Source organism: Watersipora subatra, chromosome 3 (genome assembly GCF_963576615.1).
Source record: "Watersipora subatra chromosome 3, tzWatSuba1.1, whole genome shotgun sequence".
NCBI classification, from domain to species: Eukaryota; Metazoa; Bryozoa; class Gymnolaemata; order Cheilostomatida; family Watersiporidae; genus Watersipora; species Watersipora subatra.
In genome coordinates this window covers 70,182,184-70,303,460 of record NC_088710.1, presented here as the reverse complement: position 1 = coordinate 70,303,460, position 121,277 = coordinate 70,182,184, and the positions used below count along the sequence as shown (strand labels likewise).

General features: G+C 37.1%; 8 protein-coding genes and 1 pseudogene across 9 annotated transcripts; 5 read left to right on the top strand and 4 right to left on the bottom strand.

The window, feature by feature from the left end:
- The first annotated feature begins 5,792 nt into the window (after positions 1-5,792).
- LOC137391753 (uncharacterized) lies at positions 5,793-8,424 on the top strand. Its single transcript, XM_068078288.1, has 4 exons — positions 5,793-5,906; positions 6,190-6,268; positions 7,089-7,201; positions 7,463-8,424. Exons 1-4 carry the CDS (start codon positions 5,802-5,804, stop codon positions 8,168-8,170), a joined length of 1,005 nt encoding a protein of 334 aa, XP_067934389.1. The 5' UTR covers positions 5,793-5,801; the 3' UTR covers positions 8,171-8,424.
- A 15,549-nt stretch (positions 8,425-23,973) lies between these two features.
- On the bottom strand, positions 23,974-38,886 carry LOC137391053 (angio-associated migratory cell protein-like). Its single transcript, XM_068077398.1, has 11 exons — positions 38,872-38,886; positions 32,420-32,544; positions 32,153-32,224; positions 31,942-32,061; positions 29,872-30,011; positions 29,282-29,510; positions 28,167-28,294; positions 27,868-27,947; positions 27,620-27,713; positions 27,231-27,385; positions 23,974-24,910 (listed from the first exon to the last, which is right to left on the bottom strand). The coding sequence occupies exons 2-11, from the start codon at positions 32,526-32,528 to the stop codon at positions 24,832-24,834; spliced, it is 1,206 nt and encodes a 401-aa protein (XP_067933499.1). The 5' UTR covers positions 32,529-32,544; positions 38,872-38,886; the 3' UTR covers positions 23,974-24,831.
- On the top strand, positions 35,423-36,352 carry LOC137390952 (general transcription factor II-I repeat domain-containing protein 2-like). The gene has a single exon (XM_068077265.1). It carries the CDS (start codon positions 35,423-35,425, stop codon positions 36,350-36,352), a length of 930 nt encoding a protein of 309 aa, XP_067933366.1.
- Positions 38,887-39,100: 214 nt separating the features above from the next.
- On the top strand, positions 39,101-54,258 carry LOC137391177 (protein HGH1 homolog). 2 transcript variants are annotated; one of them, XM_068077557.1, is made up of 5 exons: positions 39,101-39,145; positions 48,063-48,176; positions 48,330-48,890; positions 51,727-51,917; positions 53,866-54,258. In XM_068077557.1, the coding sequence occupies exons 2-5, from the start codon at positions 48,077-48,079 to the stop codon at positions 54,148-54,150; spliced, it is 1,137 nt and encodes a 378-aa protein (XP_067933658.1). In that variant the 5' UTR covers positions 39,101-39,145; positions 48,063-48,076; the 3' UTR covers positions 54,151-54,258. The 2 variants fall into 2 exon arrangements, with proteins under 2 accessions (XP_067933658.1, XP_067933659.1); XM_068077558.1 differs by having other exon boundaries at positions 39,119-39,179.
- Positions 54,259-55,940: 1,682 nt separating this feature from the next.
- LOC137391885 (ankyrin repeat and SAM domain-containing protein 6-like) lies at positions 55,941-70,416 on the top strand. The gene is made up of 19 exons (XM_068078433.1): positions 55,941-56,039; positions 58,056-58,100; positions 58,360-58,497; positions 58,881-59,043; positions 59,220-59,447; positions 59,882-60,103; positions 60,323-60,370; positions 61,591-61,798; positions 62,371-62,468; positions 62,979-63,096; positions 63,233-63,335; positions 63,589-63,726; positions 64,296-64,469; positions 64,630-64,843; positions 65,418-65,632; positions 67,117-67,243; positions 67,718-67,893; positions 68,963-69,038; positions 69,871-70,416. The coding sequence occupies exons 3-19, from the start codon at positions 58,390-58,392 to the stop codon at positions 69,945-69,947; spliced, it is 2,493 nt and encodes an 830-aa protein (XP_067934534.1). The 5' UTR covers positions 55,941-56,039; positions 58,056-58,100; positions 58,360-58,389; the 3' UTR covers positions 69,948-70,416.
- A 56-nt stretch (positions 70,417-70,472) lies between these two features.
- Positions 70,473-80,330, bottom strand: LOC137390951 (uncharacterized). Its single transcript, XM_068077264.1, has 7 exons — positions 80,268-80,330; positions 77,603-78,789; positions 75,002-75,146; positions 74,564-74,731; positions 73,725-73,823; positions 71,524-71,669; positions 70,473-71,193 (listed from the first exon to the last, which is right to left on the bottom strand). Exons 2-7 carry the CDS (start codon positions 78,763-78,765, stop codon positions 70,473-70,475), a joined length of 2,442 nt encoding a protein of 813 aa, XP_067933365.1. The 5' UTR covers positions 78,766-78,789; positions 80,268-80,330.
- Positions 80,331-80,969: 639 nt separating this feature from the next.
- Positions 80,970-89,306, bottom strand: LOC137390188 (uncharacterized protein C6orf62 homolog). The gene is made up of 5 exons (XM_068076477.1): positions 88,518-89,306; positions 88,202-88,279; positions 86,367-86,588; positions 85,597-85,791; positions 80,970-81,321 (listed from the first exon to the last, which is right to left on the bottom strand). The coding sequence occupies exons 1-5, from the start codon at positions 88,644-88,646 to the stop codon at positions 81,253-81,255; spliced, it is 693 nt and encodes a 230-aa protein (XP_067932578.1). The 5' UTR covers positions 88,647-89,306; the 3' UTR covers positions 80,970-81,252.
- Positions 89,307-100,870: 11,564 nt separating this feature from the next.
- Positions 100,871-101,413, top strand: LOC137390950 (protein FAM200B-like). Its single transcript, XM_068077263.1, has one exon. The coding sequence runs from the start codon at positions 100,871-100,873 to the stop codon at positions 101,411-101,413; it is 543 nt and encodes a 180-aa protein (XP_067933364.1).
- Positions 101,414-102,470: 1,057 nt separating this feature from the next.
- LOC137390949 (uncharacterized) lies at positions 102,471-103,334 on the bottom strand (annotated as a pseudogene).
- Between the last annotated feature and the right edge of the window lie 17,943 nt (positions 103,335-121,277).

Here is a 121,277-nt window from a genome sequence, read left to right as displayed (position 1 = left end):
ACTACAGATCTGTCCGTAGCAAACTGACAAAATATAGCAGTCTTGATAGGGTGAACCGATGTCAAGTCACTTCTGAAGGGTGTCTTAATGGGTAGGGTGCAAAATTAAGATAAAACACAGCTAAAGCCTTTGCAAGCTGAATAGGAACTTGATCTTCCAAAATAGACAATGAGAAATAAAATAATGTAGTTGACAAATCCTGCTCATTTGGGTTTGTGTACCGGTAATCTAAAGAACAGTAGCTGAGATCTCACTAATGCTCTGACGCTTATCCAGCATGCAACTATAGTTGTTCGATTGAACAATCATCACGGAGCCACGTGTCCTTATTGTACTGAAGTTCTACATGTTAAATAGTTGTGCACATAAATAGTATAGCAAGAAGAATAAAAAAGCGCTTACGGCAGATGCTGACCCCAAATAAAACTAAAACAGTGTTACCACCCTTCATAATGATTATCGTTGAAGGCATTTGAGTTGAAGAATTTTGGACACTGGCCATGCATATTATTTATTGCAGAACTATTTTACAAACAAATGAAAATAATTCTGAGTGATAGTTGATAATAAAAATGTAGATGCAGCTTGATCACAAAAAGTGGATGACAATAGATATGTATACCGACATCACAAGCCAAAAACAGTATTGAAGGAACTGAAATTGGAAGTAGAAAATGAATGGGCTTATTATTAGTATTGACTCAGAAATAGTATAAAACTGATTTAGATTTGTTAGTAATGACGGTTTTAAACACAAGCAGGTGAATCGTTAAAGATGTGTTTTAAAATTAGACGTAAAGTGTGGTTGTACATCCAATGATTTTACACAACTTTGAGCCACACATGCTTCTTGCAAAGTCGATTAACAACAGAAGAGATGCGCAAACAAGGTAAGAAGTAGCTAAAGCAACTTTTCTACGCTAAAGCTAAAGCAACATTCTACACTAGCAGCTGGACAGCGTGTCATCCTCGCAGTAAATGTTTAAACGATGCATTAAATCCATAATGTGGGTCACAGTAGCATAGCATATTTTGCAAAGCAGAAGTTTGTATCAGTATTGAACTAAAATTCATTCAAAAATAGTTAAACAATGGTCAGTTTGTAAAAAATAGACTTGGCACTAGAGAATTGAAAGAAATTATTTATCTGCATTGGTAGGTGTTGAACCGAAGGACAAAAAGGACTGTTTTATATAATCTAACGTAAATCACGATTATTATTAAAACTTAATGGTGTAACAGTGCTTATTTTAGAAAAAGTTTTGTTGCCCCCATCGAAACTAGAGTCGAACGCGGCTTAGCTAGCCTTTCCCCAAAGCTTATCAAAAGAGCAAGTTGTTGGACCAATGCAACAAAAGTATAAAACGGAACAGCGAATCGTAGCAACGATAACGCAAAAGGTCCGAGCAAAGAACACGGCGTTCCAATATTTAGTTAGAAGGCGGAGTACATATAACGTACACCTAGGGTAGTTTAGTTGCACGCGGGCTACTTGAAAAAAATTGATGTTGTTTAGTAGCTTTATCTCTTCAATAACAAACCGTGTTTCTTGCGAAATATGGTTCAACAGAAGGCATTTCGTTGAAATGTTCGACATGTCCTTGTGCAGTCAGCCACAAACACAGCGCATATGTGTGCATATAAAAGGTGTGCATACAAAAGACAGCAGAGCATTCATTGTCTGAAATATATTGCATTGATTGTCAGTTCACCTTATTAGCATGGATGACTTTCTGAAGAGTGTGTTCAGTGGTGAGGCCCCAAAGATGGTAGTCGACTTATTTAATGGTGAGTAGTATAAGAATATGCAAGAATGTAGATTAATTCTTGGTATATGCAACGCCAACAGTTGGGTTCAGTTAGTTACACCATGACCAAGAACTTCAGTTCTTGGTCATGGTGTAACTAACTAACTTCAGTTCTTGGTTACACTAAAGAACAGTACGTCGAGTCAGTGCCCAGTGGAATGAGTCAGTAGTACTATAGTAGGTAGAAGATACAAGTTGGCAGTAGCACATAGTATTTGACCTACTGCACTTACTCAGTCAATAATGTAGAAAGTAATGTAAAGCAAGGAAAATGGTTTAAAAGACAAAGAGTTGAGTAATGCTGTCTCACATGTCATCTTGACAGTATCATAATATTCTATTGTCCTTGCATCTCAATTGTGGATGTGAACATTTTTTTAGTAGCCTTACCATTGCTAAAAGAAATTTATGAAGCAAGTCCAATTGAATTGTATAATAAAGACAATGCGTAAATATATTGTTTATCAATATTCCATGTTGGGATAAGTAAATTTTAGTATGAACTTTATACAATGACTGATTGTATTCGAATGAATTTCACATATCCACCAGTAAGCCAGATAATGAGCTAAACACACAAGAAAAATAATCCATCATTGCATAATGAGACAATGTGGCCACAAGTGATAGCAAAGACACAGAGATCAATTTAGTAAAAAGGCAACTGAGACAACAGTATTATGTAATACTAATATATGAATACAATAGATTCACACAAAGCAGGATAAGAAGTAGGTTTAGCTGGCTAGCATAAACGTGCTACAATATGTACAACTTTACTATATCACGCAATATACAATTATTTAGCCACATTCCCCCTGATCCCTATGATCAACCTAGTCTGCTACGTAAAGTCTGCCAGCCATGACAGGGGTTTCCGAGTTCTAACTGGGCGTGTTGGATGATTAACATTTTCGTTATCATCAGGCTGGCTATGTTCACCATCAGACGAATTACTTTGTACACCGTCACCCCCAATGTCCAAGTCTGCATGTATAAACGCTGGCTGCATTTGATTTATACAGTCAGGACGCCGGCCAAACCTAACGTCTCCAAAATTTCTAGACATATTATTCACTTTTCCTACTGTGTTAGAGACGAGAGCTGTGATTTTACCTGGTTTCCATACTGATGTGCTCTTGGCATTGCCTGGTTTTACACATACATGATCACCTATTTTATATGGGTTCAAGCTGATATCATTTCTTGTAGTTCCTGACGCTTCCAAGTACTATGGAAGCCTCAGGAACTACACTGGTTATATTTGTGTAGTCTCTCAAATGGCACAACACCATCTGAATTAGGCGAGCTATTGTACCAGTACACCATTTCATTCAGACTGCCTCCTGACCGTGCCAACATCCGTTAAATAGTTCTGTGATTCCGTTCAATGATGCCATTCCCAGACGGCATGTATGCACAACTAAATAATTGTACGACATTCCACTTGCTTAACATTAGTGTCAGAGCTCTAAAGCATGGTCCATGACCTGACAGTAGTTCAGCATGAAAGTCACCTTCAGTAAATATGTGTTCTAACTGCTCTGTAACAGCCGACGATGTTTCATTTCTTAGTTTCTGCCATATTGTATATCTACTGGGTCCACAGTCTATCACTGTGTGGTACGGAATACCATTGCGGTGAGTTATATCTGTCGCCACCCTATGCTAAAAATCAATGTCATCTAAATTTCCTGATTCCCATCGCACTGGTGCAGGATCGATTTGTTTACATACACGACATTCCGCTACTATCCTCTCAACATCCTCTCTGGCGATCTTGAATCCTCAGCGCTCAGTAGCCATATGCAATGTTCGCTCAATGCTTAGATGATGAGTGTCACGCAAACCACGAAGCTTAGAAACAATGTCAGTCTGAAACCAGTGCATTTACGCTACATACACGCCTGTCCAGCCACCAGAGCAGTACTCTAGTCATCTCGTCAGCTTTGTTCTCTGATTTCACCAAGACAATGCCTAGTTTCAGTCCATATTCTGCAACTAGCTCACCAATTAGGTTCAAACGTCTTCTGTAGACTATTTCACTAAGCCCACTCACCTTTGGTCTTTTTACTGTCAATCGATACAGATCTGACCCAACAACAGACTGTGGCGGAGTCTGTCTTCACTGTATAATTTAGTAGCTTCCACTTGATAGCCAGATTAATACCGTTTACCACTCCATCTAACTCAGCAAGGTTAATATGTGCTCTATCATTATTACCTCTTAGCCAACTGGCATCTTCCACTATTTGATTGTCTATTTCTAAGCATACTCCTATGGCCAAACTACTTGCATCGCACCACGTTTTGCCTCTGGTTTTGCCTCTGCCATTGTCCAAACACTGGGTCATGGTTCTTAAGCCTGTCAGACACCTCATTCAACATTTTTCTAACGTCACTGGTTACTTCATAGTCTCAGTTACATGACTGTGCCTCTCGTTTCATGTAGCTGCAGGCAACTTGGAACCACCGTGCAACAGGGTAGTGATCTACATATTTGCCACAAATAGAATACAGTTCTCTCTTATTCAGTTTATCGGGCACTGTTGGCAACTCATAGTCTCTACCCCATTGAAGTTTGTCACTGGTGTTAGCTTTTACTTTTAGTCCCAAAGCTCGTGTACAAGCTAAACTTACAGGCTCTTTAGATATCAATCCATACTTGCTGAAATGTTGTTTCACCTCACTTACTGACACAATATCCTCATTTACTATAATTTCATCAATATAGTGATCGGTACCCCTACTCACATTTTTATCAGGAGCCAAAACCTTTGCTAGAATCCGGGACATTATCTTTGGAGCACATTTAACCCAAATCCCAATAAGACAGACTGTTGGCATCCACTGTCAAAGAGTGTTTTTACTGGTAATCTATTCACAGTCATAGTGATGAATGGTAGCACCATATTTACTGCTGGTTGCTTGGGCGAGAATCCGGTGCAGATAATCCCCTGTTCTGGTTTCCCTGTTTGTTAGGGCACTGCCTCTGAACATGTCCAATAATCTGGCAGTTATAGCAGCGAGGTTGCCTATTATAGCCTCTAGACTTTCTTCCAGTAGGGCACTTTTTTAATATGCCATAAGTCTGAACAACAGTGACATTGCACAGCGTTCTTGACCTTTTTTGAGTGGATGCGCTACACACATAAGCAGAACTATTACCACTGTTTGCAGAAGAAAGGATTGTTCAAGCTAGAACCACTATTTCATCTAAATTCATTTCCTTTACCGCTGCTGTAGCTTTGAGTTGATTTGCTATGTCTACTGGCAGTCATGATACAAAAGCATATTTGAAAAGTGAATTTGATTCCTTCTAACCAATAGCATCTACTAAATCTTGTTCGTAGCTGTTCATAAGCGCTTTAACAGTTTATGCTAAAGGCTGTCAGCAGTTTTTGCTTTAACTTGGCGTAGTCACCTTTGATGTCCTCTGAGAGCTGGTCATACGATGAATATGCCGGTCCATTTAGAAACAGTGGCACGAATGACTTTAGATCGTCTATCTTTTGTAACTTAGCCACCAGCACAAGCTTACTAATCCAAGACCTGAGCTCCCCGTGGTGTTGCTGTCCTCATAAGATTTTATTAAGTCAGACAGTTCAACTGCCATACTCTAATAATACCGAAATAGCTTGTGATAAGTAAACTTTAGTATGAACCTCCTAAAACGACTGCTTGTGTTTGAATGAATTTCACATATTCACCAGTAAGCCAGATAATGAGCTGAACACACAAGAAAAATAATCCAACATTGCATAATGAGGCACAAGCGATAACAAAGACACAGAGATCAATTTAGTGTAAAGGCAATTGAAACAACAATATTATGTAATACTAATATATGGATACAATAGACTCACATAAAGCAGAATAAGAAGTAGGTTTAGCTGACTAGCATAAACACTCTATGTACAACTACTATATTATGCAATATACAATTATTTAGCCACATGTGTATTTCTTTTATTTTTAGAACAATATGTTGATATGGAGGCGATAAGGCTTGTTTCAGCAGATGACCTAAAAATCCTGTTAAAGGATTTGCCGTTTGGATACAGGATTAAGCTAAAGGCTGGAGTGGCTAAGCTTCAGGTATGAAATTAGCCTAATAGTATACCGTAGTCAACTAGATCAGGCAACAGTTTATTTTGGGTCCACTACGCTTCCTACACCATTATATACTTCTCAAGCTTCAAACACCCCAAAAATTCTATATCATCAGTGAGAAAATTGGCCGTCTTGATGAAAATGTATGTTTGATGGCATTATGAAACCTGTGTCTATGCATCAATGCTTGCCCTCATCAGGCATTAAAATAAGTGGTATAAAGTATGTATTCTTGGCATACAGAATGAATAGGTCATCCTTTTTGTAGAATATTACTCCAGGTGTAGAAAAGGATATGGGCAAGAGAACTGATTGCGCAGATGATGTAGAAGTGAAACAGCAAAAAGGTATTTCCATTTCTGATTCTATTGCCATGGTACAGACCTCCCCATAAACTAGCTATATATAAAGTGGACATTTTATTACCACAAACATCATTTCAAAATGGACCGATTTTTACTTAAGTTGGACAATTTCTCGTTAAAATGCTTAGTTAGACTGACTGAATGTTAGTCACAATGGATGTCATTTTATTTCATAGATTCATTGCTATGCCATTCCAAAGATCACTGGGAAATGTTAGATTATTCGCATTATTGGCTATAACTTGAGTATGGGACATGCAGTAACGTAACAAGTTGCATTATATGTGTCATGAAGTGCCCCACAACTTTGCTGGGCAAAATAATGGCATCGGGTCAAATATTTGAGTGATGATTGAAAATAAAGCATATGACAATTCTGACCATATATTTCAAATCCCTCTGCACTCACCTTGTGTTGGAGCTTATGGCAATCAACACTTTGAATTCTAGTATTGCGGTCTTTGGTTGATATGTCTGCAAAGTTTTATCCCATTATGATGATAACTTTACCAGTTATGTGAATGTGTAATTTTTGTGCAGTATTTACCCGTTTAAGCCATTGAGCAGATTGTAGAGCCTTTACCATTCTTTGAAAAACATCAGCAGGCTGCGTGAAATACTAAGAAATAACCGAGTTCTTGGTAATACCTTGCCATCGCAAAAGCAAAACCATCAGATAGATATTAAAGAGGGTTATGGCTGCTTTGCTAGCATCATGGCGATTGACAAGACTATGTAATCAGGCATTCTAACTTGATAACTCCTTAACAAGCAATAATTTGTTGGCTGATTTTTATTCTAGAAAAAATGAGCAATGCAGAGATTGCAAGAAGGCTTTTAGAGATAAGGAGTAAGAGAAACCAACAGGGTCAAGCTCACAAAAAAGACGCCAAGAAGAAAAAAGTATCAGAAAAGGTGAGACCTAATGTATCAGTTTTTTGCACAAAGCCCATTTGCCGTGACATAATAATTCAAAGAGTTCAGTCCGCTTTTAAACATAACTGACCTGTCACTAGTTCATGTTTGAGCGCTACAAAATAGTCTATGCTCATTGATGATCATCTAACGTAAGCCAGAACTCATGCGACTGGGTTTGCCTTTGGAAAAACTAACAACGAGTGTCATATGGGTGTGTCACCTCACCTTCTATCTTTGAGATGAATTTTTCAATCGTAGAGCTACAAAATCACAAGTGGTGTGAAGCGTTGTACCAAAAGCAGATGGACCCGGGACAGCAATTACCAAGTCCAGGATTCTGTTGTCTGTGAGTCAGTTACTTACGAAGAGCTGGTGACTCTACTGAAGGAGAAATTCAAAATTAACACCAAGGAATGCTGTCTCATCTATAGAGACGAGCAGATTGCTGCACAAGGCTTTTCCCTGCCCCTTCTTATTAAGGGTGGATACATGGGAAAGAACCGCATATCCCTGGGATTGATGACGCCATCAACTGATGTGAGAGCCATATATTCTCTTGATGATGCAAAAGCACACCTAAGAAAACTCAAGGGTGAGCAATCACACCCACCTGAAGGACAAGAAATCTGTGATGGTGCAAAATTCATACCATACAGGGACTGTGCCTCTATTCGGCTTTTTCAAGCTAAATACAATGCCAAACTGACTACCAATGAAACTCTTTATGGTACATTTGTCCTTGTACCTAAATCAATAGAGGATGAAATCAACAATTACCTCAAAAACGAAGGCTCCAAACACGAGGACCATTATGTATTAGATCCCCCATTACTATATTATCTCCAGGTCACACCTCAAGCCCACACAATGGCCACCTATATGGAAAGGGAAGTGGTGAAACTTCAAGGCTGCCATAGCAAAGCCTACCAAGATATGGTACAAACAATTAATGATGAAATAGAGTGATGCGACTCTTTAGTTTTAATCTACTCATGGCTTATTCTGCATTTTCATAGTTTTTTCTGCTTTTGATTCTGATAATATGAATTCTGTGACACTTTACAGCTGCATAGTCTTATAAAAATAAGTCTCGGTGTCTATAATAGACTATGCAACTGTTTGTAAAGTGTCACAGCACTCTGCTTAGTAGTTGGAAAAACCCAGGAATTGTCTTGCATTCTCAGCGTAGATATAGGGTTTACTATATCTATGATTCTCAACAATGCCTATTCTTCCACATCAATGTATGGTTGACTTTTTTGGATAGAAAGTAAATGCTGCATTCTATCACTCAACATTAAATGGTTATGAAGACAAACTTTGCATTCAGTGTAGGCATGATACCAAGGTACTGTGTAAAGAACTCTGGAACACCAGCTGGCAACTCAGCATATTTGCGTTTCCGAATGCATGTGTATTCCACCACTTAAAACTTTCCAGAGTATCATCTCTGGGAACAGCATTGAAGCAAAACCGAAGGACCCTTTCTCCATTCTCTGGGAGAGGTGAAGGTAGCCAGTTCCTTCCAGCTCATAAACATATCCATGTAGATTTGGAGTTTCTGACTACGCAAAATTCCCCAAAATCTTTCAATTCTTTGATTGTGGTTGGATAAGCCAAACATCACAGCAATTTTCTTCCAGCCATCAGTGTGGTTTTCTCTGAATAGAGTTTGGATATCAGCCAATGTGAAATTTTCAATCACTCTATCCATATGCACCACACGGAGAACAGCATCAATTTTTTTCACAGGTTTGACAAAATAACTCGCAACTTTCTCTGGGTCTTTGTTGGTTGTTTTCATTTCAAGCCAAATAAGCTTTTGACTAAAATCATCAATGCCACCATGGATTGAAAATCCGAATCTCATCAACTTGTCATTTTCATCTATGTGCCACATGTGATTGGGACCATCAACACGAGACACTTTACGTTTTAGTCGAGTTCTCAGCCTTGTAGCTTTTCCAGCATCAATAATGGAGAGAATATCAATCACTGTTTTCGTGAAATAATATTTGCTATATAACGCTTAGAACAAATGTAATAGTGTGAAGCCTGTTAAGTATGGGGGCAAGAGAGGATAGACAACATGTTTATACAGAACCACATGATAAGACAAAACTTTCACCGAACTAATTTTAGTGTAACCATCGAATATTTAAACTAACTGATTTAAGCTCAGTTTAATAAACCATCTGACCTTCGCACCAGTAGGCCAAACTCTTTGCGTAAATTTTTCAATCGTAAAGCTACAAAATCACAAGTGGTGTGAAGCGTTGTACCAAAAGCAGATGGACCCGGGACAGCAATTACCAAGTCCAGGATTCTGTTGTCTGTGAGTCGGTTACTTACGAAGAGCTGGTGACTCTACTGAAGGAGAAGTTCAGAATTAACACCAAGGAATGCTGTCTCATCTATAGAGATGAGCAGATTGCTGCACAAGGCTTTTCCCTGCCCCTTCTTATTAAGGGTGGATACATGGGATAATCAGGAATATGCCAGCATATTCCTGATTCTCGTCAGATCTGTGTACAATCTCCTTGATCGCAGATATCATGGTATCTAATGGGGATTCCACTCCTTTATTTACAAATCCTAGCTTGTTGAGGTGCCATTGCGTAGTTCTAACACTGTATTGATATGGTTGTAATGATTGTTGTCTCACTAGCCATTGCATTGTTAAAGATTGACTTGCAACAAAATTCACATTACAGTTATTTGATATGAAAAGATTCACCATGTCTTACTGTGTTGTGCTGTAGGTCCAAAATATGTGGAAAAGTGATTACAAGCTCTTAAAAGCTCAAAAACGAACAGTTAATCGCAGCCACACGAGACAGCCGTAGTTTGGATTCTCTTTCCAAAACGGCTCAAATGTGACGTAGCTGTGTTAGATGGTTTCTGTTTACACTTTCATGCAACCTTATTCGTCGAAATATTTCACAAATAGACTTCACGTATTCAATAAAACTATGTCTATTGTTCTTATGCGTCTATTTTATCGTCATTTTAATGCTGTCACTTTTAGCAGTGATATCTTTTAACTTACCGTAAAAATTTGTTTAATTTTTTAGCCTTAGCTTGAAGGAGTACATATCATTGTCCGATAATCATGACGAGCCTGTTGGTCATTTGTGATAATCAAAAAGTGCTGCAGAGATTATTTGCGAAGTATTGGGTCACATGTTCAGATTACGACTTGCCGATTAGACCAAACCGAAACAAAACTGTAAAGTAGCGAGCATCTATATTTGATACGGGGTCTTCGGTAAAACCCGAAGTGTTTGTCATAAACTAGTGCTACGATAAGTTCTAATTCACGGGCCCTTTCAATTCGCGGGAGAACATCACGTGACAAGACGATAACCAAGTTTCATGACTACGTCAGAGAAATAAAGAGATTCCAATCTACGGCTGCTTTTCGTTTTTGAGCTTTCAAGAGCTTGTAATCACCTTTCCACATATGTGGCACCTACAACACAACATAGTAAGACATGGTGAATCTTTTCATATCAAATAACGGTAATGTGAATTTTGTTGCAAGTCAACCTTTAATGAAAATAGTTATAATGCCTGGCTGGACCAGTCAACTGAACATAGTTATAGCATTCTTCGATAATAGTATTGTACTAGCTGTGCTACCCGGTGTTGTCAGAGTATTAATCAGCTTATAAACAACGGGAAGTAATGAGAGTTGCCTGCCACTTGCTATTAGCCTGGCAGATTACCAATGGAAATTTTTAGTAAGCTAACAAATGACAATCACTTATGCAATCACCCTGCATGATATGCATAGCTGTTGGGTATGTGCTCCCATAAATCATATTGACTTATATTGGCAAGCTACGAACTCATTCTTTGTGGCCTATTGGGTACGGCGTCAGATTGACAAACGATAGTGTCTGAGATCGAATTTTTTTTGCTACGGATTCTTTATTCCAAGATTTTAATAGCTATAGCCAGAATGCATACAAGCGGACATACTTTGAGAAATATTATATAGATTAGCTGTGCTACCCGGCAACGCCGGGTAATAAAAAATTCTTTGTACAGAAAATTGATTTGTATTTAACATATAACAACATTTGCCATTCTAACTTTCAAACTACATATCATGAGAGAAGGGTTTTGTGTAGTTGAAATAAATTAAGAGAGAAAAAAAATAAAAACAACTGTAAAGATTTTCAAACTTTGTCAAACAACTGTAACTTTCAAACTTCATATCATTAGGAAAATGTTTTGTGCAGGTCAAATAATTTAAACAAAATAAAACAATTATAGGGGGGTTTAGATGTAAATTTGAAATAATTAGCAAGTAATAGCTAAATTAAGTCGGTTGTGCTACAATTACAATAAAAGATGATTCGGTAATGATACACAATTAATACAAAATGAGAAAACAAAATAAAATTTCTGAATATGTTAAAATAATAATAGCAATTCTTGCATAGAAGTGTGTGGGTATAAAAAGGTTACTGTTCTACCAGAGGCTATCCATTAAAACTTTAAATACGACGATACTAAAAAATAGGACAGAATATGGTAGTAATTTGTAGTTGAAATTTTATTAGAACAATGTCTGCCAAGATTGGTTGAATAAAAAATTAATAATAAAGATTGGAAACTAATCAAATAATAATAACAGTGATAGAAAAATGAATAATTTTTAAACTTCAAACACGATACTCGAATTATGTTTAAAAGGATGCAAGTTGAAATAATAATGACGATGAAACAAACCTTAAAAACTTATATCATAAACTTCAAGGGTTATAAGAAGTTTATAAATGTAATAAGAGAGTGTAAATGTATGTAAATATAAGAGAGTGAGGTATAACTGATACTTGTAGTCTTACGCGATAAACTTTACTGTATTCTTACAAATGTTTGTTGTAAAATGTGAAATTAATTACGAATTACTAATTGGTTAGGTTTAGAAGGAAAGATATGTAAGCTAATACATGTACACCTAGCTGTACAACCCGACATTGCCCGGGTAATAAAAAAGTCTGTGGACAAAAAATTGATTTGTATTTAACATATAACATCGCTTGCCATACTAACTAAAAACAACTGTAAAGGGTTTCAAAACCTTGTCAAACAGCTTTTAAACTTCATATCATGAGGAAAATGTTTCCTGCAGGTCAAATAAGTTAAAAAAAATAAAATGACTATAAAAGGATTTACAGTAGATGTAAAAGTGAAATCATTAGCAAGGAATAGCTAAATTGAGTCTGTTTTGCTACGATTACAATAAGAGATGATTCGGTAATGATACAATCGATACGAACGGAGAAAACAACATAAAAATTCTTAATATGTTGAATTAACAATAAAAATTCTTGCATAGTGTTGATAATTGTTTATAATTGTTAGTTTGAGGTTATGTTACTTCGCATCATTTTATGATGCAGTTTTGAGGTTATCAATACAGGCGGTCGCCATCTTGAACTCAGACTTATAAATGCTGGTTTTATGCTGTCTAACATCAAAAAGCAATGATAACAAACATGGCGCCCGAGTGAGGACCTGAATACAAATTACAAACTGATCATGAGCTTTTAGTTTCTAGCACCCAAACCTATAGAAGATGGTGCTGACTTACCCAATCAGTAGGCCCAATTCAAAAAAGACTTTGAATTGTTTTAAACAGTTAGCGGAAAGGCTGACAGTGCTGACAAAGTGAAGGTTGCTTTATTATTAAGATGCATTGGCCCGACAGGCAATGACATTTTTGAATCGTTAAACTTCCCAGCTGGGAAGTCCAAAGATGTATACGAGGATGCGATGGAACAATTTGACAAATTTGGCAGACCCAGAAAAAATGTTGTGGTACTCAAACACCAGTTGCTATCATAAAAACAAGGTAGTTTGTCTATTGACGAATATATTACACAATTACATAAAATTGCCAGATACTGCAATCTAGGCGATATGTATAACGATCTCGTACTACAGGCACTTCTTTTGGGCATTGATAATGATCGTCTACGCAGACGGCTGTTTGATCGTACTGAAAAACTTACACTAGACGATGTTTTGAAGATATGCAGTGTGAATGAAGCCACCACGGCTGATCTAAAAACGATTAAAGTTGACACAAGAGAAACAGTACAAGAAGCCTAAAAAGTGTCCAGCCTATGGTCAAAAGTGTCATGGCTGTCAAAAATATAATCACTTCAAAAAACTATGTCGGTCTAAACGTCAAGTAAACCTAGTTGACAATCAAGTCAGCAGCACTGATTCAGACTCTGAAGAGTCTTGTTTATGCATACAAAGTGCAGCGAAAAAACCACAAGCTGAATACCAGTCTTGAAGCTTCATCAAAGACAACTACCGTCATCATTGAGTTCCAGTTTAATACAGCAGCCTCATGCAATATGCTGAACTACACAGATTACAAGCTGCTAGGTAAGCCAGAACTAATGGCAACCCAAACCACATTACACATGCATGACAATTCAGTAGTAAAGCCAAAAGGCAAATGCGACAGAGCTGTCAGGGAAACAAGCTATCCTTCTATGGAATGAATACCAAAAACCACAGTCTGCTGTCAATGGATGCTTGTTTACACCTGAAGCTTTTCTTTTTCAATAAAGAGTCAGTGAATCTAGTTTCAACGACAAACCCAGAAACCTTACAGCTGGCTAAAACATTTGAAGACGTCTTCAAGGGAATGAGGTGTTTGCCTGGAGAATATGATATAGAGATGAACCCAACAGTTCATCCAGTTCAAAACAGTAGAAAAAAGGTGCCTATCTCTATGAAAGAGGGCGTAAGAAATAAATTAGCACAACTAGTAAAAAGGGGTCTTGTCTGAAGTCAACTACCGTACTCCATGGATTAGCAACATGGTGGCAGTAAGAAAGCCTAGTGGAGCAATCAGGATATGCATCGACCCACTAAACTTGAACAAAGCGATTCAACGCAATCACTATCCTATGCCAACTATTGAAGACATACTACTAGAGTTGTCAGGTGCATCTGTATTCTCCTTTTGTGATGCTAAAGACGGGTTTCTACAAGTGAAACTATCAGAGAGATGCAGCGATTTTACAACACTTTGGACGCCTTTTGGCAGATTCAAATGGAACAGAATGCCATTCGGCATCTCGTCAAGTCCATAAGAGTTTCAGAGAAAGCTCACAGAAACGTTAGAGGGTCTAGGTGGAGTGGTCGTCGTTGCTGACGATATACTGATTTGTGGAAAAGGAGAGACCAGGGAGGAAGCAGTAAAAAACCACAACAAGAAACTACAAGCGCTGTTACAAAGGGCTCGAGAAGCAAACCTAAGGCTTAACAAGGATAAGTGCAAGTTTAAGGTCAGCGATCTGTCATACATCGGACATGTTCTAATACCGGAGGGAGTTGGTCCAGATCCGAACAAGGTCATTGCTATTCAGTCTATGTCAGCTCCGACAGAATCAGATGTAGTGCGCAGATTCCTAGGTCATTTAAGTTACCTAGGAAAGTTTCTACCCAACTTATCTGCAGAAAGCGAACCGCTCCGCAGACTCGTCAATACAACAAAGTTTCAATGGGGTGAAGATCAACAAACGGCATTTGGGAGACTAAAACAACTAACATGCAGTGACTCACTACTAAGATTCTTTGACGCGAAGAAACCAGTGGTAGTACAAACAGATGCTAGCGCTGTAGAGCTAGGAGCGGTATTAAAACAAGATGACAATCCTGTCGCTTATGTCTCTCGCAGTTTATCTATCAGCAAACAACATTATGCTCCCCTCGAACTTGAATGTGTTGCGATCGTATTCGGACTGACTAAATTTGACCAGTATGTATTTGGACACCAATACACAACAGTCCAGACAGACCATCAGCCATTGGAAATGATTTTTAAAAATCACTCTTGAAAGCTCCGAAGAGATTCTAGGCAATGATTATGCATCTGCAAAGATACTCCTTTCAAATTAAGTATTTGCCAGGAGTTCACCAAGTAACAGCAGACATGCTATCTAGGAGTCCAATCACCAATACAAAAAGCTCAGAGGGGAGCAACCAGCAGGTATTTCAAGTATTAAGGTACCAGGAAATCTTTCCATCATTTGAGATAGACACAAAAGTCGACAGACGGGTAACAGATCAGAAATATACTGCCATACAGGAAGCCACAGGTGGTGACACAACGCTCACACAGCTGAAAACGGCTATTTTAGAAAAGTGGCCTACCACTTGCGCAGAGCTGTCACCGGAGTTAACCCCGTATTAGACATTTAAAGAAGAGCTATCAGTACTAGACGGTATAATATACAAAAGAACTAAGATGTCATCCCAAAATCACTTAGAAGAAACATGCTTGAGCGGCTACATGTAAGCCATCAAGGAACAGCTGCTACACTGAGAAGGGCAAGGCAAGTGGTGTATTGGCCAGACATGGCGGAGGACATCAAAAGGCGCACAGAGATGTGTGTTACATGTCAAATGGACTATGCTGATCAACAAAAGGAGACTACAAAGCCACTGTATCCCACGAGAGCCATTGAGCAAGGTGGTAATGGACCTGTACTCACATAACAATCGTGACTATTTGATTATAGTCGACTACTTTTCCGATTTTTTCGAAGTTGAACCACTTAATACGATAGATGCTAATCAAGTTATCAGATCCTGCAAGAGAAATTTTGCCAGATACAGCATACCAAGTCTATTACATTCAGACAATGGAACACAGTTTACATCACAGAAGTTCAGATGGCTCAGTGAGGAGTGGGAGTTTGATCACTCTACCAGTTCACCGCATCATCCACGATCAAATGGAAAAGCAGAAGCAACAGTAAAAATTGCCAAGAGACTTATGAAAAGATCTAGAGACCCATTCTTTGCATTACTAGAGGTGCAAAACACTCCGTCCCAGGGAATGTCTACGTCACCAGCGCAAAGACTCTTGAGAAGAACAACCTGCTCAGTAATGCGAGTGATGACTGGAGGGACCGATGAACATGACATTGTCATGAAGGAAAAGATGGCCAAACGGAGACGAATACAGGTTCAGTACAACAAAGCAGCTAAGGACCTTCCACCACTCAAAGAGGGCACACGCGCTTTACTGAAGGACTTCACATCTCACAAAACAAAGTGGCAGAAAGGCAAGGTGGTGAGGCAACTCTCAGACAGATCGTACGCGGTGTCCAATGCTGAGGGTAATATGCTACGTCGGAACAGAGTAGACATCAGAGAATTGCCTGGACAAACCATGATTCATCGAATTCACGATTCACAAATAATCAGTCCCAAGGAGCCATAGACAGTAGGACACCGAGAGCCAATAGTGTTCCCAAGAACCAAAGTCCTGGTAACTCCTTTGGTAACCAAGACAAAGAACCAAAAATCATGAGATCTCTCAATAGAAACAGGCCTTGGCTCTCAGGAAGCACTACCTCATCAGTTGGTAGTGTTACCAGAGGATACGGGTACTAACAACTCAAAAACGTCTGATAGCCAGGATGTAACCAAGGATCAGGCTGAAAGCAAGGGAAACACCCGTGGACCAAGCAACCCAGGAGACAATATGCACCAGGAAAGCAAAACTCTTACGGGAGCTATCGTCACCAGGAGTGTGCAGAACAGCAACACGCCATACACTACCAGAGCCAGAAGAGTTACTAGACTACCTGCCTGATATCGGGAAGATTACAACTAACATTTGGGACAATCCATCGAAACCATATGCACAGAGCCATTATACTCAGATACACTATACTCACAAACTAGTCACACACCAAGTCAGCTCAGAGTTAACTACCGCTTACATAGTTTATCATAAACCTCAAACAGTACTGGACGTTATCTGTTGACACTTACTGCTTTCACTCTTAACTTGATTGGAAAGGGGATGTTGATAATGGTTTATCATTGTTAGTTTGAGGTTATGTTACTTCGCATTATTTTATGTTACAGTTTCGAGGTTATCAATACAGGTGGTCGCCATCTTGAACTCAGACTTATAAATGCAGGTTTTATCGCTGTCTAACATATCAAAAGGCAATAACAACAAACACATAGAAGTGTGTTTGTTGAAAACTCTGAATACGACGATACTGGTACGACGATATGTCAAAATGAGATATTGTAGTGTCTTTGTCTGATTGAAGGTGAGAGAATCTACAGGCCTTCCTACTCGAGTTAATACAATTGTCCGCATGAAAAGTGTTAACCTTTACAGTGATTTAGCAATTGAACCTTAAAAAGGCCTGAAGTAGAAGTTCACAAAAACGCAAAAAGGCATCGTGTTTCATATAATTAATAGAATTTAATCGCCAAATTCTAATATCGAGAGTCTATTGTTGATATCGTTTTGCCGAAAACTAACTAGATTTAATACGGCGAGGACTAACAAGCATCGCATTTCATAGAGCTAAAAGAGTTCATAGAGTTGTAATTATTACGTCATTTTGCTGTGAAAAAGGAAAATGATGTGTGCGTTATGTATAAAGAATGAGCAATTGTATGAGCTTCCGTGGTCTCGTAGTTAAGGCGTTGAACTATCAATCTGCGTTTGCGATCTTCATGAGTTAAAGTCCGGGATACCGTGGAATTTTAAATCCAAAAATTTAATAGCTATAGCTGAACATACCGAAAACAGACATACTTTGAGAAATATATATATATATAAATTCATAGCAACAAATTAGTGGAGAAGCAGCCCAGAACCATCTTTCACTCTTATTTATATAAATATGGAGAATAAAGTAAGACCAGATTCTTGGCCAGAATTTTATGCTGAGTTTAATGATATAGTTTCTAAACCTATAACTGGTCACATTTAGAAGTTCTCCTAAAATAAGAAGAACTCCTAAAATTTCGGAAAATTGATATTTTCCGCTTGAAATTACTGCTATGAGTCAATTTTTCACATTTTAGAGTCATAAAAGTATGGATGATAAGGAGTGTGTCTTCCACAATTGTGTGGAAAATTGTAAGGAAACCTTTGTTAGGATCACAGCACAGCAGTGGAAAACTGCTCAGGAGTACACACAGAAGTGGACTGAGTTGGATGATGAACTTGACATGGTAATTGCAGCTAACATTCTTGAACATGAGTCACACACAAACCCTGTTTATCACTATGCATGCTACAAAAATACCGCAATAAGTTACTCTTGGAAAGAGCTGAGGCCAAACATAGGAAGAGAAAATCAGCAGAGGATACTGCCAGCTCTGAAGAGGTGGGTACTGTGGTGTCCATCCATTTCACCACTGGGCACTGAATAACGTTGCTCCTCATTGTTTTTATTGCCATTGTGATACACAAATTATATGTTTATCATTAATAAATCTCTATATTCATATTGTTTTACAAGTTTAGTAAGAGCAAAGCAGTGTCATTTGTGCCCCATTTGTGTTAACTTATTTGACAGTCTACATGGTGTTTGGTGACTTCCGTCCATGTTATAGTCATGCACTGTTACAATGACTGATTATTTGTGTCATGGGTTCATTCTAGACAACCACAAAAAAACAAGGTCATTTGGCACTGTTAGAGGAACTGGTCCTCTTTTACCTCAGTTGTGCATCATATGTCAGAAAAAAGATAAATGATAGAAGAAATCAGGAAAGAAAACTGTAAGAGATACGCTAGCCAAAGCACAAACCTTGACAGCAGGTGATAAATCAAGTCTTGTTACAAATAAGCTGCATGATTATGACGACCTACTCAGCCCTCTATTACTTTCAAAATAACCAATCGACATGAATTTTTGGCATTCACTTTTTTATAGGATTGCTGATTGACTCCGCCAGAAGACAGCCAGATGGACAAAAGGTATTGGATTAAAACGGTCAGGACCCTGACTTGGTAGCTATGGAAGCGAGATACACCAGAGTATGTTTCAGAGAATTCGCCCGCCAAGACACTAGGATAGCGCAGCCAGCCGTACAAAGGTAAGCCATTTTGTTTGCCTGCAATCAATCTAACTTGAACATATACTGTATATATCTTATATTATTTTAGAATAGAGCTATCTAGCAATGGCACATTACCTTGCCAAATAGACTGATTATTCTGGGCTTTTTGGGGTCATTGGTGAAAGTTTTTCATTGCTTTTTATTTTGATGCTTTCAGAGAATCAGATCCATACACTGAAACGTACCGAAAATACTTTATGCCATTCATCCAGAAAAAGATGGTAGAACAAGGCAAATTATATAGATTGGTGGCACTGACCAAAGTCTTCACCAAAATGATAAACAAGTATGAGGATAAAGCCGTCAAAACATTTCAGTAAGTGGACACATTGAAAAACTAATAATATTCCTTGATGGCAAAACTTATTCACAGTAGGTCTGAATAAATATGATAGTATGTGTTACGATGTGCTACTTTAGATCTGGATGTGGTTTTTTTTGCTACAAAATTTTAAATCATGACTACTTTTTTATTTATAAGGCAGAACAACTAAAGCGCTTACTACGACGAAACTACCCAACCTTGATTATGCATGCACAGACAAAGAAAGAAGGTATAAGTGTCTACCATCCATCAGCAGTTGATCATTGCAGTGATGAAGACACTGATGCATACACGACGGGTGATGCTATCTCACAGTACTCCACAAGCCCTCTCAGGCTAGGTGGGAAACACAATTTACAAACCCCCTCTAATCAGCCTACTACACTCAAATCATGTTAAGCAATTCTTTAGATGAACACTCCTACAAGACGCCATGGCCTTTAACATCTGCCCATGTCAATCTCAAATCATTTGAAAAATCTGTACCTGAGGAAATTTTGCAATTTGTTGGTACACTACTGCAATCTCGCTCAGGGATGCCTATCCCACATTCTGATAAAGTCAAAGTCACTTCAGTTTGCCAGGACTTGGTTATGCTTATGTCAAAGGGTCAGCTTACTACTCCAAAAGCATTGGCATTGGGGTTAGTTGTCAAACATTTGACTGGATCTAAAGAGCTGATAAATATTCTTCATAACATGGGGCACTGTGCATCATATGACAGCATACAGAGGTATGAAACATCACTTGCTATGCACTCGCTTGAGAACCAGTCAAAAGTGCCAAATAACTTGTGATTATGAACAGATTATGAACAACCCATAATGATGGTATGAGATAACATAGACTTCTTGGAAGCGACGAGAACGGGCCACAATACTACACATCACACAAATGGAATATTACTTCAACTACATTTCCAAAAACCCCAAAACAGACAAACAAATTCGACCACAGGGTAGATCTAGAACACTAATCCCATTTACTGAATCATAGAATCAATAGACCACCTGCCCACATATTCAAGAACAAACCCTGCACATTTGAATGCAGTTGAGATCCCTCCCATACAAAGAAGTCTTGACACTGACATTCTTGAGTTCCAGTTTGCCCTTGTATGCAGGCAAAATAAATACAGCAAGTCTAGCAGGACTGGTTTAAATAAGATGTTTAGGCAAGTTGAAAGCTCTCCCAAAACTGAGGTTATGTACCTGCCAGTGATACAGGCTGCCCCTACTGATATTGAGGTTGTAAATCATGTTTTTCAAAAAAGTATTGATAAAGCTGACAAGTTTGGTATAGAAACTGCAGTAGTAGTGTTTGACCAAGCTATATATTGTAAAGCACAAACTATTCGCTTCCTCAATCCCATTCTGATGTCAAGACTTGTCCCTAGATTAGGAGATTTCCACACAGTGATGGCTTTGCTTGGTGTGATAGCCAAATGGTATGGTGATGCTGGGTAGGCCAAAATAATCACAGAATCGCAAAGTATCTCCGAAGGAAGCCTGAAAGGGGTGATCAATGGTCATAGTTACAATAAGTCCATCATGGCACACAAACTTTGCATGGAAGCACTGTATGACCTATTGTTGGATGAATTCGCTGAAAGTCTTGAATCCTCTAGTGCCCTTGACTCTCTTAGTTTGGACGTTAGTAGAGCTGTTTTTAATCACACTGAATGTAATCAATCTGAACTCGCCCACATAAATCAGGCATTCCAAGAGTTTATAGTCACCTCTGCAATAGGCAACCCCACATTTAGATTCTGGGTAGAGTATATTGAAATGGTGATACAACTGCTAAGTTTTGTCCGAGCCACAAGGGAATCTGATTGGAACCTTCATGTCAACTCACTACAATGACTCTTGCCATGGTTTTTTGCATACGACCACTCCAACTATGCAAGGTATGGCACACTTTACTATATGGAGATGACGCAGCTGGCAAAGACTCACTCCCTAATTTACCAAGCAATGGCAGATCACCGTGGTTATTCTACCTTTCAATATGAACATCACTACCCATTCTCCAGCGTTGCCTGTGATATGGCGATGGACCAGACTGTCAATCGTGATTCTAAATTACGGGAGGTCTCATTGGATTCACAAAAACCCAATCTGCCTCACAGAGATAGACCATGGTGCATCCACAGAGGACAGCTGCGCACACAGAAATAAAGCTTCTAGAATTGGACTCCACTAGCTCAGACAAGCACGGCTTGTCAGAATCAGCATGGAAAGCTGACGAAGACAAGATGTCTCATCAAAGAAATCATATTAGCTGGAATCAGCCCATTCAAGCACAAAGGTAAAAACCTTGTCTCTATCGTCAGTGGAGGCTTCAACTGACCTTGCCTATGATTTACAAAATGCAAGACAGATTGGAGAAAAGTAGTTTCAAGATTTTGTCACCAAATGGATGGCAACTCAAAAAGTAGAATTCAATGCGCCAATAAAGGCGAACAAACTGAAAGATTTTGCTTTGAGTCAAAGTGCTAAGAAAACTTCTAGTAAGAAAAGTCTACAGTGTACAGGACGGATCTTTGATCGTCTTCTTGTAATCAGCCGGCAGAGGAACATCGATCTTAGAAAAGTACTTTCTTATTCTTTTGGCAATGTAAACTGGAGCCTGGCAAATGCGGATGGATTGATGATGAAGACAGCTAAGTCTACCCTTATGACAGCATTGGAGAAAGAGCTAGAGCCACATCCAACATGTTACACAAAATTTGAAAACCTTCCAAAATTTGATGCTGTGGCTGAGATTCAAGCTTTGAAACTCCCAGCAACATTCGGAATGGTTGCTAGTGTCCTATTGAAAAGGCTAGCATCAATCGCTACATCATATGGTTCTTCTCGGGTAGATTTTGTCTGTGATAGCTATCCTGAGGCGAGCATCAAACCAACAGAACGAAGGCGTCGTGGATTGAAAGGTGGTCAAAAGGTGACAATTTTTTGACCATATCAAATGGTACCAAAATGGTCAGACTTCCTGGCAGAGGGAGCTAACAAAGAAGCTTTGGTGGCTTTCTTGAGTAAGGAGTGGAGCAGTGCACAGATCAAACAGGATCTTGATGTATACATAGCATTTTCTTCCAAGTGCAACAAGATCAGTTTTCAAATGGATAGGAACACTAGTAATAAAAATATAGTGAGTCTAGCATCAGATCATGAGGAAGCTGACACAAGAATGATAGCACATATAATGTCCATCACGGAAGACAAAGGATCGGACTGTACGGTGATGATAAAGTGTCAAGATACAGATGTGTTTATGATTTGTATAACTTTGGTACATGAGCTTCCATCAGATCAATTGTACTCCTTCTGTGGGAAGAAAGAACAAATGCGATACATACACATTGGAAATGTATCAGGTATTCTAACACCGCCCTACTGCCAGGCACTTCTGGGTCTACATGCATCAGCGGTTGTGATAGTATCAGCGCATTTCATTCAAAGGGAAAGAAATCCTTTCTGAATTTGATCAATCAGAACCCTGAGTTCATCAACGTATTAAGCTTTTTGGGCTTACAGTTTGAGGTAGATGATGATACTCAGCACTCTATAGAGAAACTCATATGCAGACTTTATAATATTGACACACCTGAAAAGGTCAATGAAGCAAGATATTTGGTTTATTGCTCTCCTTCAAGGATTTCCCAAGCTAACCTTCCTCCAACCCAAGATGAATTGAGGCTGCATGTAATGAGAGCTGGTTACCAAGCAGCCATATGGCGTAGAGCTGTGCAGCCAACAATTGATCCTCCCCTACCCACTAATCATGGCTGGACTTTGTATAATAGCAATCTCAAGATCACACGGATGACACAGAACCCAGCGCCTTCTGATGTGATGAAAGACATGTTTTGTCGATGTAAGACAGGATGTTCATCCAATAGATGCAAGTGCGAGAAGGCTGGACTCAAATGTACAGATATGTGTCAGTGCAAGGACTGTGGAAACAAAACTGGTGTTGAAGAAGAGAATACAGATTCTGATGAGGATGCTGGTGAAGGTAGGTTATTATACATTAAGTATCAGGTTATGTCTTTGAAAGTTTGCAGAATATTTCCACTCATGATATCTTTCCCTGATACCAGACCGAAAAAAGATTCTACATCTTGGTCCAATCTTTAAACAGCTGTGACAGTTTTGGATTCATTTTTCCTTTTAGATGTGTAGAAGATAACACACAGTCATGGTGCTACATCGGACCGACAAATTATGTAATCCATTATATTATATAATGTCGTGTATAAGTTAAACTCTATGCAACTTGGAAAGATATAAATATTAAATCTGAAATATACTACAAATTCTTATCTTGATTGATGTGTTGCAACCTCTTTGCTTTCCCCAAATGATAAACTGGCGAAATTTGAACTTATATCACTAAATTCATATATTACATAACACATTATGAAAATGTTGTGGCCAGTTGAGAGAATTGTCAATTACATACTCAGAATAAGCTCCAAATTTTGGTCCAAAAACACATGGAATTGAGTGGTGTTCACAATTATATTTAATACATACTTCAAGTTATGCATATAACTTACATAATAATATTATTATGTAATATAAAGTCAAATCCATGCGTTTTTGAAATCTCATAATATGATATTTGAAATCAGCTACAAATTTGGATCTAGTTGGATGTATCACAGTCCCGCTCTGTACTGGTCGAACTTGTAAATTATAAAAATTATATTATTAATTTATTGTATCACGTAATACATTATAATTAGTCTGGTTGCTAGTTTAGAAGTGTAGAAATTAGATATTCAGAATCAGCATAAAATTCTGGTCTAGAACATTATTTCAGCATATTATCCATCCTAATATAAAATAAATCACTTTTTTGAGCACTTTATGGTAGGCTGCTTCTCCACTAAATGAGATGGTGCATTATCTGTTGATGCTCGACGCAGATAGTGTACTAAATGGTACCACTGTTTGTCAGGACTAACAAAACTGAGATACATGTAGCGATATATGAAATTCACAATCTTCGTGGCAATATAGGTATTGACAACAGGTTGCAGCATTCCATGAGCAATAAGATTTTAAAGAAACTCGAAGCAAGCTTCCTTTTTATAAAAAACCAGATATAATCATTGTATATACGCAAGGTTGCACTTAAAACATACTGAAACAAATATACAAAGAGCTGCTATCTTATATGCTATGTAGAACATTCCTGCTTGATGAAGTGACAGGATGATCTATAGCTCTAAGGAGAACCTGGATTTATCTGACATGAGACTGCTACCCATATATTAGCCTGTTAAATAACTTAGCCAATGTTCCAATAAAACCATTTGCTTTCACTGTTGATGTGGCTGAGTCTGATGCCTTTAACTAAGTGCGAGCTAAGACGGTGTGTCTGCACTCACAGCGTAGACTTTAGCAGTACCATCCTCAGATGCAGAGGCAAAAACCACCCCATGTCTACAAGAGAAAATAGTTGAAGGAAATATTATACTGGCATCTTATAGTGGATGTAATACGAACGACAACTGATGATATTTGCAAAAAGGCTTCTGTTTACACTTTTACGCAAACTCATTCGTCGAAATATTTTCACAAATATACTTCACGCATTCAATAAAACCATGTCTATTGTTCTTACACGTCTATTTCATTGTCATTGTAATGCTGTCACTTTCAGCACTGATATTTTATAACCTACCGTGAAAATTCAATTAATTTTTTAACCTCAGCTCGAAGGAGTACATATCATTTTCTGATAAACATGATGAGCCTGTTGGTCACCTGTGATAATCGAAAAATGCTGTAAAGAAAACAAAACTGTAAAGTAGCGAGCATCTATATTTGCTTCAGTTTATATTCTCTTCGGTAAAACCCGAAGTCTTTGTCATAAACTAGTGCTACAAGAAGTTTTAAATTGAGCCTTTTATTGGACTTTCAATTTACGTGAGAACATGACGTGTCAAAACAATAATCAAACTGTCATGGCTACGTCAGAGAAATAAACTGATTCCGATCTACAGCGGTTTTGTGATGGCTGCGATCAACTGTTCGTTTTTGAGCTTTTAAGAGATTGTAATCACATTTCCACATATTTTACACCTACAACACAGCAGAGTAAAACATGGTGAATCTTTTGATACCAAATAACTGTAATGTAAGATTTGTTGCAAGTCAACCTTTAAACTTTGAAAGCAATGCCATAGAAATAATTAGTAACTCTATCAGACTAATAATCGTTCCTTGTTTAACTCAGTCTTGAAAAATGGTTTACAATTACGATGGAATTTGTACCACTATTTGCAGACTATAATTTGTGCTTACAAGGCATGTGGCTAAAAGTTTATCATTATTTTCGTGACACGTTTCTTGAATAGCAACTCTTAAAAGTTTAGCTATGCTAAAAATTTGTTTCAACGCTAATATCGACTAGTTCGGCAGTGCGGAAGAAGAGTTGGTCAGCGGACCCTGTGGAAGGTATTGAACAGCCAGGAGAAAATGAAATCGTTCCAAATGAAAGCAACGATCAAAACGCAACCTGCCGATCACGCGATGCAAATATTTTTGTTTCAAATATGTTAATTTTTGTTTCTGCATGTATTATAATTATGGTTTGTTTATGTCACTTTTGTTTTAATATACATATATTTTTAGCGTTTGATAAATTATTATTATATAACTTGCAGCATGTTATTTGATAACAATATTGCGGTTATATAAACTCAGCTTACAATGGATTGATGCTCATAACTCCTCTTCTATTCCACATAAAAAGCTAGTTTTGGCTGCAAACTGTAGCAAACATATCAATGAGTGCAATGAGCTTTAATGTAACATTGTTAAATATCGTTACAAAATAAAAGTATGTCTTCAAATTTAGAATGAAATAAAAAATTGATGGCTTCAACAAAATGCAACACAGACTATAAAGTCATCATAGGTTAATTGCAAGCAATAGATGTCAACGATAGAGATATTTTTCAGCTTCCCAATGCGTATTTTTCTTTAAAGATCTACATGTTGTAGGTAAGTTATAGAAGATTTATCGCACCCAAAAGGGTTAATGTCACTTCGCTCAAAAGAGAGTGCAAAATATAGGCACCGTTTGCTTCACTCAAAAATGGCTTATATTTAGCTTCCCCAAACTCTGATGAGCTATTTGAGAAATACAATGGCACCCTCTTTCTGAACGTCACCTCTAATAAAACGCCAGTACAGGAAAAAGTTGAAAAATAGAGCGCTATGGTTTCCAAATACAGGTTTTACGGTACATACATAAGATAAATTTACAAACATGTCACATCCTTCTCCCAACGAACCCACTTAATCACAAGTACGAATATTCAGACCAAATGAAGTCCAAACTATGCCCATACTATGTAAGTGCATGTTTTTGCTTACAATACTGGGTCTGAAGTTGAAATATAAACTGAAAGTCAATCAAGATAACTTAAATTTACATATTTATTACATAACATGTTTAGAAAGCAGTTAATTGTACCGATGTCAAAATTTGGCTCAAACATATACTTTTAAAAAATAGTTTTTATTTCATGGATTTTCAGTTATCGCGGGAGACGCCGGCCCCATTAACTGCAAAGAGTAAAATACTTTTATTTAGTTCTAGGAACATAGAGAACTGTGACAGTACTTCTGAAAGACCGTGACAAAGGGCAGTTAATGAAAGAAAAAACATAATGGTTGACTCATGGGTTATGTTGAGAAAGGTGCTTGCCTAACAGTGGAGATACAGTCCAATACAAAGTAACAGAAAAGTAACCTTGACACGGCGATGTCATGTATTTCTGCTATATGACCATAAAACTTGGCTGTAGACTCTCCAGTTCGACCATCCCAAAGTGACACAACTCCGGCAGCATCTGCTGCATAAAGCAGAGGAGAGTCTATATACCATTCTACCTTCGTCACCGGAACCTGAACACAAGAGTACAACAGGGGTAGTTAAAGACTCTAGTGTTAGACATCAGATGGTACTTGGCAAAGAGTCAAATGCAAAGAGGAAGTATAAGTAGGGATATACAGAAAGCTAGCACATCTTCCCGGTGTAATAATTTATTCCGCCTAGAGAACAGTTTTTTCATTACTTATTATTGATATTAGCAACTGAAAATGGATTTAACTATCCAGAACCATTCCATATTATCATACCTGCTCCGTGTTGATTTTATGCAAGGTTGTCTGGGATCGCAAATCAAGTACGAAGATATCTCCTATATTTGTGGCTACTGCTGCCAAAGGCCGACTAAAATGAATACAGCACGACATTGATAGTGTAGTTGAGAGCCTGTCTGAGTGTTACGATCAGCACTTGAGTTGAGTTACGCAGAAAGTCTGATTACATAGCATTACAGCACGAGACTTCCATCAGCCTACTCATATGAGTCAGAATTACCAACCTGGAGCATAACGAGACATCTTCAACAGAACACTCCTCTCCCTCTCCTCCACCTCCACTGCAGTCGAATCGTTTTAAAAGCTATAAACAATACAATTCAGCTGAACAAAGTTCAGTCGCTAATCGATAAGGAATGTAATAGAGGTACAGCTGACAAAGCGAAAAATCGAAGAGCTGACTTGAAGCAGAGTTATATCATGGGTACAGCGTTGTACAATCCTGCACAATGAGTACGACACTAGCTAAGCGAAGATCAAAGACAAACTAGACAGGAAACAAGAGCGGCATAAGAAAACCAACCTTGCCTGATTTATAGTCATAGAGGTGAACCGAGCCATTGACACTGCCAGAGATGCAATGGTTGTTTTCCTCCGGAGTCTTGTGCAAAACTGCCATACATGTGATGGCTGCCTGATGACTGTCATTACCTGAATAATGCAGCTGACCATGTAGAGCACGCATAGAAGACCTCTGTTGCAGTGAAGAAGTTATATACAGTAGAACCTTGGTTCACGAACGTTTCGGTTCTCGACCAACTCGGTTTTCGACCAAAAAATTTGAGATTTTTTTGTCCCGGATCTCGACCATAAATTAGGTTCTCGACCAAACAGGAACATGCGCATTTCAATTAAACGTTCGGAACAGCTTCGGAAACAGCATGTTTATACGTTTAACGAGGCTGTTACGAGCCACTTTCAGAGGGTTCTCAAAAAGGGAGAAGTTTTGCGCCATTAATTCATTACAAAAAGGAGCCATCTGGGAGAACGTTGCCTCTCCAGAAGAGATTTTCTAGAGACACAACTCCTCCAGTCGAGTTACCCTAAATTGTTTTGGAAGAGGATTCGTCCTCAAAGATGTGAAGTAAACATGCCATTGCTGTTTCTATTTTCTTTTTCACACGATTGTTGATGTAACTGATCTGTTGCATTATCATTTTTATTTTGTTGTTGTTTCATTATCAATTTCTGCGATTTTTGATATTGTATCGTAACCTTTAATGTTTTCGATGTTTGAAGAGCAAAGCATACGAAATGTTTACTTTATGTTTTCTTTTTTCATCATCGTAGATGGAAAATCTTTTATTAAAGTTAAACACGATCTATATGTACCCGTTTTTATTTATAGTACGCAGTATACAGTAAAGTTTGTGGTGTAAAATGTTAAAAAATACCTTACCGAAGTTGTTAAATCGACTTGGAACGGATTAAAACTTACATATATATTAATTCTAATGGGAAAACCTGATTCGGATCTTGAATAACTCGGTTTTCGACCAACCTTCTGGAACGGATTGTGTTCGAGAACTGAGGTTCCACTGTACTTCTTGCTATTATCTTTTTTACGAGTATAAGCGATTGCTTCAACATATCCTTGTTCAATGAACATTTCAACTTAATGAGAAGGAATTTAATTACCTGATATAGTGAGTTTGCACGAGGAAGACGAGAGGTCCCATATTTTGAGGACACCGTTAGAGTAGCCGGTCATGAGAGAGGAGCCTCCAGGTAGCAACCGACAACAAGTTGCTGCTACTCCAGCATTGGAGTAAGTCTTGCAGTCTCCAGACAGAACCTTCCACATCCACACAGTGCCTTCGACATCAGAGGCGAAAAGCACCCTGGTACCATAGTGCCAGCCAAGCCACTGTAAGCAGTCATTAGTCTAAAGATCTGGCTAAGCAAGGAATGGTACCAAACCTCTCTCGCAAGCATTACAATGAGCAGCTGTATCAGGACTATACAGACAGAACTTACCTATAACATCAGCAAGGCTGACTTAGTTTTTCAACTAAGCAGTGAGTGCAAATACCGTGGGAGTGCTCTAGAGTTAGACAACCAAAAAAACATTCATCGACATCAAGCTATATTAGGATGTTGAAAAATATGAAAAACTGACGTTATACAGTAGAAGGGATGACACTAGTATGCTCTGCTCCTAATAGATGCTATCAGTTTAGCAAACTAAGACCACTACCTGCCAGAAAGTGACACTGAATGTGAGATACCTCTAAATCTGATACTTCAAACGACCAAATACACTCCTTGGTAGAGATCTGCCAGACTTGAATGAAGCCAGCCATGTCACCAGTAGCTAGTAGAGCACCATCATTAGAGAAGTCTATTTGGGTGACCGAGTCCTTGTGACCTAAAAAGAACATGAAATGAGAGAATGAGTGTGCAATGTAATGCAGAGAACAGAGACTAGGTAGAATTGATAAATGAGCATTTTATACCAGCCTTATTAATAGATTAGTATTAGTTTTCTGACCGACAGAAGGGTAGGATAACTCCCTCATTAAGCCAGTGAGACAAGTAGCTGTCATTAGCTGATGGTTAGCTTGTATAATTATGTCATTTGTTTTCAAGCAAATGTTCTGGTTAAGAATAAATGCATATTGTGTTAGTATATGGTGGAAAAGGTAGTGAAATACAAATACTTACTTCTCAGTCACACTAAATCTGTTTATCCTTCTTATTATCACAAAAATTCATCAATATAATTTCCATTTATTCAAGTGTCAAGGACTTCTTTATCCCACGACCAAACAGAGCGAAGCGATTGGTTGGGAGATTTATGATAAATGCACATGTGCACACAACTCCCGAAAATTATTCATCAACAATGAGACGAACCTTTGTATCAAAATTTCATCAACAAATTTAACCATCGTTTTGTAGAGTCGTTAAAGTATAATAATGATACAAAACACATACAAACCTATTTAAATATGTTACCAAGTCTTTGTAAACCTTCGTTATTATCTTAAAACTTACCCATCTGATCGGATTATACACAAATAGACAGATTTATTTGGACAAAAATCGTTATTAATACTTGCTAAGCCTCACTTTTATAAAAGCTAAGGCCGGAAATTGAAACGCCGAGCGACAAAGAATAGAACGATTAAGTCGTGCGCATTTCACGAAAAAATAACGTGCACTTTTCACCAGTCTATAGCATTGTTGAATTGCCGAAGGTTTTGGTAATTAACGTAGAAGTACTGAAATCGTTTCATTTTTGCCGATTTCAAACTAACTGACATTTCAGACACATTTGAGTACTTTGGTGTTCTAACTGATGTCCAACGCAGTGTAAGTAAAGGAAATGACAATGATATTTTTTTCTAACGATTTTTAAGAGATTACGATATTTAATTATAAGTTTGGATATTCTTCTTGATACTTCTTGATATTGTTAGCTATAACATTTTGAAATGTAAACAAAATTGTGCAGTTTTTCTATTATTACTGTATTACTATTACTACGTTTGGATATTCTTTTTGATACTTCTTGATATTGTTAGCTATGACGTTTTTAAATGTAAACAAAATTGTTCATTGGCTTTCTATTATTACTGTATTACTATATTAATAATATTGGTTATTCTAATAATATCAGTGCATTTTACTTCTAATATTGCATTTCTCCTATTGCAGGGGGAGAGATATAAACATATAATCTTTTCCTTTCATTATTGCTGTTTGTCATGACCAAACACTTTTTTAAATAGATTTTCTAAAAATCTATATAAATATTACTTCTTGATATTGTTAGCTATGACGTTTTGAAATGTAAACAAAATTGCACATTGGTTTTATATTATTACTATATTAATAATATTGGTTATTCTAATAATATCAGTGCATTTTACTTCTAATATTGGCCAATATTGCATTTCTCCTATTGCAGGGGGAGAGATATAAACATATAATCTTTTCTTTCATTATTGCTGTTTGTTGTATATAATAACACCCACACCCAGTACATTACAGCTACCATTGCAGTTATCCTATTGCACTGCAGTGCCATTTGACTGCTAATATTGCATTTCTCAACCATCAGTACCCTTTCTTTTTTCCAATATCACTTTGGTCGTGGGCTGTATGACAGTGGAATTTCTAGTCGTATAATTTAAATAATTATAAAATAATAAAAGCACTGTATGTACATTTATGATCACTGATCAGACTATATCAAAGTATTTATGAGAAGCTGAATGAACAAAAAGAGAAGCACTATAATTGTGGTATGTACAAACTGGCCTTATGCTCCTACAACCACATAGTTGCCTTACCTGTACATTTGAAAACTATCTCTCCAGATGTTGAGTTCCAGAGAAAAGCTGAGTCATCTTGACCTCCAGTGGCAATTAGTGCATTATTTACTGGGTTAAACTTAATGCAAAACACAGGATCTACAAAATAGAGGATTTGTAAAATACCAGCACATTTTCACAAAAAATTAATCATCTGTAGAACTGAGCATAATTGTAAAGGGCTTATTACCTTTGTGACCACTAAAAGTGCACGTTGAATCATCTCTGTTTTCCTCCGTTGTTAGACCATCTTCTATCACACCTGTGCAAAATAGTCAACAGTGCCCTTTCCACATCTATGTACATAACTAAACAAGGTTTGAGGGTTAGCCAAGAAAAGTTACTAGAGTCATTAAAGTTATAATAATCAGCTAAGTGTTACTTATCAGAACAAAGTGTTACAATCAATAGCCATAGCACCATGCAGTCACAACTTGATACACCGATTCTTGCTTACCTTCCTCATCCATATCAACCTCTTCAACTTCATTAATATTTCCATCTCCCAAATCTACTACTTCATGCATTTCCCCATCATGGTCAGCCACACGCTGCTCCTCATCCATGCCACTTTTGGTTTTACTGAAAAGAAGTTGCTAGGTTTATGAACTGATTATTTTTCTACATAAAAAGTTATTATGATGGCATTAAGGATTTAGTTTCTGTTGCCATTAAAATTTAGGTAAAATATTGTCCTATGTATAACTGTTGCAAAGTAAAAATTCCAAGTAGCATTACTGTAAAGTCGATCTAATGCGGGTTTATTTTGAAAGTTTTGAATCATATCAACCTGAAGCTCTGAGGGCTACAGCAGATGAGCTGTTGCGCATGGAAAGTTGTTTCTCATAATTTTTGCTATCCACAGATTTTGTTCATTATAATTTTGTAACATGACCAGCAGTCCTCCATGTATAACTCAAACTTATAGCTCCCAACTTAATTTCAAATGTTCCTACCAAATCGTTAGTTCAGTCCTTTCGCACTTATAATCGCTTCGTGTTTTTATATTTAGTAATGCCCCAGTCGGTGTTATTTACAATTGAGGTAAGGGATTACAGTAACCAAGGATATGAGTAACAATAGTCATACCCTAACAGTGGGGATGAGCAATGGTCTACATACTTTTTAAGTAACCGTGTGGGCCATGCTATATAGACAACATGACTGTGATATTCTGCACTAGAAAAAATTTTCTGATTGGTAGTTTTCGTTAGCACAATTTTGCATATCTGTAACCTTAAAGTCAGAAATATTTTGCAGGCAGAAACCAGAGTAATGACTTTAGGAGCCAACATTTACAGACAGAAATAACTGAGTTTGGTGGAACCTTTGCGTCAGAGGTTTTAAGAAAGGTACAATTGTTTGCTTAAAAACTAGCCTTTTATTTAAAAAAAGGAAAACTGACTGCTCTATTCATGACTTCTCGAGTAGAAAACTGAACTCTCCAAATTATTATGTAGTGAAAAAATAACCACATACTACTCATACCTTAGATGGCAAGGCTAAGTGAATGTGAATTCTTGAAGAAACAATCACCACAATGTATTTCAAACAAATGATTGTTATAATTTGGGATAAAACTCTTAGCCATCCCTCTTGTTTACTCTGCCTTATTTAACCACTATCATACAACCAACTCTCATTTATCAGTAGTTCTAAAGTAGGTAGTACCCTTACTTTGGTTCATCATCGCCAAACCCTAACAGTAAAAACCTTAATCGCTAGCTATGAATTAAATGTTTCTTCAAACAGTAACAATCCTGTGAAGCAATAACAAGAGCTAGCAAATGCAGTTAGCGTGTGAGTAAGTGTAGTGCAAAATGTAATTTTGTTGTTGACATTTTATTTATGAACATTTTTATTTTCACAAATTTCAAATTGTTAATTTAATTTTGAACCATGTTTCCTATGAGCCTCCACTATGCACTGTTAAGCTTGCCTTGTGAAATGGAAATGTTTTATGAGATCTTAATGTGCGCTTAATGAGAGCTTATGAGAACTTAATGAACATGTGATAATGGACAATGGATGAATAAAACGTAGAAATTCTATATTGATATTATTAATAACAATATTACAGTAGAGCATGTAAACAAATGTGGAGTTAATGTATAACCAAGAATATTTAAAATGGGCTTGTTTAATACATTACACTACATGAGAAAAATATACTGAAAATAAAGAGATTTTTCAAAAATATGAGGTAAAATCCAACACATATTTGCGGTCAATTAAAATGAACCAATCATAAATGTCAAATATGGGTGAGATTTTTTATTATGTGAATCACCAGATTTTGGAACTTATTAAGATTTGACCAAAAATATACTGCAACGTGTAGTTTTACAACAAAGTTCTTTATTTTCATTATCTTCACATTTTATTCTATCATCAAATGTACAATATAAAGATTAACTTGAAAATGAAATTAAAATGTATTTTTGTTAGTCACGATGCGATGTTAATGCATCTTTAAGTAGGCTAGCATTCAGTTTTATCATTGTTGTTTTGTGGAAAAAGATAAAATATACATTCCAAAATGTTGTCAAATTAAAGTGAAACAACTTTTGTTCCAGTTTGAATATAATTCGCAAGCATTTTAATCTCATTTAAAATTATTTTAACCGTTTTACCATTATTAACACCTGCAAAACAGAATCACGCTGAGCATTAAAATTTGCCGCAATAGTTATATGCTCACTTGCAAAAATTATTATAATTACCTCACTACTCCAAGCAGACAAACTTCTAGTAAAATAGAAAATTGGACACTTCTAGCAATTTTTTAATATTATAATTGGTATTGAAGCACCAACGTTGCAAAAAAATTTAAATGTGAATATTACACTCTAGCTCAACTATAGTTATCATGAAATCAGCATGAGTTTAATACAGGAGTGTCCAAACTACGGCCCGCGGGCCAACTGCGGCCCGCAGTCCATTTTTAATTGGCCCGCAAGAAATTTTATAAACAGAATGGAATATGGCCCGCACTTCAAATTTTGCCTGCACTTCTAAGTTTTAACACCAGGGGGAGCTACTGTTGATCAAGGCAGTTGCTCCACCAAAAAGGCAAGTTAATACTAAAATAATAGTTGTGATATCTGACGGCAGATATAATATTTTATTACGTTCGTGAATAACGGCCAATATATTGCATACTATATAGAACGTAGATCTGAACATAAACCGAGTCGCTAATAATAAAACTCAGCCGGATATCGATATAAATCTATGACAGTTAGTTAATCTTTATTGAATTAATATTAATATAAAATATAATATTATTTGTGCGTCTATTTGCAGGCAAAAATACATATAATCAATAATTAGTAAAAATATTACCAAAAAATATTCAGTTTGTTCAGTCATTCAGTGCGTTCGGTCATTCGGCGCGTTCGGCTTTTCGTATCTACCGCCAAAAAGGCCAATCCCAGAAGAAATTTACTCGTTACTAAATATGGCAGAACCAAAGAAGCGAAAGGTAGAAAGTGAGTGCAGAAAATTTCAGACACGGTGGGAGAGTGAATATTTCTTCAAAGAATTTAAGGGGAAGTGTGTCTGTTTGATCTGCACTGAAACTGTGGCAGTTATGAAAGAGTATAATGTACGACGTCATTATGAGACCAAACATCAGGCCTATGCATCCTACACTGGTGCTGAGCGAGAGCAGAAAGTAAAGCAAATGGTAGCTAAACTGCAGGGTCAGCAACAGTATTTTTTGCGTGCTCAAAAAGTCCAGGAAAAGGCTACAATAGCCAGCTATGAGGTCGCCCAACTCATCGCAAGACACGACAAGCCTTTTTCAGATGGAGACCTCATAAAACACTGCCTCGTTAAAGTCGCCGAAATAATGTGCCCGGAGAAAGTGCAGGACTTCAACAACGTCAGCATATCCAGAAATACAGTTGCGCGACGCATTGAAGACTTGTCAGCCAACGTTAAACTGCAACTGTCTGATAAAGCTTGTGCTTTTGATTTTTACTCCATCGCATGCGATGAAAGCACTGATGCCACAGACACCGCACAGCTGCTAATTTTTTTGCGGGGAGTGGACGAGAACTTTGGAGTTACAGAGGAGCTGCTCGATCTTAAGAGTCTAAAAGGCACAACAACGGATATGGATATTTTTGAAGCTGTGTCAGACTCAATTGACAAAATGGGACTTCAATGGGACAAGCTGTGTGGAGTTACAACAGACAGGGCTCCAGCTATGGCAGGTGAACATAAAGGAATGGCGTCTATGGTGTGCGCTAAGGTGAAAGAGACTGAAGGTGAGGCTGTTAAAATGCACTGTATTGTTCACCAAGAAGCCCTTTGTGCCAAGACAGTCAATCTTCGAGATGTAATGAACACAGTTGTGAAAACTGTCAACATAATCCGAGCATAATCCGATCTTACTAATCATTTAACCACCCTGAACAAGAGCCTACAAGGGAAAGATCAGCTTGTACCACAACTTTATGCGCACATGAAAGCATTTTGTGTGAAGCTCAATCTCTTTAAGACACAACTGCGCAACTTCAACGTTGTGCACTTCCCCACACTGTCCGAGATCAGAACTGCGTATCCACAGGCCAACCTTTCTGCTAAAAAAGGGAAATATGTGTCTGTGATTGCATGTCTCGAAACAGAATTCAGACAGCGCTTCCAGGATTTTTCTGTCATTGATAAAGAAATCAAGCTATTCGCGACTCCTTTCTTGGTGGATGCCAAAGAAGTGGAAGAGAATCTGCAATTAGAACTCATCGAAATCCAGTGAGATGATGTTCTGAAGAATCAACATCAGCAGCTTTCCCTCCCCGAGTTCTACCGGAGCTTGGAAAAGAAAAAGTATCCTATGATGACACGCCACGCGAAAAGAATGATCAGTCTGTTTGGCTCAACATACATATGTGAGCAAACATTTTCTCTGTTAACACTTAACAAAAGCAGAATGAGAACCAAAATGACCGACAGCCATCTCCATGATGTCCTTCGCATCGCAACCACTAAGTTTACTGCAGACCTGCCAGCCATCCTTCGGTCCAAAGCGCTGCATCACTGCTCCCACTGAGTGCAATGCCGTTCCCACTTTTGGTGAGTAAAAAATCTATTCAACAGTACCCGTGTGTTAATAAGCATGCATATGTAGGAAAATACACCAAAGTTAAGGCTATATACCTAATTTCTAGTAAGTGGCCCAGCCCCTCCTATATTTTTATGTATGTGGCCCTCGGTGAAAAAGGTTTGGACATCCCTGGTTTAATATTATCCCCGTCTCCATCTTTAATAATGAAAAAAGACTTGCAATCTTTATTTGCAAAATAAACTACATATATACAGAAAATAGTAGAAGGTCATTGTAAATTGTCCCTGCTGTTGTTGTTTGTATAAAGTTGGTTGATAACGCACTGTAAACTATGTGCTTGTTTTACACTAATAATTAAGTTAATGCCCTTTGAAATATTCTTGTCACTTATTATTTTCTTGCTAAACAATAAATAGTAAAATAGTAAATAACGATAAAGCAAATTTTAAAAAAACTCCAGTTAATTTCATTTTTAACCATGTAAATATTACATCATTTTTAAATTGTTTTAATCTTTGCATGAAATTGAAAAGTATTTACTATCTAAATAGTAACTATTATATTATTTATAAATATGAAATAATATTATTAATACTAGTTATATTATTATTAATTAGTATAACTAGTACGACACCACATTGAAATATCACTTAGGCTCAGATTACAATTGCTGTTGGTAAATATTTATTGTTCATATTCTATAACATATTTATTATTAGTATTTCAAATGTTAGTTCACAACAATCTAACTAGTCACATAAAGAGTTACTAATTTTTAGTTAATGATCGTAAAAAAATAAATTTTAAATATCATTCAATAAATATAGATGGCTTTATTGACTGCAGCATTTTTATTGATGCAATTTTATTTGAATTCAATATCTTAATTTAATAATGAATATGGTGTGAAAAATGTCACCTAAATTAAAAAAGGCAAGAGTTACCAAAAGCTTCACAAAGAACAGGAGGACTAATTTAAAAACAACAATCAGTGGTGTCATAATTATCATTACAATAAAAGGGACAACTTGAGAGGTGAAGTATGCAAAACACCAAAACAGTGTATTATATTCCTGCAATTGTTTGAAAAAAAGCCTTTAGTATGACAACTTTTCAAAAGGAGGATCATTGTTGAATTTCAATCTAGTAAAATAGTTTGCTAAGGACGAAACAAATGAAGATTTTATAATCTTCCTAAACTGGGGACTTTATAATTCGAACACATTTAATGACTGGCGGTTGTCAACGCCATTTTTATGGCTAGTGCTTTGGACCACACCACATAATAGTACCAGTTTTGTTACTGCCAATTTTCACATCTAATAATCTTTTACCGTGTCACCATCTAACATATAATTTCCGACAAACTCTGAATGTTTATTTAAAAAAGCAAGGATAATATCACATTCTGATGTGCCATGGCGTAGTCATTGGGGGCAATATATCGTAACGGTACCAAAACATAAAATTGAATATTAACTTAAAATTATTAACTTCGCTTGTATGAATAAACTGGACTATGTACAGGCCTGCCAACCACGGAGTGGAATAAGGAGTGAGATTCTATTTTGGGGGCAATGAAAACGCGAGGATTTGATAGGTGGCGTAAATTTTTATAACGTATAAAAAACCACAGCGAAAGATATAACTCCATATGGCTACTTGACGATTGGGGCATAAAAACCATGTTTGCTTGGGTAAAAGGGGTAATTGCGTGACACGGGCATGAGATACGTGAGGCATGAGACAACTGTGTGTTTCTCACGCCCAATGCGTGAGAGTTGGCAGGCCTGGCTATGTATTCGCATGCAACTACTAAGGCGAGGAAAAAATACTACCTGCTGCAGTCTGTAGGGAAATTGCTTTTTGGTGAGATATATCGGTAATTTTGTGCGCAGACATGTAAATATTGTGACAATAAACTTTGTTGTATTTTTGTTAATTGACACAATAGTAATTACAAAAATTTATTTATTTTTATTAAATTATCGCTGCATTCTAACAAAAATTAACTTTTACACAATGCATTTGCGTTTGAAGTATTTTATTGTCGGCAAAGGGGTGTTAAATATGAACATCCTGTTGGCTAAAAACGCTCTGCCTATTTGAACTGTATGTGTAAACTATACGCACTAATACTAACCTGGTTTGTACAATGTTGTTTTACGGTATAATGCTGCTTGATTTTAAAGGTGTACGCTGCAAAAGACGTTTATCATATACTTAACTGTACAACAACAAACATATAGCAATGTTGTTAGATATTTTTCCCCGTAAGGTTTTTAGGGCCAAGAGTATGTTAGTAGGCCTATATATCGTTTTTAGTTGGGATTGATTAGTGCCAAAGTGAACTTGAATGTTGTTGATTTTTGATGTTTTAAACCAATATTCTGGTCAGTCAAAAAGGTCTAGTCAAAACGCAAAGATCATAACTGAGCCCAACAAGTAAAAGAACCTACACATGTTCACGGCAATACTCTCGATCTAATATGTACAAATAGGCCAGAAAACATACCACAACATGACATTATATACCCCGGTCTAAGCGATCATTCTATTATCACAGCCATCATAAACACCAATATATTGCAAGATTCACCATCACAAAAGATTATTAAACTACATGTATATCGAAAAGTTGACCTAGTAAATTTCCAAATAGCACTTGAAAAAACTAAACTTAATCTCCCCAACATGTCAGATGTAAACGAAATGTGGTTACTATTCTGTAAAGATATTAGAAGTACCGTTAGAGACAACGTTCCAACCAAACTAGTAGATGTCCACTCTAGCACTATGCCATCCTGGTCTACAAAGGAAACTCGAAAACTGATAAGCAAACAGAGGAAACTCTACAACAAGTCAAAGCAAAGCGGAGACTCCTATGATCAGCAAATGTATAACAAAGCACGAAAGACAAAAAAAAAATCATAAAGCAAGCCAAGAGAGATTATATAAACAATCGCATCTGCAAACCTTTACAAGAAGGAAACAGTAAGCCCTTTTATAGACACCTCAAAGGAAGCAAACAGACCAAAAACCACATTAGACTGAAAACGAACCACTCTTCTATTACTGACATCCCACAGGAGTGTGCGACACTGCTTAACCAATACTTCTACAGTGAATTTAACAAAAATCATCAACTAGCTGAACGAGAAATCAGCAAACCAACCGAAGTACCAATCATTGAAATAGGTGGAATTATAAAACTAATACGTGACCTAAAACCAGGAAAGGCTCCGGGACCAGATGGGATACGAAAAGAAGACCTTGTTATTGACATTGAACTTGCCGCATCATGTCTCACTACTATCTTTAACAAGTCCCTAGAGCAAGCAATACTGCCGAAAGAATGGAAAACAGCCAATGTGGCACCAATTCACAAATCGGAGAGTACCGACACAGTTAGCAACTACCGACCCATCTCACTAACCAGCATCTCGTGTAAAATACTAGAGCATCTAGTGCTAAGAAACCTACCAACAAAAGTTGATAAAGTACTACACAACCGACAGCATGGATTCCGACGAGGTCTCTCCTGTGAGACGCAACTGTGTGCGACACTGAACGATATCCTAAAGTCAGTAGATAACCAAAAAAGTGTACATGGAGCAGTTCTTGACATCTCCAAAGCTTTTGACCGGGTCCCCCATGGGCTACTCATGGAGAAGCTCTCATCAATTGAAGACATCGATGATTATCTTCTTGGAATGATACATGGCTTTTTGCACAACAGATCTCAGTGTGTCATACTGAATGGATATAAATCGGAACAACTTGCAGTAACATCAGGCGTCCCACAGGGATCTGTCCTAGGACCGATTCTTTTCCTCCTATTTATCAATGATCTGCCAAAAAGTGTCAGCTGCCCAGTATCTCTCTTTGCTGATGACACCCTGGTATACCAGGAGGTATCAAATGCTAATGACATAGACTCATTCCAAAACAACCTCAACTCACTAGGTTTGTGGGCAAACAGATGGGGTATGACCTTCAATGTGAGTAAAAGCAAGATCATAATCTTCAATGCAAGCAACACTATTCCTGTACCAGCCTATACACTTAACAATATAACTCTGGACCAGGTGTCTGACAGCAAGTATCTGGGTGTGACACTACAAGACATTCTTAAATTCACCAAACATATAGACTCAAAAATCAACACCGCCAAATGGCAACTAGGGATCATCAAGCGTGCTTTGTACTGGGCACCACAAAGAGCCAAAATACTAGCGTACAAATCACTATGTCTTCCCCACCTAGAGTATGCTGCTGCCGCTTGGGACCCTACAAACAAGCGCGAAGTAAATAATCTAGAGATGGTACAGAATCAAGCTATTCGGTTTATTGCTCAAATTAAAAGAACTAGAGGAGTAAGCGAAGCACGAGCGAAGCTTGACTTGCCAACTCTAGAGATAAGACGACAGCACCAGCGCTTAAGACTTCTGATGAGAATACTCAGCAAAGAAGAAACTCACCCGGCATTAGTCAAATCCTATGACGAGCTGATGAACGTGGAGAGCAACATGATAACCAGAGCTAGATCCAAAGGACAACCCACTTCCATACAGACAAATAAAAATACATACCACAATAGCTTCCTACCACGGACAGTGCGGGAGCTCAAAGGAACGAGCCAACATATAACAGGTTAACTCTACCTGTACTGACACCAAACAAACATTAATATTGTATTAACTACTCAGAAAACTGAATTAAAATAAGCAAAACCTAATTTATCATATGAGGCATACCCCTTACACCCCTAGGTGGTCCAGTTTGATGTATTCTACGAGGTAACGAGTATAATCATTAAGATACAGTATTTGTGTGCATACCCGCCAACTCTCACGCAATCACCCCAAAGAAAAAATGGAAATGCGTGAGGTTTTTGCCCCAATTTCCACAATTTTATATATACTATCATTGATACATCAATTGCCCCAAAACCAAATCTCACGCATTGCCCCACTCTTGGGTTGACAGGTCTGACTGTGTGAGAGCATAACTCCAACAAATTACAAACAGCTATGTATACAATATTATTAATGTACATGCATGTTAAATATTTGCGCTCACCACAATCACCACTAGATCAAAAAAAGTTTTTCAATACGACGGTGTATATATGTGATTGGTTCATCCAAACTCATGCAGACGGTGGGCTCCTATAGGTCCACGTACTTCGAGGTTTGACTTTTCAATGCCAGTTTAGTATTCTTAACCTAAGTTTTTGCTATGCATCATTCTGACTGGTTTTGCTAGTCACCTTTCCTGGCTAAACTTTCTTCCTGTCTTTCCGAGTCTTGAACCTCTACCTTTTCCATCAGACTTATTCGTCAGGTTTTTCAACTTGATATCATTTGAAAGATGACAACTTGATCCAACAGTCATAGGTTTAGGCGACAACAATGTAACCGGCTTCAAACATTTTAAATTATTTTTGAACACCTTTGGCTCAGTGTCCAGGTCATCTAAACCATCGTTAACCTTAGAGCTGCACAATGATCGCGTTAATTAAACGATTAACGCGGTCATTACAAATACACGATTAACTGAGTTGAGCCAATTAATCTTCAATTACAATACAACCGAGGTGATGATCATGATGTGGTGCCTTTGTATTGTTCAATATATAGCACTAACATAGCAGGTTACCACCATTTAATTTGCTAACAAATAAGTATTATGACAAGCAGCACTTTCTTATCAATTATATACAACCACAATTATTTTGCACTCAACTATGAAACCACAAAGTGAGTAGCTAACATTAAACTTGTTTATACAATGCACAAGCACCGTGCCGATCTAACCGTAAGCGGCCAAGTTGTTTAACCGTTCAACATGTTTCTAGGTAATAGCAAGAAAAGCGATTTCAGTATTATTTAATACATGTGTCTCACAGTCTATTTTTTGTTTATTTTAGAAAGTTTTTTTTAAAGTAAATTCTACATGTATTTTCATTTTTCAAAAAATCACAATCATATTTCAGCTTTAGAATATAAGTGATATAAGATTGACACTTTATTGAAACATGAAAGCAGAAAAAATGTCTTCCATACTAGCTAGCGCATTTCCGTACGTTGTTGGAAGTGTAAACAAGAAAGCGAAGTGCACTACATGCCAGAAAGAATTTGCCTACTACCACAGCACATCATCATTAAAAGATAATGTAACTAATTCTCATCCTACCGCGCAGAAATCATCACCAGCTGTCGCAGACAATATTTACTACTACTGCCCCCTGCGAGTGGCTATTCTCTAAAGCTGGCAATATTGTTCGTAGGAAGAGGGTATCTCTTTATTCGGATAATGTGAATAAACTGTGCTGCCTCAACTCTTGGCTGTCTTAATTATAGACTTTCATAGACTGTTTTCATACTTATAATAATTATTACATTTTAACTTATTATATGTACGTTGTACATAACATGTACTCCTGCTAACAATTGTCTCAAATATAATTAATTTATATGTACCTGTATTATTTGAATATGCAGGTTTTTGCTAGATTAATTCTAAGATTAATCGAAGATTAACTGGTTCATATCAGTTATTAATTGCGATTAATTTTTATAATCGTTGTGCAGCTCTAGTTAACCTCCTTTACTTGTTTAAATTTGCTTTTACATAATACATTTAAATCAGCTAATAATTTCAGCTGCTTCAACTCAGTTATGCCCAAAAAGTTTGTTCTCAATCCTTTCACAACTTAAACGTCATTTTCTGTAGATCTGTATCTGTTTCCCAACTGAACATCTGCTTTACCAACCACCTTATAACTTCCAACCATTTACACCGGTCAAACAGCTAATGGCTCCTTCAACTGCCAATCTAGTCTGTTGGCTGTTTCTTCTGTTACGGTCGAAACTTTTGCCTCAGTATTACACACAAAATATACTTCAATACCATCGACCTTTCAAGTTTGCCTTATTTCATTATCCAATCATTTAGGACCGGACGAAAAAACCTTACGCTCTTACTAAGATGACGGGAGCATGTGTAGTCTCTGTTTCTTCTACCTAAACCTTTGCCCATACTCCTCGCACTTTCTCTTTTGCTACTTCTATCATAGCGTTGCCTGTTTAGTTCTATCTCCGAGAGTCCTCAGAACCATTCTTACCACAGTCAATACTAGTATAACCTTTCCTAGAGCAAGTAAAGCACTTAGCAGCAGGACAACCACAAAGCCGGTGCTGCTGGCTATCGCAGTTGTACTATTCATCATCATTCCATGGTGCGAGCTCACCTTTAGATTTAGTACGCCGATCATCTCTATCAACATTTGAATCCCTAAAAGACTGGCTAGAGTTTCTACATATATTGGCTCCTAGGCCCATGTCAATTAGACTTACAACCAAAAGTTCTATACCCAATATTGGGGTGCTAAGAATAAGCTTATTATCATAATAGTCATTATGTTCTTTCTGCAAAATTCCGTGAATTTCTGCACCTTCACTGAAGTAACAACTAATGCCTTTAGTTTCATTTTCAGATTGTCTAAAAACAATGGCTGCTACTTTTTGAAAATTAGTACCGCTAACTTTTGCCTTAGCACCTTCTAATAAAGCATAAGATTTTTTCGAAAATTTCTTAGCCATAAGAATATCTGTTAACAATTTCCGATCCGAATTCGTCTGTTGCATTAATTACCTTAATTAATTAACAACGAGCCTTCTCTCAAGCTATTAACAGCAGTATTAAGGGCAAAATCTCTCCTAAAATTATCATTTCCACCAAAATTTACATTCCTACTGAGCTTTTTATTTCGTAGCAAGTAATCACATTTCGGCTCACCAACTATTTGTGAAACTGTAACACACTTCATAGTTTCAGCATATATCATATGTTGCTTCAGCACTGTAAATCTTAAGCAGATATGCCATCCTCATAATGAGGAATCTACATCTTACATATCAAAGCCAGCTGAGCTTAAAGCATCCCTACCATCACTACCTATTGCGTGTAGCAATGCAAGAAGTTTCATACCAAAACTAAACTTATGGTTATGGTCTTCACCCTTACCAAGTTTCATACTTACCATTTCAAAGACAATTTGAAAACTGACACGCCATTTTTTATGAAATATTAACAATACCACTATCCAATTCAAAATTGAATATTAAAAATCCGATTATTGAGGGAAACTCATTAAAATTAAATGCCATAATTGACATGTGACACAACACGAACACCACAAAGGTTTTAGCAGCACCACCGGAATTATATATAGTACCACTACACTGAAAAAATTCTGAGTGCACACACAGAATTCTTACTGCGAGGTACAGTACCTGAAAAATCCTAAACAACAAAAATAGCCCAACACAAATCGCCAGGGCACGCACATCAATTTAACAAACACACAGCAACAATCCTACCCACTGTTTCATGTTAAATATGCACTCACCGCAATCGGCACTAGATCGAAGAAGAAGTACATATACAGTAGGCACTCCTGCAATGTAAATAATCAGTCCCAGAAACGTTTATGTTATAGGGAATTAACGTTATGTGAACAGTAAAATACACGTAAATAGCCCAATCTGTTCCAAGATCTTTCCAAACTCTCTCCTTTGGCCATACAAAAAGGAAAACATAGACTCAACTTTTTAATCTGTGGGCTGTATTGCAACTGCAGTATTATATTGCATATATTGTATTGCAACTGCAGTATTATTGGTTTGCATCAACAATTTTTTTTTCGCTGATCAACTTCACTGGTTTTATTGCAGTACTCTTCCAATAAGTTAATGGAGAGCACACATTTTCGACTCTAATTCACAACGATTTGCTTATTTTTACTTAGCAGCGAAGCTTATTCTGCAAAGTGAAACTAATCACAAATATTTTATACGTCTACAATAAAGAAAAACAATTTTTCACTATAAAAAGAGCAGTACCACCTATTCATCATGTATCTGCATCTAAGGGGGACAAGGTTAGAATAAAAGATAACCATCAACGATACTCCAACTATACCAATGCAGATTGGGGGGCTGACACCTTAACACCTATGAACAATTGCGCGGCTACCTATTATCTGTTTTTTCGACACATCTGACGATCTATCATGACCAAATAGAATGTCGGGAAGATTTTATATATACCGTAATATATATAACTGCTAAACACACGTCATTTTTTTCTCTTGCAAGTGCGGCGATATAGGTTACCACTGAAATCGAATTTGAAAACTCATCTGACTTGACACTTTACGTTATATGGAATTTTTTACGTAGTACGAAGCAAAGACTTCACATAAATTATTTACGCTATCTAGAATTTACGTTATAGGAGGTATATGTTATAGAAGCGTCTGCTATATATATATATATATACAAAAAGTCAAACAAAAGTGTCGTTCAAATAAAAGTAGTTTTCATTTAAAGGGTGGCGCTCTATTTTTAGACCCTTCTCCCATAGCAGTGCTCAAATAGAAGTGGCGTTCGAATAAAGGTGGCATTCAAATAAAGAATTTATGGTATATGACAGAGATTCTAGTAGTTAAAAGTACTTGAGACTGAGATTATCTCCCTCACTAAACTGAAATTTCAAGTTTTAAGTCATGTACTGATGTTTTTTTGTTATTTAGTTTGAATATTAAATTAATTGTTGTGATTTACATTTTTTGGATTGTTTAGTCATGAATGTCAGATTGTATGTAAAAATTTATGCGAAATACCTAGAATTTGCTGTCACATCTTCAAATATTTTTACTGTTAAAAAAGCCTTTTTGAGGTGTCTTTGAACGCCATAAATGTGTAGCTGAATTCAATGTATTTTGGATGAAATCGAAAGTGGTAAACTAATATAATTCATTTTGGCACACCAAGATGTCAGATGTGCTGTGCTGGGTCGATGGCAGAATGAGCACTTCTGGCGAGAGCGGCAGCTTTTTTCAGCAAGTTTTTGCTTTTGGGTGTACTATCTCTTGTGGGTAAAACAGTTATAAACTTGAGCAGTTCAAACAAGAATTACTCCTTTAGTTGTTAAAAGCTTAAAGGTTGACTTGCAACAAAATTCACATTACAGTTATTTGGTATCAAAAGATTCACCATGTCTTACTCTGCTGTGTTGTAGGTGCAAAATATGTGGAAATGTGATTACAAGCCCTTAACAGCTCAAAAACGAAAACCCGCCGTAGATTAGTATCAGTTTATTTCTCTGACGTTGTCATTACATTTGGTTATTGTTTTGTCACATGATGTTCTCACGTGAATTGAAAGGCCAATAAAAGGCTCAATATAAAACTTCTCGTAGCACTAGTTTATGACAAACACTTCGGGTTTTGCCAAAGACCCCGTATCAAATATAGATGCTCGCTACTGTACAGTTTTTTTTCGACTTGGTCTAATCGTCTAGTCGTAATCTGATCATGTGACCCAATACTTCGCAAATAATTTCTGCAGCAATTTTCGATTATCACAGGTGACCAACAGGCTCATCATGATTATCAGACAATGATATGTACTCCTTCGAGCTAAGGTTAAAAAATTAAACAATTTTTTACGGTAAGTTATAAGATATCAGTGCTAAAAGTGACAGCATTACAGTGACGATAAAATAGACGCGTAAAAACAATAGACATGGTTTTATTGAATGTGTGAAATATATTTGTAAAAATATTTCGACGAATGAGGTTGCGTGAAAATTTAAACAAAAGTCATCTTGTTCAACTACGTCCCATTTGAGTTGTTTTGGAAGGAGATTCTAATCTACGGCAGTTTTGTGATGGCGGCGATTAACTGTTCGTTTTTGAGCTTTTAAGAAATACCCTGTTAGGGGTTACCTAATATCCATCTGACTTCCTTTTGCTCCAAGTATGGATTTACAATCATAGCACATCTATCACGTTGAGCTGGGGCTACTTGCATTAGGTTGCACCTGAGTCGTCTAACTGCATTAGGTCAACTGCATTAGGTTGCACCTGAGTCGTCTACCTGCATTAGGTCAACTGCATTAGGTTGCACCTGAGTCGTTTACCTTGAGTTCGCTGAACTTTCTAAAACTTTCATTGTAGGTTTTTTCGGCATTATGACCAGCAGCAGCGCAGAAGTAGACCAAGAGTTTTTGGAATTTCTCTCATCATCAGCTAGATATGATTTGAAGTTTTTGGCTATAAAGCACTGCGCAGGTAAGCGTAATTAAACCATGGCTACAGATGTTAACAAATTGTGTCATTTGCCTAACTTGTTATAGCTCAAAAAAAGGAAGTTGCTTTCACCCGCTCGCTATCGGTGGTTTGTGTCTATAGGTAACACCGTTCTATTTCAATGTGGTCTTTCAGGATTATCCAAAGATGTTCCTGGGCGACAGTTTATTGTTAGCAAACAAGTGTATGTGGACAGAATAATGGAGTTGGCGTGTGACAACGTGACCAATGTAGTGCGCGAGTCTATAACCTGCCTGATAAACATAGCAGGTGATGGAATCGGAGTCGAGCGCATACTTGCCTCAAGGGAGAGTGAGCAATTCCTAGACATGGTACTCAGCAGTGTCGTTCTCAAAGGCTGTATATTAGCGGATGCCTTAGCCATGCTGCTGTCAAATATAAGCAGGGAGGCAGAAGGTTCTAGAAGACTTATCAAGCTTTTACTACAAGATGACCCTCCGGCGACCTTTGACCAACTCATACAGGTCATGTGCCTTGTGGAATACAATGCAAATGCTGACCTAAATTTTCTTGCTCCTTTCCTTGCTAACCTGTCCCAAGTTGAGACAGCGAGAAAGCATTTCCTCGATAAGGAGAAATGTGTTATTCAGAGACTTCTTCCCTTCACTAGCCACGCTTCAGAAATCAGAAGACAGGCCATCAGCACAATATTAAAGAACTGCTGCTTTGAATACGGTGAGTGCATGCTCCAGCTGTTGGCTCCATCATAACATTTAAGAGTTAGAGATCAGTGTCGAGATTATATAGTGAAATAGATGAATACTCCGCGTTGCACGGGTAATAAAAAGGTTTTTACCCAGAAAGTCTATTTTTAATCAACATATATAACATATGCCATTCTAAGTTTTAAATGAAGGTGTTTGTATATTTCTCTGTGTGCTATGAGTTGAATAAGTTCATGCTATATAGTATATATGCATATATTTATAGCATTTTGGGGAAGTCATACCATGAATTTTTTTCTACTAGTTCAAGCGTGCTCGCTGCAGTGTGTATATTCTAACCAATCGTAATTACAGGTTGGCATATGTAATCAGTATGTGCGCAATTATTCTATAATATGGTAAGTAGGCCTTATGTCATAGTGAGTAGCACTCCTGTTCGCATATCTGGGGTTTCCGCCGAGTTGAATTTCAGTGCGAAGCGGCTTTTTGTTACTAAAGCTTTATCGCTATAACTGGACATATGGAGGACAGACCAACAAACGACAAACAAACACTTAGATTGATATATACATATCTAGATGGGCTATTACCTGATACCCAACCTGCTAACACAGTGCTCTGCTAGGAGCCATTATTTGCAATTATTTTATCTAATCACAAATCTTGATTGCTTTTCATTACCTTGCAATTTGTGTCTTTTCAAAAATGTTTGAAAGATATTTCTCCTTCATTTTTTATCTAAACTGACTCATGGAAAAATTTAAATATTTATTAACTAAAATAATTATTTTCTTCATTTATTTAAATAAAACTTAAATATTTTTTGGCTTAAATCATGTATCGGTGCAGGACTTGCGTGGTAACTGTCGACAGATTATGTGACAAAATACATCAGTCGCTTGTTGCAAGGTTGTGTATGTAATAAACTAGTATTTCGTTGTGTTGATTTTTCACAGTATTCATGTTTACATATTCAACACTAGCAGTGTTCCTATCAGGTAACAGTAGCAATAGCACACTACTACACATACCAATTGACTGTCCCTGTTGGAAGTAACAGTAGCAATAGCATACTACTAAACATACCAATTGACTGTCCCTGTAGGAAGTAACAGTAGCAACAGCACACTACTAAACATACCAATTGACCGTCCCTGTAGGAAGTAACAGTAGCAACAGCACACTACTAAACATACCAATTGACTGTCCCTGTAGGAAGTAACAGTAGCAATAGCATACTACTAAACATACCAATTGACCGTCCTTGTAGGAAGTAACAGTAGCAACAGCACACTACTAAACATACCAATTGACTGTCCCTGTAGGAAGTAACAGTAGCAATAGCATACTGCTAAATAACCAATTGACTGTCCCTGTAGGAAGTAACAGTAGCAATAGCACACTCCTAAACATACCAATTGACTGTCCCTGTAGGAAGTAGCAATAGCATACTGCTGAATAACCAATTGACTGTCCCTGTAGGAAGTAACAGTCGCAATAGCATACTGCTAAATAACCAATTGACTGTCCCTGTAGGAAGTAACATTAGCAACAGCACACTACTAAACATACCAATTGACTGTCCTTGTAGGAAATAACATTAGCAACAGCACACTACTAAACATACTAATTGACTGTCCTTGTAGGAAGTAACAGTAGCGACAGCGCACTACTAAACATACCAATTGACTGTCCCTGTAGGAAGTAACAGTAGCAATAGCACACCACTAAACATACCAATTGACTGTCCCTGTAGGAAGTAACAGTAGCAATAGCACACTACTAAACATACCAATTGACTGTCCCTGTAGGAAGCAAGCTTCTATATACTATGACTATCTGTGCTATCTGGCGTTGCCCGGGTATTAAAAATCTGCTTATAAACAATGAAAGGTGATGAGAGTTGCCTGCCACTTGCTATTAGTCTGGCACATTGCCAATGGATAATTTGACTAAACTTACTAATAGGAGCTACCGCTTCTCATGACGTAACTCCATCACGTTTGCTCTCATATAGCGACATTTATTGCCTAATGAAACTATCAGGCTCATGTGGCTGAATTGGTAAGGCATCGGACTGGCAAACTGGAGAGTCTGAGATCAAATCTTCTCGATATGAATTCTTTGTTCCAAGATTGTAATATCTATAGCTGGACACTCACAACAATGACAGATACATACACGACCAACTTTGAGAAATATACATGCACTAGCTGTGCTACCCGGCGTTACTCGGGTAATAAAAAAGTCTGGACAGAAAACTGATTTGTATTGAACATAACAACATTTACCATTCTAACTTTCAAACTACATATCATTAGAGAAGTGTTTTGGGTAGTTGAAGTAAATTAAGAGAATTTAATTTAAAATTTAATTAAATTTTGCTAAACAACTGTAACTTTCAAGCTATTAGCCTGGCACATTGCCAATGGAAATTTGCAGTAAGCTGCTAGGCTTCTAATGACGGTACTCCATGACATTGCGTCAGCATTGTTGTCCAACTGCAGTTATTCTAATAATAGCTATAGCCAGAATGCAGACAGACATACGACACACGGACATACTTTGAGAAATATATATATAGATGTTTTTAGTTAGCATGTTTCATTCAGGGTTCCTGCCAGCGGGACCCATAGTTTAATCACCTATTTTATTAGTCTTCTCAACTATTTTCAGGTCTCCTCAAACCTTCTAAATAATAAATGTTCTATTTTGATGCCCACCTACATTCTCATCATAACATTCTCCAACTCCATTGACCACACAAGTCAATGTGACAATGCATGTTCACAGATACCTGTTGAAATCAGTTTAGGCTGTGCTCTAAGACTTTGTCCATTTGTTAGGGTACCACGATTGGTTGCTCGGCTCATCTGTCGACATCCTTCCATGTCTCCTGTTGCCTCTTGCCGGTCCTGAAGAGTTTGATGAGGATGATACCGAGAAGCTGCCAGTTGAGCTTCAGTATTTAGAACCCAACAAGAGCCGTGAACCCGTTGCCATAGTCAGGGCTAACTTGGTGGAGGCGCTGACACAGGTGCTGCCATTGCTGCTTGAAATGTTTAATAAACTAGTTTGCCTTGCTTTAAGGTCAAGTTAACTAGGCTGTAGCTGTGCTTATATTATTGTAACATGTAGCAAATTTAACAAAATAAAGTCTTTCTATATAAAAAATCCAAGGTAGAAAGATGACTTTATTAGCTACTAGTAAAATATTTTAAATTTATTTTTGTGTTAGATGACATGTTCGAACGCGAAATCTCGGAGATTATCGTTTTAAGGTCACATGCGAAGATGTGTCGTAGCATTAAAATTGTCAGCTGCATTTTTTACTGCATAAAAAAACTCCAATTTTTAATAATGCAGAGCGGAAAAGCGTTAGACTCTAGAGCAGGTTGTACAATCTTAGTGGTATAGATTATAGTAAATCTTAAAGACTATTGTATCTAGAGTGCTGAACACAGTGATATTTTAGTGCAGTCTAAAGCCGTGGTCACACGGGCACCGAACCGAACTAAATGACGCAACACGACGTCGTTTTCAGCTCTAAAAAGTTCGGCTGAGGACATTTCTGGCCGAAGCGAACTATTTCGGTACTGCTCGAAATTTCGTGCCGAACCCTTGCTCTTATTGGCTGGTTAAAATTCTAGAATTCTAGCGAGCACGCGTCACATTTTTTCTTACGTGCGCGTGAGTAAAGTTAAAAAAGAAATGGGACGATACTTTTATTTCGTTAAATAAACAACATGAAGCAATTTACGACAAGGTTCACCCGGACTTGTGATTGGGTTGCATAAATGTAAGATGTTGCACTTAGGTTTTGCATAAATGTAGGGGAATGGTTGTGATTTTCCTTCGTGTAGAATATAAGTAATGTGTCATATTCATCCTGATGAACTATCGTTGACTGATTTATTTATGTAAAACCACAGTACTATGATAAAGACTGTTTTTGTTTGTTATGTACTCAGCATAGAAAAACATTCATATGTTAATAAAAAAAATATAATTATGTTGATGGGAAGGGTTAGCAAAATATTTGTATCGAGTGATTTATTTTGAGCAGCCGAACGATCTTCTGATGAATCTGCTGTGTAATTATAATTTATAATTGTTCCTCAAAGTTTTTTTGTTTACAATAGAAATATTTAACTCAAATACATAACAACTACTAATGAAACCGTGTCCTGTCTCTATACGTATGGTATCTAGGAATCGAAGTTACTTCGGTGGCCGTGTGACATGTGCCACGAACCGAACCAGCCTCCGAACCGAACCGATCCTACGTCGGTTCGGTGCTCGTGTGACCACGCCTTAAAGCAGTCGTATGGAATTGGGAATGTGGGTAAAAAGTAGTCTAAAAAGAAAATAACAACATTTGTATGAACACACCTTTTAGTTCCAGTTCATAAATTACAATCATACAGATTGTCAGTCTATGACGAACATTGGTGCATTTTTATACAGTATGGGCTACAACATTGATGAGAGAAAACTTAGAAAATTGGATTCACTGTAATTAGATGTGTCCAGCAACATGTCCTTGTTTGTTATATTTAACAGGTCTCTTAACACGATGACCTGTGCGCACCTGGCTTAGAAGGTCATTCATAATTCTCAGTTGGCTTGAAAATAATATTAATTTGTTCATTACATGAGTATGTTTAGCTATCCTTTGAGATGTTGAGCCAATGCACAATGTTTTTGTTTGTGCTAAGCAACTAATCTAGTAAGACTTTTACCTTGCACCATTAAAGTGTGTCAATAGCATGGCATGACAGGTGATAACAAGTTTGCTAGTTTATATGTATTTGTAAGCTTATGTTCGTTGCGTTCACATACAGAATTGTTTCTATTAGCTTATATATAGAGTAATCATAATTCCTAATACCGATTTATGTTGCTTGTTGTATTTAATCATAATGGCAACAACTTGCTTTTGTAATACTTTCCTGTTTTTCTATTTACCCAAGCTTTTGTTTTAGTTATGTACAACTGCGGAGGGAAGGAAGAATCTGCGAGGGAGGAACACATATATTATTATTAGAGAGTACCACAAGTGGGAGGCAGAGACTACAATCCATCCGATGATAATGAACCTCATAGATATCTTGATTGGCGATGAACCGAGTGCTGAGGTCGGGAGCAATCTTAAGGAAATATCGGTACCAGGGCATCTGCAGGAACAATTCAACAAGGCCAAGCAGGCTGAATTGGACCAAATCACTATGAGTTCACCAGCTTCTGATACTGTAAATCATCCAGTATGACACGTAGATCTTCTATTTTTGTGGCCTGCTAAGATCATACCGCTTGCTCATAATATTGTTTTTATATGTCATATAACATACATCTTAAATAAAATGGCCAATCAAATTTCCAATAGGAAAAATGGTTGTAATAAGCACTCTTTTGATTTGTCACATTTGCTCAAAAATAGTAGCTAATATAAAAGTTTCATATATCCTATTCTTAGTTTGATTCCTTATAGCGAACATCACAACATAATCATGTATACTATTATATATATATACTGTATACTATTGTATATATATACTGTATACTATTATATATATATACTGTATACTATTATATATATATATATATATACTGTATATTATTATATATATATATATACTGTATACTATTATTTATATATACTGTATACTATTATATATATATACTGTATACTATCATATATATATACTGTATACTATTATATATATACTGCATACTATTATATATATATATATATATATACTGTTTACTATTATATATAGATGCTGTATACTATTATATATATATACTGTATACTATTATATATATATACTGTATATTATTATATATATATATATACTGTATACTATTATTTATATATACTGTATACTATTATATATATATACTGTATACTATCATATATATATACTGTATACTATTATATATATACTGTATACTATTATATATATATACTGTTTACTATTATATATAGATGCTGTATACTATTATATATATATACCGTATACTATTATATATATACTGTATACTATTATATATATACTGTATACTATTATATATATACTGTATACTATTATATATATACTGTATACTATTTAAAATCTTTAGAAAAGCGTTAATTTACATACTTCGTCCAATATCTTCTACAACAACGATAGTGTTTTGAATGTTGTACACATATTTGACAACATAATAAATACAGTTTTATTTGTAGGCTTTGGTAAACCATTGCTGACAACTTCTGAAAACAATTTAAATATACTTTTGGAAGCCTTTGTTTTGAGTTTTTTATGATAGTGTTTCACTAGTCATTTTTGATTAACATAGCGTTGTGAATTTAGGATTAAGCTCTCCCGTTTAGCGTTTTAAAACTTTTGTTCTAGTAACAATTGCTGCCTCTTGATCAAGAAAAGAAATTCTATACCCGTTCTAGGGTTGGTACTTGTCCCCCCCCCCCCCAAAGGCCCATTAGGCTCGGCCCAAAATCACGTTTTAGGGGGATTTTCAGACCATGGGGCACTCAGTGAATTTGCTACTTTAGTTTTGCTGAACAATTTCATTGATTGACCTGACTAAGTGTTTTCCTAGATACATAGAGGATACATATGCTAGAGGCCTTGTGAAAATTATTTTTATAATTTCTGAATCATATTGGATGTTTGACGGGGCGTGGAACCTGGGTGCCCTTTAGGGAATGCCCAGTGTTTAAGAGGTGTTTTTCAAATTGACCAACCAGGTGATTTGGGGTACGATATCCACGTTTGGGCCTAGCCAGGTAGGTGTTTCTTTCAGAGAATCAACCCTGGGATACCAGTCTGCATGACAAGCCTTAACGGAAATTCATCAGCTATGGAAGGAGTTATCTCCTCGCACTTCAACGTTGAATAAGTGGAGTCGTTACTTCTATTCTAATCCATTGCGAGATATCAATGTTTATGTAGCCAAGTTACCTAGCATTTTTTAGCAAATATGAAATGGGATGTATCGGATACCACTCGTCTATTTGCAACTATATATCTCATCTACAGTCCATTTCTACAGTAATTGTTACGGATTAGGCATTGTTTTATTGTTTTCTATAGAAACTTTTGCGGTGGTAATGGTCTGAAATATTTTAATTTCTGAAGTCGACCCTCGAAACTGGGTAAGATTGCATCCTTTTACAACTCTAATATTTTGGCTAGACTTTCAAGGTTTGCCTAATTTTAGTTTGATACACGAGTATTTAAGAAGGCGCTGTTGTTTTAACCCCTTGATCTCAGTTCTTCACACTCCACACCAATTTTATTAATGACTGAATCGAGAAAAACTTGGTCCTGTTCTATTCGTGTTTTGTCAACAGGATCAGTCACCTTTGGGTTTATTAGTGAGTAACAAGAACCAAACGACGTAACACGTTGACAAATTTTTTTTTCATAATTTTTAGTCAACCTGTTTCGTTACCAGTTGTCATTTTTTTAATTTGCTATGTACAGTTGTATACAAAGTATGAAAGTGTACATTAATAATTAATAGTAAAAGCAGTTTTAATTGATTTAAGAGAAGGAAGTTCTAAGTTGTGAGTTGGTGTGAAAATATGAAAAGCCATTTTCATGATCGATTACAACTTACTGAGTAACTGACACCTGCGTTAGGTTTTAAAAATCCATTTTGTAAGTGAAAAGTATTGAAACATTAAGCTAGAAAAACATAAGCAAAATGAAAATTGACAAGTTACATTTTGTATGTTAAATCCTGGAACTTTACAAGCAGGTCTTCCACCTTGCTAGTCCTGGTTTATAACAATTGCAGATTTTGTAGTGTTAATAATTGTGTTGATGCTGTTTTTGCTAATAGGCTTACTCTGATTTTAGAAATTACTATATCTACAAAAAGGGTATGAGTCATATCGTTGATCATGCTCTGGTAAAATAAGTAGGCTTAATTATCTGTACTTTGTGGTCTTGTGACTTCGATGAGGGCTTTGCATTCTGGTCATATGAAGGCGTCACAAAATCAACAAATAATTCCTGAAAAAACTGAAAATGAGTCGGCAAAATTTACAAGTGAGCTTAACCAACTTTTGAAATACTGCGTAGATTGTTAGTTATACACTGCACAATCAAAGCTTTAAGATGAATGGCTTTCCATCTTACAAAACAGTTGGTTACTTTTTTCTTTGAATTGGTCATGTAGTTTTGCGCATAAAATTGAAGTTATCACTACAAAATCTGTTAAAATAAAGGTCAAGCTGACATTTAATAGTTTATTCTGTCTTGCAATAATGGTGACTAAACCTTTTTCTCTTATTTTTTTCAGAACAATGGAAGACTTTTTTTAACTTTGCACTCAGTTTCTAGTACAATATTTTTGGAACATTCAAGTTGGAAAATATCAAAGTATCAGTTGTATCCTTTAGTGAATAGAAAACAGCCATATGGTTTGGCGCCTGTAAATCAATATTAATTGTGAGTGATTTCAGGCCTGCTGACATTATGTATGACAATAATGGAAAAAATTATACATATAAACTAGCATATAATGTATGCTTGAGCATATGCAATATCTTCAGCGGCAGCTCAAATTTCAAAGTGTGTAACAATAGATTGCTAAGCCTGTCAGCTCCTTTATTGCAAATGCACAAAATATGATAGTCTATCTCATTAATTTACTACGGTACTGCTATTAAATGTCTCTGGTAATAGCCAAACATATTTCTAGCAATGTTCAAATGAACTCCGTTACCTTTACTATACACATGGTCTGTTTGATAGCACTTATTTACATATTTTGTAGCGGTCCGCTGTTTTGTGATAACTAGATAAAAAGGGGTCAATATGAATGTAAGACAATCTCCGTACAAAAGATAATTTTTATTGATTTACATAATTTATTGGTAGCTGCTGGTTGTGGCTTTCAAAAACAATAGAAATCTGATGAACACGGATGCAACCTGCACAGCCTAGTTATTGTGACTATACTCGGGGTCAATTTACCTGACTAGTGCTATTATTTAGCACTTCATCAGAATCAGGTGTACATCGCCATGGCAAGCGTCGGCCAGTGGTGCCTGTATTAACAACACTGCGCTAGTTACTGTATTCCATTAGTTTTCAGTTTATGCAGGCATTTATTCATATTTTGGTTTTAGACTATAGACTTTATGATAATGTTTTTGTAGGAGTCTTTATGATGTCATTGTGTCGGTCTCTAGAACATCATATAGGTAAGTCAGTGTTCAGTCTGCTTCCATTAAAGCTCACTCATACAGTCGCTGGCTATGCTAATATCAAACTACATCGTTGCATTACCAACTAGTGTTAATCTCTGGTGACTCTTCCACAGCTGGTTGTATCAGGGATATGGCCTTTAATTAATGAGCACGAGGAGTCGCATATTAGCACTTTGAGTTTAGACTACAAGCAGTATTACAATTATGGCTAAAGGACTTATTTGTTGTCAAAGAATATTAATTGTTATCCTAGGAATGCAAATGTGGCTGCGTAAGGAATGAGATGGAGCAAGGCTTGTGTTCTTCAGCAGATCTGAGAAAGTACCTTAGAGCCTGTGAGAATGGAGACATGGATTGGGTGCACAATGCTTTTGATTCAGGCATTGTTCAGGTATTTTTAATGGGTTCATACTGCTGATAATTCTTTGTCTTCCGTATTTGAGATGAACTAATGTTTTTAGTGTTGAATGAAGTTTATTGGGAAGACTTTGGCAGATTTGAGAAGATGAAACAAAGCAAACCTCACTATAGAGTTGAAAGATGGTTTTGGAGCTGTAAAATTTTCTATAGTTAAATACAGTGTTTTAGCAGAAAGGGAAGCTGTATTTGTAAATTTGTATATTTGTCCAATATTAGTCCATTTGCTTTCGTAAGATCCCCTAGAGCAGTCCAATGACTCGGAAAGCCTAGTCATAGTAGCTATGGAAGCGGTTAATCTGTTTTTGGTATGAGATATTGTTATATGCTGTTCGGTTGATTGTGATATGCTCTTAGGTGGACGCTAGCGATGATCAAGGATTCACTGGTCTGCAAATGGCAGCAGCCAATGGACACGATGAGCTCGTCAGACTGCTAATAATGAGGGGTGCAGCACTGGACAAGTGCAATATATATGACTGGACTCCACTGCTACACGCTGCACGACATGGCCATACAGGTGCCCCTTGCTTTTCTTATGTCTCCATCTAGAGGCCTGTAAACACAAGGGTGGTCGTCGCATTTCATGACACACAAATGTTAATCCATCATGTGATACAGTGCTTAATAGTCGCTCACTCCCATATTGATATGTACTTAGTCACGCTCATTCACATAATCCTTTGTTTGTTGCAGCGGTTGTTGCCCTTCTCCTTCAAAATGGTGCTGAGATTAACAAAAAAACTTGCATGGGAGGCAATGCTTTGACCTACGCCGTCAAAGGAGGTCATGCTAAGACTGTTGGATACCTCCTTGACCGTCAGATAGACTTTGATACGATTGCAGCCCCGTGTGAGCTATCAGCAATGTCTGTGGCAGCTTTGCTTGGCCATGACGCTGCCTTGCGACTAATATCAGACAGAGGTGAGCGGCAACCCGCTACTATTATCCCTCTCGTCTGCTTAACCGATAGCTGCTATAGAGTTTGATATTGTGAATTTTAACAGATTTAGTTCAGCAAAAAATGTTTCTTATTTTGCGTTTTATCTAAATTTGTGTAGATATTTTGCTGACAGTTATATGTGATTCTCTTTGCACGCAACCAAATTACTTTTTTAATTATCTATCAAAGACTTCATTAATGACTTTTCTCAACATTCTCTATCCAAATCCTACGGCATGCTAAAACACGTGTTTACTTGTTACTGCTCTTAATTATTAATCTCCTCTTACGCTCTCCTTCTGGTACACTCCCACCAGCTCATGCATAGCAGTAGGCTTATGTAACAGATCTCCCTATACTGCCTCACGTGGAGCAACATGCGTGTTAGGATCTTAATGTCATCTTTTATATCCAGGCTGGGACATTAACCAGAGGGTACAGTCGACCTTTATGACGCCGCTCATGTGCGCAGCTATTAATGGCCACATGACCACTGCCCAGAATTTAATGGAGCGGGGCTGTGACCCCAACCTAACTGATGTAAATGACAAAACCGCTCTCCAGCTTGCGCAGGATAGAGGCAAGCGAGAGGTTGTTGGTTTCTTAGACAGAAAGACTTCAAACAAGCTCTCTATAGGTCAGTCTTGAAGATACGATTGTTGCTAGTAAAACTACTAATCTCTAGCAAGAGCTGATAGAGAGCAGCACATGTAAGGATAGCAAGGTTGCTCATCAGAATGCACAAAAGTGCGGCAAGAAAGTGATGATGATTGATGTTTATGGTAATTAGAAAGCTTGCACAGGCCTTTCTTCACTGTCTCAATCTGCATCTCATTGTGTTGGTCTCTCGTTACAGTTGAAGAGGAAGACTTCCGTATGGACATTGTTGAGGCGACCAAAACCGGTCAGTAATCAGTCTTATTAACCACCTATTTTGTATAAGAATTCTTTTAAACGCATTGCCTCCAACCGTGGGTGGCAGTCTAACTGCTGTTTAGTAGCATTTGTAGTTGTCTTCACATTGCTCTAACTGGTCCAATAATCTCTTCGGATGTTCACAGAAAAAATCTATTATGTCATATTCAAAGCGCCTAGCGACTCATTGTTGTTAATCCTCAAAAAACTGTTCGTTGAATGTACTTTACACATTTCTGTACACTCCACTGTCGAGTTGAGCAGCCATTTATCAAATATAGCATGTTTGTAGTAGCAAGTTTAGATTTAACTCGGCTTTACTTAGACTGAAACCTTAATAAATGTGCAGCTCTGTTTTATTCCTACTTGCTGGTTATTCAACCTAAGTTATTACTTAATTATGTTGTTCTTGACAAACTCAACAAACTCTGAAAGTGGTTTTATTAATGTAATATAGGAGATGTGGAAACCCAAAGGGTTGAAGTTTTTGTAAATAGTTCCAATACCAAAATGTTATAAAGCTAACTCATTTTCATACCTACTACAGTGAGAAGTTGCGCCGGCTGAGTTCATTTACCGCAAGTTCATCAGAGGTGTAGGTATACGATAGAGTAGGTAAATCACTAAGTCTCCGGGTAATGCTTGTGGTTTATAATCAGTCCCTTTTGTAAAACAACTTGGAGTTGCTCCGAGTTATTTTACAAAAGGCTGTTGTTTTCTTTCATTTGTGTCTGCCCAAAAAAAGGAAAGCATTTCGTAAAATTGGATTGTCTGGTCACACCATGTTGAATTTAAACTGGAGGTACGAGAGGTTATAATAGATGTCTCCTAGCGATAGTATATTTGTAGATAGTGTTAAACTTGTGAGAGGACCTTACATTTATGTGTCACCTTATGTCTACATATCATCTTACATCTACTTGTCACCTTACATCTACCTGTCACTTTGTGTCTACCTGTCACTTTATATCTACATTTCACCTTATATCTACTTGTCACTTTACATCTACATTTCACCTTATATCTACCTGTTCCCTTATGTCTACCTGTCACTTTACATCTGCATTTCACCTTATGCCTACCTGTAACCTTATGTCTACCTGTCACTTTACATCTGCATATTTCACTGATAATTCAAAAAGATTATTCTACTGTTTCGAAGGGGTTGTTCCACTAATATTATACGCTGTAATTATATACAACTTTTAGGAGACATAGCTAGAGTGAAAGAGATACTGCTGACAGACAATGCTCAGAAGGACTTCTGTCTGCCAGGAGATGGGGCTACTCCTCTCATGTACGCCTCGATGGCTGGTAGGATAGATATCGCCATGCTGCTGGTTGAGAACGGGTGTGACATTAATAAACAGGACAAGATCAGTAGTTGGACAGCATTGATGCAAGCCATTTTTCATGGGTGAGTATCATGTTTCCCTTTTTGTGCTCTTATATGCAATCATGTCTCCCTTCTTGTGCTCTTATATGCAATCATGTCTCCCTTCTTGTATTCTTATATGCAATCATGTTTCCCTTTTTGTGCTCATATATGCAATCATGTTTCCTTTTTTGTGCTCTTATATGCAATCATGTTTCCTTTTTTGTGCTCTTATATGCAATCATGTCTCCCTTCTTGTGCTCTTATATGCAATCATGTTTCCCTTTTTGTGCTCTTATATGCAATCATGTTTCCCTTCTTGTGCTCTTATATGCAATCATGTTTCCCTTCTTGTGCTCTTATATGCAATCATGTTTCCCTTCTTGTACTCTTATATGCAATCATGTTTCCCTTCTTGTGCTCTTATATGCAATCATGTCTCCCTTCTTGTGCTCTTATATGCAATCATGTCCTTCTTGTGCTCTTATATCCAAGGAGTGAGAACCAGTCCAGTACTTATACGTTTCTGTGTATCTTTTCCACACCTCGTATTTGCTGGCCATTAAAATAAAGACCGGGTCATCACCAACACCTTTCCTTTTGTAAATTGACAGGAAGAAGCAAGTGGCTAAGTTTCTAATAGCAAGTGGTGCAGATGTCACGCTTTCAGCTAAGAATGGAATCACTGCATTTGACATGGCTTCATTCATTGGTATGTCTTGATTGCCAGGCCCCACTTTTTTTTTCGATTAGTAGTTTCATTTGGCACTCATTTTTTGATAAATAAGAATTGGCTATTTCTACATCTTTTTAAATTAAATTCAATTGCATAGTCTAATCTCTGATTAGTACGGCGTGTTTATATGTAAAAAAAAGCTGCTTTTTTCGCCTAACTGAACCTTATTGAGAAATCTATCATCTATTTGCCTGTCTGCATCTACATACTTTGTTGAGTGCGAGTGCTTTTAATTCTGGGCAATAGTCTAACCAAATAAATCATGCGGCCTCTTGTAGCTATTGTTTTAAACAGAGCTGCACAAAGTTTTTTGAACTTGTGGCAGATTCATGTTAATGTTATCTACCTCAGTATGTTGTGGTTGTAAGTGATGGCAGACTACAGATAGTAAGCAGTAGGGGTAGCTGTAAGCGGGTCTATATAGCCTGTTAGATGTTAATGGATAAAAGTGGCTGCACCTGCCTTACACTGACACACTCCTTTCAGACGATGTCGACACTGACCTCCTTCGGCTCCTTGCTGCCAAGGGTATGACTCACAAGCCCAGCAAAAAGGGGGACACACTCAAGAAGCTGTCTGATGCAAAGATTAACGCCGAGTTTGCGTATGTCTATACTTAATATACTGATCTACTAATGGCTGAGTCTATGTAATACATACTTAGTCTTAAATTATTGCTGCCAGTTTGTTTTTGCCAGTAGTTTTATATGTTCCAAGTACAATTTACTTGTGTATTTTAGACTGGATGGTGGTGGAAAAAAATGGTGGAATAGATTTTCCTCTCATCTTAAAAACCTTACAAAGACATTTCAAATGAAAGGAAGTAAAACCAATGATTCTACGGTAAGTTTAATTACGTGATGTTTATCGGCGCTATACATAGCAGTCGGTTTTATGACAGAGTTAGTGCCTGAATGTATATCAGCTTTATGACTGTGTTAGTAGTTGTATATCAGGTCTCTGACTGTGTTAGTAGTTGTATGTATATCAGCTCTGACTGTGTTAGTAGTTGTATGTATATCAGGTCTCTGACTGTGTTAGTAGTTGTATGTATATCAGACATTTTCTAGTAGTATTCTTCAGTGATTTTTTACAGAAAGCTAAAATGAAAATGACCAGAATGAACAGCACATCAACAATGAATTTACCGGCTGGAGACCTGGCCGATTTGTCTCACCATCGCGGGGCACTCACGTTCATGGATAAGAAGAAGAGTGCTTCACTTTATCATTTGGTAATTTTACAATAAAGTTGTTAACCTACTTGAGTATTTTTCCACAGTATTAACATTTCAATGAACAGTAATAATTACACAGTATTATTACTTATGAGAATCATGTCATTCCCTTAGTAACTAACTACACATTATTGCAAGAGAGTTCTGCTATGGGGTTATCTACTCTTACAAATTGGTTCTTAAAAACTTTACCAAAATTGTTAGCAGTTGAATCACTTTGGGTTTATTGTGGCTTTAGTAAAATATTTCAAGTTTAGCCTGCTAGCTTGTTAGTAGCCGGTTCCGTTAACTATATCATCACGTTTGCATTCAGCATTGTTTATTATCTCCTCCTGTATGCCGATGGAAAAATAACTAGCCTTTGCATTTTAGTCTATCACCAAGTGATGCTATTATTGAGCTATTACTGAGTAGTGAGTTTGGGTTTAATTATAAATATAATCGATTTCTCCTAATTACCACACTGCATACCCTGCAAGATGCTTTATTTCTGATCAGTTGGAATTATCAGCTTTGGTTTTCCTTTATGGCTCAAAATTGTAAGATGTGTTGTTCATACATCGCAGAATAGCGTAACACCCCACTCAACAGTTACAATGCCTCTCGGGCTAGGAGGGGGTGGAGCTGTTGGAGGTGAAACACTGAAGCCTGTGATTCCACCTTTTCTTCCTCAACCCAGCTATGAAACATGGGGTTTGCCAACCCAGCAAAAATCTCAGTCGACGCTCGATCTTACAGTGGTAAGTCAATCAAGTTGCTGAACTCATAAAATCTAATGACGAGTTGAACCAGGGGATCATATTATCTCTATCCTCAGTTTATCCAGCATGTGCTATAACTACTTGTTTGTTAATGAAACTTCATCAGAGAAATGATGTCATTCTCCTTACATTTACGCAGAACAACAAGCACCCTATGATAAGACCGATGAGTGTTCGTGGTGGTCGAGATGGACCTGTCAGTCCAAGCTCAGAGAACAGGTTCAGCTTTGGTAGCCCGAGTCCCAATTCGAGTGGAGGCGCGAGCAGCATCAGTGCAATGTACTCGGCTCCTACTAGTGGCAGCAGTGCTACTTCTAGCACTCTCACTCCCAACAATGTTGAGAGATTTAATCGTATGTATTCAAATTTAGTGAAGTTCTTTATCCTTGAATTGTGGTATTGAGTGTCCCTTGGTCATCAATAGGTTGAAAAAACATGTATGTCTTCTGTGACCATAGTTTGCATGTATAGTTTGATCGTAGTGACCATGACTGTAGTCTCCCTGCTTCACTAGTAGTTTCCCATGTCTCACCGGTAGTCTTCCATGTCTCACTAGTAGTTTCCCGTGTCTCACTAGTAGTGTCCCGTGTCTCACTAGTAGTGTCCCGCGTCTCACTAGTAGGGTCCTATGTCTCACTAGTAGTGTCCCATGTCTCATTAGTAGTTTCCTATGTCTCACTACTAGTTGCCCATGTCTCACTACTAGTTGCCCATGTCTCACTAGTAGTTGCCCATGTCTCACTAGTAGTTGCCCATGTCTCACTAGTAGTTTTACATTTCTCACTAGTAGTTTATGGCTTGCCATGAGATGCACATTGGCCAAATGTATTTTGGTACTGCTTGTTAAATTTTAAACTTATAAAATTACTATTAAAAAACTATTAAATTCACACATATCTGTAATATTTTTTTCATGATGTATGACAGGCAGACCATATGACTTTGATTCTCGGCAGAACAAAACTCCAAGCTTTCTATTTAACAACTCAGCTCATAAGTACCCGTCACAGCCTCGTCTTTCGCCAACTGGTTTTTCTCCGTCCAGCTCCATCAACTCTGCCCACAAAAGGAGTAGGCTTTCCGGCAAATCACGCAGTAGTACCTCTCCAAACCTTACTACCAATGGCCGGCTCAAGTCTGCGGTGAGTGTAGTCGTAGCTTTCATCACACAGCATACATGTAATTCTGTGAGAGTTGTACCTGCAGTGGTTTTGGTGGAGATAGCCATTTATTAGTGAATTTTCATAAGTGGTTATAGTTGGTCGTGGGTCTCTACATGTAATATGGCCTTCTATCTTGTTATCTGTGCTATACATGTCATATGGTCTTCTGTCATGTTATATGGTCTACATGTCATATGGTCTTCTGTCATGTTATATGGTCTACATGTCATATGGTCTTCTGTCATGTTATATGGTCTACATGTCATATGGTCTTCTGTCATGTTAGGAGTAGCGGGACCCCTTTTAAATCGTTTAACTCCAACTTGCTATCAGCCTCTTCCTTTGCCTAGTCTGCTGTCTTCTGATACATTGATATGTAGTTGTTGGTTTAAATGATGGACACAATCTAACATATTTTTATTATTCACATACAATTTAATAAACGTTGCTTAGACTATGTCATATTGAATTACCTTTCTGTTAGAATCGCCTTCATGCATCATTCATCTCTTTCAAATTTTGAAAAGTTTCAGGTGTTGGTGTATTGATAAGTCGCCATTCTTGCATTTGTCAGTGATGTCTGTTTAAATTGGGCTTTACAGTGATAGCAAGCTGGTAATAGGCCGCAGATAGGCGCATCATAACATTGTTCATGTTTTTCATCTGTAAGAATCTGCTATTGCAACTAGTTTTTTTCATCTCTTGTGTTATCAGACTTGATGTTTGCATGAGCACTCTTAGGGTGAAGTTATCAGACTTGATGTTCGCATGAGCACCCTTAGGGTGAAGTTATCAGACTTGATGTTCGCATGAGCACCCTTAGGGTGAAGTTATCAGACTTGATGTTCGCATGAGCACCCTTAGGGTGAAGTTATCAGACTTGATGTTCGCAGGAGCACCCTTAGGGTGAAGTTATCAGACTTGATGTTCGCAGGAGCACCCTTAGGGTGAAGTTATCAGACTTGATGTTCGCATGAGCACCCTTAGGGTGAAGTTATCAGACTTGATGTTCGCATGAGCACCCTTAGGGTGACACTAAGTAAAGTCTGGTATAGCATAGTTAGTTGTAATAAAGTGAATTTTAACTGATGCTTCACCTTTTGCTTCTCATATAACATTTTGATTGAGCCATATTTTAATTTTTAGGCCATTAATAATAATTGTCATCACAATACTATGACAAGTCGTTTTTACAAATTATACAATACTGGATATAATTTTGTTAGAATAAATGTTCAATTTGCATCGAATTACATTACTAAAAACAAACAAACAGAAGAATTGGCAGTTACATTTGTATCCACATAAGAAATGTAAGAAATGTCCGTGAACCCTATACTCTTCCTCGGAAGCAAGCGACTTTTGCATCTGATTCATTTGACTGCGACTAACACAGTCTCACTAACCAACTCCTTCTCCCCCTAATCTATGCTACTTTGCTAAATAATTTGCTTTACTTGTAGGCAACGCTTTATGACTCGGGCACAAGTATGGGCAACTCTGAAATGCTCTCTTCATCCTCATCCAGTCAAGGAGTAATCCTCGAGTTAGAGGGTGAACAATCAGAGGAAACAGACTCTAATGATCTCGGTAAAGTTTAGTTCTAGCGTTACTTCTGGTCGCTTGTTATTGATTGAAGTCAACAGGATAAGCATTCATTACAGCGTACGGCTGTTTCAAATATATCACTAACCTACATGTATATAGCTGTAAAGAAATATTATGTCTTTGTGCACTTGTATACAGCAAAATAATATGGAGCTAGTAAACCCGTGCGCAGAAAGCTCATAGTCATTTGGAGCCGGTGTACCTGTGTGCAACACTTATATATTTAGCTGGTATTCTTGTACATAGATGATACGCTTACAGGTATCTGCACTATGTGTAGTAAGTTTATAGCTATCTATAACACAGGGAGTAAGTTTACAACTATCCATAACACAGGTAGTAAGTTTACAGCTATCTATAACACAGGTAGTAAGTTTACAGCTATCCATAACACAGGTAGTAAGTTTACAGCTATCTATAACCTAGGTAGTAAGTTTACAGCTATCTATAATACAGGTAGCGTGCTGAAAAATCTCTCCTTGGAGAAATATCAGTCTATATTTGAGAAGGAGGAGGTGGATATGGAAGCATTTCTTATGCTCGATGAGAACGACTTGTGTGAGCTTGGAATCACCCACACGGACTCTCAGAGGCAGATTCTTAGTGCCATCTCTGATTTGAGTTCAAACAATGTAAGTTCTACACGTTATATTAATGTCGAGTTTGTTGTCTTGTCTCCCCTTTAATATGAAGTATGTTTCTCTTTTGTTTCTTACAGAAAAATAAACAAACATGAGTGAAGCTACTTAATAAGTGCAAGATAACAGAAAACTACTTGTAATTGTTCAACTAAAGGTCATAATCTTTCATGTATGTATCTTGTGTACATATGGCACCACAGTTCATCTTCTAGGAAGCAAACAAAAGTTTAGCAGTTCTATCTATCCTGAAAACTGTTAACCAACACACCCTATAACTTCGACTGCAGCATTGGTATTTGCCGATCCTTTTCTTATCCACTTTAAGGAGGCTTCAAGCAAGGTTAAAAAATATGTGGATATCTCTCACTTACCCATGTTTTGCCTTTGTTTGAAGAGCTCTTGAATCAAAAGCTCATTTTTAAGTAATTTCCTTGAATGTTCAGAAGAAAGATCTTAAGATATTTGCTAGTTTGAGAACAGGTAGTTGCGCTATTAGATGGCTAAGCCATGGTGATAAAGATGGCAGTACTAGTACCCTAGCTGTAATAGCACTGTTCTATCACCAAACTAGTAACATAAAGAAGAACCATAGAAAAGTGTGACAAAAATAATCACAGGCGATTAGAGCTTTAACTTTGATATTGATTATAAATTATCCTTAAATTGGGCCCGTATTAGCTGCCGTTTTCCACTAAATATGGTCAATTATAATTAACGTATCTCTGTTGGAATTGCCCTCACTTAAGCTTTTAGTGCATGAACTTGCTGTTTTGTTTCAAGAAATTACCTCTTCTTTTCAAATCTTATACCATGCTGGTAAGTCCAGAAAACTTACTTAAGCGTGAATGATAAAACAACTCCTAAGTGTTCCAGGCGACATCTTGTAATCAATTACCAATATTAAAGCCTGTGGGCAGTAATCACACTCAGAGCTGTAAGTAAAAATAGTGTTGCTGGTCCTATTTACCCACTGTCCTGTTGTTTTTAACAGTTTTTCTATCTTGATTATTTCATTGTGCAATATAACAAGCAAATGCAAATTCATGTTTTTGCTTTCTAGCGTGTGCAACGACACAGGAATGAACTGAACGATAACATAGAAGCAACGATACCAGTTAGAAACTCAGTTCATAGCGGTGAGTTGTTTGATTGTTATCGATGCTCAGCGTATTGTATGACAAATGTCAAAGCTCGTGATGTGGTCATGCTACACTCGGTATGGCTGCAGCTGGTCAGGAAATACAGTTGTAGTAACAGTACTTTGTGTTGCTCTCAACTCCAAGAAAGGCTTGTGATGAAGATCAGCACGAATAAATTGAAACGACTGCTAGATAAAGCTGTGAGTATAGCTGTAGTAGCGCTAGTCATGGTATAGGAGTTACTTACCTGCCATGTCTTTTCCCCAATCCTTGGCTGTTTTTGCTATGTAACAGATATATAGGTTACAAACGGGGGTTTCTTAATTCATTTTAAAGGTGGAGTGCTACGATAAAAAATCTCATTGTATTTTGCTGATAATCAGTCAGAGAGTCACTAAAATATCTTCGCTGCACAATTGCTTTTTGACTGGCTGAGCATGTCAGACAATCATTGACAGCTTGGCCGGTCAGCACACATCTCCTATTCTTGTTCAAGGGTTTCGGTTAAAAACAAAAGTTAGAATTAAATGTAGTGTTAGTTTAACCAAGTGTCATGCCTAATGACAGAAATACCGGCAAGTGGAGAAAAGATACAAGTGTAGACACTAAAAAAATTGTAGACAGGCTATAAAATGATGAAAGGACAAGTCAAGTTTGAAAAGATGTGTTTTGTTTTTAATATAACATGTATTGTAAACATAAGTTTGGCGAATGTCATTGTTATTGACGTGCATCACACAAAACCGGTCAAGTTGTAATATTCATGATTTATTTACAGCCGCCTAAACATTTCATTTGATTTATATTGTTTTACATAAATTTTTTTTAGATTCAACAGACATGGATGAGTGGTACTTGCATAGTCAGCCAAATCTTACACCGACAGAGGCCAAGGACACAACTTAGCACTCCTTTCTTATTTTAAGTAGTATTTCGCTTTCTCTCATCCATGACATAGCTTTTGCATTAAATTGTATGTTACTACATACAGCCAGTGTCAGCTCAATTTTATCAAAATCTTTTTAGTTTTTTATATTATTTTTATTCAGTCACCTTATCTTAGGCTCTTGCCTTTGTAGTGCATTAGTGGCTATGCAAGCCATACTCAGCAATGTTTTCACTAGTCAAAGTTGTTGGTGGAACTACACGGCTCTCATGTTATTTCTAGAGTGTACATGTATTTCTCAATAACTAGTCTTATGCGCTCATTTTGAGTGTTCAGTTTTATATTAATCTTCTGGCAATGTTATTCACAGAGCAAGCTGTCTTTTTCTCCGCTGCACATATGTTGCACATATGGCACTAGTTATGTATTATGAGGTCACTATAATTTGAAATATCACCACCCAGCTGCATAATACAAGAGGTTACAGAATATTAATTGTCTCTTTTATCTAATAAACAATATCAGTGAAAGTGAGTAGAAAAAACTTAGGGATGCAGATTATATGTGGGCAGTTGCTCAGATGCCCCCGCGCTCTCATCTTCCATCGGTTTTTGGCGCCTCTGTCTCACTGGCGTTGTGATGGCCACTTGAGGCGAGATTTTCAGAGGTACTGGCTGGTTTTCATGTTTGAAGATTAGCCAAAGCTCCTTTATCACACACGCTGAGACAAGTTCATTAGCATTAAGCGCAAGATACTTCATGGTTAGGTAGCCATCCCAGTTGAGATATCGCTGCACGAACTGTAAGAGAATTGTCTTCTCCTTATTGGAGTTGTAGCTATCTAGCGATAGCAAGGCTTCTTTCATATACGTGAGCCGGTATTTAACTGTCAAGTTGGTGACTTCATACACAAATATCAGAAGGTTCAGCAATGTCACTAGAGCAATCCAGTACCAGACACACAAAAATATCTTTGCATTAAATATATTAATGGGTAGGTTACATTGAACGGTGTATGGCAGGTGCTGGGCAAGAGATCGTATCTCAAAGTCGCACATGGTCACTTTTGGGAACATCGTGCTCTCTGACGGTGAAATTTCATAGTTGAATACGTCAGCAATCCTGCGGATTCCATAAGTTATATAGTCATAGCCCATAAAAAGGTAGAGAGAGTAGATCTGCACTCCGTTGCTTAGGAGGTAAAGAAGCTTTGTTGTAATCCATATAATGGTAAGACTCTTGCCTTGGTAACATCCGCACAGTTTTCTGAAAGTCAATCATATTTGCGTTATGGCCAAATTATATTGGATCGACAGCAATGAGACTATCTGCTCTAGTTTCATCAGCCTCCGTAATAATGAGGCTAGCAGCTCTAAGTAATAATTCTCTAAGCTGAGCTGTTGTCAAACATTTGCATGTCCAACAGCTATGTGTAAAATATTGCCATAAAATTATATCTAGAACTCCAACTTGGACTGGGTTTGATACAGTAGATTGAGAACTAAGCATCAAATTACTTAAAACTAGTTCTATTATCAAAAATAATCTGCTGTTGAACTTACTTTCAATTACAACCATAAAATAATCATGACATACTGTGACAGTTGAGAGCATTTGGAGTTATCATCTCCCGTAAGTCTGGTCAATTTCAACGCTTTGTTTATGTGGCATCCTATTCCTCTTACATGACTATCTACAATTTCCGTTTTAGTAGACACACTCAGCATTCTCACACTGCAAACCTGCAATTAATAACCCTTTTTAAAGTCTTCCCTCATTGTATATACATGGAATGTAGTGGTTGCTCAGTGAGAACACAATTGATCCTTCCTTTGATACATATTTGCACTTCCGCCAACTAGCTTTCACACGCATTTCTCATCAAGACACCAGTCAGCCAAAGTGTACATAATCATTAACAGCATTATACAAAACGTTAAACCTGTTCCTCGGCTATTGGCTTACGAAATACAAGTATAAAATATAAACCTTCTTAGATGCAAACTCACAAAGTACAGGTACAACATAAACCTTCCCAGACGAAGACTCATTAAGTACAGGTACAACATAAACCTTCTCAGACAAAAACTCACAAAGTACAGGTACAACATAAACCTTCTCTGACGCAGACTCACAAAGTACAGGTACAACATAAACCTTCTCAGACAAAGACTCATAAAGCACAGGTACAACATAAACCTTCTCAGACGAAGACTCACAAAGTACAGGTACAACATAAACCTTCTCAGACGAAGACTCACAAAGTACAGGTACAACATAAACCTTCTCAGACGCAGACTCACAAAGTACAGGTACAACATAAACCTTCTCAGAAAAAAACTCACAAAGTACAGGTACAACATAAACCTTCTCTGACGCAGACTCACAAAGTACAGGTACAACATAAACCTTCTCAGACAAAGACTCATAAAGCACAGGTACAACATAAACCTTCTCAGACGAAGACTCACAAAGTACAGGTACAACATAAACCTTCTCAGACGAAGACTCACAAAGTACAGGTACAACATAAACCTTCTCAGACGCAGACTCACAAAGTACAGGTACAACATAAACCTTCTCAAACGCAGACTCACAAAATACAGGTACAACATAAACCTTCTCAGGCGAAGACTCACAAAGTACAGGTACAACATAAACATTCCCACACGCAGACTCACAAAGTATGATTACAACATAAAATTTACGTTGAAGATAAAATAAATGCTCTTAAAAATAGGACAATGGTCACTGCTTTAAATATCCTGAAATGCCCACAGAAAATTTTGATACTGATATATAAGATGTTAAAAATTACTATAGAGTCATTAAGCAGTTGACAAACATTTTCCCTCAATGATTGAATAATATTTCCGAAAGTTTGTTTTATGAAAGCGCTATTTTTAGTTTTTTGCCTCTACATAGTTGAGTTCTTTGATCAAGGTATCACCAAAAACAAATTCTGCATTTTTGCTCAGTTACTTTGCATGAGGAGAAACTTGTTTTATTTCTGCAACACTCCGTAAGCAAAAAGGATGGAGCAATTACATTAGTGAGCAAATGAATTTTATTTACATTTTAAATTAATCTAGTGGTATTAGTTTCAAATCATGTTGTGATATGTATGTGTGTAAATATAAGTGGCCCTAGTGTATGTCTTCCAGGTTGTATGTAAATACACTTTACGTAATAGGGAGCCTGAAAGATCATGCAAATGAATTTTATGTTCAAACAATAATCTTCGTAACACAAGACAAAACATTCTGGAAAAAACCCAACCTGATACAGACAGAGTAAACATCTAACACTAAGCGATGTATTCAAGCAGAGAGTATGCGCTTTTGAGATCACGCGCAAAGAGTTTTAATGTAAAAAACACATAGTTTCAATGAAATTAATACAAAACTGTATAAAGATTTTGTCTATGTATATTAGTAGTACTGTTATCAATATGTTTGTATAGTATTAGTATAGCACTTTAATATAGCAATCGTGGCAAAACTTACAGGTTGATGATAATAGGTAGCCTTTAGAGCATTTGCTTATTTTCCATCAACTAAGAAATAATGGCATCCATACCAAATGTGACCCCCATAATAAGACTTGTTCATCAACCTCAGTGTTAATGATAATCATGCCATATATTCCTGTTTAGCAGACTTTCAGAGTTTCTCATACAAAGTATTGTTGTTACTTCTCACATGACTTAAAACACTCAAGTTCAATATGTTGTTTTAAATAATAATGCCTATGGAAAAAGTTAACCAAGCTGTAATAGAAAACTATTAGCGACTAACCATGTCTTCAACGCTTAGCCCGGACGATGCTGAGCCGACATACCAAATGAGGCCAGGCAGATAAAACAGGATGCCCAGATAGGTCAACATGAAGGGAACCTGCAAGTATAGATCAAAGACTCTAAGTTGGCCCACAGCTGATGACCTAATAAGCAAAGCTGGTACAATTGCTAAGCCAAGTCTAAAAAGGCTTTTCATAGCTGACTGTATTATATAGGTAAACGTTTGTAGGAACATCTAGGGGCTTGTTTTCAAAGGACTTATTTGTGAAGCGTTAAATCAACTCTCAATAAACTGGTGGCAAGATGTAAGTCCTGTGTAATATTTATGTCATACCTAGAAAGCAAGAGTTTTATAAATTGGTGGGACGTAATACAAAAGAGTGCATTTATCCAAAGCCTTCTGTTCCAAATGTGCAAATGTTTTACTAAGTTCTTATACAGCGATAGCATAGCAACACACCCCCATATGGTACTGCAATGCCATCATGAAAACAGCTGTGTTGCTCTCATTCTGTCGTGCTTCAGCGTTGTAGCGAAGCACCTGCGCGATGCGCCATCTTTCTGCCAATTAAATGGCCTTAGCGATCAACAGCATCACACTTGTGCCTGTGCATAGATCTTCATATGAGGCATCGCACAACCATAGCTCTACTAACTATGGAAACATGACCTGCTAGTTGGCCCAGTGTAGCGCTTCAGCACTGGCGGATCCGGGCCTCGCTACAGTATTGCTGTATAAAAACGTAGTATGTGTAGGAAGTCTAGATATGCGCTCCAGATAACGGAATATAGAGTAAAACGATACATGCCAGACAAACTTGAATAAAAGCAGTTTACCCATTGGTAGTAGACAATGTGTTTTCGATGTTCCTCGTCAGGTAGATCAGTCTGATGAGGCGGCACATAGTATGTGTTCTTTGCCCAGCAATGAGCGTTCGTGTAATCAATCCAGCTTTCAGGAAACTGAGATGGTGTCCAGCAGTGAATTGCATGCTCTCGAAATATCTAAAAGCACGCTAAAACAATACAAGACCAATTCACTATAAACAGAACTTGACACCAAAAGACTGGGCCTCAAATACTCTATACACCAGATGTACAGTGCACAGACATCGTAGACATACAGCATTCACTGTATGTCTACCAGTGAATGCTGTATTACCAAGTTGCACCAATATACACGTACCTGACCGATGTTCGAGGTACAAACATGTAACACTATGAGAGCCTTAAATATTTGCTATTAATAAAGCATGAGAGATCTATAGTCTATACCTGGTAGAATGTGTGCATGAAGACGAAGAAAAACATGACACTTGTTGAAACTTTGTGGTTTAATTTATCTAAGAAATCGTCATCTCTCCTATGGAAGTGTATGGCTGATGCGAATGGCTCTAGCACGACCACCATCATTTCTAAACTGAGAACAAACAAGGTCATAAAAACCATGTAACACAGGCGAGTGCTCTTCTATCATACTCATTTTCATAGAACTGAAAATTCAAGAGCAATAGATACATTTTATATCAACAATGTCTTATTATCTTGCTTAACTTACGCGAAAGACATGCTTGCAGTCCTTTTGCAGTCCTCTGTCCCTAGTTTATGTGTCGGTGGACATCAGTGTATGAATCGACTTTAGTGGTATAACGGCGTATTTTACCCAGACCACTGGGTTACGGATAAGCGAACGCTATCTATCGGTGTAACTACATACACGTATATTGCTTCGACCGTGGGCGATGCGCACGATAGAGCTGCGGATAAGGTTTGCTACTAATTATGGAGCCTTGCAACTTGTCAGATGACGTAGTTTTGGTAGACAGCTTCTGCCAATCAATTATACGCAGTTAAGTATTTCCTTCTGCCCCAAGATTTTATAAAAATGTTCTTAATTATAAAAATGTGTTTTTTAGCTAATAAACATGTAACGAATATTGTAATTTCTCACATGTTCTGGAAGTTGTATCTATCTGATGAGCCATGAAGTGTCATGAGTGCTGAATGAATCATCGCAATAGATTGATCTAGAGCAGTCTAGAGGCAAGCTAGAGTAAGGCATCTCGATCTGTTAGCTTAATGGTCAGGGCCCATAAAAATTATCATTTGCTCAAGTTAGTAAAAAATTAAATTATACTTTTTGTAACTATGGAAGCTAAAAAACATGAACAATAAATTAATTGAAAGGAGAATAAGAGTTTGTAAATAGCTGATACTATTGTGTTTATTCCGCCAATTAAATATTTTTGAAAAACATTATAAAATCGTTGTAGAATTAGTTTTAACTCAAACCATCAAGTTTTAACCTATTAAAATGAAAAATCATTAGTGTCATAACTTTGAAATAACAAGTTTCATGAAATTTTTAAAATAGTATAAATCAATTGAGTTAGTCTGGTGAAAACTTTTTTTAACTTGAACTAGTAAGTAAACACTATTAACTACCGATGTCTCTTTTAATGGAATAATTAGGAAGATATCGTAACTCCTTTAAGAAGTCATTTCATTCTATCATGCACTGCTTCTCTGCAGTATTGTTTGCCCATATGTAATACCTTACACACGACTATCTTTCATGTTGGGAGAAAGCTGAGTCGCTCCTGATCAAACATGATCTTTAGATTCTTTGATTATTATTTGAGTAAACACTAGGCAAAGACTCAAAGGATTAGCGAAACTGTGCGTCGCATCAAATTCTCCTACTGCTTCTAATATTTTAACCGGTGTATCCTGTCTTTTTCAACATATGCAGTTTTCTACATTATCCGTAAAGCCTTCGGACAATGCTCCCCGTTGCTCACTAGTTTATCAAAATATGTTCTATGGCTCTACACATCTTGACTCATTAGCTAAATGCAGCCTATTTATTTGTTTAAAATTTTCTGAAGTTGAAATGAGAGCCACACTGAGTGTGCCAATTATCTTCAAGGCCATTACTGAACCTTTCATGTCAATATTAACCTTCCACCTACCTAGTCAAAAATATTGGAAGCAATTTGCCAATGCTAATAGCGTAATGTAGTACAGTCCTTTAGTGTCTGGCCAACAAAGCCAATAGATTACCAACGTAATAGCTAACAACCTATTTAGGATAACTCTATGCTCAACACCCTAAGTTAATTTAGTGAAGCTGTAATGGCCGACTGATACATTAATGCTATAAATAGGTCACAGCAAAGCCACTTTTATACAGACCCGAATGAAATTAAGTACTTTTTAAAAAAAATTTATGTCAGATTATGACAGTTCAATCAGAACTCCTGGTAATTCAGTGCATCAATTGCAATGAGCTGACTGAAGATGAGTAATCAATCAACCTATTGATGTCAAAATGAACGTCTGCAATGAACATGCGTGAACTTGGTAATCACACAGTATGCACTCACTCTTTTTGTATGAACACCTGTTGGTTGTTGTTATTAGATGGGCAGCACTTGTGAACACTCAATGACGTCAGAAAAGTTGAGATATGCTATAAATCATGACGTTGCATATTGTTCTGTAGTGTTTATAAATAATTTAATATTTTTGTTGGAAAAAGTTGACAATTTAAAAACAATCAAAATAAATTCAATAAAATTAATTGTTTCTATTTTATAAAACAAAATAGAAACAAATTCTTTCTATTTTCTGTGCTAAAAGGTATTCGATACCATAAGCTCAGATGAATGAGTAAGAAATATTTAATAAAACATAATAAAAAATTTATAGATTCAATATTGCTAACTTGATATAAAAGTGCTTGGCAGTGATATTCCAGCTGAACATGTAGAGGTTTACATGCGTTCAATCTATTGAAAATTTCAAAGATTGTGATTAGGACATGTTGGTTTAGTAATGAGTTTTCTTCGTCTATGACATCATACATCGTCTCGCCTTTGCTTTTTATCGTAAGTTTTACAGAATGTTTCCCAGAGGGCCGTGATGAGCTCACTCACTACTACTTCATTAGTGTTTTTACCAACCATCCTCATCAGGAAGTGTCCATCCTGACGCATATAATTGTTAGAGAAAGCGTTTAGTTTCACGTGGTCTACTTGGCGCTGATACTTTCCAGAGACCTTCAAGTAGGTCTTTATGTAGCTCCTTCTGTTTGACGTAAAGGCAATCCAAAGCCAGTAAATGAGAGAAAAAAAGTTTAATATAACAAGCATGACAAGCCAAAACCAAACGAAGATGAATATCTTTTCGTTGAAAAGGTTCACAGGAAGTGTGCACTGGACGGTGTGAGGCTGGTTCCTAGCCATGCTGCGCACAAGAAAATCACAGAGAGTCACTCGGGGAAACCTCTTGGATTCTTTGTATTCCCCGGTTGAGCTGAGGTCACGTAGCACATCTACACCGTAAAACATGTAGTCTGTTCCTAAGAAATGGTTCATCATATAAAGCTGCAGTATCGCATTTCCAAGATATAGTACTTTAGTCACAAGGTATACAGTTATTAGAAAGTTTCCATATCGTTTACCACAAAAACACCCGCACTCCGCCATTTTTTGCTTAAATGATACACAGCACCCTCTTCTTATTTCACGAGTATATCCTAGTGATCTGTCAATGTGCTTAATAAGAAACTTAGTAACCTTGTCTCTTGATTCTGGATTGATATGCTCAATCTGTCGCAATGTCTGCACGACCTTGTTGATGTCCATGCCTAGCGAACGATTAAGTAAGGCCCAGTGTACAGACGGCAGGTAGAACATAAAAGCTTGCAGGAAGAGCACCAAAGGTACCCACTGATAATAAACGATCTCCTTACGAGGGGCCTGTACAATATTCAGCTCTGACATGGGTATGTAGTAGGTGTTTGATATCCAGCAGATGGAGTTTGTGTATTCTGTCCAACTCTCAGGAAACTGAGCAGGAGCCCAGCATTTGATAATATCGCCAACATACTGGTTGGTTGTCACGACAATGGCGAGTATGCAGAAAATGATTGTGGAGTACTTATGGTTGATCCTGTCAATGCTGTCCTCATCAAACCTGTTGAAGTGGTGAATCACTTGTGACATAGGCTCAACGGCTTCGAATAAAATTGACATCTTGACTTGTCTGCTGGGTCGACTCTAGAAAAACATATGACGAGAACATAGTATAACACAAGCATAAATGACAAGAACATAACATAGAACAAGCATATACGACGGGAACATAGAATAGCACAAGCATATATGACAAGAACATAGCGTAACACAAGCATATATGACGAGAACATAGCGTAATACAAACAAGCATATATGACAAGAACATAACATAACACAAGCATATATGACGAGAACATAGCATAACACAAGCATATATGACAAGAACATAGCATAACACAAGCATATATGACAAGAACATAGCATAACACAAGCATATATGATGAGAACATAGCTGAACACAAGCATATATGACAAGAATATAGCTGAACACAAGCATATATGACAAGAACATAGCTGAACGCAGTTATAGAAGATATAACAATAATCTAGCAATGTAAGAGAATGTACGTAACTAAAGTGTACGTGTTGTTTTGCAAATTTATCAACCAACAACATTGTGACTTTTATGATTGAGCATTTTTACATTGAGCGATTTTACCTTCTGAAGTTTTGGTTCCTCTGATCTTCCAAAACTGAATGTACAAACTCAGAAAAAATTGTAAAAATGAATGAAATTTTGGGTTTAATGGAATAAATATATATTAGCCGTTCAAAACTTTTAGCATACAGTATGTTCAATAGCATATCGTTCAACTTGATGTATTGCTGTTTCTAAATATTTTCTTTATGGTTTAAATGTAAGTTAGATACTAGCCTTTGCTCATGTGCCTCTAGGTGTAACGTATTTCCTGTTAATTGTGAAATTCCTTACAGGTTCGTAGAACTACTTTTAAGCACTTATCATCTTGTTGATGTAAAGTTTAAAATGTAAGTGTCACATTATTCTACAAGAGCTGGTATCTAGGTTAATGGCAGATGTTTAAATACTTCTGATGCAATAAAATTTGTATATTGAAATCATTGCACATGCTATCTAGCAAACAACTTTAGCTAAAATCTTAGCTATACCTTAATCTAAATAGAACAAACTTACGTTCACATACCTATGTTAGAACTCCATAACAAAACACGCCAATACACACTGAATCGCTGGAATACTTTTGCTATTGGCCATCACAGATGAAGAATGCTGACGATTAAGCGCGGCTATATATTAGCTTTTAGCTAAGCTTGATCCATTATTATATGAAATGTCTGGCACACAGGCATTATTATGATAGTGAGAGAGAACAAAAATGTAGTATTATCATTGCAAACGAACCTAAATGGTACCTTGCATTGAAGTGATTATCGTAAAGCCACTATGGTGAAATAAAAATATTTGCAATAAAACATACAATTGTGTCCATAAGCGAGATCAAAGGCTTAAAAACAATCAGCTTGCATAACATACATAACAAATCACTTACACAGAAACCTGAGCTGGTTAAAGAATTTCGTAATATATTTTCTATTCACCGCGAATAAAAATAGAAAGTCATCAGAGAGACAAAGCACACCTTTCAACTCAATCCAACCTTTAGTCAAATGATTTCAAAACTTGATGTTGCCTGTGGTAGTCCAGCGGATCGTCTAATACAGCCTCATTTGTTCGTTCAGTAATCGTCTCCCATCATTAATATAGTCTCCCAGTGCCAAAATTAATTCAGCTCTGCACGGCCACGTATGAAATGAATACTTGAGACACCTGTTAACACCACCGATCATCAAACATAATAGGGTGTAAGAATCACCTTTCAAATCAAATACTCTTAGTCAGCAAACACAAAGATTATAAGCTAACTGGCGAGAGCACGACTCACCATGTCAGGGGATTACATCCACTCAGCGGAGTCTCCGCTATTACATACTAGCTTGACCGGCTATGAACATTGAATCAGTGTTAAACACACAATCAGGTGTAACACACTTGTGGGTCATTCATTATGTACTAGACTTTCTTTTACCTGCAGTTATGTAACCAACTTCTTAAACTTTTTCATTAGCGCTGTAGAAAGTGCATATGCAAATAGATTTGGTCAAGGTTGGTTTTGCACACAAATAAGGCATCTCTGCTGAACTTACAACAGTTGTGAGTTGTTGTCAATTGTTTGTCCTTCACAACGCAAAACTTTTGGCCTAAATAAACTAATGGGTCTGTACTGCAACTGTTAGCAAGTCCTGGAGCGATATGGCAAACATAGCCTGAGGTTCTATTGAGAGACTGATCCAGATTGGTTTAATAATATGAATGTTATCACTCACAAATCAACTGCATATGAAACAACAACGTGTTTAAAGCTTATCATATAGAAAAAATAACTGAAAAGAATCGATCCATAATTGAAAGATGATATGACAGGCATAATAATACATATGTGAGCAATTACATCTCATAAAGTGATTAATATCCACAATAACTGCTGCTAGTTTAATGCTGGATATTCGAATACAAAAACTATTGTGCTGTGGAGGTATACTGTTTCTATGAAATATATACTGTAGTCAAATATTGGCTAAAAGTGGATCCATTATCTCTTCCATTGTACCCCGACTCCAGTTCATCAGCTCACTCTACAACACAAACGAAAGCTAAGCTTAATAACGCTCATTTTCTGTGTAAACCAAGAACTTGGGCGCTAACAATAGTCACATCAAACAATATAGTAATACAATAATACCTAAACATACGAATGTCCCAACTTAAAAGGAGAAATTTGAGATGTGAGGAAAACTCCGAGTAAATTTTTGCGTTGAGATACGAGATAAATTTGAGATACGAGCAGACGAGGAGGTTCTTGATGCAGCCAATAGATGGCCGAGTACACGAGAGGCCGCTTACGAGAACAGCATCGCTCAGTCTTTCTTGTCAGATCAGTCTGAAAGTTTTAAGGTCTGCTAAAAGTGAAAGTAAGAGCGAGGCAAAAAGGCCTAGCCAAAAGCAGTAGAAAAATAAAAACCGAAAACAAAAACAAAGTTACAATCAAGTTTCCTGTAACGCAAGATTGAAACTTATTTTCATGTGTGTGTATAGTAAACTGTTCATTTAAGTTAAACTCCTATATAAAATAACTTAACACAAATTGATCTATTACCTTACTATGAATGAAAAACCACATAAAACAGAATCTTACGGTGAAAAAACGTGTTTTAACTGTTGTAATTTAGTATATTTGCTAAAAGGTAACAAATGCCTATTTAAAGAATAGAGAAAGCATAATATTATTATGCTTTATTAGTTATCTTGAGGTGTTGACTGATGTTCTAAAAAAAGAATCAAGGAGATTGACCCACTAGAAGCTGAGATATAGCTAGCCAAACACAGGTCTACCTAATAAAGAATCAGAGGAAAACCCTTCGAAAATCCCGAAAACTGACGTATAAAATTGACTTAATGGTCATGTGTCGGAGTTGCGCACCCTTACCGCCGTTATGTATAATGATCGTTTTGGCTACGAGATGTGAAACGCTTCTCGCGATACTAAATAATTTACAGACTAGCTCTGGTTTCTCAGAAAAATCAACCACACATTGTGTGGTAAAGGCATTTGCCCACAACCCCTCGCCATGATTTTTCAAAGCATAAGAGCAGATTTTGACTATTGTGCTTCAAATTTTAACTCAATCTCCACGGATATGCTCCGAAGATCATCTGTTCAACGAACGGCGCGTGTATAGTCTATATGCGATATATGCGAGTTGCAGTTTGTTTAGAATAAGAAATAGGAATGGGACTTTTTGTTCCTTCATCATTTTTCTACTGTGTATCTACTGCAGGACTCTTCTACTGTGTATCTACTGCAGAATTCAGTTGATTTTCATGATTATCGTCACTATTAACAGACTGTAAGTTCACTACAGCCATAATCTTAAAAAGACTTATAAGAAAAGAAAACGATAACTTTTGATTTGATTTTTCTATTGATCTATTATCTTATCTATGATTATTTTTTATGATTTATAAAATAATCATAATGCATATTATACAAAATAATAATATAACTGCGTATAGAATAAATGATGTAACTAATATAATTTGTAGAAAATTCCAAATGATAACCGAGATTGATGATTGATTTAATTGATTCCATTTATTAGCTATAGTTAAAAAAAATCTGAGCAACGCTAAAGATAAGTCTGAATAGGGAAGCTAAGTAGAAGAACAACAAAACTGAGCTGAACTAGCAAGATAGCGAAATGTTGCGAAATAATAGATGCGTGTAATTATTTTATGCTAAAACTAATCTACACGTCAGAGGGACTGGTTCGGAATTCTAGGAGCGATGATTGTTAGGCCTAATTTGATTGTTCTATACTTCCAGGTATTAAACCAATTAAAACGCCGTGATTGTTATAGGAGAGCGCATTAGTTGGCTTAATTGACCAATGGCACACAAGTCGATTTCATACGTCATATATTGATGATTACCAAAACACTTATGTTTTTTGGTAGACCTGTGTTTGGCTGGCTATATCTCAGCTTCTGGTTGGTCGATCTCCTTGATTCTTTTTTTAGAACATCAGTCAACACCTCAAGATGAATAATAAAGCATAATAATATTATGCTTTCTCTATTCTTTAATTGCTAAAATGCAACATTACTATGAACACTACTGTAAGTTTTTAACTTTGAGACAAACGCAGTAGACAGAAACGCGTTCGTTAGACTAAACTTTTGTTAAGCTAAGTTTTAATCTTTCACTAAACTTTAATTTTATCGTTTCCATTTTTTATTATCCATTCCCGGGTTGGCACTTTTCTCCTCACGTTTGCTATAACTTTTAGCCGACCTTTCAAAAACTGTTTTCAAACTGGTTCGAGAAGAAAGACTGAGCGATGCTGTTTCGCAAGCGGTCTCACGCATACTTGACCATTTAGTGGCCATTGAGAACCGGCTCGTATGCTCGTATCTCAAATATTACTTGTATCTTAAAGAAGAAGCTTACTCAAAATGCTGCTTGTATCTCGATTTTCGACTATGTTGGGGCACTAGTATGTTGGGGCACTAGTATGTTGGAGCACTAGTATGTTGGGGCACTAGTATGTTGGGGCACTAGTATGTTGAGGTGTGATTTTAACTGTTTATACATATATAGATAGGTATTTGTTACTTTGTGAGCGTAGGTGGTAAATTAGAATAATTAATAACACATCTTTCCACTGTAATATCCCATTTTTAGGTGATTTTTCATAGTTTGGAAACGGATTAATTTATATTTAGTTATTTTAAATAGAAAAAGCGGATTTGAGATATGAGAAAATTAACATATTAGCTTGGTTCCGAAACACATCAAACTCTTATGTCGAGGTATTACTGTATGCATATCGCTTGCCCACACAAAATGAACAGAATTGTATTGCGAGTATGAGAGATCGTTGATATATCTCTATCATCAGTGACCACAATAAAATGTTTGTTCATTGCTAGCAATGAATAGAGGTAAAAATTATGAAGTAACATCACCCTCTTCTATCGTTCATTTACACCTCCAATGCTTACTTACATCATAGATGTTTATTTACATATTTGATGTTTCATATATAAAAGTGATTGTAAAGCTCAGCCGGACAAAATTTCACTATTTAAACTGAAAAGGAAAGTTCTAATAGAATAGCACAAAGTTTAAATTAGCATTTTTATTTCTCACTTAAAACGCTACGCACCACGAGGAAGGTGCATGGAGTCAGCAAATACAATGAGATGCTGTGAAATGCTTCTAAAACATGAGGCTACGTGATAAGGTGATGTCAAGCACGAGTTTTGTTTAAAATAATATCGCGGTTGATCAAATGTTAACATCTGTTTTGTTGCTACAGATTGGCGTGAACTGATGAACTAGATAAGATTAGGATTAAGTTGATGCAATGTGATTGTACTTCATCATATCACTTCAACTATAAACCTTTAGACATCCAGCTGCATAGAAAGGTAATATATGATACTTTATGAGAGTGAGATACAATGACAGTAGTACTAAGGCTTGCTCATACACATATATTTACGCAGTAGACGCTCCTAAAATGTAAATAATCCGTTCTGAGAACATTTATTTAATAGGATTTCATATTATACGAACAGTAAATACATGTAAATTGTCTGATCTGTTACAAGATATTCCCAAATTTTCTCGTTTGGCTCCTTGCAAAGGAAAAAACTAAACTGTGTCTTTTAATTAAGTGACTATACAGTAACTATGATATTATTAATTTGTACCAAAAATTTTTCTGTTTTTACTAGTCACTTTTACTTGATTTAGAGTCCATCATCCAGGATTTAGGATCCATGATTATGGTAATTTTACGTCGAGTTAAAGGGAGTGCATATCTTCAATGTTAATTACAATTGATGTTTTCACTTTTTTCTAAACAACAAGATCTACATGTGTGTTGCAAAGAGAACAAATTGTATGTCTAAAATAAAGTAAAACAAAAGTATATCTTAACTATAATTACTAGGTTTTCATACAGCTTTAGTAGTCACCCCATATGGTGCTGCAATGCCATCAAGGAAACAGCTGTGTTGATTTCATTCTGTTGTGATTCAGTGTCACTGTTTAGAAAGGAAACAACTACGCGATGCGCCATCTTCAGGCCAAGGAAACGGCTTTAGCAACCACTTGGAATCTCACTTGTGCATGCAATTAATACTCTCAATAGAGCATTTAGAATGCTCCACAAAAGGCTTGGAAAATGTTCCAGTCAGTATCTAACATAAAAACAGTCCGCAAACAAACCATTGAACACTAAGTCCTAAGTCAAGAGTAGACTCGTCCCCATCTGTTCAGGCAACAAATCTCGAGACAATTTGCAAACAACGTCAAGGGAATTACATGTGCCAAAGGTACTCACTTGGGGCAGGTACACACACAGGCTATGCATTCTAAACATTGACACCAGCCCTCTGCTTGCGTCGAGGATGTGGTGAGAGAGAAACAGGAACATGGTTTGTTGGGAATTGGTAATGATACATCCGCTTGCTTTGCATGGGTCTTCGTACACCTCTAGTTTTGCTTCCAGCTCGGCATGGTGAAGAGTGAAACAAGACTGTAGGTTCAAATAATATGCGGTAAAAAATCAGCTGCATAATAAAAACGGTAGATTAGGCTGGATAGAGGCAAGTTAGGATGAAAAGATGAGATGCGGTGAGATGAAGAGACGCGGGGAGATAGAGAGACGCGGGGAGATAGAGAGACGCGGAGAGATAGAGAGACGCGGGGAGACGGAGAGACGCGGTGAGACGTGGTGATACGGAGAGACGTGGTGAGACGAAGAGACGCGGTGAGATAGAGAGACGCGGGGAGACGGAGAGACGCGGTGAGACGCCGCGAGACGGAAAGATGCGGCGAGACGCGGTGAGAAGGAGAGACGCGGTGAGACGGAGAGACGCGATAAGATGGAGAGACGCGGTGAGACGAAGAGACGCGGTGAGACGCGGAGAGAGGCAGTGAGAAGAAGAGACGAGGTGAGACGGAGAGACAAGGCGAGACAGAGAGACGCGGCAAAACAGAGAGACGTGTTGAGACAAAAAGACAAGGCAAGTAAGCAAGCAAAGAAAAGGTGAAAACTGAATTAATGTATAGTACCTAACCATGAATGGAATTGATTAGAGCTAAACCTACCAGAGGCCTGAAGGATGAGCTTGTCTCATGTCTCCAGCGAGAAAATAGATGACATTCTATGGTGTTAATGTCTTTACGTGGCCAGACCATGAAATCTATATTATCTGAACATCCAATTACATCACGTCGTTTACTTTGCCACTTGCGAGCATGAAGTTGTACTATATCCCGAGAAAGCAACTCCACTGAACTCTGCACATGATGCTCATCTTTGTTAGCTTTCTGAATAAAATCAACATCTGGAGCAATATATTAACCCTTTCTATGGCCTAGCATGCTGATCTTAATGTAACCAAAGCTATTGCTGCCCAATTCTGTTGTACTTTGTCTGTCATAGTTGTACCTATTCTGAAAACAGGGGCTGACAAATGTCAACCATACATGCACTGCTAATTAACCAACAACTATACTTTTAACAATTTTGTCAACACTGACTGGCAAGCAGCACTATACAAGTAACAATGTCAAAAAACTAGTGAGAATAACGCGAAGGAACAACTATAACTTTAAAATCATATGTAACATGGTCTTGTCTTCCCTTACATAATCATTCTAACAAGCACGAATAATAGACAAGAATCAATTATTATTTGCTTCCGTAAAAAAATTCAAAACAACCTGTCATACCATGTCCAGAGGTTATGAACTAACAAAAAAACTTGAACAAATTATTAATTAGGGACTTTCCATTCCTTTTTGTCAAAAAGAGAAAAACTTAGGAACATAATTTGCTTGACTGGGTTGCTGTTAAATCACATTTCACCCTAACATTTACTTAGCCAAAAGGTGAGTAGAGAGCATACAACACTTTTCATAATGGTCTCTTACCAAGCATGAGTATTGCTATGCATTTATTATGCTTACTCAATATTTGAAGAGGAGTTATCCAACCTTGTTGCATCAACACATGTACCTATGTACATATATGAATATAATAAACTGTCATAATGAAGCAAAATGATGAATACTGACCCTAGCCATCTATCAAACTTCAAGAATGGTTGAATAATGTATAGATTTCTAATAGAGCCCCAAGTAAAACGCTCACGTTATTATATGCTATTGCAAGCCTTATCATTTAAGTCATCTTTCCCCAAAGAAATAAACCAATACAATAAATATGTGATAGAATAACTTTACTGGGAGTAAAACTCACAGCAGATTTCTTTTTGCTAGCGAAAAGGTCCTGATATAAAGCAAATTCAGCAAATGGATTTGAAAGTAAAATGGGTAGCCAGAAATGATACATCATTTTATTTGTCTCACTATAGCCTACTATTTGTCTCACCATAGCCTACTATTTGTCTGACCATAGCCTACTATTTGTCTCACCATAGTCTACTATTTATCTCACCATAGTCTACTATTTGTCTCACCATAGCCTACTATTTGTCTCACCATAGCCTACTATTTGTCTCACCATAGCCTACTATTTGTCTCACCATAGCCTACTATTTGTCTGACCATAGCCTACTATTTGTTTCACCATAGCCTACTATTTGTCTCACCATAGCCTACTATTTGTCTCACCATAGCCTACTATTTGTCTCACCATAGACTACTACATGTATGTGTTGAACGATAACAAAAACTTATCAGCTTATAGATTTCATCCTCACTAGTCTAGCACATATGATAACTTTTTAGTGATCGATGAAATAATAAATTGTTAGGCTAATCGTAAATCAAAGTACAAGACCCTTCTGACTTCCTATCAAGCTTTATTTGGAATAACGCTAGACCAATAGAAGCTTCACCTAACCCATGAATACTTTAAAATATCAAAAGGCTACACTTTGAGTTGGATACTTTAAAGCTATGAATAATACACTCACCTCCATTAGCTTAAGCTCACAGTCATTGGTCATAAGTGGATAAACCTTTTCCACTTCAAAGACTGCTCTTTGCTTGGCCTGATACAAACGTATAATGCAATTGGTACAAATGCAAATCACTTACATGTCGCAAAGCAACATTTTATCTACACACCATGTTTGCTATATCGAAAACCTAGTAAGACAATTCAACTTGTGCTGGATTTGTAGCACTCCTAAGTTTAAAAGCATAGTTGTTGAATCGTGGTAAGCTATGAAACAGTGGTACTTTGCTAGACCAATACGGCTTATTGAAAGGGTCTATATTAGAGCTCACCTCATTTTTAAAGCAGATGATCACAAACATCCTGAATTCAAACTCATCAGCAAAAGATTCTTTGTTTTTACGAAGTTTAGCTCTCAGACGACGAGCAGTAATACCTCTTCTTGAATTATTATCACACATAGCCAAAAATGAAGAAAGTTTCTCAACTTACTTTTCTTAATTGAATTGAATTGTTCAAGTTAATGAAGCAATATAATAAAATGGAATAGATGGCAACGAATTAAGTCTATTGCTAATTACGCCATCGCAGTTTTGGGCACAGGCACCTTGAATCGACTAATTTTTCATCTAGGCTTGCATGCACCTTGAAATACTGACACTTGCTCAAATTTCGACACTCAGACTATTAGCAGGATATACAACGCTTCAAATGGCGAAGTCACAGCTACATTGCCATCGGTAACTGTTCATTTGGCTGAGCCAGATAGGCCAGTAGGTCATTACCAAAATAGTTTTATTTATTGGTTAACAAAACAGTATGTGCGCCGAAAAATGCCTTAACAGTCAAATAGGATGTTAACCAATTCAAGGTTCTAATAAGACCGGAGAGAGGCTCTAGTCGAATGTCTTTCTCGGTTCAATATGTTCGGTAGATTCTAGGATGTTACAAATGATATTGGTAAATGTCACTGAATAAATACTTTGGGCGATACAGCTACACACGCATAAGAAACATTAGCATATGCACTCGTAGAGCATACTTCACACTGAATATTCATTTTCATTATTCGAAAAAGTGACTCTAGATATGCAAAACGTAAAACTACGCGAACGGGCTCCGCGCCTATGAACGGAAAAGGATATGTAGCCCTATAACTAAAGATACCTGTTAAGCATAAAGCAATTTTTTATGAAACATTCTTTGATAAGTATAATAATTAATTCTATGGATAAATTGCAAAATAGCTTACTTCTTTGAATCATTATTTTTGTGTCCCTGAAGTAGTGCTAGTCATATAGCGGGGCGTCCCCACACCTCCAACAAAACGCGAACTTTCCTCCAGAGCCATTGAGTGTAAAAGTTATGCCATCAACCATTTACAGACGCCATCTTAGTTCCACTTTGCGCAATGGTTTCATTTCATTGTTATAGGCGATGTATTTGCTAGCCAATAAAAAACCACGTAAGTAAATATTGGCCAATAAGCTTGCATGACAGGCAGTACTCGCTAACATATGATACTTCAGTTGTGTAGTATGATATGATATGTAGTATCGTTGACTGCCTTATTGCCTCTGATCAAGCAAAAACAGAGAGCACAAATCCATAAAAACTCTGAGTTGAGGTTTTTACACACACACATATATTTGCAAATAAAATGCATACATACACCCACATATTCAAATGCAGTAAAATTAAATAGACAAATTAGATATGTCATGTGGTTGGGCAAGGGTTTGCAAACAACATACATGTATATATATATTCAAATGCACCAAATAAGGCCAAATATATCAAGTATATAATATATGCAGTCGATTTAATGAAGTTGCTAGAAACATACATATATAATTATTGTCAATACGGGTTTATTAGCAGTTAGCATCTAGTAGTGGAGCTCCTAGAAACACATTAAGGTCACATACATATATAAATATTGTTAATACGGGTTTATAGCAGTTAGCACCTAGTAGTAGAGCTGCTACAGACACTAAGTTAGTAAACATAAACTGAAGTGAACGTATGGATGATTACTTTGCCTTTTTGGCCATTGGCCTTATAGGCCTTATTGGCCTTGGTAGATCCTACAGTTTGACTTTTACCTAGTTTTTTGTTTGGTCTTTGCAAAAAACCTAAGCCTAGTGTCTATAAAAGTGCTAAGCAACCTAGATGGTAAGTTATGACACTCGAGCACAATGTCCTCTATGCTGGCAACCCTACCACAGCCATCGATCAGAGCTCTCCAGATGTTTCTATGTGATGCTTGTTCTACATTAGCCCTGCAAATCATTTCCCATTTCAGCATAGCATTATATGCTGGTTCAGCAACACGACATAAAGCGCCAGTTTTATAGTACTTAAGTTGAACCAACTTACTGACCCTATCTAATGCATCTGAAGTTGATGCAGATTGAAAACATGTTTGGCAAACTATTTTTCACTTTTTAAGAGACTTTAAACAGTAGCCTGAAGCGTAGTAGAGAGAATTTTTCTCATCATCAGAAATGTTCGATTCTAAAGACAATGACATCATGTATTGTGATGTTGTCTGATCGACAGCTGGTTTGGGCTCAATATCTGAACTTAATAGGTTACCAAGATAACCACTTTCATCAATATCATAGCTACCTGTTCGAGAGACTTTCAAAAATTGAGCCGTCATAATAATTTTCAAATTATTTCTAAACTCAAGTTAGAACTGGATTCTTGATCCTAACTTAGCTAAATAGATTCTCAAGACAATCTTGAGTGAATCTTGAAGTGAGAAGAAAGTTTTTGAGACTGGAGTAATTCCTCAAACATGTCAAGTATAGATGTTGTGGACAGAATCACACCAGTCTGCACAGGTTTCCGATCACCTGCACCTACCTTCATACCTTGAATAGCTACAATGAACTCTTTAAGTAACTCTATAGCTAAGCTGTACGACTCCATATTATAGAGAGATAGAGCCATTACTGGCTGCCTGCTTGACATATAGTCGAACCATGAAGTTGAAGTGAACCATGCAGTTGACTCAAACTCCTCTATCTCACCTTCTACATAGAGAACATTAAGCTCAGAGTCTGGGCTTTTTGAATATTCAACCATGAGTTTCAATGCACAAGATACACTATGACTGAAGAAATTCAATGCATTGTACACTTTCATTTTCTCAAAGTGATAAGGCTCTAGAGCAGATTCAGAACGGATAGGAGCAAGCCTCAACCCTTTGCTGCATTGGTAATCAATCAACCTTTTCACTAGCCTAATAAAGACACTATCAGAAGGCAAATTGTGGAGATGCCCCGATTCTAATTTCACCAGCCGATTCAGATACCGATTTTTATTGAAAAATAATCCGATTCAGATAACGATTCCGATATTTTGTGTTGCATAGAAAATTGTTAATTTTATTATGCAAATATAATGCAAAGAAAATATAAATATTGATGTATTTATTTGTTTGTATTTATGGAAAAAAGAGATATATATATAGGTATATATATATATGTATATATATGTATATATATGTATATATATATAATACGGGACAAATAGCGCAGTTGGTAAGGTCATTGCCAATTGCAATTGTCATTGCAGGCCATTGCCAAGTGGCCTGGCACATTGCCAATGAAAAATTCCGGACCGCTAGACTTCTAATGATGGTACGCCATGACGTTGCATCAGCGTTGTCCAGCTACAGCTATTTTAATAATAGCTATAGCCGGAATGCAGACATACGACGACGACAGACGAACTTTGATAAATATATATATATATATAAAAAATTGTTTCCTCACCCCGGATACTCCGTATGGGTGGTAAATTCTGCTCTAACTCGGGTCTCCTACCAGAGACCTGGGAGTTTGAGCACTCGTCTCAAGATCTTAGCTGTTCCCAATAGCGCACTTTTCTGCAACTCACCTGAGTTGATTGTTGTTGGTATTTGGGCAAGCCACATTTTATGCGCCGGTGTTATTGCGCCCAGTGCCCCAATGACTACTGGGATTACGGTTGTTCTTACATTCCAGCATTTTTCAATTTCTTCTCCAAGAGGGAGATATTTTTCTACCTTTTCTTTTTCTTTGCTGGCTATATTGTAGTCATTGGGTACTGCTATATCTATTATAGTAGCCCTCTTGTTCTCCTTGTCTACCACCACTATATCTGGTTGGTTTGCCAGGACATGCTTGTCAGTTTGGATGTAGAAGTCCCAGAGGATCTTAGCGCGGTCATTTTCATTGACCTTACCAGGAGCTTCCCACCAGTGTTGTGGTTTATTAAGGCCATACTCATCACATAGACTTCTATACACAATACCTGCGACATGATTATGCCGCTCAGTGTATGCGTTCCCTGCTAGCTGTCTGGATCCACTGATGATGTGTTGGATGGTCTCAGGTGCATCTTTGCACAGTCTGCATCTAGGATCGTCTCTAGTGTGATAGATTTTCGTTAGGAGTTGCCTTGTTGGGAGCACTTGCTCCTGGGCTGCCATGATTAACGACTCTGTATTGGCCGTTAGGTTTCCTTTGTTCAGCCACATATATGTCTGGTGAAGATCGCCAACCTTAGATATTTGTTGGTGGTAAGCACCATGAAGAGGTTTCGTGTGCCAGTCAATTTCCTCACCATCAGGGCGTAGGTCTGTTGTGAGAGCAGCCGATTGAAATTCTGCTAGCAAATTATCTGAGATGGCCATGGAGGCTGCATATGCTTTGATGCTTTGCTCCTCCTCTTTCACTGTCTGCTGTACACTTTTGAGTCCCCTACCGCCATCTTTCCTATCAAGATACAATCTAATAGTATCAGATTTTGGGTGGAGTGCTCCATGCATGGTCAGCAGTTTACGAGTTGCTATATCTGTTTCTTTGATGGCTTCCTCTGTCCACTTTATTATGCCTGCTGGATATCTTATTACTGGCAGTGCGTAGGTATTTATTGCCATGATTTGGTTCTTGGCATTGAGCTGGCTCCGTAAGACCTGCCGAAGGCGTTTCTTGTATTCGGTAATGGCTTTGTGACGTACCTCCGCTTCGTGGTTGATGTTGCTTTGCATAATCCCCAAGTACTTGTACCCTTCTTCTATATCTTTGATGGTACCATTTGGCATTCTTAGGCCATCTGTGAGCATAGAATGGCCTTTCTTAAGAATTAGCCTTCCACATTTCTCAATACCGAAGGTCATTCCGATGTCCTTGCTGTATACCTGAGTGAGGTGTATTAGCGAATCGATGTCCCTTTCTTTGTTAGCGTACAGCTTGATGTCATCCATGTAGAAGAGGTGGTTTATCTTGGTGCCACTCTTAAACTGGTACCCATATTGAGTCTCCTCCAGCATATTGCTTAGAGGGTTTAGGCATATGCAGAAGAGCAGCGGTGATAAGGAGTCACCTTGATAGATGCCTCGCTTAATTTGTACACTCGCCAGCTTTTTGCCATTAGCCTCCAGTTCCGTCTTCCATTTGGTCATTGACATCTTGATGAATGCCACAAGAGCAGGGTGAACATTGTACATACTGAGGCACTCAAGTATCCAACTATGGGGAATTGAGTCATAGGCCTTTCTGTAGTCAATCCAAGCCATGGCAAGATTGGTTTGCCTTCTCCTGCTGTCTTGACAGACCGTCCGATCCACCAGTAACTGATGTTTAGCTCCTCGGGTGTTGCGCCCAATTCCTTTCTGAGCACTGGTCATATAGTGACTCATGTGCTCTTCCAGTTTGTCTGCAACTATTCCTGAGAGCAGTTTCCAAGTGGTGGGCAAGCACGTTATTGGTCGATAGTTTTTGGGAATCGGCCCCTGCTTTGGATCTTTTATCAGAAGCACAGTTCGTCCTTTGGTCAGCCATTCTGGATGGTCACCTTGTTCTATTAGGTATTCCATCTGCTTAGCCATTCTAGTGTGAAGTGATGTCAATTTCTTTAACCAGAAGGCTTGAATCATGTCATGGCCAGGTGCTGCCCAGTTCTTCATACGCTGCACTCTGCACTTAATGTCATCTTTGCTGATGGTGAGTCCTTGCTGAGCCACAGTGTGTTGATGGTTCTCTTTAAGTCTCTTCAGCCAATTTGCAGTGGTGTTATGAGTGGTCTCTTTTTCCCAGATGTCCTTCCAGAACTTTGAAGTGCTAGATCGGGGAGGCTCAGACATTGGCCTCTGCAGTTCACCTTTGAACAGGGAATACACTCTAGATGGATTATTGATGAACAGTTTGTTCATTATCTTGTTATATATATATATATATATATATATATATATATATATATATATATATATATATATATATATATATATAGTATCTATATATATATATATATATATATAGATACTCATACATATACAATACTAGTGGAATTCCCGGCATTGCATGGGTATTAGAAATCAGCTTATTATGGTAACAGTGACCGTTAATGTAGTTGCCTGTCACCTGCCATTAGCCTGGCACATTGCCAATGGTTAATTTGAGTAAGCTAGTACTTTGAGTACTTACTAATAAAAGCAGTAAGAGTAAGCCTTAGTGCCGTTGTTCCATTACGTAAGCTATGCGTATGTTCACCCGCATAGCGACATATATCGCCCAATGAGTCCATCAATTTCGCAAAGCTTATTTAGTAAGATATTTGCCTGGTGAGCGGGAGGTTTCGAGATCAAATCCAGCATGAAACGGGTATTTCATCCCTAAATTTTAATAGCCATAGCTGAACAAACCGAACTACACACATACACATACACAAACTTTAAGATTTGTATAAATAGATAAGAACATGAATTGTACATACTGTAGTGTTGGTGAGAATTTGGCTACCTTCAAGTAGTTGATTAAATGCCAAATTAGCTTAGGTTGTTGGAACATAAGGTATGTCTAGTCAGCCGCAAGAGATTGAATGTGAGTTTTTTTGCGGAAAAAACTTAAAATAAAAATATGAAAAAATATACAAGACTCAAAAGAAGTCTAATTACGCTTTTTCATTGTTATTTGTTCTGCAGCGTCACACACTTAAAAAAAAAGTTTAATGACCTACAAAAGTATTGCAACACTTTTCATTCATAGCATGCAGTAAAGGCAGCAAAGCAAGTGAAGCCTTCAAGCAAAAACAAGTAAAATTGTACTTTATAACAAATGCAATGTAATGACAGATAAATGATAGTTTGAAATGTTGCAGTGGTCTACAGTCATCAAGCAATTTTTTATGGTTTTGTGTTAATCATAAAACTATAGCAAAAGTATTTACCAAAATAATAATAGGTGGCTTAGGGTAATGATGAAATCAACTTACACCCAAATTAACCAGCGCTAGTTTCAGTTATTAGTATTTCCCTGGAATTTTGAAAAAGTTATCAGGAACTATTTAATCGACTTATCTTCCTAGCTGATTCCAAGTCAATCTCTGTTGCTTTTCTCTTTAGAAATCCTGATTATGAGGCTGTTGGCTGCAGTATTCATGCGTTAAACCCACATCGTTTATCAACTGTTTGCTATCTTTTAAACTACCCCTCCATCACCTGAATATCAGTGAAAACTTAAGTTGCCTCCTCATGTGCAATAATTATAATTTACAAGCTACTGTATTGTCCATTGTGAGAAATTGGATTCAATGCACAGATTTATATCAGACTCTACGCCGTAGTACATTTATTGCTTGGGCTACCAAACCTCTTCTGTCTGTGAAATAGTCTGTTTTGTGTCTTGCAATCATTTTCAGGATTGAAATCGTTGTTAGTGACACAACCTTCTACCAACAGTGTTCTGTATAGTACTACCAATGCACACAGTTAACTGATGAAGTAGTGGATGAAGAAACAGATTGTCGTTTTTCATATCGCTGCTAGATTTTTAAACCTACAGTAGGTTTAGGTTATTAATAAGATGATGAATCAATTCAACTCCACAAATGTGGAATCTGTTCATTCAGTCTACGCAAGGCTTACAAGACTACCACTTTTAAGAGAGACAACTTCAACATGAGTTGCGCCTGACACGAACTAGTTCCTGAGTTTCACTTTCAACTGAACTGAGTTAGGTTAGTTTCACTTTCAACTGAACTGAGTTAGGTTAGTTATTGTGATGCCCTATTCCCTGTCCTTCCCCTCATTTTACCACCATTCTAAATGGTTTTAATTAAGTTTGGTGATGTACAAAAAAGGTAATTAATGTCATAAAAAAGTGATAGTAAAAAGTAAATATTTTTGCATGTCTTTGGTGTGGTAACTGCCCACTACAAACATGAGGAGAAAAAATATGGCTGAAAGTAAGGATATCTTTCTGTTTGTCATCCTTATTGCCTGTTCTCAATGTGCCTTATAAAATATAGCACACACTTGAGATTCAGCACAAGTCAGCACTGTTAGCTACAAAAAACTTGAAGCAGAATTTTCTGCGGCAAATACACTGTAATGCATCTTCTGTAAAATTAACAAATATGCTTATCTAAAGATGAAGCCATTTCTAGTAAAGTTGTCTCCCTACTGTCATGATTAAGCTTACAAAGTAGACGTAACTTAACTAGCATGACATTTATTGTATACCGTAAAAGTGGTAACAAGTGAAAGAATTGTTTGATACATCACTGTTCACTATTGATGGCCATGATGGGGCATTGCTTTGCTATCCAAATCAACATGGTCGCTACATCATTATTTGAAAGATTAGAAAACGGTGATTACTTGAGGGCAAACTTAATTTCCGTTCCTTCGGATCAAGATGATCCACTTACTTGATAGGTAGCAAAATTTCATACATATTTTTTCTAATTATATGGCAAATACATCTAAATTATGGGGTGAACATGGAAAAATTTCATACTATTGTTCTCTCAACTGACTGATTACTACGCATTAACCAGCTTTGCTCAGCCATTAGCATTCGAATTTTATATCTACATTGTCATGTGTAATTCCATAACAGACCCAGTAGTAAATACTCTAGTATCAGACGCAGAGTTAAGAAAGATCATTTTCAGCAGAGTGTTTTAGTCAATTTCCAAGCTTAGTTATATGTGCAGTAATTCACCACCAACTGTTAATATAATTAGTTATATGTGCAGTAATACACCACTAACTGTTAATATAATTAGTTATATGTGCAGTAATATACCACTAACTGTTAATATAATTAGTTATATGTGCAGTAATACACCACTAACTGTTAATATAATTAGTTATATGTGCAGTAATACACCACTAACTGTTAATATAATTAGTTATATGTGCAGTAATGCAACACCAACTGTTAATGTAATTAGTTATATGTGCAGTAATACACCACTAACTGTTAATATAATTAGTTATATGTGCAGTAATACACCACTAACTGTTAATATAATTAGTTATATGTGCAGTAATACACCACTAACTGTTAATATAATTAGTTATATGTGCAGTAATACACCACTAACTGTTAATATAATTAGTTATATGTGCAGTAATACACCACTAACTGTTAATGTAATTAGTTATATGTGCAGTAATACACCACTAACTGTTAATATAATTAGTTATATGTGCAGTAATACACCACTAACTGTTAATATAATTAGTTATATGTGCAGTAATACACCACTAACTGTTAATATAATTAGTTATATGTGCAGTAATACACCACTAACTGTTAATATAATTAGTTATATGTGCAGTAATGCAACACCAACTGTTAATATAATTAGTTATATGTGCAGTAATACACCACTAACTGTTAATATAATTAGTTATATGTGCAGTAATACACCACTAACTGTTAATATAATTAGTTATATGTGCAGTAATGCAACACCAACTGTTAATATAATTAGTTATATGTGCAGTAATGCAACACCAACTGTTAATATAATTAGTTATATGTGCAGTAATGTACCACCAACTGTTAATATAATTAGTTATATGTGCAGTAATGTACCATTAACTGTTAATGTAATTAGTTATATGTGCAGTAATACACCACTAACTGTTAATATAATTAGTTATATGTGCAGTAATACACCACTAACTGTTAATATAATTAGTTATATGTGCAGTAATACACCACTAACTGTTAATATAATTAGTTATATGTGCAGTAATACACCACTAACTGTTAATATAATTAGTTATATGTGCAGTAATACACCACTAACTGTTAATATAATTAGTTATATGTGCAGTAATGCAACACCAACTGTTAATATAATTAGTTATATGTGCAGTAATACACCACTAACTGTTAATATAATTAGTTATATGTGCAGTAATACACCACTAACTGTTAATATAATTAGTTATATGTGCAGTAATGCAACACCAACTGTTAATATAATTAGTTATATGTGCAGTAATGTACCACCAACTGTTAATATAATTAGTTATATGTGCAGTAATACACCACTAACTGTTAATATAATTAGTTATATGTGCAGTAATGCACCACTAACTGTTAATATAATTAGTTATATGTGCAGTAATACAACACCAACTGTTAATATAATTAGTTATATGTGCAGTAATACACCACTAACTGTTAATATAATTAGTTATATGTGCAGTAATGCAACACCAACTGTTAATATAATTAGTTATATCTGCCGCAATGGACCATCAACTGTTAATGTAGTGCATAAGCTATAAAACCCATAAAATTGTCTAACATATAGTTGTTCACAAACAATCTTTATGGCATTGCTATGTGTTACTAGCCAAATTAGTATTGATGTTATATCATTACATGAAAAAAGCAAATATAGCGATTGATTAATTTGCATTTTAATACTCTGTGCTCTAAGTCAACTCCGCTTCGTGCCCCATGCATAATCAAGAGCTAATTGTCTCGTATGTTAATGTCTATGCATACAGTATTTAAATATAACAATGTAAAAAATAGTGTGAGCTCAATTAAATATATATTGCTTGTCAAAGTCATACAAGACCTTAGGGATTCTTGTACAATACACAACATACATACAATTGTGCAATACAGTATATTATAATACCTTTGTTTTTAGAAGACAACTCCTTTATGAGCTTATGGCGACTCAGCGTTACGTAATTTAAAAATTAAATGAAATGTAATCAAAATTTAATTGTAATTATTTCGATTACATAATGAAAAATGAATCCATTTGAGACTGCGAGTGCGCTCACTACTAGAAGATAGCATTCAATATTGAACTTGTGTGAGCAATGTGGCGGCGGCCAAAAACAAAGAGCAAAGACAACTACCTACTTTTCACTCTTAGCTCATAAATAAACCATTCGCGAAACCAAATCAACGGTAACACCATCACACCAAGGAATTCACACCAGAGACATACTATGCGAGGGCTGGGCAAAGTGCGGCTCTTTGCAAATTTTGTTGCGGCTCTTTCAACTCTGTGAAAATTCAAATTTTGTTGACGTGTGTAGAAATATCCTTATAATATACTGTACAAAACTACATGCATTGTGACATATTAGGCTTATTTAAATGTGCACTATTACTGCATTATATATAGCCTACACATGCATCATGAGTCATAGCTCATGGCATCATGCACGTTTAGCTTTTCCGATGTAATAATGTCTGTTGCTGACCTAATGAGGACAAAATTAGAATGCTCTAGAAATGTTCATCAGGAACTCATTTCATCATGATTTCATAATGCTGGCTTATATAAGATGCTGTCACGTAGTTGAACATGTCGTTTGCAATTAAGCCAAATAATGCAGTGGGAGTAGCAATGACATCTTTAACAAAACGAACCATTTTCAGAGTTACAATAAGAACTTCACAAAGTAAATGAAATAGAAACGAATCTACAAGATAATTCTAAGATGAGTGAACCCTGGAATATGCGTTCATCTTTAGGCATGAAAAACTGCAATGTCTATTGTGCCAGGAAATGGTGTCCGCTAACAAGAAGACGAACATCAAATGACATCATGAGATGAAACACAGAGAGTTTACTACTACTTTTCTACTGGGATCTGTAGCTAGACATCAAAAGTTAGATAAACTTCAGAAATCACTAAATTTTTTAGAAAATATGCTAGTTTCTTTCATAGCTGCTGATAAACGTGCTACAGAAGCTCCTCTACGAGTGTCAAAGATTCCAGCAAAAGCAAGCTTCCCTATTCTCATGCTGAGATTGTAAATAATGCATGGTGGAGGCTATGGAAACACTTTTTCCAGATAAGCGTGATGTAATTGGTAAAGTCAAGGCAATACCACTTTCTAGGAAAAATGCCACTGGTAGAATTGAAAGCATTTATGATTATCTCAGTATGACTTTGCTAAACCATAATAGACCAGGCAGATTACTTTCTAATTGCTATTGATGAATCTACTGATATAATGGGTTTAGTTCAATTAGCAGTTTTTGTAAGGTATGTAGGCTACTGTGTACACTAACAACTGGCAATGTCATTTTACCATGCAGTTGCAAGCTGAAATCATACAAGCGCATTTTAAAAGACAGTAAAGAGAGAACATAACTCCAAGTAGAAAAAGATGCACCTATTTTGTGATATTTGTTTCCAAAATACTAACCCACACATTTATACTACATGCTTCTTTATAAAGCATCAGCATGTTTCTTTATAAAGCATAGTATAATTCTTTAGTCCTATACCCTGTGTTACATATTCTTTGATGGTAAAGAAAGGAAGGAGGGGCTTCTTAATTTGGTTGAATTAGAAGGCGAAACCAATGGCCAGGCTATCTATGATGCCCTCGTTAAAGGACTTGATAATATGAAGATAACTCTCCACAACTGCATATCTGTAACAACAGATGGCGCTCCAACCATGGTTGGAAGAGAGCAAGGTGTCATAGCTAGATTGAAGAAGGATATGCCATCAATGCTAGCATTCCAATGCTTCATCCACCTCACTGTTTTATGCGGAAAACTAAATGATCACTTTCAACAACTACTGTGTAAGGCTATGAAGATGATCAGTTTCCTCAGAAGTCGATCAGCTCTCAGACACAGAAACTTAAGAAAGTTTCTCAAAGAAAGCGATACCACTAGTGAAGATTTGCCAACATACAATAACATTAGATGGCTAAGTAAGAGAAATGTTCTGCCAAGGTTGTGGAGTATTCGTCAGGAGCTAACCTTATTTTTAAATACATGCACAAGCCTGATTGCAAGACAGTTTCCAGAAATGATGAGCCCTTCTAAAGATATGAGTGACCTTGCCTTCCTTGTTGATATCTGTGGCCATTTGAATGGTCTGAACCTCAAGCTTCAAGGGAAGAACAAGACTATCATTGATACACTACCAGCTGTTTAAGCCTTCTCCCATAAGTTGGAAATGTTTCTAGTGGATGTGTAAGGTGATATGCTTCACTTATCTACTCTAAAAGAAATTTTAGATGAGGATGAAAAATGGCCTCTTGTACAGCTGATTAGACTCACTTTATAGAAAAACTTCAACAAAAGTTTAACAATCGATTTAGTCAGTTTCAATCTTTGAAACACATCATACAACTCATAAAAGCACCTCAGAAGGCAAAGCCTAATGGAGGATGGGTTACTCAGTAGCCAATGAAGAGTGTTAATGCCTCATCTCTGCAACTGGAGTTGTGTAACCTCAAAGGTACAGATATAAATGAAATTGAGGAAGGCTTCTACTTGAAAGCTTCAACAAAGGCTGAATATCCACAGCTTGCTCAACTAGGAAAATGGTGGTACACTGTGTTTGCTGCCACATATATATGTGAATCAGCATTTTCCTACATGAATAGCATCCTAAGAATAGCATGCTGCAGTAGAGAGCCAGATTACCAAGAGATAATGAGCAGCCATAAACAATTCTATAAATCTCACTAAACTTTAAGTTATACAAAGCTCTTTAGGCTCACTTCAACATTATTCAATGCTATTGTAAAAGTATTCTAATAAATAAATTTAGTTACAATACAACTACCAAGCTTTTATTATCAGTATGAAATGCTATACTGTAATACACATGTTATACAGCTCCCAAAAATTTTGCAACTTTGAAATTTGACTCTTTGAGAAAAAACTTTGCCCACCCCTGTACTATACCATGTCAAGATATCATTACCAAAGGTTGTCATCACAAACCCAGGGAGGGATGCGGTGGGAAATTCATCCCTTTTTCATTATGTAATCGAAATAATTACAATTAAGTTCTGATTACATCTCATTTAATTTTTAAATTATTTTTCCACATAATTACAAAGCTATCAATTTGAGATTTCCACACCCCAGTCACATTGTGAGTACCATAATTATTAGACAAAATTATCAAAATTCAACCAACTGGAGAAATTTGATCATTTTATTTGCATCAACATATATACAAAAATGTACATTAGAATGGTTCATTGAGTCAAAATAGCTTTATCCAAACCAGAATACTCTCTCAAGGGAAGATCATAGTGTTTTCTAAACACAGAATCACTGGACCAGCCTCCAGCTTTTAAAACAGTATCAACAGAAATAGCATTTGAGCGCATGCATGTTGATGTACCAGCACCTCTAACACTGTGTACAATAAAAACTGAATCAATACCAGCTTTTCTCATGACATGCTTTACTCAGTTTCTCAGAGTGTCGAATTTTGCTGGTCTATGAGAAGGTACAGAAGTCAAAAATAAAAATTGACAACCAGACTCTCTCAGCGCTTTTGTCCGCAATAAAAAAGCAAGCATTAACGATACACAGATTGGGACTAATTTTAAATTGTATGAACACCAATGGTAAAACCGACGTCTAGATTACTTACACAAGGATGTCACAAAAATTGTCATAGATGTGACATCAATATGGATATCACTGATAAGAACTTTAGAAATAGTAGCTAATCTCTGTCCAGATAACAACAACAATAGCATTAACAGTTTATGACTCATGGCCGGCAAATTATTCGCTGAAAAATCCTTATCTAAATAATCAAGCACAATATCAGGGTTTCATTTCTTAGAATACTTAGGAACTGAGGGTCTGGAATGAAACACCCCCTTCATAAATTTAGTGACCAAATGATGAGAGCCCAAATTCTGGGTATCAAAGAAAAGGCCATTAACAGAAGAGATGGCCGATATAGCAGTATTCAGCGCTCTATAACCTAGGTTCTTCTTATATAACATAGACAAAAACTCCACCACGTCAATGGGTTTAGCATCCCAAATAGACTTACGTCTGAATGATGAAAACATTCGCAAGTAACCTTCATACTGATTCATTGTTGACAATCTGAATGATCCATTAATTAAATCAAACTTAAATGAATCCAAATTAAATCAGCACTATCATCATTTAGATCAGGGCTGGGCAAAGTGCGGCTCTTTGCAAATTTTGTTGCGGCTCTTTCAACTTTGTGAAAATTCAAACTCTTTTGACGTATATTAAAATATCCTTATAATATACTGTACAAAACTACATGCATTGTGACATATTAGGCTTATCTAAAAGTGCACTATTACTGCGTTATATATATAGCCTACACATGCATCATGAGTCATAATTCATGACATCATGGCATCATCTACATGTAGCTTTTCTGATGTAATAACGTCAGTAGCTGACCTAATGAGGACAAAAATAGAATGCTCCCGAAAGGTTCATCAGGAAGTCATTTCATTATGATTTCATAATGCTGGCTTATATAAGATGCATTGCCTTAGTTGAACATGTCATTTGCCATTGAGCCAACTAATGCAGTAGGGGTAGCAATGGCATCTTCAACAAAACGAACCATTCCCAGAGTTACAATGGAAGCCCCACAAAGTAAACGAAATAAAAACGAATCTACAAGAGAACTCCAAGATGAGTGGACCCTGGAATATGCATTCATTTTTAGGCCTGGCAAACCGCAATGTCTATTGTGCCAGGAAACGATCTCCGCTAACAAGAAGACGAACATCAAACGACATCATGAGACGAAACAAGAGAGTTTACTACTACATTTCTACTGGGATCTGTAGCTAGACATCAAAAGTTAGATAAAATTCAAAAATCACTAACTTCATCAGAAAATATGTTAGTTTCTTTCATAGCTGCTGATAAACGCGCTACAGAAGCTTCTCTACGAGTGTCAAAAGTTCTAGCAGAAGCAATGCTTCCCTATTCTCATGCTGAGATTGTAAATAATGCATGATTGAGGCTATGGAAACACTTTTTCCAGATAAGCGTGATGTAATTGGTAAAGTCAAGGCAATACCACTTTCTAAGAAAACTGCTACTGGTAGAATTGAAAGCATTAATGATCATCTCAGACTGACTTTGCTAACCCATATAGACCGGGCGGATTACTTTTCAATCGCCATTGATGAATCTACTGATATAATGGATGTAGCTCAATTAGCAGTCTTCGTAAGGTATGTAGGCTACTGTGTACACTAGCAACTGGTAATGTCATTTTACCATGCATTTGCAAGCTGAAGTCATACAAGTGCATTTTAAAAGACAGTAAAGAGAGAACACAACTCCAAGTAGAAAGTGTTGCACTTATTTTATGATATTTGTTTCAAAGTGACTAACCCACTGTATTAGTATATAATAGGTGTTTCTATTATGGGTTTATCCTTGTTTCATTTGTTACCAAGAATATAGCAACATTTTATAATCTTTTAGCTTTTGGGTGTTAGCCATAGCAAGCTTTGCATTAATTACTCTAGGGCAGTTGAATGTGAGACATACAGAAAGCAAGTTGTGCTGCATAGTGTTATATTTTACTTTTAACCAGCATGAGTGTTTTATAAACTTCAACTCTTTTAATATACTGGTGCGAGAGCAATTGGGAACTTTATTGTAAGTAAACACATAGTGTAAAACAGCTTATTTTTTCTCCTGATTGTGATGTAATCATGACAGTTTAGTTTCTTTTAATAATCAAGATGATAAGTTATTGTCAGTTTTAACATGAAGGTTTGTATGTTTTCATTTATAGATTGTTATAACTAACTTTTATTACTTTTCTTGCTTTATTGATTACAGAGTAGTGTCACAAATATAAAGACTGTTGCTAACCATATCAGCTCTGATCCGGTAAAGTACTAATAAAGTTTGGCAGACATAGAGCCTGGCTTAGAAGAAGGGATTAAGTCATTAAAGAAGGTCAGATCTCAAAGCAAAGCTGACATCATTTCTACAGTAAAGACGATAGAAAACTCTATCAGAGAAGAAAATCTTATCAGTACAAATAAGTTGGTAGACCATCTCAATGAACAATGGTCAGAGTTGTCAGCCCAACATGTAATATATACAGAACTGGTCAAAACTGATACTACAGATGACAAGCATAAGATGGTGGGAGGCAAAGACTTAGATGAATACTTAGAGGAGACAGAGGAGGTCTATACATCTATCACAGCTAAAGTGAGGAAGTTCCGAAAAGACACATTGATGAACCAAGGCGCGCAGCTGATGAAAAATATTGACTCCTACACTGTATGTGAGTGAGCTAATTAGCACTAAGGAGTCAAATACTTTTGTGTTAAATGATTTTGAAGCTGATGCTACAAAAAGAGACAGCTTTTTCGTACAGCAAATCTTTGTTAGCTCAATTATCTAAATTTTCTTTTTCTGTCTCTAGTTAATGACATAGAGATTAGGGTGAATAGATTGCAACATAGTATTGTAAAGGTTAGTAGGATGCCAGTAATTCAGCCCTGTTCTAATGACATACAAAACCAAACAAACACATTTTACAAACCTAGTGGTACTTCACTTGTGACTGACCCTACAAATTCTGAAACTGTTTTGTCCATACCTCTTTCTGTTCCTTCCAATCAGTATCATTCCAATACTAGTGACGTCTGTTAACGGAAATCTTGGAACACTAGAGTGTCTACGTTAATGCTGACCAGTGACAGTACACGTCTTGACACGTCAATAGTAGCCGCGTACGCTGACGACACTCATGAGCATGCTCATAACGCCACCCTTACTAGCAACGTAGACCCACCTCTGGTTCGAATTCTTACAGAACTAGATTTTAAAAAACTTCGCCCCTATTTTTGACGGTGATAGGAGGAAGTGGGCAGAGTTCAAAGCTATTTGGAAGAGATACGAACAGCAGGAGTATTCAAGTGATGAAGAGAGAGTTTGGGCCCTTAAAGAGAGTTTGAGAGGTAGACTATTGGAATGTGTTTGAGCTATAATAGTCACACAGCTCAATGCTTATGCTAGGATGTGGGAACGTTTGGAGAGTGTTTACTGTGACGTAAGCTTATCAGTCCAGTCAGTCTATAGTGAACCAACCAAGCTCCCTAGAGTGAAAGATGATGATTTTAGAGGACTCGTACAGTTTGTGAATGAGATGGAGCTGTTTTATAGCCAATTAGAAGAAGTAAGGCAGTTGAAGGCTATTACAATTGCCCACATAGACAACATGACTGATCTTCTTCCCATTCAAACAAGAAAGCAATGGATGCACACTTACAGTAAACTTTCTATTGAGGATCAGGTTCATCCATTCTCAAGTTTATTGTCCTTTCTAGAACAAGAAAGATCTGTGGCTATGCGCTTAGCTGAGCGACAATCAACTCAAAAAGCAGATGGTAATGTTAGGAAAACAGTGTTTCACTCAAGTATTGATGCTGGATCAAGCGATTATGCATCGCAACCTAGCAATTGAGTTATTCACACTAGAAATTGGGTGGGTGAAACATAAAACCGAAGATTGTAGAATATTTTTGATTATGCCTTTAGATGAGAGAATTTAAAAACTTAGAAAAAAACAAATCTTGTCTTGCTTGCCTTGGCAGTCATATGCGTGGTCAATGTAAAAAGACAGATGTATGTAGATTTTGTGGAAATAAGCATCATAAACTACTTTGCTCTACGAATCCAGAAAAAAACAAGCATGACGATTCGAAATCTACCACCACAAGAGGCTACTATTCAAATCAAGACAGTAGTGTAGCTTTGCTACCCATTATGGTCGTTGAAGCCCCTGGAGCATCATCTCGCAAAACTTCTCTATTTTTTGATGGTGGGTCCAACACATCTTACATAACTCATAAAGCTGCAAAGAGATTGAAGGCAAGGCGGCTCTCTAACATGACGTATTCATGGAATAACTATTCATGGGAAATATTGAAAGCCAATACCAGACATGCAAGTATGAAGTTTCTTTACCCAGTTCGAAGGGAGAGATTGTGAAAATAATTGCCTTCGGCATAAACGACATCACTGGAGATATATCCAAGTTAGACACGCAAACTATACAAAAGCTATTTCCCTATGAGTTGTAATATTGAGACAGAAAATTGAGACAGTAGACATTTTACTAGGAAATGATTATTTTGGATTCCATCCTAAGAGAGAGGTCGCTAAAGCAGGAACTAATCTAAGCATTATGGAAGGTGGGTTTGGTATGTGTCTCCAGGGTTCACATCCTTTGCTTAGGGAGAAGACCAGTCTCAACACTTTGCTTGGTGTAGTTAGTGATAGAGGAAATAGCGTGCAGAGCTTTTTTGTGTTTATGCCTACTGCTTCTCATATGCTGTTCGAAAGACCATCCATAACAGCACGATGCAAAATGGAAAGATTTATTGAAGGTGAAGAGTTGGGCACAGAACTAAATCCAAAGTGTGGTAACTGTAAATGTTCCAAGTGCCCAGTTACTGGCCACACTTACTCTTTTCAAGAAGAACAAGAATTAAGCTTGATAAGAGAAAATCTCCGCTATGATAAAGACAACCTCAGGTGAAAACCTAAATATCCTTGGATTGTTGACCCATCTGGTTTGCCAAACAATTACCAAGCAGCAAAAGCCACTCTTGCAAATACATAGCGTAATCTAAAGGAAGATCCTACCTGGTCCAAGGTATATCAAGAGCAAATACAAGGTATGGCTTCATGTGGTGTTGCCAAGAAGCTTACTCAAGAGAAAATACAGCAGTGGAAAGGTCCTTACTTTCCACTGTATTCTACTTGTCTCATTTGGCCGTGAAAAATCCCAAGTCCAGTTCCACACCTGTCTGAATTGTGTTTAACTCTAGCCAGGCCTTTCATGGTGGTTCACTCAATTCTGCTTTAGCGAAAAGACCTGATTGTTATATGAACAACTTGTTGGGAGTTTTGTTGAGATGGAGAGAGAATGAGGTGTCAGTTACTGGGGACATTAGAAATATGTATAATTCAATCTTCCTAGAGCCTATAGAAATGCACTGCCACAGGTTGTTATGGAGGAATATGAACACAAGCAGAGATCCAGACATATACGTAATATCTAGAGTGAATATGGGAGATAAACCTGCAGCAGCCATTAGCACAGAAGCTATTTATAAGATGGCAGAGATGTTTCGCGAAGACTATCCTAGGGTAGCTCAGTTACTAATGAAGTCGACATATGTGGATGATATAGTAGGATCAGTGAGTAGTGTAGAAGAAGCTAGAGAGCTAACTAGGAACACTCAGGATATGTTGCACAAAGCAGAATTTCACATTAAGTATTGGCAAATAAACAATCTTAGGACCAATGAGGTCAATGGAAGTGAGACTGAAGAAGAAAAAACTCAAGTATTAGGTGTGTCATGGAATTCACAAAGTGATTGCATTTGTTTTAAAGCTGCCCTCAACTTCTCTCCCAAAAAGCGTGGGGCTCACACAGGGCCAGATTTGGTAATGGAGCAAGTGCCTTCCTTGATACCTGTCATACTAACCAGAAGACTGGTACTTGAACAGACGATGAAAATGTTTGATCCTTTTGGTCTTCTTAGTCCCTTTACACTGGAGTCCAAGTGTCTTCTTCGGGAAACCTGGGCGTTGCAATTAGGATGGGATGATGCACTTTCCAAAGATCTTCATTGTAAATGGGTAGTGTTCTTTCAAGAAATATTTCAGATAGAAAGGTTAGTGTATAATAGATCTCTAAAGCCTTCTAATGCAGTGGGAAATTCCACATCTCAGGCACCATCACTACCATCAAATAGCACAACTAGATGGTAGTGATGTTGCCTATGGGTTCAGTGCATATATACGTTGGAAACTGAGCAACGGATCTTGGTGGTGTAGATTAATCATGGCCAAGTGTCGCATAGCTCCACTAAGCAAGCTCTCTACCCCTCAGATGAAACTAAATGATGCTGTCCTTTCTAAGAGAGGAAGGAAAGTCATCGAAGCTGAATCTAGATTCAATTTCGAGAATGTATATCAAATGGTAGATTCCGAAACAGTTTTGTGCATGCTCAACAAGATCTCCACTAGATTTAAAGTGTATGAAGGAGTGATAATTGGGGAATTTTAGGCTGCTACTGATGGGGACATGAGTTGCTGGTATTGGATATGTGAGAAGGAGAACGCCTCGGATTGGCTCACCCGAGGTAAAAAGCCCTCACAGATGACAGTTGATTCAGAATGGTGGAGAGGTCCAGACTTCGTGTACCGACCCATTAATGAACGGAATGTTAGACAGGTTTCTGAACTAAAAAGCGATCAGCAGCCAGGAGTAAAAAAAGCATTTGCTGCTAGCTCTACAGCACACACTAATGACAAAGACAGCAGCATCTTAGATTATGAGAACTATAGCTCTGCAAAAAAAGCTATTTGGGTAATAGCTAGAGCTCTCAATATCTTTAAGCGGAAGTCTTTTAGAGGAGGAGAAGTATGTTTAGTCACACCAGAAACACTTGAACAGGCTAAGGTGTTATTGCTTCGGGATGCGCAAAAGGAACTATGAGAAGAGATGAAAGACAAGCGGAAAAACAGATATGCAAGACTCAACCCAAAGTTTGCTAGTGCAAGTTTATGTGTCGTTGGCAGTAAACTTCGGGAGCACAATCCTCAGACTGAATTGGCAGGAAATGATTTGCAAGTGTTATTGCCTTCATCACATCCATTAACACTTTTACTCATGAGAGACGCGCACAAAGATGGAGGACATAGGGGTTGAGATGCTACTCTTGCACGCTTTCGACAAGCATATTGGACACCACAAGGTGCCAAAATAGCAAGAGCCACAAGAAACAAGTGCCAACTGTGTCGACTAGGAGACTCTAAAATGGCTATACAAGAAATGGGAATTCTTCCGGTAGATAGATTAAACTGTGCTCCTCCTTTCAACACGGTGATGATAGATTTCTTTGGACCATACAGCGTACGGGGAGAAATACAAAGAAGAACTACAGAAAAAGCCTATGGTGTGATCTCTACTGACCTAGCTTCTAGAGCTGTGCACATAGGAGTTTTTGGATATGAAACGCAGTCGTTTATACTAGCTTTGCTGCGTTTTACTAGCATCAGGGGTGGCCTAACAAGATTAATTCAGATTCTGGAAGTCAACTTGTTGGAGCCGAGAAAGAACTACAATTGGTTTGAGAGAAAATGGAAAAGTCTTCAATATATAGGTCTAGTGTAAGTCAAGGCCTTGAGTAAGTGTTTGGACCAGCAGATAGCCCATGGAATCAAGGCGCTGTAGAATGTCTGGTGAAAGCTGCTAAAAGATGCTTTATGTTTGCAATGAACAACCAGAGACTTCTTTTTTCACAGTGTGCTATGAAGCTGCGAACACTCTGAATGAGAGACCACTTGGATCTTTATCTAGTGATGATTCGATCATCACAATTCTAACTCCCAACTGTTTATGGTTAGGAAGATCAATGTCCAGAAATCCAGGTAACTGGAAAGATGTTCAGACTACAAAGCAAACCCTTCAGCTTATAGAACATGTGTCTCAGACTTTTTGGAAGCATTGGAGTGATTTGTATGTTCCTACAATGGTCTTTCAGCGTAAATGGCAGAAAGGTAGTAGAGACTTCAGGGAGGGAGATGTGGTAGTGGTTGCAGATAGTAACTCCCTTAGAGGAAGGTATTATGTGGCTCGGGTGAAGACTGCTTTTCGTGGACAAGATGGAAGGGTGAGGAAGGTAGAGTTGACTCATAAGAATTTCAGAGTTGGCGAGAAGGTTAATGAGTACAAAGGAGCGGGTAGTGTAACAATAACGAGAGGTGTACACCAGATAGCCTTGCTGGTTCCCATAGATGAGTCGTAGAAGTATCGTTAGCTAAGCGTATAAGTCCCAACCTCAAGTACTGATGTGTAGTTATCCCTAACGTTTGCATGTGATTAACCATTTTTCCCTCGAATTAGACTGGATGAACTTCTATTTATTGCATACTTGACTGACATGTCTGACATGGGCTTTATTTCCATTAATTCAGGTTTCAGGTCAAGCGGTTTGCAACTGGCATGTTACTAACTGAATTTTTGCTATATCTTGGTAAAGTCTAGCCCTCCGGTGTATTAGTATATAATAGGTGTTTCTATTATGGGTTTATCCTTGTTTCATTTGTTACCAAGAATATAGCAACATTTTATAATCTTTTAGCTTTTGGGTGTTAGCCATAGCAAGCTTTGCATTAATTACTCTAGGGCAGTTGAATGTGAGACATACAGAAAGCAAGTTGTGCTGCATAGTGTTATATTTTACATTTATATTACATGCTTCTTTATGAAGCATCAATATGTTTCTTTATAAAGCATAGTATTATGCTTTAGTCATATACCCTGTGTTGCAGATTCTTTGATGGTGAAGAAATGAAGGAGCTTCTTACTTTGGTTGAATTAGAAGGAGAAACCACTGGTCAGGCTACCTATGATGCCTTCGTTAAAAGACTTGACAAGATGAAGATGACTCCACAAATGCATATCTGTAACAACAGATGGCGCACCAGCCTTGGTTGGAAGAGATCAAGGGCTCATAGCTAGATTGAAGAAGGATATGCCATCAATGCTAGCATTCTATTGCATCATCCACCTCACTGTTTTATGCGGAAAACTAAATAATCACTTTCAACAACTAATGTGTAAGGCTATGAAGATGATCAACTTCCTCAGAAGACAATCAGCTCTCAGACACAGAAACTTAGGAAGTTTCTCAAAGAAAGAGATGCCACTTGTGAAAATTTACCAACATACAATAACATTAGATGGTTAAGTAAGAGAAATGCTGTGTCGAGGTTGTAGAGTATTCATCAGGAGCTAAGCTCATTTCTAAATACATGCACAAGCCTGATTGCAAGACAGTTTCAAGAGATGATGAGCTCTTCTAAAGATATGAGTGACCTTGCCTTCCTTGTTGACATCTGTGGCCATTTGAATGATTTGAACCTCAAGCTTCAAGGGAAGAACAAGACTAATCATTAATACACTACCAGCTGTTTAAGCCTTCTCCCATAAGTTGGAGTTGTTTCTGGTGGGTGTGCGAAGTGATATGCTTCACTTTCCTACTCTAAAAGCATTTTAGATGACGATGAAGAAATGGCGTCTTGTACAGCTGAGTACACTCACTTTATAGAAAAGCTGCAACAAGAGTTTAGCAATCGATTTAGTCAGTTTCAATCTTTGAAACATATCATACAACTCATAAGCACCTCAGAAGGCAAAGCCTAATGGAGAGTGGGTTACTCAGTTGCCATTGAAAAGTGTTAATGTCTCATCTCTGCAACTGGAGTTGTGTAACCTCAAAGATACAGATATAGATGAAATTGAGGAGGGGTTCTACTTGAAAGCTTCAACAAAGGCTGCATATCCACAGCTTGCTCAACTAGAAAAATGGTGGTACACCGTGTTTGCTGCCACATATATATGTGAATCAGCATTTTCATACATGAATAATATTAAGAGCAAGTTGAGATCCACTTTGACCCAAGATCACTTGTGTCAGCTCCTAAGAATGGCATGCTGCAGTAGAGAGCCAGATTACCAAGAGATAATGAGCAGCCATAAACAATTTCATGTATCTTACTAAACTTTACAAAGTTATACAAAGCTCTTTATGCTCACTTTAACATTATTCAATGTTATTGTAAAAGTATTTTAATAAATAAATTTAATTACAATACCACTACCAAACTTGTATTATCTGTATGAAATGTTATAACGTAGCTCTTCATGAAATGTTATACTGTTATACAAAGCTCTTTAGGCTCACTTTAACATTATTCAATGCTATTGTAAAAGTATTCTAATAAATAAATTTTATTACAACCACTATCAAACTTGTATTATCAGTATGAAATGTTATACTGATACACATATTATGCGGCTCCCAAAAATCTTGCAACTTTGAAATTTGGCTCTTTGAGAAAAAAACTTTGCCCACCCCTGATTTAGATGGTATCTAAGCTGCCTTTAAATCCTTATATCAGCCCATACGCAAGGTTGAGCTTTCTTTCCAAAGGATGTGCTTGAGTCAGTGGCTGTTTGAAGGGTCTCTTCAGCAACATGCTCCTCAATAACGGATATCAGACTTGAGCGGGCCACTCCGGGTAGACAATGATAATTTTGCCTCTGGCCTTCTGATTTACCTTGTTAAGTACTCTTAGTAAGACACTGAAAGGAGGAAAAGCATATATAAAGCCAAGTCTGTTCCAATTAGAAGTAAAACAATCAACAGACACACATTTGTCATCTGGTTTCCAACTTATATATGCTGAAGTTTTAGCATTCATTGAACTGGCAAAAATATTAATTTCGGGTAGCCTCAGATCTCTGATAATCATTCCAAAACAATCATCTGTCAATGAGAGCTCTTTGTTCTGATCCAACCTCCTCATGAAATCAGCTTCATAATTCAATTTTCCAGCAATATGAGAAACAAAGATATATATTTGTCTTGGTAAGCACCACTGCCAAATTTCCTTAGCTAATGAATTGCACAATTGAGATCTTTGGCCTCCCGTGTTAGCGATATAGGTAACTCATAGCCTTGGAATTATCCCATCTCACTAATACACATTTTCCACTAAACTCTGACTCAAAAACTCTGAGGCCTTGCAGAATTGCCCTCATTCTCAGTGCATTTATGTTATTGTCAGACATAGTCAACTCCTGATCTGACCACTCTCCACCATGTACATTATCACCATGAACAAACCCAAACCCAACTAGGCTTGTATCAGATTGGACAGTAAAATCATAACTGACTGAATCACTAATAGGCACTCCAACACCAACCCTGGACTCAAATGCCCAAAACCTCAAATCCAACTTGGCTGCTTCTGCATTGCCTGTCGATTTTTCCTTTGTTTAGTGAAAGTGCATTGATTTTACATGCCTCTAAACCACGATAATGTAGCCTACCACAATGATAGGCAGGAAGAACTGATATTATCTAGCCAATTACTTGTGCAAGATTTCTCATAATAACACTTGAACAATTTAGCATGTCAGAAGCTAGTCGTGTGATCTTTTCAATTTTATCTTAAGATATAGATAGAGTTAAGATATAATTACAAGTGCTAAGCTTAAAGCCTAAGAACTCAATTGTCTGAACAGGTTGCAAGACTGACTTAAAGCCAGCTTTCTGAAACAATACCCCAGAAGCTTTAATACTAGCCAAACACTTAAGATAAGAGTGCTCCACAAGCAAACAGTCATCAATATAAGCAACAGATGAAAACCCTGAAGATCGCAAATGACTATAAAGCACTTTTATAATACAAGTGAATAATTTTGGTACAATAGTAAGACCTTTAGGCAAGATCTAATACTCAAAAAAATGTTCCATCTAGCTTGAATCACAAACATTTCTTAAAATGGTCATGGATTGGTATACTATAGCAAGCTTTCTCAAGATCAACAGAGGCCAGAAATGAATTTTTTTGAGTCAACATCCAGATCAGATGACACTTTGAAATGTTCATACTCAATGGATTAATTGAGACGTTTAAGATTTAAAATCATACGACTAGTACTAGTACTAGTACTAGTACTAGTACTAGTACTATCTTTCTTGGGAACAAGAAACACAGGCGTTATAGTTTTGCCTTGAACAGAAAACACTTCTCTAATTATACCTAAATTCTCAAGTTTGCTGGTTTCAGACCTTAATGTATCGAGGTCTCCAGTATTGGGCACATATGAAGCTTGATATGGCAAATAACTATGTTTAAGTTTATAACCCTGCACTGCCTCCAGTACATAGGGATCATGAGTTAGAGTGGACCAAAATTGATAACAGTTTTTCAGGTTTCCAGGGACAAAGTTTTCTACTCTTAATTCCTTGTGCTGTTGTTGTGGTTGCTGCTGTTGCCATTGGTCTGATATGACTTCAGTGGAAACTTTCCTTTTCCTCTTCTGAAATTGTTCTGGTAATTTTTGTTCCAAAAATGTTTGTTCTGACTGCGACCTTGAAACAATGCAGTGCCAGGATTAGTAACAGTCAGACAGCACAAACAATGACATTAATAATTAGATTGACTGTAACCTATACCTAATGTCCAAATGACTGTGAGATTCTGTACCTTTCCATTTTTTGACCTATTATTTGCTAGTTTGTCACCAAACTCCGCTTGCTTAATAGCACTGGTCAACTTGTCATCTCCGGATAGCAAATCAGTCAAAAGTACATCAACACCACAGAGTGTTTTGAATGTCGCTGCTATGTCAGCTTCAAGCTTTCTCTCTGGAAAGCACAATCAAGCACAGCAATTAATAAGCAAGCAAGAAGCTTAATAATCACTATCACTGGAAACTGGTGTTGGTTTTCGTCTCCATGTATGTATTACTAATATAATTTTACTCACCCTATACATGTTCAAGCTGTAAGATGTTGTCCCATTAGTGTTAAGGCATCAAATGATGCTTGGTAGACTCTCTCCAACTCAGGGTCCTTTATGTTCTTGCTTTGTTGGAACGCATATTCCGTCACAGTAGCCGTCGCCATAATACCTTTGCTGATCAAGCCCTGAATTCTTCCTAATCTGCCATCTTTTCTTTGACAGTGGAAGCAATTTGTTATAAATTGTAACATTAACCTTGACATCTCTCAGATATGTTGTATTACTTGGTGGTTTTATTCTCTCCAGCTTTGCTTTCAACTTGTTTGACGCCACACTAGTCGTCATTCTCTTATCTATGTAGCAAGCTATTGAGCCAGCTATTTCTGGGCTTACATCATCATCATCCTCATCGGTGCACCAATCCACATACGAAATTTCTGTTTCATCGCTGGCATCACCTGCATCACTGGTCTCATCTTGAAGCTTTATTTTCTTTGTTTGCTTAAACTTGGCATCCTGCATCTTTTGGAACAATGTAGTCACGTCCTCCAGTTTCAGCCCAGCATTAGATGAAGAGCCTGTGGCTCCTTCATTAGTGCCAGTATTTCCAGCCACATCAGTTTCCTTCTCATGGGAAACTGGAGGTCTCTCAACATCACTAACATCAGGCATCTACAATGCAAACAAAATGCATGTATTAGTATAATATACATGTACATAAGATTCTGATCAATGAAATAGCATTAATAGGAATAACAAGCCAATAGTGCAATAACTCGGTGCAACGTTGTCCAACATACCCCACCTTACTGGATTGGTGGGCATGGAAGAATCACACATGTATTCGCTTTCTGTCAGGCAACCTGCAGTATGCGACCCAGAAACAATGGAATAAGTCCATTGGCTGCATGGTACCACAGCACAGAATCGTAGTAAGGTAGGATTACAAGCATCCACCTGCAATCACATGGATTGCTTGGGTAAAATCTTCGTGCAGACTTGAAAAACTAAAGTTTGATTTTCACTCAGCCAAAAACAAAACCATCACAATTTTCGGTTCCAAATCTATACCTCTAGTTCAGGTTATATTAGCTGATTAAGAGTGATTTAATCAATTTTATTATCTAAAGCCACATACAAGAAGAATAAATGGAACATACCTTATAGATAGAAAACAGGTTCAATGTTCAGCTCAATAACCAGCCACTTCTCAGCACGAAGTACACAACACGATTGAGCGCTATCTCCTCGTAGTGAATGTAGTCGCAGTCTCAAATTGATAGCTTTGTAATTATGTTGAGAAATAATATTCTTTGTACCTAATTTATGAGAATACAGTATTTACATTATCTAAATGGGTGTTTTTATTTCTAATTAAGTTGATATCAGAAGAACATGATTACTTAGACATGAAATCTTTCTCTGCCAAGACTTTTTATCAAAAGAGAATCAAGCTCTGCTTTTGGTCAACTGATAGACCTTAGCTAGCTGGTCAATGCTGGTGAGATATGTCTTATTATTAAACCTATGTAATCAATCAACTTATGAAGTCTGAATGAGTTTATGTGTGAAGTACACTTCTTCAAGTCATGACATGTCTAGATACAGCTTATTTTCTCTTAATATTCAAAAAGCTGTAGATGGCTTAGATGAGCTTATACAAGCACTCATACTGCTATAGCTAATGCCTGTTGGTCATCATACAGGTCTGTGACATGCAATTGTTCAGGTAGTGAGACAAATAGGTATGTATTGGCCATGCACAAACAGTTACACCACACATGGCATCACCTCTAAGGCAAGATGCAAAGTCCTCCTGTCTCTGACACATTCCAGTAACGATAATAATGATAGAATATTAATAATTTTACAATAGTAATAATAATATAAATTTGGATAATTGAGTAACTCAAATGGTTTACAGTCATATAAAAATTATCAATGATACATGTAGTAAGATTTGATATTATGTAATTTGGAGTTATCTGTCCTCATTTAATGACACCACTTTACAAGAATACAAAGCCAGGATCTAAACAGTCTGAGCGCAGAACTCGGAAAGAACTTCATTTACTATATAAACTCATGGCTGATCCAGGTTCTACCTTTACTCACTAAACTCCCGGTCTATACAGCATATTACCTACTCTGATCACATCAGTACAAATGCATGAGATGGGTATGTTCCCTTATTCGGTCTCAGCTACCTAGTCGCAGTGTCTTCACTAGGTCTTTTTGTTAGCCAAATCAGCTCAAATTTATTTTTCTTTGCTTTCGTCAAAGTACAAACTGAGCTCGCCATTCTTAAAGACGGCGGTTAAAAAAATCTCTCTCACACGCATAATCTCACAAGATAATTATTTTCTAAACTTTTCACCTCAGGTAAATGGTATGTATACAGATTATGGCTCAGGCAGCTACGAATATTTAGCCTTATATAATATGAATTACAGTAATGATAATATTGATTGCCCTACATTGAAGGTGACAGCTGGTGACCAGGAGACAAACTGGAAACTGTTGGGATGGTTTTTACAAAGCACTGATATTTTTAATTACAATCGAATAAAAAGGTTACATCCATCTCAGTATTTAAATCTATTCTATGTGAGCATTAAGGACAATTTTGATCATTTGAAAGAACTTGCAATAAATGGAAACAATGCATTTCATGGCAACCTTAGGAAGCACTTAAGTGTGTTGTGTCTCTGCTACCGAGGTCATGGGTCAAAACTCACCAATAGGTTTCTGAAAAGGAAGTTATTCCTGCGGGATCTTTAAGAGAAGATATGTATGGATTGGTTCTGCTATTGATTGGCTGTCTTGTCTTATTTAATTGTGTTATTTCCTGTCTGATATTTCTCCAATAGTCGCATGTGAGATCTTGGCTAATTCAGTGCATCTTTCTTTTTCGCAACACTCTAAGGCTATTAAAACTGGATACAATACTTCCTATTCTAAACTCTTCCATAGACTTGGATATTTACCAATTCAAACATTCATTTTCATCGCAAGTTTATGTTAGTCTGTTTAGTCTTATTGATTCTAAAGTCTAAGATGAGTTCTTACTAAGTTGTTAGTAAGTTTCAGGTATTAAACAGCTAACAATGCTCAATTGCGTTTATCATTTGATTTAGTATGTTGATGTTAGGAGATAGCGAACGATGTTGGTCATATTTGTGAGGAATATTTATATTTATCCTTTTAGATATATGGCCAACGCCGTTTACTATTTTGTGACGCCAAGACAGTACATCTACTATCCTATGTTTCAACTTATGAACTTTCTGTTACTGCAAACTTCCATTTACTATCCAGACTTTTCCACAATACTATTAAGGCGTGGTCACACGAGCACCGAACCGACGTAGGATCGGTTCGGAGGCTGGTTCGGTTCGTGGCACATGTCACACGGCATCCGAAGTCACTTCGCTTTCTAAATACCATACGTATAGAGACAGGACACGGTTTTATTAGTAGTTGTTATGTATTTGAGTTAAATATTTCTATTGTAAACAAAAAACTTTGAGGAACAGTTATAAATTATAATTACACAGCAGATTTATCAGAAGATCGTTCAGCTGCTCAAAATAAATCACTCGATACAAAGATTTTGCCAACCCTTTCCATCAACAGAATTATATTTTTTTATTAACATATTAATGTTTTTTCTATGCTGAGTACATAACAAACAAAAGCAGTCTTTATCGTAGTACTGTGGTTTTCCATAAATAAATCAGTCAACGATATGTCATCAGGATGAATATGACACATTACTTATAATCTACACAAAAGAAAATCACAACCATTATCTTACATTTATGCAAAACTCAAGTGCAACATCTTACATTTATGCAACACAATCACAAGTTTGGGTGAACCTTGTCGTAAATTGCTTTATGTTGTTTATTTAATGAAATAAAAGTATCATCCCATTTCTTTTTTAACTTTACTCACACGTGCGTAAGGAGAAATGTGACGCGTGCTCGCTAGAATTCTAGAATTTTAACCAGCCAATAAGAGCAAGGGTTCGAGCACGAAATTTCGAGCAGTACCGAAATGGTTCGTTTCGGCCAGAAATGTCTTTGGCCGAACTTTTTACAGCTGAGAGCGACGTCGTTTTGCGTCATTTAGTTCGGTTCGGTGCTCGTGTGACCACGCCTTTAGAATATCCACTTTCAAAACACATCAGTTCAACTCACCCAATATTACCTGATTTCTGTTTTTTCGTTTTTCTTTCTCTTGTCGTTTAATGAACAATATCATTTTGTTGATGTTTACCAATGCCAATAAAAATTTATACATACAGACATACAGACATACAGACATACAGACATACAGATATACAGACATACAGACATACATACACACATGCATACAGACATACATACATACAGACATACAGACATACAGACATACAGACATACAGACATACAGACATACAGACATACAGACATACAGACATACAGACATACAGACATACAGACATACAGACATACAGACATACAGACATACAGACATACATACAGACATACACACATACAGACATACAGACATACATACAGACATACATACATACATACAGACATACACGCATACAGACATACAGACATACATACATACAGACACACATACATACAGACATACATACATTACATCACTTGAATGGTTTCATCATCAGTTGATGATTTATAAAGAATCGAGCAAACTTCATAGTATTTATATAGACAAGCTTTGTCATAAAGTTTTTATAGAGCTGGTACAGACACTGCTGCAATAGGAGATACACTCGATGTCACTATTATACCAGATTTAGATGTTTGCTGTGATACACATTTACGCAGCCACGATTCAGCTACTTGCACCACTCTATAGACTGCTATACAATAATTCCTTATTATTGTGTTAAATATACTTTTCAAAAAGCTGAAGGGAGTCATCGTTGTCAGTGAAAATATTATACTATAAATATACAGTAGGTCTTTAAACAGTACAACATTTCAGCCATTTTCTTTACAAATTGTTCAAAGCCTTTTGTATTTTGAGAAAACTTTTGAATTTTGAAAACACGCAGCAATTGAAAAACTCACTCTAAATAGAATCAGATTTTTAAAAGGGGACAGCAAATTAGACTTTTTATGATTTTGAAAGTTGCTATTTCCGGTTCTCTTTTGCCACTACACACTCGGACATGGGAGTGATAAATTAATACACATAGTGAGATTTTAAGGTTACTATTTCAGAATTGGAACAAATCTAATCCTTTCTGTAAACACAGCTTACTCAATACCCTTTCAATATCTTTTTAACCTGCAATGATGTGCTTCAGAATGGAAGGCTATTTGAGCTAATTTTACAATGATGAGAATTTGTACACGAATGCTCCACAGCCGCTGAATGAGTCACACAATCTTAAACTTAGAAAGCACTTTATTTTAGCATCTATGCTGTAGATATTGTGGAAGCGATATCTTGACTTGGTCGCTTGTGTTGCTAAGAAATAGTGGTGAGGTCACGGCGCTAAGCTAGCGCAACGCCTAGCACTCGAGCTTTAATTTCCGCTGTGATTATCCAAAGATGCTGACAAGATGAAATTGAATGACTCTATTGTGAATGGTAGTCGGTGCACCGAGTTAATTATAGCAAGCATTAACTCTGTAGTCTCACCATGCATT

Excerpts from the sequence above, each read along its gene's own strand:
- LOC137391885 (XM_068078433.1), top strand. The coding sequence starts at position 58,390 with ATGGAGCAAGGCTTGTGTTCTTCAGCAGATCTGAGAAAGTACCTTAGA. Across the intron at positions 58,498-58,880 it reads TTGATTCAGGCATTGTTCAG|GTGGACGCTAGCGATGATCA; the intron begins GTATTTTTAATG and ends ATATGCTCTTAG. Across the intron at positions 62,469-62,978 it reads TGACATGGCTTCATTCATTG|ACGATGTCGACACTGACCTC; the intron begins GTATGTCTTGAT and ends CACTCCTTTCAG.
- LOC137390188 (XM_068076477.1), bottom strand. The coding sequence starts at position 88,646 with ATGTGTGATAATAATTCAAGAAGAGGTATTACTGCTCGTCGTCTGAGA. Across the intron at positions 88,280-88,517 it reads TCATCTGCTTTAAAAATGAG|GCCAAGCAAAGAGCAGTCTT; the intron begins GTGAGCTCTAAT and ends CGTTTGTATCAG. Across the intron at positions 85,792-86,366 it reads GCTCATCCTTCAGGCCTCTG|TCTTGTTTCACTCTTCACCA; the intron begins GTAGGTTTAGCT and ends TTGAACCTACAG.
- LOC137390950 (XM_068077263.1), top strand. The coding sequence starts at position 100,871 with ATGAAGATAACTCTCCACAACTGCATATCTGTAACAACAGATGGCGCT.
- LOC137391053 (XM_068077398.1), bottom strand. The coding sequence starts at position 32,528 with ATGGATGAGGAGCAGCGTGTGGCTGACCATGATGGGGAAATGCATGAA. Across the intron at positions 32,062-32,152 it reads CACTTTTAGTGGTCACAAAG|ATCCTGTGTTTTGCATTAAG; the intron begins GTAATAAGCCCT and ends TCTATTTTGTAG. Across the intron at positions 27,948-28,166 it reads ATGACTATAAATCAGGCAAG|CTTTTAAAACGATTCGACTG; the intron begins GTTGGTTTTCTT and ends TATTGTTTATAG.
- LOC137391177 (XM_068077557.1), top strand. The coding sequence starts at position 48,077 with ATGACCAGCAGCAGCGCAGAAGTAGACCAAGAGTTTTTGGAATTTCTC. Across the intron at positions 48,177-48,329 it reads GGCTATAAAGCACTGCGCAG|GATTATCCAAAGATGTTCCT; the intron begins GTAAGCGTAATT and ends GTGGTCTTTCAG. Across the intron at positions 48,891-51,726 it reads GAACTGCTGCTTTGAATACG|GGTACCACGATTGGTTGCTC; the intron begins GTGAGTGCATGC and ends TCCATTTGTTAG.
- LOC137390952 (XM_068077265.1), top strand. The coding sequence starts at position 35,423 with ATGGCAGAACCAAAGAAGCGAAAGGTAGAAAGTGAGTGCAGAAAATTT.
- LOC137391753 (XM_068078288.1), top strand. The coding sequence starts at position 5,802 with ATGGAGGCGATAAGGCTTGTTTCAGCAGATGACCTAAAAATCCTGTTA. Across the intron at positions 5,907-6,189 it reads CTGGAGTGGCTAAGCTTCAG|AATATTACTCCAGGTGTAGA; the intron begins GTATGAAATTAG and ends TCCTTTTTGTAG. Across the intron at positions 7,202-7,462 it reads AGAAAAAAGTATCAGAAAAG|AGCTACAAAATCACAAGTGG; the intron begins GTGAGACCTAAT and ends TTTCAATCGTAG.
- LOC137390951 (XM_068077264.1), bottom strand. The coding sequence starts at position 78,765 with ATGTCAATTTTATTCGAAGCCGTTGAGCCTATGTCACAAGTGATTCAC. Across the intron at positions 74,732-75,001 it reads TCATGCACACATTCTACCAG|ATATTTCGAGAGCATGCAAT; the intron begins GTATAGACTATA and ends GCGTGCTTTTAG. Across the intron at positions 73,824-74,563 it reads ACATTGTCTACTACCAATGG|GTTCCCTTCATGTTGACCTA; the intron begins GTAAACTGCTTT and ends CTATACTTGCAG.